This window comes from Zonotrichia leucophrys, chromosome 8 (assembly GCF_028769735.1).
Source record: "Zonotrichia leucophrys gambelii isolate GWCS_2022_RI chromosome 8, RI_Zleu_2.0, whole genome shotgun sequence".
NCBI classification, from domain to species: Eukaryota; Metazoa; Chordata; class Aves; order Passeriformes; family Passerellidae; genus Zonotrichia; species Zonotrichia leucophrys.
The window spans coordinates 14375839-14497281 of record NC_088178.1 but is presented as its reverse complement, the minus strand read 5'-3'; the positions used below and the strand labels follow the sequence as shown (position 1 = coordinate 14497281).

At 38.3% G+C, this 121443-nt stretch overlaps 5 protein-coding genes across 11 annotated transcripts; 4 read left to right on the top strand and 1 right to left on the bottom strand.

The window, feature by feature from the left end:
- The first annotated feature begins 963 nt into the window (after positions 1-963).
- On the top strand, positions 964-17225 carry EPHX4 (epoxide hydrolase 4). The gene is made up of 7 exons (XM_064719821.1): positions 964-1593; positions 4337-4422; positions 7798-7955; positions 9999-10127; positions 12249-12352; positions 13230-13378; positions 16300-17225. The coding sequence occupies exons 1-7, from the start codon at positions 1351-1353 to the stop codon at positions 16532-16534; spliced, it is 1104 nt and encodes a 367-aa protein (XP_064575891.1). The 5' UTR covers positions 964-1350; the 3' UTR covers positions 16535-17225.
- A 1386-nt stretch (positions 17226-18611) lies between these two features.
- Positions 18612-49612, top strand: BTBD8 (BTB domain containing 8). Its single transcript, XM_064719803.1, has 18 exons — positions 18612-18885; positions 18962-19132; positions 24044-24294; positions 25157-25274; positions 28267-28356; positions 30444-30524; positions 31573-31669; positions 32290-32378; positions 32583-32685; positions 36745-36927; positions 37694-37831; positions 38837-38966; positions 41463-41524; positions 42223-42850; positions 43160-43250; positions 43818-43957; positions 45028-47349; positions 48694-49612. The coding sequence occupies exons 1-18, from the start codon at positions 18773-18775 to the stop codon at positions 49161-49163; spliced, it is 5277 nt and encodes a 1758-aa protein (XP_064575873.1). The 5' UTR covers positions 18612-18772; the 3' UTR covers positions 49164-49612.
- Positions 49613-58637: 9025 nt separating this feature from the next.
- C8H1orf146 (chromosome 8 C1orf146 homolog) lies at positions 58638-66330 on the top strand. Of its 2 annotated transcripts, XM_064719824.1 has the most exons (6): positions 58638-58664; positions 58867-58977; positions 61198-61291; positions 62387-62555; positions 65643-65721; positions 66179-66330. In XM_064719824.1, exons 2-6 carry the CDS (start codon positions 58909-58911, stop codon positions 66296-66298), a joined length of 531 nt encoding a protein of 176 aa, XP_064575894.1. In that variant the 5' UTR covers positions 58638-58664; positions 58867-58908; the 3' UTR covers positions 66299-66330. The 2 variants fall into 2 exon arrangements, with proteins under 2 accessions (XP_064575894.1, XP_064575893.1); XM_064719823.1 differs by lacking the exon at positions 58638-58664 and having other exon boundaries at positions 58675-58977.
- GLMN (glomulin, FKBP associated protein) lies at positions 66295-84447 on the bottom strand. Of its 5 annotated transcripts, none has more exons than XM_064719809.1 (20): positions 84340-84447; positions 83933-84069; positions 82593-82716; positions 82003-82128; positions 80478-80597; positions 79350-79458; positions 77931-78177; positions 77355-77454; positions 76164-76351; positions 75656-75709; positions 74832-74862; positions 74389-74478; positions 73805-73846; positions 73640-73713; positions 73241-73325; positions 72369-72478; positions 71189-71252; positions 69000-69123; positions 67528-67610; positions 66295-67398 (listed from the first exon to the last, which is right to left on the bottom strand). In XM_064719809.1, the coding sequence occupies exons 3-20, from the start codon at positions 82656-82658 to the stop codon at positions 67291-67293; spliced, it is 1821 nt and encodes a 606-aa protein (XP_064575879.1). In that variant the 5' UTR covers positions 82659-82716; positions 83933-84069; positions 84340-84447; the 3' UTR covers positions 66295-67290. The 5 variants fall into 5 exon arrangements, with proteins under 5 accessions (XP_064575879.1, XP_064575881.1, XP_064575880.1 ...); XM_064719811.1 differs by having other exon boundaries at positions 83961-84069; XM_064719810.1 differs by having other exon boundaries at positions 84257-84340.
- RPAP2 (RNA polymerase II associated protein 2) lies at positions 84375-118083 on the top strand. 2 transcript variants are annotated; one of them, XM_064719807.1, is made up of 12 exons: positions 84375-84479; positions 85327-85372; positions 86114-86228; positions 86898-86996; positions 88042-88107; positions 89320-89408; positions 91197-91232; positions 92095-93031; positions 93344-93438; positions 95153-95233; positions 101261-101329; positions 116785-118083. In XM_064719807.1, the coding sequence occupies exons 1-12, from the start codon at positions 84431-84433 to the stop codon at positions 116921-116923; spliced, it is 1821 nt and encodes a 606-aa protein (XP_064575877.1). In that variant the 5' UTR covers positions 84375-84430; the 3' UTR covers positions 116924-118083. The 2 variants fall into 2 exon arrangements, with proteins under 2 accessions (XP_064575877.1, XP_064575878.1); XM_064719808.1 differs by lacking the exon at positions 101261-101329 and having other exon boundaries at positions 116785-117990.
- The last annotated feature ends 3360 nt before the right edge of the window (positions 118084-121443 follow it).

Genomic DNA, 121443 nt, shown 5'->3' with positions numbered 1-121443 from the left:
TGTCTTTGTACGAGCTTCTACTTGCACTGCTGGACAGAGCAAAAATATTTCTCGGAAGTAGTTCTAATCCTACAGACTCATCTGGACCAAGAACAATTTTTTTTTTCATAGAATTTGGCAACCCTGCTCTCTTCAAATGGCAAGAAGCTGCACATAGGTCTACATATGAGCTGTGACTCTCCTATGGCCTCCAAAAGTCTTGAAGCTGCCCATATCCTCTAGTCTGAGAAGCAAAGATTCTAGGAGTAAAGGTGAGCAGGCCATGCAGTGAGTTAGATCAGGATTTGACATAGAAGCTCAATATACTTTCCTGGCAGTCAGCACCTACCATGTCCACATTTTGTTATCTTCTAGAGCTAATAAACTGTAATTTCTTAAATGCACTTTTACAAACTGTAAAATCAATTGCTTCATATAGTTACACTTCTACTTACAGTTTTGGATTATGTGAGCCATTCTAGTTTTAAATTTCCATTTACCCTGCATATCAGTAGGTTAGTAGGAGACAGACTGAAGACTTTCTTCTTACCCTGGCATCTGTGGCCTTGTATGAGACAGTGACTCCTTGGTGTATGCTGGTAGTGATGTACTAATGGGCAGGCAGGGACTCTTCAGCCTCTATCAGCCCTCCGGAGGTGAGACATCAATACAGACTTAAGTTTAGGTGATTTATCTTTTTAAGAAATATTCACTAGTATCAGCATATAATAACTAAAATTCTAAATACTTTTACAAAATCTCCCTTAAATGGGTAATAGTGGAACGGCAGTGAAAGAATGAAGTCTTGAAAAACACCATGGTGCGAGCACACAACCCCATGCCGGCAGTCATCCACCTCTGGCACGGCAATAAGGTAAGGGCGCTCAAGGGCGCGCTCGGAGGGCGCAGCGCCATCGCCGCCGGGGCCTGGGGCAGGCACGGCGGCGGGGGCGGCCCGGCGGCCGCGGCCGCTGCTCCCAATGACATTCCGAGCGCGTTCCGATGTGTCTGGCGGCTCTGCCGGAGCGCGCAGGTGACACAGCCGCGCCCCGCCGCCCCAGGGACGGCTTCTCCCTCTTTCGCCGCCAAATACCTAGGGAGCAGAGCCCTCCTTGACCAAGCCCTGCGTGGGCAGGCGCGACCCCCGCAAGGAGCGCCGCGGCCCCCGAGGCACCGCCCGGGGTCCGGCGAGCCCCGGGACGTGCGGGCGGCCGGCGCTGTGCCCGGCGCTGTGCCCGGCGGCGCAGGGCGAGGGCCGCGGGGCGGGCGCGCCGCCGCCGCCGCTCCCCGGTGCCTCCGCTCGGGCGGCTCCTGGCGGCGGCGGCGCTCCGAGCCCCTCCCGGCCGGCGGGGACGGCGGCGGCGGGGCCCGATGGCGAGACCCGGCGCTGCGTGCCCTCCGCCCGCCCGCCGGGTGATGGTGGCCGCGCGGGCGCTGCTCTTCTGGGCGTTGGTTTACAGCTACTGCGGGGTGTGCGCCTGCATCGCCGGGCTGCGGCTGCTCTGGAGCATCGGCCGGCGCCCGGGCGAGACCTTCCGCTGGGTGGTGCGGGAGAACCCCCCCGCCTGCCTCAACGACCCCTCCCTGGGCACCCACTGCTACGTCCGCATCAAGGTGAGGGCGCGGGCGGGGGGAGCGGGCCCGCTGGGCGTGCAGGCACCCACCCCCGCGCTGTGCACGGCACCCCTGCCTGCCCTGCCCTGCTGTGCGGGATGCGCTGTGCACGGCACCCCTGCCTGCCTTGCCTGCCCTGCCGTGCGGGATGCGCTGTGCACGGCACCCCTGCCTGCCCTGCCCGGCTGTGCGGGGTGCGCGGGCAGCCCGCCTGCCCTGCCGTGCGTGCTCGCACAGCTGCACAGGTGCATTCCGCACCTGCCTGCGCTGCCCCGGCGAGCGGGGCCGTGCCCGGCCCGGCTGCGGGGCCTCAGGCCGGGAGGATCGGAGCCCTGGGTGGGCGGTGAGCGGTTCCTTGGCCCCGGGTATCCCGCAGCCACCGCTCCCTTCACCGCCTCTGCTCTCTGCTGTTTACGGTTTGCCCAGTTGCACCGGGGAGCTCGGTTCGTGCATCACTGTTGCAGGGAAAACGTAGAGCAAGAAGCTAATTGCTGACCCTCAGGTTGTACAGTTTAAGCCACCAGTCAATTTCTGTACTTGTCTCAGGTCTCTGTGATTTGCTTCTTTACTGAATGCTCTAAATGAAGTTGTATTAGCTAGGTTTCTTTTGCAGCTATAGGTGAGCAGAGAATGCATAGCTAGTTTTGTCAAGTGCTATTTTTCATAAAATAAACATAAAGATCTCTGTTCCCAGGGTTCTGTGCAGATGGTTTTGTACCAGGCAGTACTAATATAAATTAGTGAGCCTCAGTTTGTCATGATTTGCTTGTTTTCTTTTGCTAACATCATTAGGAGGCATGTGTGGGCTTTTTACTCATATGACATGTTCTTTTTTTTCCTGTACCACAAAGCAGTAAATGAACAGGCTGCTGGGGAAGTGAGAGGGGTATGACAGTAACAGAAGAGCATTTGGGGGCAAATCGAATTGCTGTCAATATGACAGTTGATCACTCATTTCAGGAAGTAAGAAACTCATGCTGTTGGATAACAGCAGGCTAATGGATTACTTTCCAAACACATATATCCTACAAATCCATTTAAATTTCAATAAAACAGCCAGTGTTGGAAAAGGTGGCAACATCCTATGTCTGTTCTGGAGGCTGGAAAAAAGGGAACAGCAGCAACTGAAAAACTCCAGGATGGGCCATGTGATATTTCAACTGCTGCTGTACACGTGGGAATAGAATTTTCAGGAGTAAAGGGAGTTCCTTAAAAGCAACAAATAGATTAGAATAAAAACATGGAGGGTAAATCCCAAGAGGATGCTGACTGAAAGAAACAGCATGGAAGAGGGCTTACCTATTACTCACTAAATGAGAAATTGTGGAAGAAGACTGAGAAACTTCTACTTTTTTAAATAAAAAAAGATTAAAGACAGAATGATCTGGAGAATGATACAGATGATGTAATGACCCCAAAATTTCTTGGGAATTTACTTTTACCTCTAGGGACTTCAAGTTCATTGGCATCCCAGAGAAGAAACATCAATGTAATTAGGGGCAAAAAAGAAAAAGTCCCTATTATATCCAGAGCAAAAGTCTCTATTATATCCAGAGCAAATATTAAAAATCCAAATAGTTCTCTCTTCAGAGTCCTTTCAAGAATGAGGATATAAGTTAACGGTTTTGGAGCTCATTAGTGACTTACTAGTGTAAAGATATGTCAGAGCATTTGAAGCATCTTGGCAAGAAAACCTTTTTTCATGCATTTGTGATCCTTGCCCTGATATTAGCTCTTGATGTGTAGCAAAGGCATGGGGTTTTTCTTTCTTTTTTGAAATAGCAGAGACAGTGCAGGCTTTGACATTTGTTCAGAGCTGTACAACCCTTCTTCCTGCAGTTTCTTTCACATGACTTCTAAACAGTATTTTGTGAGCTAACTCCCAACTTCTCTATCTACTTCTGCGTCAGAACTCAGTAAAACCTCTAGGTCGTGATCACAGTTTATTCAAATTCTACTGGATTTGACCTTCAGTCAGTGCAAGCTTGTGTACATCCATTCTCTTCAATAGCATTTCAGTGTTCAGCTTCTACAATAAGTAAGTTGCCTGCTTGTAATTCTCATAGGACCCAATTCCTTAAAAGTTGCATCAGAAACTGACTATTGACACGGCAGAAAGAAGATTATAACATTAAGGCTTAATTTTCTGAAGTGAATCTGAAACCTAGATTTATAAAATCTAGCAAATATGTCTTGCTTTCTGGTTACTTAATTTTGATTGCTTTTGGTTGTTAAGAATCCACGTGGTCCTTTATCTATCATGCCAGAATGCAATGTGATGGTTTTAAATAGTTGCATAATCTTACCAGCTAACTGAAAGACTGGAAGTGCATTTAAGTATTCTGCATTTTAAAGTCTTTCTTTAAAGCAGCTGACTGGTGTCAGTGTGAAAGCAGTGTGCTTGCTGTGACAATAACCTGCATTTCCCAGTGGCTGTGGCAGGCAGTGTTGCTGTGCTCAGGGCTGGGCTGGCACACAGGCACAGCCGGGCAGGTACTGGGGATGCTCCTTCCTGGAAGGAGCTGTGCTGGGTGTGCAGCCCGGGGGACACTCAGCATTGCCACGGTGTAGCAGATACCTGAGCTCAGAAGTAAAGAAGGCTTCAGCTTCAAAACTGATCATTTGATATTATTTTAGGTTCACTATTGTTTCTTAGAATATGATCTGAAACCATCATCATTCTCAAATCCCAAAGAAGCCGTTCTGTGCAGCAATAAACACACTTCTTTTTCTCTTATTTTAGGATTCTGGGCTACGATTCCACTATGTGGCTGCTGGAGAAAGGGGCAAACCACTCATGTTGCTGCTTCATGGCTTTCCAGAATTCTGGTAAAACTCCCTTCAACATTTTCTATTATAAAAGAGGCTGCATAAGATACCCAAGGATGAACACCTCTGATTAAATATCCCCAGTGCAATCCCTTATATGTATTTATGAATACTAATGGTATGAAGTTTCAGTAGGCAATGAACCATTGAAACATCTTTTTAACTGCTGCACCCACAAAGAAAGTTCCTTCAGACTAACACAAACCAACCATCTTTTTTGTACTGTCAATCCATTTTTCCTCAGGTATGTATCCTTTCCTGCAGACTTTGTGAAGGAACTGCTAATTTTAAACAAATTTCCTGTTTGGATAGTACTTGTACTATATGGCTAAACTTATGAATTATAGCAGAGGGTGTTAAAATAAAGATCCATTATATGTTAAGTGCAATCAGGATTGCTCCATTTATTAAAAATACTACACATTAATTTTTAACTAGGGGAGGGGAAGAACTATGAGTTCTAAAGGCTATTGTGCAGCCTAATTTCACAATGCTACTCAGGGAAAAAGGTTCTATTATTAGTTCATCACAAGATGAATGATGAATCAAACCCAATCCTAAATGTTTGTTTATAACAATGAAGAGCAGTCATGTGTCCAATGATTTAACCAAATTGCTCAGGCTGTCGTTGTCAGGTTTAACTAGTGAAGCATGGCTTACAGAACTTGCACAGGAAAAACAGTAAGGGAATAAGGGGAGTACTAATGCCAGAAATACAGCAAGGTAAACGATCCTTTTCCTTACCAAACTCAGCTGTGGGGCTAGAGGCCACTGCTGGAGCTGTCATTTTCCAGTCTGTACTCAGGTCATACCATGCTAAACTGACCCAAGTAGGAGAGGTCAGCTCCCTTCCCTCAGCAATTTCCCCTAGGCACTAATGCCCTTCAGGGTGATGGGACAGAGCCACATTTCTGTTAAATTTTCAAAGAACATTATTCTAGTAATAAATTGCTATCTAAAATTATTAAAGCTGTAAACTTTGATTGAAAGGACAGTTAGATGGGTCAGTGCATATTCTATTCAAACATTATGCATATCTTGCATAAAGCATAGTCTAACACAGGCAATGAGACTACAGCTGATTTTCCCTATGGGGAATAGTATAAGAGAAATTAACATTTTATATACATATTCTACTGAGATTAGGTATATTATTTTTAAAAAGCAGAAAGTAATTCTTACAGTTTAGGATAGTGAGTCATGCTATAAGTGGCAGCTACTAGATTGTATTGTCTGACCATTCAAAAGGGATTAATAAAAAACATGTTATGTAGGTCACTGGGACCACCGAGAGTTTCTATCACTGTTTTAAAAAGAACACTATATGCTAATAGTCTGTAAACTAATCATATTACCAATATTTGAGTTAGGTTATTCATTCACTCAGTGATTTGTTTTTCATTCAGGAATAGTGATTGTTCTAAGAGCACAAGATAAAATAACCACAATTTAAGAGAGAGGTAAAGCAGCAGCAAATTTGTATTGTTTGTCTAGGGAAACAAAAAGGATTTTATCCACAATTGCAGTTCTTAATTTTAATAAATCCTCTGCTTTCAAATGTCTCAAGGTTATAACTAGGACAAATATAACCCGACCACTAAGAGTGATAGAGAATGTCTGAAGGTGACAGATCACTAAAGAATGTAACACACCAGAGCCAATGAGGGTTTTAGATGCATAAGAACTTGAAAATCAATACATGGTGGAAGGTCAATAATAAAATACTTGAAACTGGACATAATGTGTTGAGGCAGCTGAGTACTTAAAAGTTGTGTGTGAGCTGCTACTTGCCCTTTAGAAAAAATATGATCAGAAAGTCTCAAAATAGATTCAACCTTATGAACATGGAGGCATTCATAACATTTCCAAATTCTGCTTGCAAAGCAGTTATCCAATATTTATATATCAGATGGGATAAAAGGGTTTATTTGAATATAAAACCTACCCATTTGATAGGTCAGACATTTGGAGACTGATGGACTGTTGTGAAAACAGAGGATGAGAATAGCTTGTAGACATTTTCAGAAAACAAAAATAGTTGATTTATGTATTTATGGGCCTGGTTCTTTCTTCTTACTGAAGTATATAGAATAGCTGCAACAGTTACCATGGCAAATTCAGCTTCCAAGTCATTATATAATGCCGGTAAAAAATTCATTCCCAGAGATCTCAGCTAAACCTTGTCTTCACGTTATGTAGCACTGAAATGAAAATGTTCTGACTGTTTTGTTTATATGAAAACAGATTCATACCACTGAGTGTTCCTGTAACCTTATTTAAGTTTGAAGTCCCTAATAGGCTGGAGGCAAAGGTAAAGTGGAAGAGCCCATGGTCTGATACAGATGTTGTTTGGATTAAGGTAGAATTCTGTGCATCACACTTACAACCACTGATGATCCAAATTTTATATATCCTTTCTCTGAAACAAGCAGAAATAAAAGCTAGATCCTAGCACAGAGGGATGCAGTCACTGTTATATATGTCCAGAAGGATCATGGTTTTCCTACATCTTTCTAGTACAGTGTAAGATAAGACTATGTCTGTCTTGGTACTGGCTATTCTAAAATTTATTTGGTTTCAATAACAGCTGAAGGACAGGTCGTTCTTGCAGGTTAAGACCCACCATTTTCTTTTTATTTTTGCTTCATAACACACATCCAGCCACTACAAACAGTTACAGAGTGAGGAATAGCCCAGGCCTTTGCCTGAGTTCTTGCCTTTGTATGCCTTTTGATGTATGTAATGCTATCACTCTTTTCCATAGAAACCCAAGGATGAAATACTCTGTCGAGTAACAACACATTGAGAGCTTGTTCTGCAACAGTTCTGGTACAGAGACACAGATGAAAGTGTACACAGGACAAATCCTATAAGCTTCACCAAGATCATTTGTTATTAACTGGATTTCTTTCTTTGGTTTATTTATTGTATGAATTATCTGATATTCTTTTTCTGAATAGAAAAAATTGCAAAACATGGCTGTCTGTAAGCCAGGGAGAAGAGAAAGCTTTTCAGGTCTTACTTTTTTGATGCTACTATGGCTCCAAGGATAAAGTCCTCCCTGTGCTCTGGTTTATGCCTGCTTCCTTTGCAGCAAAGGGGCTGTGCCAGACTCCAGGAATTGTTGAAAAGAGCTGGCTCTGGCCATGTCCCCTTTGTGGCAGCTGCACTTTGTTACTGGGGGATTCAAGACGGGAGCACAAAACTACTGCAGCCACAAAGGACCATCAGCATAGCACAGAAAGGAAAAAGAATCTCAGAGCAAACAAAGCCATGCTAGTTTACCCTCAAATATTTGGGTGCAAAAGCATTGAGTGCATTTTTGGTATCATACTACTTGACCTTGTAACTCCAACTTTTTTTCCCCTTTGTTAGGTATTCTTGGCGCCATCAATTGCGGGAATTTAAAAGTGAATATCGAGTGGTGGCCCTGGATTTGAGAGGTTATGGAGAAACAGATGCTCCTCCTCACAAAGAAAATTACAAGTTAGATTGCCTGATAGCAGACATAAAGGATATTTTGGAATCTCTAGGTGCGTTAGTAGAAGAAAAATCTACTTGACTCAAAAATGACTTAATTTTCTAGGAAAAGAAATCCATATAAAGATCTAGCTCTGTTTATGTTTGTTTGTTTGTTTGTTTGTTTTAATATACGGATTGCAGAGGTGTATAAATCTAAGGATACTAATATTATTTGGACAATTATAAATGAAGAAGTGTTGTTTTCTAATTACAATGTGTATGTCTGTATAAGCAATATGTAAAGATGATTTTTTCATCAGGAGTTTTGAAAATTTCTATGTACTGTAAAATGCAGTACAAACCTATGGTTCTTTTCCTTAAGAAGCCTCTCCTCCTAATCACTTGCCTTAGTGGATAATATTCTGAGTTAGAGTCTTAAAGAACTTGCAGACAAAGGAATTTATATCAGATGACATTTTTCTTGCACAAACAAGACATAATAACCATTGTTATAGAGGGCTTTACAGAGATGGTGAGAGTTCATCTGCTGTATTGGGAAAAAAAAAACTCCAAGAATGCTACCCTTTGCACAATACTACTCCTGTCAGTTCTCAAGAGCTGAATCACTCTGTCTTACACAACAGTGAGAGCAAAAGGGAGAACAAGGGGCACACTGCTCTCTGTGGCAAATACACAGGGTAAAGGTCTGGAGCTGAAGTGCAAAATTGGCCCCTCCAGCTCAGTTTGAAGTGTCTCTGTTTGGGTGATAAATTGTAACCCCTGGTGAAGGCTATTTCCCTTCCATACCAAGATCAATACAAGGGATTAGATTGTCATTCTCTGAGTAATTTTAATTCCCTGGATATTCTAGCCATAGTAAAATAACTTACTGCATTTCATATGGAGAAATAATAACACAGCAATTCAAGTTCTGAGATTTGAATTTTGCTTTGCTTCTGATGTTTGAGTATTGGCAAAAGATTGGGCAGCAGTCCTCACACAGTGTTGACATTTTCCAGCCTTTGCTGGTTGAGTTAATCTCCATGGTAATGCCATGGTTATGCTTGAGAAGTGCTCTCAGCATAATTCAATTTCAGAGGGATTTAAATTTTTTTGGGAAAATCACTTCAGAGCCTTATCTTTGTTTGTCCTAATCCCAAGTTAAATTCTTTTGGAGAACTTGATTATATCAAAAGTGCTCCCTCTTGGATTTCTATCCAAGAGGGTTTATAAGGCTCTTTGACAACTGTATCCAAATTTATGTCAGAATTCTAAACATCTTGGCTTTTATATGTTTCGTTTGTAGTCTGTTGCTCACCATACCAGTCCTCAATGAGGAGGGTGATGGTATCTGACACTAGAGTATGTTATTTTCCAGCAATGGTTTAAGAAGGAGTGTTAGAGCTTTCAAAACACTTGGTCACTATCCTGCCCATACCACTTCTATTGCTGCAAAAATACAATTTTTATTGATGGAAGAATAAGTAAGTGAATGTCCAGAACTTACAAAATTTCCAACAAAACAGCATATGGAGAAAAGCTACAGGCCTCCTAAGTATATAAATGGGAGTGTTTACACATGCTTTATATATGGCTACTAAGTATAATGCCCACTTTTTGCATAATGAGGCCACTGAGTGCTTAGATAACCTCTCATATTCAGAGAAATACATGAGGATTATTTTTGTTCTGGAGGTGCTCAGGAGATTGCTCAGTCTTCTTGTCTGCAGTTTCCAATTCCAAACTCCCTAAACACGGCAAGTGTCCGTGTGTTATAATGACTGCAGGCTGAAGTGTCCATCTGAGCCTGCACTGGCCAAGATGTGCACAGGGTGGCCATCTGCATACTGAGTGACTTCAGGGTGACATGGAGGTAGTAGAGTTCAAGTTGAATCAAGTCCAATTAAATACTTTGACATATTTGTAAATTTTTAAACTATAATAGTGCCCTATTTTTTCTGACTGTTAGTAATGGAAGTGGTGCAGTATTAAAGTTACATTAATGAATGTGCTGAACCACCTATTCAGCCCAATAATGATTTTATTGTATGAGCTGATTTCTGTGGATATTAATTCCTTTGAAATAAAAGCATGTGTCTGTGTTTATGTGGTAGGATACAACAAGTGTGTGTTGATTGGCCATGACTGGGGAGGAATGATTGCTTGGTTAGTGGCCATATGTTACCCTGAAATGGTGACTAAGCTGATTGTGGTTAATTTCCCTCATCCTTCTGTATTTACAGGTAAGTTTGACAGTAGTCTTTGTTAATCCAAAGTATCTGCATTTTGGTCATGATTGTGCTTGCTTTGAGAACCAACAGCCTGCCTCAGTAGATAAGCTCTATGGCTCTCACAGTCTGGACTGTATTTTATGAAGCAGTAAGGTATCAAGTATTTGACTTATGAAAATAAATTTATTGTAGGAAATGGGAATACTTGCCACAAAAGTTACAGATTTTTTTTTAATCTTTGAGGGTCCACAACCATAATTTTCAAACCCATGAATCTGGTTTTTTACACTTTATCACTGTTTATCACTGTTATATATATCAGGAAATAATTCCCAAAGAGGGATTTATATTGTATTACACTTTGGTAAAGGCTGCACTGCATTATTAAATCTGCATAAGCCTGTCTTTGTATGAATGTGAATCAGACATTAGAATTACATCCTGATTTAGGTGACAAGTGGCAATTTGTGATCTGGTACAATATTCATTGGAAGAAGTCTTTCCAGGCTACTTAATAGATGTTCAGGAATATACCAGTACTTTGCTGAAACAGGACTTGTTTCACTATTTGTTGTGTGATAGAGTTGAGTTTGTCTACTACCCAGAATTGCAAAACATTTCACAGGAATTATATAAACATTCAGCAATCGAAAGGAAAGTACTATCTCACTAATTTGAATTTTTTCAATTGCTGGCCTTACCCTATCTCCATTTTAAAAGTCACCCCATTTCCCCATAAATAGCTAAGAATATTCAGCAGAATATTAATTTTCATTTCAATTGAAAGTAAATCTGACCTTACACTGTGGGATCAGCCACACCATCCATATTTGTTGTTCTCACAGTGTTCTTGGGCCCCTTTTTAAGATACTAAAGAACATTTTGCCAGGTGGTAAATCCACACTTACCCATGGAGAGGTCTGTTTTCCACAAGAAAGCAGAAGATTTTGCCATGTTTTCCATGAGAGCAGGAGCGAGGCTGTAGAGAAGATAATTGCATTTTATTATAGTATTTGTTTGCATATTTGTTGAACTACAAAATCTGTTCTGTACCTTAATATATTCTCCCTACATCAAATTTATTCTACTTTGGGTGGCCAAAAGAAAACACACAGTTTATAAATAGTACAGAAAAGTAAAGTGATCAGTGCTGACAATGGTCCATCAGGAAAATATAATGGATAATGCAATTTAAGAATGTATAAGATAGGAAACTATAGAAGATAGCTAACACTTCAATTTCTGTTGGCTTAAAACCCATTTTTATTCACAGTCAGAATTAATATTTCAGAGAGATGTCCTGTGTTGGGAATGTGGTTTTTTGCATTCCTAAATTTGCACCTGTACAGGAAAAGTTCTAGACTTCCTAGCAGCTGCACACATTGTGTGCTTGCTTTGAGGAAGTTAGGTATGTGAATGTCAATGTTGGCTCTTGAAACTCACTGGAGACACAGATTTACAATTAAAAAAAAAAGAACAAAACAGTCAATGCAAGATGCAAGTTTGTGATAGATAGATAGATAGATAGATAGATAGATGACAGATAGATAGATAGACAGATAGATATAGATATTTTCTTTTGCTATATATGCTATGTCTTTAAAAATAACTGTAAAAATCTCTGAAAAGTGACTCTATGTAATCTTGATTACAGTTCTTGAAATTGCCAAAATGACACTGTTAGAAAAATTCTATACTTCAATGAACAGTAGCGATGCAGTTTTTAGAATGTCAGTGGATCATCATGTACAGATTTCTGTGCATCACCTCATTGATGAGAGAATACCTATTTATGCCCTTTATTCCATATCTGGAAAAAAATGCTTTGGACTAGCTACACAAATAGGTCTCTAAGTAAAAAACTACCATGCAATTAACTCCAGTCCTGCTGTCCTCACCTAATCTTTGGCAAACTTTTATTTTGCTGGCTGTTGCTACTAACATTTATAAAAGAAGTACCTTTTAATGGCCACATCATATATTTACTGCTGAAATAATCATCTTTTGTCACACAGCATACTTTAATGTAATATTTTTAAAACATTCCTTTACGTTTAAAAAATAGTAATATTACTAGTAATTTTGTTTGAGCCATCAGTTTTCATTTTTAATTCATGGACATTTTTGTTTCAGAATACATTCTACGACATCCATCACAATTGATTAAATCTGGTTACTTCTTCTTTTTCCAAATGCCATGGTTTCCTGAATTCATGTTTACACTAAATGATTTCAAGGTGAGCAAAATGAATGCTCTTGTTTATATCTGTAACTGTGAGTAATGGATTAATTGCCACCTACATTGATCCGAAAAAATATGGAGCCTTCTGATTTTCCTTCTTAAGCTTTATATAAAGTAGCATACAAGTCCATAGAGTCTCTGAGATGAACTCTTACTTCTGCATTCTGGGCGGAGCTGAGGGAGGCAGTTCAACCTCAGCAGTGCATTACTGCCCCTAGAGGGTCAGCTGGTTTCACTTGTGCCCGTACCAGTGGGACACCGCTGGTGCCCGGGGAGTTGCTGCTCACTTATTTGGAGTTTCTGTGTGCAGTGGGACATCCCCTCATCTCTCAGAGCCCGCCACAGGGCAGGCAGTGTGGGGGGCTGGTGATGAATTGTGTCCGAGAAGCCAAGGCCAGCCCTTTGTATGACCCTAAACGTGAGCAGGAGCCGATAGAAAAGGACAACAGTGCAGGATACACCTCCCACACACCAACAGCCCGAGCACAGCTCCCCGTGCTGCACACACGGCTCAGCCAGCAGGGAGGCCATGAATCCTCCTCCCTCCTGCCCTGCCACCTGCTGGGTCCATCCCAAAAAAACCTACGGGCCTGCACTTGCCCGGCACAGGTAGCAGGGCAGGATGCAGTGACTTGGTAATACTGGTATTTCTCTGTACTTGATTATTCTGGAATAAGTTCTACTAGAGATGTTTACCTTGTGCTTTACACATAGCTCTCTAAAAACTCATTTGAACCATTCATTGTACTTTAAACATAAATAGATTTCATAAATATGCATAAACAGATTTTAGAAAGATGTGTCCTATTGAAGGAGAGAAATCACATTTTCTAGCTATCTTACATAATAGCTTTTTCTTCTTGTTTCTGTAGGTTCTGAAAAGTTTGTTTACCAGCCAAGCCACTGGAATTGGAAGGAAAGGCTGCAGATTAACTGCAGAGGATATTGAAGCTTATCTCTATGTCTTTTCACAACCCGGAGCATTAACAGGACCCATTAACCATTACAGAACTCTTTTCAGGTCAGTATAATATTCCCAAGCAAAGGAAAACATTCTAGAGAGTCCCCTGGAGCCCAAAGGTGTTACTGCTGCTCCTCTCCTGCTGCTGGACCAGGGGAAACCCCCAGGTGTGTTCCTGAAGCCTCACCAGGTGGGCACAGGCCCAGTCAAGCAGTGAGAGGCCAGGTGTGCCCTGAGAGGTGTCCACACAAAATGGCAAAACAAGCAGAGTGCACAAAAGGAAAATCTTTGTTTCAAAATCTAATAAAGCAAAGACTCTTATTCATTCACAGCTCCCATGGCAATCCCAAAAATCCACCTTTAAATAATACTTTAAAAATTAACATCAATTAATTGTTTGCATTACAATTCATGTTATGATAATATCTATCAAGAGCTTATTATTATATAATACTACTAGATGATATGGCATCCAAGTATGTTACCCTTACTTGTAACTTTAAAAAACCATATCTGGCACAATTTTATTGTGTTTAGTCTATTTCTGTTTTTCAGAAAGGTGGAGAGGTTTTTTATAACTAAGCCTAAAACTAACCTAACTTGATTTGGTTTGAGGTTCTTTTGTTCCTTTATTGGTCTTAGCAGACTCCCTTCACAGAGTAAAACAGAGACAGCATCATAATAGGAAATGGTTTTGCAAGATTAATATTTATTTTCACAAACAGCTTTCTAATGACTTTAACTTTCCTGAAAGGAGTTGGCTTGGCCTTAGAGACAGACACCCCCTTTTTTACCTACCAAAAACAGGGCCATAAGATCTTAACTCTGCATATATTCTACTTACAGCACTAACTTGGACTATATAAAGAAGAGTGACATTGAATTTGTTTTTCCTTTACCATCTCTGGTCTTTAGCAGTGATAAATGTCCTGCATGCTTCTCTAACAAAAGACCAGCTTCCCAATATCCTTTCAAACAGCAATTCCCTGCTTTGCCTAAACTCAGGCAGTAGATGTTTGAAGTAGAGTAACTTTTCATTTTCCATGGTCCAAATTTACTGCCACCTTTGTTGCTCTTTCTGTGTCACTGTCAGGAGAGCAATCAGCAGGGAAAACACTGTGAGGGCAACAGGGACCTGAGCTAGGTGCTGCCGTGTACAGGCTGAGACAGAACAGGCAGGAGAAGGCAGAAAGCTAACCCCAAGCACGGCTGACAGTGGGGAACAAATGAGACGGCTGTGCTGGTGACAGTACATCATTAGAGCTGTGCAGAGAGCAGCCGATGCCATCAGCTGGGATGTGCGAGGGCCAGCGTGCCCGCCCAGCGGCTCCCCCGCCCTGCAGCAGCCCCGGGCGGGGCTGACGAGGAGCTCGGAGGCGGCAGCGCCCCGGGCCGGGCCCGTTCCATCCCAGCCCCGCGCTCCAGGGCGTGCGCACATTAACCAGCTGCTCCCCTGCCAGCAGTGACGTGCCCGTGACAGCTCAGCTGGTCTGCGACTCACACACGAACGGAAGAGATGTGGACCTTTACACTATTGTTTCAGACCTTTGCAGACTCAAAAAGACAGTGAAGTATCAGTTATAAGACAGAAAGTATCTTCACAGCTATTAATTCCTCCATGTGTTTTGTGTGTATGTTTGTGCATTGTTTGCTTTATTCTTCTAATGAAAGTATACCTGCACTGAATTCAGAGACTCTTATTTAGGTGCTGTCAGCCACAATGCAGTAAACAAAAAAATCAGTCACTTAGTTCTTGCCACCAGTTCTGATGGTCACACCTAATGGGCTGGGAATTGTTAAATATGAAAACTGGATTGGAATTTTCCCTTTCTCTCATCCAAGTCATTAAACATCCATATATTTGGATGCTAATGACTTGTATTCACCATAACTCCGAGTGGGCTGATACTGGTGACCCGTGTGTTAAAGGGTTCCAACTCATTACTGTCCACTTGGAGGTGCATTCTTCAGAGCCTCATGTTTCTGGAATATCATTTCCAAAGAGAAAATAACCTACTTCCATCCATCACCAGCACATCTTTTTATAAATAGCACAGTGGTCATTCCTTTCACTAGATATTAAATACAAACACTTTAAGAATAAATCCATAAAGTTTTTATATCATGCTTGGTTAAGAGAGATAGGTAAGAAGCTGAAACTTTAAAAAACTTTAATATCTTCTGATACACCATTTGTTTAGAAAATAGCATTAGTTCTCTTGTAACAGTTAAGAAGTACTTCACTGTTTACAGAGAAACTGTATAACAATGGTGTATGAAGGTATGAGTCTGTTTTTCAAAGACTAATATTTCACAAATGGAACTTCCCTTTCTAAATGAGAAATCTGCGCATTAATTGTTATTAAAGGCAATTTCTGGAAATTTCAGGCATGATATAATTTCCCATATTCCGGACTGAACAGAAATATAATGCAATTCATAGGCAATGAAAAGTGACAAAAAAAGCCTGTGAAAAAAGCCTGTATAAAGCCTGATAGAGTTTACCTAAGTTAGGCTGCAAACCTTGCAAGGCACAAACCAGTAAACTGTACAGTGGTGAGAAAACACACATGTTAATAGTCAAGAGATCCAGGATACTGGAGTAAAACGTGAAGAGATTAGTCTCAATGCACAGAATCAGATATTAGATTATCACTTTTTAAAATTGGTGCTATGAATAAGCTGTGGTTCGGTGGGTGAGGTCAGGTTGTTTGCAAAATGAGATTTAAATCCACTGGTAGAAAAGGCCATTTTAAGAATTTTTGCAATCATCAGTCAAAATGAAATTACTATCTAAAGTGATCTTTATTAACATTTCTTGACTTTGCATGTAAGTAGAGAGGAAGAATGTCTTCAAAGTCTCATTTTATTTGTTTTACTTTAAACTAAGACATGTCACCTTCTTTTTCTTGCTTTTTTACAGAGCATAGTCTCTATGTTTTATTAAAGAAGACCTAACTAAGTGTGTTTTATTTTTCAAGCTGCCTGCCTCTGCAGAACCATGAAATCATCATGCCAACCCTGCTGTTATGGGGAGAAAGAGATGCATTTATGGAAGTTGAGATGGCAGAAATTACAAGGATTTATGTTAAAAATCATTTCAGATTAACTATTTTGTCAGAAGCCAGTCATTGGCTCCAGCAGGATCAACCTGACATAGTGAACAAGTTGATATGGACCTTTCTTAAGGAAGAGACAAAAAGAAAAAGAGAATGACTGTTTGTACATGTTTTAAGGGGTCTAAATAAAAGCTCTTCGGATTTAAAACCTAATTGTTATCAGGGCCATATTTCCAGCCTGCCTTCTATTTTGAGCTCTGTTAGAGAAGTGTTTTCATTGTACTGTACATTTGGACACTAATCGTACAGCTAAAAGAAGTGAGTATGAGAATATATGATACCAACATTGGTTTTACCTGTATACTTGTATTTTGCACATAAAAACACCTGCCTTAAAATACATATGTATTTGTACAGAAAGAAAATCATGGAAAGTTGCTTGGTTTTGTTTTCTCCCTTGCTTTACAGTTGTAATGTGTGGTGCCTTTTACAAATTTATAATGAAACAATAGTGTGGTGCCATACTGAAGAAAGTCACAAGTTTTCATTCTAGATTTGCCTGAATTTTTTTAATGTATTTTACCATTAAACAGTAACTCTTTTTATCTATATTTTAGCATACTGAATGACTGAAAATTTTCTGGGTACGTTTCTAGTCTTCAAGTGAATAATGATCAGTATCTTGTTGTACTGTTGAATGCAGCTGCTTTGCGCAATGTGTTTTTCTTTCTTGACTAAAAAATGGAAAACCTGTACACTCCACATGTCTGAACAAGAACAATGGAAAATTAAGATATAACATGTATCAAATCCACCTCTGTCTAATAAAATGCAACTTACAAGACTCCGTTTACTTTATCTGTCTTCCTATGGAGAGATTTGCTGAAGCTAAGAACTGAGTTTGAATAGCTGAAGTGTCTGGTCTGGTATTCAGCCTGGACACTCATGCAATGATTGTTGTCAATTTTTGAAAATAATGCCTCATTGTTGGCATTATCCTTCCTATGTCAGCAACTACTCTTCTTGTCTCCAAGAACTGCTGCCAAGTTCCTGTGTTTATAGGAGGAAGAGACGCAGTGATTATGAACACAAAGGGTAGAATTAACTTGCATGTGATGGCAGGGGAGAAGAAAAATGTAAGCTAACTGCAATGGGAAAAGAAGCAAAAATACAAGACCACAGAATAGGTGTCACCTGCCCATCAGGTTTCCAAAGCCTCCCTCTCCACCTGCAGAGCAAGCGCAGTGCCCTGGAATCAGAGGTGAACAAGAGGCCACTGAGGGAGGCGTCAGGGCCAGGTGAGCCTGAACAACTGTCCACACTAAAGTAGAACAGAGCTGGGGCATGCTGGGGAGTCCCAACACATCCCCCACTGCCAAACGTATCATCCCTTTGGAGCCACTGTGTCCCACTCGGTGTGGGTGCAGTGTAACCCTCAGTGTAACCCTCGCCAGGAAGGACCAAGCGGTGCTGCCTGCCCAGCGCTAGCTCATGGCTGGAGACCTGCTCTCGACCCCAGATCCCAGCAGAGTCTCCTCAGGATCACGACAGTGGTGTTATATTTGCTTCTTTCCATCCACCACTGGTTCCTGCCTTTCAAGCGTTTTCCCCTGAATACTTTCAGCACTTATGAACGTAAATGGTTATGTGCTTCTCTTACTTACACTGTGAAGCTGGAAAGGCTCTCCCTAGTCTCAGGAGGTGGCACAGAGATACTTCTATCGCCTGTGCAGCAGTTTTTTGCAGCAGAGTTTTGCTTTGGCAAGACAGTCTGGGGAGCAGGGATTGTCCTGCAGAGCACCGGCTGCTCGGAAACCGCAGCCCGCCCCGCTTCCTTCCCCGCGGCAAGTGCACACGGCAGGGGCGGCCGCGGAACGCCGGGCCCCTCACACGAGGGCGCTGCGCTCGGGGAACTCGGCGGGAAAAGCCTTCGGGTGCGGGAACGGCCCTCAAGTACGGGAGCGGTCCGCGGTAGGAACAGCTCACGTGTGCGGGAGCGACCCTCGCGTGTGGGGCGGAGCGGCGGCCGCTAGGGGGCGCACTCCCGGCGGCACCCGCCCTCAGCCGGCTGAGGCACCGCCCCATCAGTGAGGCCCCGCCTCCAGCGGGGAGGCCCCACCCTCCCCTCGCGCTCCCTACTGGGGGCGGGGCCAGGTTGGCAACACTGGCTCTCATTGGTGCAGGCTCCTGCTGGCCCCGCCCCGCGAGCGGCGCGGGGAAGGAGCCGCGTCCCGCACGGCGCGAGTCCCGCGGCGCTCCCGCTCCGTGGCCGGTTACTGTCCGCGCCCCGAGCGCCGTCCCGGTGCTCTCCGTGAGTGCGGCGGCCCGCCGCCAAGGCACCGACTGTCCGGTGTCTGTCGCCGTGCCGGGCGCGGGGCGGAGGGGCGGCCGGCACATGGCGCGCTGCGGCGGCGGCGGCGCAGTGCCGAAGGGCCCCGGCCCGGCGGCGGCGGAGCGGCAGCGGCTGAAGGAGGCGCTGGCCGAGCAGCTCCGGCAGGACCTCGACAGGTGGGCGCGGGGCGGCGGTCGAGCCGGGGCGGCGCCGGGCGGGGCGGGGACACGCGGTAACGGTGCCGTCCCGCAGGCTGCTGGCGGAGGGGACCCACTCCGACGTGACCTTCCAAGTGGGCGACGAGGAGGTGCGGGTGCACCGGGCGGTGCTGCTGGCGCGGGCGCCGCTGCTCTGCGAACGTCTGGTGGGGAGGCAGCTGCAGCTGCACGGCCTGGAACCCGCGGAGTTACGGGAATTGCTGCGGTGAGTGCGCGGCCGCGGCGGGATCGATGGGCTGGCTCGGCATCACCGCTCCCGAGTCATGCCTCTTTCTTTTCTCCCCGTGCCAGTACCTGTTTTAAAGCTTTTCCCATGCACGGAGTACTCTCGCAGCCTTCCTGCAGAGTTTGCAGAGGACTTTCTGTAACTTCTTCCTTTTCTTTTGCCTTTGCCTTTCTGCTGATAGCACATGGCTGTACTCTCCACCTTAGCGTGCTTTTTTGTTGTACATAAAGGACTTGTAATAGAAAAAGAGGAAAAACCAGCAAAAGTCCTTTGAGATTGTCTGTGCCTACTAAAACCCTTTCCAGGAAGAGTCCCAGATGAAAACAGCAAATAAAACCAACTCTCAGCTCATATTTGAAAAAGTTATGGATATAGGAATCGAGGAGAACTTCAGCAAGTTGGATGAAAATGCATTAAATTCAAAACTCACCTCTCAAGTCCTAGTGAACCACAGGCCAAACACAGCCTAGCTTTGGTGCAGGCTGGGATCCCAGAGGGAGATGTGTGGGCTGGCTGCTCCTCAGGGACTAGTGCAAGGGCCAGCATGTTCTTGCACTGCCAGCTATTTTCCCCGTGCCACATATGCAACATCTCTCATGTCTTGCTCCAAACCTTAGGTGAGTTTCATGAGGGGTGTTGGCTGGTGCTGCCACCAGACCTTGCAATCCTCCTTCTTGTAAGTTTCTCTAATCCCTTTTTCAAAGAACTGCTTTTCTGTAACAAAGCTCTGGTATTGCCACCTGCTTTCCCTAAAAAAAAGTTGGTGTTAGAGCTGATCAGCACTTACAGGAATGCACCAGGAGCAAAGTGGTGGAAAGAAATCATTCTGGGATTTCACATGAATTCAGGATGTGCCTAGAAAATGTACTTGCAGGCTCCTGAGATTGCTGCCAACAGCAACGTGATAGTGTTGCAGTTTAAAGTTTAGTCCTTGAAACACAGCCTAATTATGAAAGAAAACTTTGAGCCCAGAGTAGTATCTGAAACATAGAATCCTTGTAGTGGAGCAGCTTGATTACCAGGCATTTGTTGGGTTACTGCCACAGCGTGGCAGGAGAATTAGCAAAACAAGTGGTAAGAAACAAAACGGCATGGGTTTTGTCTTGTGTTTTTCCTGATTTCATTGTTACTGTGATGCCATTAATTTCTTTCACATTCATCTAAGTGGTGTTAGAGAAGAATTTCATAGAGAAGTAGGAGAATGCAATTTAAAAAAATGAAATTAATTTTGAAACAATTATTCTGAATAATTATTTATATACTGTTATATCAGGGGCTTGTATTCCTAATGGTAAGCACTTCATATGTCACTGATACTTGCTTTCAGTTTTGTCTGGGTTTGCTATAAGGCAAGGAAGTTCTGCATGTTCTCCAAAAAGCATGGTATTGGAAAACACCTTTAAATTCAGCTCAGCTAATTGTAAACCTTGTGTCTTTTCCCGGTGAATCTTCACATGAACTCCCCATATGTTCTAAGCTGTGTATGAAGTGTGCTTTGCAAGATAATTGCTTTTTCTTAACTTAGTTTTCAGTGCTGTTTGGTACTTCACCTTTTGAGTCCTCTAACCTAGCACATTCTGTGGAGATTGATGCTTACAGAATGCACTGAAGTTTGAACTCATTTGGACCAAAGAAAGGATTGGTTGAAAAGAGCCTAATCCATTGTTCAGGTGATCAAGTAATATCAGTGGCTGCTGAATCTCAGTGGTTTCTCGCTGTTAAGATGCAAATTAATTAGATCTTCATAAGTGCAAAACAGTGTCTTAAATTGGAGCTTTAGTTGTACTGGAAGCCAGCCTGGTTCTTGGAGCATGTAAACTGCCATGATGAGTTGTAACAGAGACCTGTAGCTGCAGCTGAGCTCTTGAGAGAAAGCTATTTCTTCTACGAAAGTTCTGGTTTCTTGTATATATGGAGAAGGAGAATACTAGTAACAGTATTGCAGAGTTCATCAAAGCTATAACAAAATCTCATTCCTTTTCCTGTTTGTATTCAGCTTCTTTTATTGCTTTTATTTTCCCAAGTAAGACTTATCTTTCCATGGGGATTTGGGGACTTTATTTTCTCACGAGCTATATCTGGCCTGCCTCTCAGTGATGCATGCTTCCTGTGGGCCTCTGTCTCCCTTCATCAGGAGACTTGAAGTGGGCCATGTGTCACTTGGGTGCTGAAGGCTGTGCAGCTCCTCTTCCCTCTTGTTTGGAGCAGGAGACAGGACATAGTAAACTTCATGCTGATTTTTCTGCATAGCCTCAGCACGAAGTAGGTGAGCAACTAAGCAGTGCTTTGTTTCCCTCTGTACACTTGCATTATCTGAGGACACTAGGAAGAAACTTCTGGTCCCCAGAAGACACTATGCATGCTACATTTGTCCCAGGTGAAATTAATGCAATATTCACTCTGCCCTCCAATAGCCTTCTGTCAGTCTTCAGGACACAACTAGAAAAACATCAGCAGTTGCAAGTACATTGATGGCTGGAGATGCTTGCCTAGGCAGGTTCTGCAGTGTGCCTCAAGAAGAGAAACTCAGCATCCCTGAAGGATGGCTGTCTGTCACAGATCATTACTGTCTTGCCTGCTGAGAGGCAAATTGCTTTTTATTTTCTCTTGCAGTTGGACAAAATACTGCTTTAGCAATAAAAATCTAGATATTATCTCTTAATATTTCTATTAGAGGGTCTGATACTAGGAAGGACAGAGAAGGACCTAATGACAGTGAGATCCAGTTAAAAAGCAATCAAATACAAAGGAATACGATTGTCATTGTGACAGTTACTGCCACAGGGGTTAGTTTGCAATACCAGCAGTTGATTTAAAGACCAGCCAAGCCTTTGACCATGTTATGCTTGCAGAATTCTGTACCAAGCAGGACAAGGATGCTACACCTTGTTTAAGTGCAGGCAGAAACCTTTTAGAAGGTAACCTCTGGACAGTATGATGGCAATAACTTCTTTCCATAGAGTCTGTGTATGCACACCTTTCCTCTGCATAAAAAATCTCCAGCTATAGTAACTGCTATGAATACAACAGATACCCTGTTCCTGTTTCATCTGCCACCTAGCCACACCTCTTGCAAACTCACTGTTGCTCATGTCTATCAGATTCTTTTCTGTGTACAGGGAAAAAACCTCAAGCCATAAGGTGGGGTACCTGTTAAAATTACACAGCATCATACTGACACTACAGAAGTGGTGGATTAGCACTATTTCCAGCATGATATTCTCTTCCATGTGAGATTTTCATAAACAAGTTATGCCAAATAGAATGTTTGTGAATATTTGTTCTTTAAATACAGTTCCCAGTTAGAGTTCCACTAGATAACACGGGATTATAAAGTAGTGAAAAAGGAAAATACTTTTCCAAATAAATTGTCTATGAGTTTTCCAGTTGCTGGATTACCATAGTCCCCATTGGATAATGGGTGTTTTGGAGGAAACAAACCTGAGTTATGCATATGTGTACTGAATTCCTTTGTGTATACACCTCAGCAATCGTACCGTTAATATCTATGCTTGTGTATTGCCCCTAGGGGGTTATGGCTGCAGACCACTTTATTTCAGAAGAATAGCCCTGCCTCACATCTTCTTGGAATTTTGTAGCTTATACAGACTGTTCTGATATGGTCCTTTCCTTTTATCCCTTGTGCCTATTGATGTGGTGTACCTTACCATGCAAGGAGTATCTTCTCGAAGTGACTGATTCATGGAACTTGAAAACCGATCAGCTGCATAAAGGGCTTTTTGTGGTGCTTGCAGGTGGATTTTTTTGGCACAACTGTTCTTTTTCCTGGGCATAAGGGAATCAGCAGTACAGATGTTTTTAATTGTCTTTCCCTTTTGCTATTATTGTGCTAGGTTGGGAAGCACTTTATATCTGAAAAGCAATAGATGGTCAGTTCATAGGTTAGGAGTCCTGAAAGCACATAGATACACAACAACCTTAAAATCCCATGTGAAAAGGGTCCACTGATCTTACTCTTTCCGTGTGAAATCTTATTCTTCCTGTTGCATCCTTTCCTGATGCGTGCTTTCAAAATTAAACAAAATATTAACGTTCTTATTCCCTACATTCTTATTTCTTCTTCTCTCCTGGTGAGGACCTGTATCACATAGACCAAAAAAATGCTACCTATCTCAATCCTTTAAACACAGGACTCAAGAATGAAGATGATTTCTTTGTGTGTTTTCTCTGCCCTGTCAGAGTACAGTGTTCAAATAACACACTCAAATTACTGTTATCTGAGTATTAACAAAAAAGCCTCTTTGCCATGGAGTGAGTGACTAAAGCAGATCTCTGGATATTTCTGCTGCATCCAAAGGAACTGTAGCTCTTCTGTTAAACTTTGCTAACTTCATCTAGATGGTATGAAACCAAGGATAAGACGTGTTGTCTGTGCTGGAGTGCAGTATGTTTCTATAAATGTGAGATCTCTGCAGTCACAGACTGCAGGCTTTGTTAGCCTTTCCAGATCCTGAGCCAAAAATAAGCTGGTGAAACAGATGGGAAAGTGGGAAGCTGGAATTACTAGATAGGCAAAGTGAAAGTTCTTGGGTAATCTTAACTGCAAATTTTTGTGCTTTAAGTGCTTCCTTTGAGATTAAAATTTATTTCTCCTATTCATTTCTATCTCTATACATTTTTTATGATTTTTTTACTGTAATCTTGATGTTAGATGGTTTTGGTATTTTGTGGTGCTTGTTTATGCTTTTCAAGCAATTGCAGAAATAAGTTTTCCAGAGATACATTTTTATAAAAGTTGGGTTTTTTAAGCACAAGAGAGTCCAATTCTTTGTTTTCTGGTCATGAATTTTGTTAGATTAAAAATGTAATTTTTTGTTTGTTTTCTTCAATTGAAAAATCATGAGAGTAAAAATCAGTGTCATATTCTAGGATTCTATATTCATCTGATATAAATCTTAAAGAAATTGAGGAGCTGTTTTTGACGATAATACAAGAAAGCAACACTACTACTCTTCATAACACTCAACAAAATGTAAATTGTCTTGGACAAAGCAAAAGAACACCAGTTAATCAGACTACTCCAAGTGGAGCTGTACAGAAAGGAGTTGTTTGTTTGGTTGGTATTGAGAAAGAAATTCCAGAAGCCGTCATTGATGCAGAAAGTGACAAAGCTGCTGCAGGTAGGTTTGGAATTGCACTTTTTCCTCTTTTTGTCTTTTAAATAATTGTTCAAATAGTTCTACACTTGTAAAAATGCAGGCAAAATTAAAACTATTATTACAGCACAGCTGGATATTCTTTTCTGTGGTCCACCTCATGATCTCACACTTTGAAGAAATGAATTGCTGCAGAAGTTAGGCAAGCACAGTTCCAAGCCTGTGTGTGGTGTAATAAATCTGGAGTTGCCAGGCACCAGGCATGGCCATCACCATGTCCTGTCTTTTCCCTGGAATACAGTGAGCTCCACTCTTCACCATGTGGGACTTCTGCATAGCAGAGTAACTCCCTTGTTTTCCTTCCCTAGCAAATTGCACTGGTTCCACTGCTGTTTTAGGAGGGCTCTGGAACCTTTCAGAATCTTCCATAGTACAGCTCTGAATGAAATCATACAAGGAAGGGTTTAACTGCATCTTGCCCAGAGGTGCTGGCTGCTCCAGCTGTGTCAGTGCCAGGGCTGGAGCAGCACATCTGTTCAGGTGGGACCTGTGGCACTGCATCTCCCCAGACTTCCGCAGGGGCTGCTCTTCTTCAGTGCAGAGGTGCCAGACCTCTGCAGAAAAGAATGAGCTGGGTGCATGACCTTATGAAAGAGTAACTGTAGCTCTTCTGTAGATACCAAATGGGGAGCATTGGTCAAGTTTCTGATAAGTCAAAATAAGAAGTAAAAAGTGATGTTTGGAGAACTTTTCAGGGAAAAGCTTGAATATGCTATAAGAAAAAATTTAATTAGGTCAGATTCTTTTCAAATATTTTGTCTGTGCACTGTCAATAGTCTCTTGTACACCTGACCAAGTGAAAACAGCTTTTTCTCCCTATATGCAGGTGATCCCAAAGTAGAAACTGCATCTGTGTTAGGAGAAGACTTATTGATGCTCTACAAGAAGTGCTGTTGCCCAGATATTAATATTTGCGTAGAAGGCAAAAATTTTCAAGCTCACAGGTACATAAGTATTTACAGTAAAGAGTTTTTCAATCAATAACCATCTGGTATAAAATGCTGCTATTACTGTTATCTCTAAGAAGCTTTTGCTGGTGCTGTTCTATAGCTGTGAACTGTTACAGGTTTTAGGTCTTATGTGTGGAGTGGCTGTACTTTGATATTAATGAATATAATTTATCATCAACTGCCACTATTTTGAAAACAACTGTGCTTTTAGTAGTTTTAAGATTGCCACTGTAATCTCATATATTGAGCAAATACTTATGGAAATACTTGTAGATTTTTTTCCTAACTATATATACATATATATATATATGAATAACAAAATAATTTTTAAAAACTGTGATCTGTAAAGAAAACAAAAATCTACTAATAAACTATTCAGTTACTAATGCTGAATAAAATTTCCATATAGGCAGAAAATTTCTGGAGCACTAATTTTTGTTTTGGCTCTTCAGAAACTGTGCATGCAAAATCTGGTTTTACTTTCATTACTTCAGTTATGTAGGTGTAAAGATTGTCAGGAGCCTTTCCTAGATTGAAAGTCCAAGACCGTTTAAGAACTTTGGTTTATTGTACTCCTGTGGCTTGGGAAAGCAAATTAAAGTGTCAGTACCATTCCTTGTACCTTTGATATAAGTCTGTTTACATTTGAGATAGCAAACTAGACAGCCTGTATTTTGCTCCCTTTGAGTATATAAAGTAACTGAGAGGGACGATAAAAACCCTCCATTACTTTTAGTACTTTCTCAACACAAAACTGGAGGGACAGTTTGTTACTGACATTACAGTATCTTTAGAGAAGGTATATCACAACTGTGTGGGTATTTGGATATGTGCTACATTTTCAGGATGAAGTGTAGTAAAGAATGTTTGTTTCTTCTGGTCTACATTATATGTTCTCAGATACGTAAGTTTGAAAAACAAATGCTTTAATGCAGAAAAGATACTGCAACAAAGAGCTTCTATCAGCAGAGCTTTAATTTAGGCCACTTACTGCCTGGAGCTATGTATCTAGTTTAACTAGCATCAGAAGATACAGCAGTAAATCATAGAGAAAACAAGGGTGTTCTGAAACAGGCACAGGACTTGAGCTCGTTTTAGCACTGGGTCATGTGAACAGTAGGAGCTAATAAGGGCAATGGAACTTTCAATTTCATTGTGGCAAAAGCACCACAATGATTTACTTACTGTAAGGGGTTTTTTTTAAGTTCTCAAACAGGAGACAGACTAGGCCGCCCAGAGTCTCCCACCACTGGTGTCAGTATTCCTTACCTTCTCATGAAGTCCTGTCAACTTCCAATAGACTTCAGTGTTGCTGGTTTATGTCTTCCTAGTGTTGCATTCTTACATAGCTCTGCATGAAGCAAGTCACATTTGGTTGGTAATAAAACTGGCACCAACCATCACTGTAGGAAAGCACAGAGAAATTTATTTCAAAATAATTTAATATCTCCATATACTTTATAAATATATGCTGATAAAATTTAAATTTAGGTACTGCATATTTGTCCATATTCTGCTGAGTACCTGTCTTAAAATCAGTTTTGAAATAACAATTCTAATTATGCCCTTGAAGTTGACTGATCACTGTTCATTACTAAAATTTATTTTTAACAGAATAAAAAACTGGAGATAAGTGTATTACCTATCTCTATGATACTGTTATTGTATCTTATAAAAACAAGATTGTGTGTGTACCTAGAATTTCATGCACTTCAGGTTAAGATGTAATACCCATTTACATGTGGATGTATTTCTCTGAGATATGAAGCATTCAGTAAAAGCTTTGTTGTTATTATTTTTGCTGGATGACTCACAGGAGGAATGTGCGAGAAGTTTCTAATTTAAAGTATTGAGACTTCTGAAGCAGGAGGAGGGAGGAGAGATGAGAGAATACAGAATATAAAATGACTGTAAAAGAGACCATAAATAGTATTCTTCATGCTTCTTCCTACGCAAAATGAGAGTGCTCAGAAACATTTTAAGAGACAAATACATGTAACAGAAAGGATTCTCAAGCCTAGTATAACGTTTTGCTTTTTCTGCCACAGGAAATACATGACATAAGCTAATTTTAGAAATAAAAGTGTAATGAAAAAAATTCTATGTATGAGAATATTATCTGTGGCTGTAGTAAGCCTGATAAGGTACATAAAGGCTAACACTGTAACTGGTGTGGATATGGAAAACTGAAATCACAAAGCAGTTTTCATCCACTATCTTGTCTTCCTCTCTGCCACTGCACTTCCACCTTAAGAGCCCTGCTGCAAAGGTCTTCTGACCTGGTATTTGGAAGACTGATACTGATAGGGACACTGAGCTACACAGACTGCAGCTCTGGGGTTTCTTTATTCTCTTTTATGGATGTAGTAGTAAACTGAATTAGCCCTGTTATGGCCAGTTATATGCCTTTTTAAATATAGAAGGGCACTAAGTGTGAACAGAAGTAGCTGACAGCTCTTGTTGTTAAAACACATCTTATTGTCCCAGCATGTGCTAATAGCAAGTTTTGTTTGAATTTGGTGGGTAGAAAATTCTGAATACATGACATTATATACTTATCATTTTGATAAATACACATTTTGTAATAGAAGAATTTAAGATGGTCAGGATATAATTATTCATAATGGGGCTGTATAAACTATTTATTTACTTTATTTAATAACTGTTATTTACTCTGATTTGGTAAATAAAGCAGGAGAAATAAATGTGAAATTTTATATAAAAGGAAGATGCTTGTGGTAATAGATTTCCTCTGTGTGAATCTCAAAGTCATACTAAAAACAAGCTTTAACTGAAAAATTTATAGAGTGCTGTTTGGTTTTTTCTGTAGCATATTTTGAAATTCCAAACATACTGGGAGAAAAGGCATGCAGTACACAGCTGACACCTTAATGCATAAAGGGCAAAGATTTAAGTCAATGTTATCAAAGAGTCTCATCTTGAATATTTGTATGTACTGGAATAATGTTTACTTTTTCTCTCTCAGGGCCATTTTATGTGCCAGATCTAGTTACTTTGCTGCCATGCTGAGTGGAAGTTGGGCTGAGAGCTCTCAAGAGCACATCACTCTTCAAGGGTAAGTGTTGTCTCTGCAAGTCGTGTGGGGGCAAAGGTAGGCAATTTACAATCGCTGCAAATATGTAACAACTGTGCTGTGAACAGAGCGCTGAAGATTAATATGCCTTGACACTTTTCTCCAGCCTGATACATTTCCTGAGTACTGTTTTGACTTCAGGATGGAACTCTGCGTGTAGTGTATTTGTTAATATTGTCAGATGATTCAGAAAAGTCCTTTTCATCAGCAGAGGGGCACTAATCCTTTTGTGTAGAGTATGTTTTAATCTTTACAATCTTCTTGAAAATTTTTTTCTTTCGCTTCTTGTTGTACATGTCATGAAATGTCTGAACAATGTATTTTCCTACTTATTTGAACAATAAGTATATTTACTATGTAAAGATAAATAACATTTCCTAAATAGTGTTTAATTATGATATTTCAGCAGCATACACTAAAGCAATTTTATCTAGTGGGCTTGTTCACCATGGCTTTCTGCATGACAATAATGGAGCTGTCACTGTAGGATGAATACTTAAGACTTCACAGATAAGCTGGGGACTGTTCTTTTCAGTAGTTAGGTTAGAGTTCTTTTCAGTATCAGAAAACTCTATTGAAATACATTCAATTTCCTTTAAAAGCAGAGGAGTACTGATCCATGTACATGTTAGCTTTTTTGTTCAGGCAGGATGTTGGTTGACTCAGTTTTCTTCAGAAAGATTTGTGTACCTTACAGTGCTGCAAAATGTAACTGCTTTGTGTAAATATAAAATCTCTTGGCCAAGTGATACTTTCTTAAATGTTCATTTAGTTTCCTGGCAGTGTAATAATGCTGCTGCAACATCATAAAGGTTATGTGTTGATTTGGTTATAATTCCAAATCCTTATAAAGCAATATATTTGCAATTTAATTTATTCCTTCATTTTTATGGTGTTTTAGAGGCTGATAGTCACCAATTACTCTGGTGTTTGCACTTACCTCTCTGTAATTGATTTCTCTGTGGTTAAGAAATTTTATCCTTATTTTTCAGTAGAGGCATTCTCTGGAGAAGTACTGAATCCTTATATGAGACTGTTCTCATGCCAATGTCTCATAATTTCTGTTATTATGAGTCATATGCATAATTTCACCTTTTCCAGTTCACTTTTCTGCTTAGTGCTGGTTTCTGTGCTGTTTTCTACAACACTTATAAATGAAGTACATATGGCTTACTCTGAAATAATGAAAATTTTGCTTAAGGTAACAGCTGTCAAGGCTGTGGGGAAACTCCTCCTCGCTGCCTTTATGGCTGTTGTGTGTGCTGCTATGCAGGGAGACAGCTGTGCTGATTTTGCTTCTTTGCGTTTGCAGCGCTGGGTTCTTTCCCTTTTAGTCACCCATGTCAATTGCTTCAACATGTCTGACGTTTTAAAGGGTCTTAGTTCTGCATGAATATTCCACTTACACCAATGCACACAGCACTTGTGAGTCCTGAAGGCTCCACACAAAAATGTATGTGTTGTTCAGATCGTGTCCATCATTGAGGCCTTTCTGCATTAGGATGCTGGGACTGGGAAAGGATGCAAACTCTGCTGTGTAGGCCTGCCGGCTTTCTTAATCTGAATAAACACTAAATACTCTGAGGAGCATTTCTACTTAGCATGGTAATAAAACTACTAAATATATATTTTAGTGTTGCATGAACAAAATATATCATAAAATAAAGACTTAGAGTACTTATAATAAAAAATTTTAAAATATATAGTTACTTAATAGTTGATTTATTGCTGGTAAAGAGCTTGGCAATGATGAAAAAATCCTTCTATATTATCAGTGTAAATAATATAGTTATTAGTATTAGTCTGCTTATTGCTTATTTTTAAAGATCAGAAGTGTTAGAAAGTTTCAGCAAATCTATTCAGTAGCTAAATTCACCCCAAGTGTAGTCCATTTAGATACTTCTGTATTGCAAAATCTTATTGCTTTAGTTTTATCTGATCATGTGCCTTCCATTCACAGAGCAGCTGGATGATGTATCAGCTTTTTTGCCAACTTCCTTTGGCTAAGAAATGTGATGCATGTTATTATGGGCATGTCTTTATTTGTATTTTTTCATTCTTTTTTGCAGCATAAGCCATGCAGAAATGAATGTTGTCTTGCATTCTATATATGGAGCTACTTTGGACTTCCCGGACGAAGTTGATGTTGGGTATATGTCAAATTTTATTATTCTTTTTTAATTTTAGTTTGTGCTCATTTGATTGTTCTGTATTTTCTCAGTTAAAAAACAAAAGGAAGACTCAAAAAAAAAAAAGCTGTTGAAAAAATCTTATTTATTTGACAGCTACTGGAAAAGGTGTGCCAGCTGGTTTTGGAATACTCTATGAGGAGAGTGAAAAACAGGATGATGTTTCATACCAAAATGATCCCCAATTGGCCTGTACCTTCCTTTTAGTTTTCAGACAATATATATACAATGTGTGATAGTACATGATCGTTAGTATTTTTAATTTATTTTTGAATAATCTCTCAAGGTGATGAAAAGGTGAATTATTCTTAGATCCATGAATGATGATATATAGGAACTAATGTAAATGTTGGCATTTTCTTCTGGGATCATTTTTAATCATTGTTTTATGTATAATCGTGTTTTAGTGAAGTAAAATCTGAAATTTGTGAATTATTCTCTGTAACCATTTATGTAGTAGGTGATGAACTCTTGCCACTAAACATTAAAATGGTACCATTTCCTAAAAATATGGAATTGTTTATAATGCGTCCCAATACCAATGTTTAGCTAATTAATTGATATAGAAAGTAAAATTATGGTATTGATTATTATATAAAATAATTAATAGTTTGCTCACTCCTTTTTTTTAAGGATGTCACCAGTAACATTTTATGTAATCTTGGGGGAAAACCCTACAAAATTCCACAACCCCACTGGCACAAATATTTTTTTCATTTGCTGTCCTTAAAATAGAGAAACTGAGAGTCTTCTAAACAGGTCTCGGCTAGTGACTGAGGCCTGTTTTTATACAGGCTGCACTCCATGGCTGGGAGGTTATTATTAGGTCAATGTATGTTTCTGCTTTGAAGATTATTCTTTGGCACTGATATAACACTTGGTTATCAGTCTCTTTCTGCAGTAAGTTCTGACTGAACCAAGAGGTAAAGTTAGCATGTAAATTATTCTGTAAGGAAAATTCATATATCACAAGGATTTTTAATTCCTGTCACTACTGCTTTCTCTTCAGTCACATGTTGAGCATTGCAGACATGTATGGGCTGGATGGACTAAAAGGAGTAGCTATTTACATTTTGAAAAGAGATTACTGCAATTTTTTCCAAAAGGTATGTCACTTCTCATGCTACTTGGTGAGCTACAGAGCCTGAGAATTTCAAATCTATTGCTTAACACGAAATCATAGTGACAAGATATGTAAGAACTACATGATGAAGGTGCTGGCTGAAGTCAGCAGTCCCTGTTCTCAGGTGTGAATCTGGGATAGGTGGGAGTAAGGCCTGTGATATCATCACCTGTTTATAGACACTTGGAAACCCCAGCTGATTAAAAGCAGTATTCCACATGATTAATTCAATGTACTAAATTACACTCAGGGTAGTTTAATATGTGCTACTGTAAATGTAACTGCTCTTGGTGGGCATGTGGAAATGCTATATATTTGCCTATCTTGTTTCATGGGCATGTGTTTAGAAATGAAGTCTGTTCAATTAAAATTGGTTTTAAAACAAACACCTGCTTAGAATTGAGCATTTCCACACATTAGGCTCATGAGGCTGAATTCTGCTTTACTGACATGTGGAAATAGATGACTTCATAAAGGCAAACAAACTTAAATACCATGGCAGCTGACATTCCTTCTGAATCTTTGAACTGAAGATTTTGTATTTCTATATAGTTTCTGTAAATCAAATGTACAATAACTGTGATAATTTTCTAACAACTCTAGCCTGTTCCTGGCAAACAGCAACCTGTACTAGAATGCATGGCTATTGCTCATTCACTGGGAGTGGAAAACCTATATGCTGCTTGCATGAAGTAAGTAAAATAAAATAAAATTGTTTTTATCTGCTTTCTGTTGAAATTATTTTATTTTGCAAGATAGGGTTTATTTTGGCATATGAAATGTCTACACTTTAAATGTTTTTTCTTCACAATACTTTAGAGGTATCACTTATGCTAACAAGTGAAGATAGAACATTTTTCATCTTCCTTACCTAAGAATGGCTCTCTTTTCAACAGATGGGTAGGAAAACATTTTGCAAGATGTTTTTCAGAGAAAAGCTTTGCCAATTTACCTACTGAACTTCAGAACAATTGTCTTGTTATGTTGATTAACTCTTTGGTAAGTAGTGTGCTTTGTAGAAAAATAGAGCAATATGAATTTTTTCCTTATTTAGCTGTACAATGTAATTTAGGAGATAATAAATACAGCTTCTTAAATCTGCAGTACATTTATACTATGTAAAAGTTCCAATTAAAATAACAATTTTAAAAACTATTTTGATGTGAAATGTCATTGTTATGCTTCATGATACACAGTCGAGTGACATCCAAGTCCACCATAGTAATAGAAAATATGTTTATGAAACACAACTGTGACATTATAATGCAACATTATGCAAGTGTTCAAGGCCAGATTGTATGGGGCTCTGAGAAGCCTGGTCTAGTGGAAAGTATCCCTGCCTACAGCAGGAGGCTGGGATAGAGGACCTGTAAGGTCCCTTTCAACCCAGGCCATCCTGTCATTCTCTGATTCTGTATTTGCATAGTGAGAAACAGGAAATCACTGTATGAATTTCTGTGTTATGTGGTGGCATACATCATTTGTGATTGCCTTCTCATCTTTGCCTGTATTCTAATTTGAAAAAAATTAATTTCATTTTTTTTCAGACCTCAGGTGGTCCCTGGCTATCAGGGATCGTAAGTTGTTTACAGGTGGGCTGACTTTACAAAAACAAAGTAGCAGTATGGTATCCATATCTTTCACTTCTCAGATAACAGTACTACACTGGTCCCCCTAAAGCTCAGCTTTCATTTTTTGTAGCACTTACTTACATTGTTCCAATTTAGACCTGCCTAAATTTAAGTATTTTCTAATTGTATTTCTGTACAGAACTATGCTTAGAGCTGACTTAAGGTAACTGATTTGAACTAGACCTGTTAACAGATCTTTGGTCAAGTCCTCAGCCTGTAAATACACTGAATTGTAACAGATATATGAACAGTATGTAGCAATAAAGGTAAATCTGGAGAGCTGTTGCCAAACATGACTGTCTGTGTATGTAACTGTAATGTGGATTGTCACAAACAAAATGTAATCTAACTAGCTCAGGTAACATTCACAGCATGATTTTGGTTCTAGCACACAACCTAACAACTAAATATGTGACATGTATCTCATGCTGAAGTCCTTGTCCCTGTGTCTGTGCTACCGTGTTACCCACACTAAATAGCTCTGGTGTGGCCATGGACTGTCAAACATAGCCCTGGTTCAAGAGTTGTGCTCTTGAATGGTTCTAGCCAAGAACTACCCCGTGCTGAAAGGGCTGGGAAGCCTTCTTGGGACTGGCAGGATTTGTGTGATGAAGTACTTTAAGTGCTGAGGCCAGCAGGTCAGCTAGGAGTAGCACCTAAAGCCTGAAAAATGACAGATTGCAGAGCTATGTGCCTTTAGGTTGGATGTCAGGTAAAGGTTCTTCCCCTGGAGGGTGTCTGGGCGCTGGGACAGGCTCCCCAGGGCAGGGGTCACAGCACCAGCCTGGCACAGCTCCAGAAGTGTTTGGACAATGCTCTCAGGCACAGGGTGGGATTCTGGGGGATGGTGCTGTGCTGGGCCAGGAGTTGGAATTATGACCTGTGAGGGTATCCTTCCAGCTCAGCTGTGATTCTGTGGTCAAGAGAAGCTTGAGAATATCCACAATTATAAAACCTGAACAGTTCTACCACAATGCATCAATCTGACAGAACAAAGATGGCAGCCATAATACCTCAAGAGTATGTCTAGTATCTCAAGATGCTGGGTGTTCTGCCACTGTATTATATCAGCATACTGGGCTGTTCCTAGGATATACACATAGCAATTATACATAGTGGAAAATTGGAGAAGTTTTAAGTAACATTTTCAGATATAGGGCAGTTCATTCTGATCTGCAGCTGTTCTTAGTTAAACCACCACCCACCTCCAGCTCCAAACTACCTCAGGTGTGTACTGTAGCTATAAGCACATGTAGACACAGTTCTAGGTCCTTCTCTAGGCCCTTGTGCAACGCTATTGGGACAGTTGAAAGGTGAATGTTCAGACCTCCCTTCCCCTCTAATTAATCTAATCTTATTCTAATCAATAAAGATGCTGTGGTCACAGTTTGTGTTGAAATACACAAACTTGCCAGCATTTGCAGAACAGCCATGGCACTGTGGTACTTGGTACTGCCCCCTTTGTGTACCCAGCTTCGCTGGAAGGTTTTTGCAGTTTGGACTAAAGTGGATTTTAGTTCCCATATTAAGGATTTAAAATTTGTGTTGGTGTGTCTTTGCAAGACTCACTGGTATTTTATGGACTGAAGTCTTGAAAGCATCTAGATTTACAAAATTAAATGATAAAGCATAAGCCTCTACTGCCCAGAGAACGGTTCTGGCGAGCATTCCTTTCAGCATTTAAGACACCCATTCCAAAAACTGGTGAAATTCCCAGGGGAGTTTTTCACAATCTGCAAAAATGCTTTAAGCCTGCTTGAGGGATGAAGAGGAAAAGGTCTGACATTGATTTTGCAGGGACTACTGTAAAATTTACAGTCCTTTTTCTCTGCTGCTAGAGTTCTCTTCTGTAAAACTTTAAACATTTACCCCCAGTTAAACAGTATAACTCTCCTCATCCTTTAATTTACTGATGCTGGAAATGTAAAACCTAGTTAATGTGACAGCCCTTTAGAGGAAAAAATCCAGGTGTAAAGAAAAGGAGATTGTTGATGGGAAAATCCCTGTGAGACCACAATGATGAACACAGAAACTTTAAAATGGGAGTATTATTTAAAGCACTGTCCAGGTGCTTTATGTGTGCCTGTCCTGGAGGTCTCAACTTCATGCATGAAAATTACTGAGTTTTTAGATAAGTAAAGTGGACTCCACTTTAAAATGGTTAGGAAAAAGGTACAACAAGAGAAGTAAAATTCAGTTAGAACCACTTCTACAAAGTGCTGATTTAATTAAAAGTCAATGAAGGCATTTTATATTTCACTGGAAGTGTCTAATGGGAGTAAATGCTTATTGCCTTGTGAGCAGGGGTTGAATTTGAGACAATTCAGAAAGCTTGTCATTGAGTCCAGTGGGAGCAAAATCAAACCATGAGCATATATGAGCATATATGTAATTCTTCATTTACGTGATCTGCAGAGAAGCAAACCTACTTTGCCCAGAGATGAGTAAAATAATTTTTAAAGTATATTTTAACAACAAATGGTCAGATTTTATCTTTTAACTATAATTTGCACAAAGAAGGTACTCCCTGCTAATTTGCATAGGACGAATTTGATTGTGATCTGAATTTGCACTAAGGGTTTTTGTGTCAAATATTTATCTGAATCGTTGCTTTTTCAAGTGTTACTGCATAATTTATCAGTGTCCTGCTAGGTCACATTGAATGGAGCTTTCAGGCCATTCTAATGTGGATAACCATAAATTCCAAGTTCTTTTCAAGTAACTGTCTTAGCCAGTAGAAATTGCCCTCAGGTACTGTGCTGATGCAATGCATGGAAGAACCAAAGACACAGACCAGATAATAAATATCAGCAACTCTGTTTGCATGTTTGAAAGGTAACTAGAAATGCAACAGTTACTTTTCTTTGAGAAACTTTAAACAACAAAGAGGGTAAGTTCAGTTAGAACTCCATCTGGGAAGACAAATATTTGTTGTCCAATTCCTTTAAATAAAGCAAAAAGATTCATAATTATGAAAAAGTTTTTTCTGTATCTGGAATGCTCGGCCATCCCCACTCACCTAAAACCTCAACTTAGCAGTTTTATTAATGAATATATTACATCTTTTGGTGACCTATGATCTTTTTCTCTATTCAGCTTCTCCAGCAAACATTTGCTTTTTTTTCTTCAGGACTGCAGTATGTAATGACACAGTTGAAAAAATATGGTAAAAGCTATTGAAAACTTTAAAACTTCACTAACCAGCTTCAGGCAAAACTGAACCAATAGAGATTTCTGTTTCTGCTTTAGTTTCAAAGGCACATATAATATTAAGAATTATAAACTCCAACAATTATTTAAATAAGGGAAATAATGACATGATTGGATCCCTGTGTAAAAGCTCAGTAACTGATCAGATGCTATTTTACAATCAGCAGTTCTTTAGGTAATTGCTTGGCAACAGGCTAATTTCTGTTTCTGTTTCAAGAACCACAAGAATGCTGCTCTCCGTCTGATGGAGAGTGACCGGCTGATCAATAGCCTGCCCCGAGTGAAATGGACAGAGAGAGCTGTGGCCTTGGCAGCACGGCTACACGAGGAATGTGTAACCTTTATTGTTGCAAACTTCCTGCACATAGTACAAAGTGAAGGCTTCTCTGTTTTGTTGCAGGTAAAAGTGCCCTCAAGTTCATATATGCTTCCAAATAAATTGAATTATAGCGCATTTTGGAAAGATCAGGCTGCTAATTTACCAAAATAGTCTCAGGTTTTGCTTTGAATTACAATTCTACGGAAAAAAAGAAAAAACCACCAAAACTAAGAGTTTTGGGGCGGGTTTTTTCAGGTTTGTTTTAAAGCAGGGTATGTGCTTCAGTTAAGCAAAAGTTCCAATTGGTTTAGGGGGACAGTGTCTGTGTTGCTTCAAAAAAGCTTTCAGACCCCTGGAAAAACAGCCCAGATTTACAAGATTATGAGTATGAGCAGTGTACTCAAACTTCTACTGATTTCTGTCATCAGTTGCACGAATGTGGCAATGCTGCAGGTTCTGGTGAGAGCTTACCTAGTCACCCAGCTTGTTAATTAGCCTGTCCATTTCTCCTGTGAAATATGTTTTTTAATATGATATAATATACAGAGGAGTGCAAAAAATAAAGAGGGAAATATTAAAAGAATTTGCCTTTGGATCCAGAGTTGCATGGGGCTGTAAATTCACCACAGTGTGCTTGTTCCTAAGATTTCTGTTATTGAGTGAGGCCTCAGGATAATTTGCTAGAGGCCTGGAGAGGGGTGGGGCTGTGGAATGGATACAAAAGAAGATGCTCAGCTTTGGAATACCTCCTGCACAGCTTGATAGCAGATCCTCTCTGCTCAGTAATGCTTTTGCATACAAAGTACACGCTTTTGTTTTAAACGACTGCCTTTTGTTGTTTCCTCAGGCACAGGCAATGAGCAGCAAACCTGACCTCCTAGAACTAATTTTCAATGCAATTGAAAAAAGCATTAATAATGAAAATAGCTGCTTTCTTCTTGTAGCAGTGGATATTTTGCTGGAGTCCGCAAATGTGGAGGAGATGGTAGGTTCTTAAATGTGCAGTGCTTGTACAAAAACTATTCTGGTACAGTTTCATGCCATGGTTCAAATCAGATGATATGGTGTGAGCTCAGATGGCTCAGTCATGCAACTGGGATCAGACAGAAAAGCATCTGCATAAATCCAAGGTCCTTTTGGAAGTACAGAAAACGTAGGCATTTGTTTACTTTAAAGAGAAACCCTATCCTGGCAATAAAAAAAAGCCTGTGTGTTACTAAAAATGTAAGTCCTATGGGCAACACTGCCCCATTGATCTTTGCTATCACTTTAAATTTGTGATAAGAGAAAAACTTAGCAAAATGTTGCATTACCTAAAACTTACAGGGGAAGAGAGTTTATTCTCTTCCTTCCTAAATATTTCCCCCGCTTTTTGTGAACCTTTTTTTTTTAACTGTCCTCTGAAGCAAGGACTGACACTTAATCCAGTGTGTGTTTTTTGGATTGGGTGGAGGTGTCAGGCTTCATGTGTGTAACATACCGTGTATATTCATACAATCTAAATAATGACATTTAAGCTGTGGTTGGCTAATTCTGGGAACAATTCATAAACAGTATGACAAAGAATAAAAAATAAATGAAACATTAATTACTGCAATCTGGTGCGATTACAGATTTACTTGGTCAAAGCAATGAAAATTTAATGAAATACATTATTTTTCCCTGGAGTATTTGACCTTGTTGTGACACAGCTGACAGTGAAGAGCTATTATGGGGTTCATTTAAAAAAAAAAGAAAAGGAAAAAAAGAGCAACTAGAGCAATGTAGTGTTTACTAGTGCTGTAATTTGTAGGTTTTAAACTATAGAAAAAATCACTGTGGTGGGCAATAATCCTTCAAAAACAGCACCTCCATCTAGCAGACCGTTATAAAATATAAGTGATGACATCATTGATCTAGCTTAGGGAGTAAGTAGATTCTGAAAGGAATAATGACTGGTTGCTATGACAATATGCCCCTCGCCAGCTGCTGATTTGTTACTTGAACACAGGGTTTTACGTGCAAGATCCAGGCGCTGCGTGATAAGCTCTGGGTCTTCCTGGTTCAGTCTTTTTATGCTGTTCGTCACACAGAAGGCTGGAAGCTGATGAGGCCAGACCATCAACAGAAAATACAAGCAGGTATGTCTGGCATCAAACGGCATTAGAATTTTTTAGCAATCTGTTCAGTGGATACAATGCAGATGGAATTGTGGAGCCTGATACAAATTGAAGCAAAATTTGTGCTGCTTTGTGTTTTGAAGTGGTGTTTTAGAATAGAAGCATGATGGCATGCTTAGGTAGTTTCAAACATGGGAATCAGTAAGTCATTTTCTGTGAAGAGTCCTCCCTGCTTTTCTTTTTAGGAGTATATATGATAGAACTCCTCCACCATCATGTAGATGCATTCTATTCTTATTTACAGCTACTCTAAATTACTGAAAACACTGCAGTAGGATTAAAAACCTGATCTGCCTCATTTTTAAGGAGATAAGAGCTGTGGATGAATTAAATTTGCCCAAAGCAGATTATCCATTGGCTGCACTCTGTTTCTGTCCTTTATCGTTTTCTCCATGATGTATAAATATTGCTGGTCTCTTGCATAATGCTCGTCCTGCGCTGGCAGCAAATGCAGAGAGCTGGGCTGCTCGGCTGGCTGGCATTGTGATCCTGTGTGTGCTGCTGCAGAGAGCCCCCAAGGAGCTGCATGGTGTGCTCTCAACATTTGAACAGACAGCACTTCCAGCAAAAAGGAGTTTTTGTTCTGAATGCTCCTTTGTTTTGAAGTACACGAGTATTCTGAGGATGTGGAACTGATGATGGAGTTCAGGTTCTGGTTTAATATTAGCTTTGACGGTACAGTGTTGTAAAAGAAAAGAATGTTAAATACTGCTCTGAATTCAAATCACTTTTGATTCAAAGGAGATGTGAACCTTTTTATATCCTTAAAGACATTAGTAGCAATTTCATAATTATATACCTAGAGGTAGATGCAAATTTTATTCCACAATTACATGCTGAAAGATGCAGTGACAGTCTTTCTAAGCATGATTTAATATCTCATACTACTCTGTAGAACAGGGGTAGGATTGCTTCTTGATTATAAAATCCTTCAGAAGCAGAGGAGTTGCCTTTAGAAAAAAGGGTGGGTTGTTCTCATTTAGGGTGGTTTACTTTTAAAGATGCTTGTGTCCCTATTGTGAACGATGCTTTGGCTACTTTACATTAGTGCTTTCAATAGAAAGAAATATTTAAAATCAAGGTGTGTCTTAATTTTCCAAACTCCATATTGCCAAAAATTGTTTTGTTTTCTTTTAGGTTAAATTGTGACTAAAGTTGCATATATTTTATATATAAACAGGCTGAAATGTTTGCATTAATTATCTGGTTTTAATTACAGGCAAGCAATCGTACAATATTGCTAGACAAATTTTAATCTTCAGGTGAAATGCTGATATCTTAGATCAACTTTCATCTTAAAGATTTCTGGTGGTGGCTTTGCTCCTAGAAATTTAGCCTATATAGCTTTAGAAGGCTAAAATAGAGGAGGAAAAATGCCAAAGTAAGAGAGATGATATTGTGGTTTTTTCATTTACAGCCTGTCTTGTGTTTCTTAGGCACAAGTTTATAAGGATTTTGTCTTAATATATTGGTATGTATTAATATGCAGAGTCATTGCTAGAAAAAGGATTAGATCCCTGGGGTGCCATTTTCAGCATACCTTTTGTGTGATTTTTAGAGACTTATATAAAAATTATTTTTAGTATCTTTAGCAAGAATTCAGCAGAATTTTTGTATTATACATTAAAAAAATGTTTCCATATATAGTACCTCAGAACATGAGGCACTGAATGCCTACATTTTTTAATATATTTTTTGCAAAACCTTTTTTCCAGTTGAAATATGAATGCAGACATAAATGAAACCTATCGATTCTGGGTCTGTACAGTGTCTATAAATATCCCTTTTGTGTTCTACAAGTGCAATTGATTCAAAAGCTTTGTTGAAAACTGCTTTCCTCCCATAGTATATCAGATGGAAAAAAAGGCATTCACTGCCTGAAAACTCCACATGACAATCACAGGGATAATTCTCATGACATTACTCTGCATGCTGTCTAAAGAGGCACTATGACCTTACTGTGTACATTTAGGTATATTGGCTTTGCCAATTTTGAAAACTAATATAATTTACTTCAATGTAATTAATCTTTTCTTTATATAGTATAAATAAATACCTTATAATTAACAGCACACTTAAAAGCTGTTAGTACTCTAAATTTGAAAGTATCTTTTTGTAAATTTTGTACACTTTTAAAGGTCTCAGTGCACCGCTAGCTATAAATGAATTGAGCTTGAATAAACAAAAGTCTTACTATGGACATGGGAAGCAGAAGAGTTAAGTAACTTGCTTATGGCCATGTGATGTCATTGTAGATCCCACATTTTTTGTTCTAAACATAAAGCCATGTATTTCCACTTAACATTTGCCATGTCACCAAAATTAGCCTTTCTAGAGTAAATCAGGACCCAAAGAACCACTTTCTGCTTTCACATGATGTTAACTGAGTAGGCTGGCTTGATTTCTGTCCCCCTCCTTTCCTGCCAAACAGTGAAGAAACTGCTTACTCCTTTACAGCTGCGTTTGACAAGGGTGATGACCGAAGACTTGGCAAAAAACCTGTATTCACCAGTTCTCAGGTAAACATTTATATCCAAACATTTAAAACATTCAGATAATTGCAAACTAAACCATTTTTATTATTTGTTTAAATTGATACTTATTTTCCATATTGTTTAATGGAACTTGGTTTTGAAAAATCTGTATTTTCTTGTAAACTGTTTCTGCAGAATCAGTAACGACTACTGGAAACATCTTAGGACTTAGACTGTGTTCTGCAACATTTTCAAACAGATGAGCCCAAATAAAAGGCAGGAATTTGTGTTCAGAACCTCACATTCCTCTCTTGCTACATAATGAAACTCGTCTGTTTCCCAGAGCAAATGTTTTGCTACTGAGCTAATGAATCTCTGCTATTATCACAAGCCACCACACCACTGAGTCTGTTACACTCCCTGCTCTGAAAAATTTTTATTAGTGCCCTCAACAACTCTTCTATTGAAACTCACACTCAAAACTACACTATGAATTTGTAAAAAACCAGTATGGGTTTCACATGATTTGACAGTCTTGCATACATTGCAATGACACTGGTATCACAAAGATTCCCTTTCATGCACTTAATTCTCCATGTTTGAGTTCCTCTTTACCTGAGAGAATCAATATTGACATTTCTGTGTGGATACACTGTTTGGTAATGGTTAAAATCATCCTGTAAAATCATGCATTACAAGTATGTTTTGTTTGGGTTTTTTTCTGATGCCATTTTTTTTCCTAGCTAAATAAAAGTACATCTGTTGGCATAAGGAATACTTCCCGGGCACAACACGGCAAGAAAGGTTGCTGGGGAGATTCTTCCACTAATCAGAATAAAATGAAATCTGATGGATTAGGAGCATCTGGACATGCATCCACCAATAGAAACACTGTTAATAAGACTTCAAAGCATGAGGATGTAAAGGGGAAAGATGGCAAAAAATTAGTTTCCAAGATTACTAAGGATTCCAAACCTGGGGAAAAAGCTGCTTTGCCAAAGGCTAGAGCTGTTATAAAGACAAAAATAGAAAATAATGGAAATGTGAAGGCTGAAAGCATGCTTACCAAGCAAGATATAGAAAAGACATCATCTGCAAGTGGACAAAAAAATTCAGGAAGCAGCAAAGGACTAAGGAACCATGAAGGAAAAGTTGCAGGTGCCAGACCTAAAGTGCTGACAGTAACCTCAAGCATGCAGAACAAAACAAAGCCATTGAAAAAAACCACAGGGAAGGAATCTCCCTCCTTGGTGACTGTGGCAGCAGCTTCCAGCAAGTCAGCAAATTCAAACATGGATATCCAGACTGTGGGTGAACAGACAGAGGAACCCAAAGAGGATAAATCAACAGAGGAAGGGAAAAAACAGACTGGTAATTTTTTATAATTCTTTCTTTAAAGTCCTCTTCTGATTGGTCTCAGGCTGGTCATACACTGAAAACCAGCCAGGGAAGCTTTAAGACAATCTACTATAAATTGCTAAGAGTTACATTCTTACCCTGTAAATGAGTATAAACTGACTTTTTGGTCAATTAACAGCCACCTAAAACAGTAAACATTTTACAATTTTAGCATATATGCATATATGGTCATCTCAATAACTGATCTTCATATATTAGATTTTTTTTGGTACTTATGTGCAGTGCATTCCCTCTGTAATTAACTTTGAATTTACTCTACAGTAGTGAAAACAAAGGTATCTGTGAAGGTATCAAATGGAGTCACCACCAAAAAAAAAAAGACTGAGCTTGAGGCTAATGCCACAACAAGCAGGTATGTTACAAAGCAACATGCTGCTACATAGATGTGTGCATAGATGTGTGTAAGTTTGGGAAGAAAGGTTTCAGGTGACCTATTAAGCTTACCATTAGATGTTCTTTTTATTCTGAGAATGGCTGTGTGTAGGATGTTATTTGCAAAATAATTTGTTAGCTATTGGCAACATTGCTGTAAAGATAAAACTGGTTTGGCTTTTGTGTTGGACTGTTGCATGTTAATAATTTTTAAATTGTTATAGGTCATTCAGAATTCTGCATACTGGAACACTTAATGACTACACAAGGTGTTGTAAACTTACCATTTCTGGAATAGTTTAAATTGAACTGGACAGGAGACAGCTGAAATGACATTGTGAAATAGGTCATTATATATATACATGTTTGTATATAAATTGACAATATAGATATATATTTAATTTTTATTTCAAAAAGTTTACTTTTTAGGTTGCATTTTCAATGTTTATATATGTGTGCACATTGAAACGTATATTTCTTGCTTAAATATACTTAAACAGTGCTAGATCTGAGCCTGAAAATAATGGATGTAATGATTTTTTTGCAGTGTGACAAAAAAACCAACAGGAAAAGGGTGTAATGATCAAAATGTACAAGCTGTACCGAAGAAAAAAGGGAATGTGAGTATGAGTTCTGCAGCACAGCAGAAGACTCAAAACACACCTACCAATTCTCCCAAGAACCAAGGTAAAGTTTCACACAGCAGTTCAATGATCTGCCACTATTATGCAAAGCTTTGAGGTTTGTTTGGTTTTTTGCGCAAGTCTTTGGAAAAATCTTCTGGAGAATTCTGGGGTTTTTCCATATTTCACTTTGGTGACAATCCTAAACTGTAAAATGCAAATTAATGTGTCAACTTCAAAATACTTAAAAGACGCTCTTCACTGCCAGTCGGTGTTTTCTTCTGCTTGTTTAATCTGCATTGCAGAGGCTTCCATTTGCTGATCCCCTGCACTTCTGCATTTGGAACCATGACTGAGCTCAACAGAAATTCTGTAGGTTGCGCATCTGTAATAAGCCTCAAAGATCTGGACTGCAGACTGCTTCATGCCTCCCTAATTAGGTGTTTTCCTGTCTCCCCCTGTCAGTAGCGCTGTTTGCTTGGGGCTGATACTGGCCCCAAACAAATCCTCAATTTCAACAGCTACTGATAGCAGGGGTAGGAAATGCCACTATAGAACACAGAGAGGAAACACTGGTTTAGAAGGACACAAGGTGTTAAGGATGGAGCTCCAATATTCAAGTTTTATTATCTTAAATGCACTGTGATGTAGAAGACACAGGTTCTGTCAATTTGTGGTCATTAAAGATCTTGCAGTATTTTCTGACTGAGCAGGGACATTAACTCTGGTGTTCTAATCCCATTATAACTAATGTAATTATTTTCTGCCTCTGTTCATTTCCTCTACAAAATAAATTCAATACAGTACTCATTACTTCCTGTGCTAAGCTGCTGTGTAGTGTTTGTATGCATTATTAGAGAGCTGCTGCTTTCTACTTTAGGGATGGCTGCTTTAGTTACAGGCTGAAGTGATTCCTGTATGTATATTCTATGAACTGCTTTAAAGGTGCAAAGACAGTATTTTTGTCTATTATTTGTTATTTCAAATCTTAATTCTATAACAAGCCTTATTTCCCTTAGTTACATTAAAAGTTGAGTAACTTGTTTCTTAACATAAACAAACATTAACATAAAATTGGTGAATATACTGTGACTGGCACATACAACCTTTATAGTCTTTTTTACTGTTTGTCAGGACCTCAGGGGGAATCACCAAATTCACTGAAATCAGGAATGTCTCCAAAACATAATGAAGAAAAAAATGTGTTACAAAACCTGGTTCAGACAACACTCCCAGAAAAGCATCCTTCAGCTAAGAAGAAGAGTATTAAACAATCACAAACATCTGTAACAAAAGCCACTTCAAAAATAACACCTAAGACTCTGGCTCCATCAAAGAATGCTGAGAATACAAATAGTAAAGACCCGAAACAGAAATCAGCTGTATTGAAATCTCAGTCCTCTGCCCAAAAGCACTCAAGGAGTGATTCTCCTGTTGTCCAGAAGAATATGCACGCTTCTGAGCACAGAGGTTCAGGACAGAAACTTGAGAAAAACATGGCTGATGCTGCGGCAGGTCAACTTCATGACAATGATGAATGTTATTCTGCAAATGAATCTTTAAAATCTGCCACAGAAAGTAGCAGTGACAATAAATTGCTGGAGTCCTGTCAATCCAATAAACAAAAATTACCAGATTCTTCTGAAACTGTGCAATACAAAATACAATCCGAATCTTCTCCTCAAATTGCAGAAGAAACTGTTAATAAACTGAATGTTTCAATACAAAATGACATGGAAACCAGACAAATCTGTGACAATCAGACTGGAATTAGAAAGACTGAAGATCCAGAGAAAGATGACAATACAGCTGAATTTCACTGTCATGCACAGTCTTCCACTGATGGATATTCAGACTTTTCCAAGGAAACCAATCAAAAGGCTATTGTTTTAGGAGAACGAGTGAAAGATTCAAAAGCAGCAAAAGTCTGTAATGAACAGAGTGATAAAATAAACTCTGAAACAGGTCATAACTATGGTGAAAGTGCTTTGTCAAGCTTTTCCCAAGTAACCAATAAAGAGGATGAGATATCATCTTCTCAGATCCATGTGGAAGGATTTCTTACAGCTGATGAACTGTGTGATACATCAGCCTTGACTGAATATAAATCAGTTACAACAGATTTAGACGATGCTTCAGAATGTTCCACAGAACAAATAACAGAAAAATATTCACCTAATTACACAGAGCTTATAGAGCCTATGGAAATGCCAGAAAACCATGAAAATGCAGAAATTCCCTTTGTGGACCATTGGAGTACTGGTGCTGTAGATCCAAAAGAGAGCCCTGAATCAGACACTGGCAGTGCAACCACATCCTCTGATGATATAAAACCTAGATCAGAAGATTATGATGCTGGAGGCTCTCAGGACGATGAGGGATCCAATGAAAGAGGGATTTCTAAGTGCAGCACTATGCTATGTCATGATTTTCTTGGAAGAAGCAGCAGTGACACAAGTACACCTGAGGAATTAAAAATTTATGATAGCAGCCTAAGAATAGAAGTGAAAATGAAAAAAGAGGGTTCTGATCTCTTTCGTGTTAATTCAACAAGTGATGATGAAATACCAAGAAAAATTTGGTCCCATCAAGACAGTTCACGGACCACAACTAGAGAAAGCAAAACTTCTACTTTTGGAAATGCTCAGTTTACTCAGGAAGCAGACCAAGTTTCTTCTTCTGCCGATGAAACAGAAGATGACAGATCTGAAGCAGAGAACGTTGCAGAAAGCTTTCCTCCATCAAATGTTCCTACTCAACAGTTCCAAGGAATTGATAATTTAGCTTTTGAGGATGCAACAGAAAATGATACTGCAAGTCAGGAGTTCTCTAAAACTAAAAATTTCAAACGATCTGTTTTACTTTCAGTAGATGAATGTGAAGAACTGGGAGCCGATGATAAAGCAGAGACTCACACTTCACGTCAGCACTCAATAGAGTCTCTTACTCCTTCAGAAGTATTTGACAGTGTTTCTCAAGAGCACCATTTTACTCATTCAGGATACTCATTGGAAACTGGAGAGGGATTCCTGGATAGCAAACAGCAAAAGGACAGAGACAATAGATCGGATAAAAGTGGAAGTTCTGTCCTGCATCTTCAGGGTGCTGAAATCCCAGGGAAGGAGAATCAAGGTGCTTCAATGACTGAACAAAACTGCCCAGAGAAAGTACATTCAGCAGGTAGTCCACATCCAGGAGAAAACCAGCAAGTAAATATCAAGAATGACATGGCTACTGAATTTCACCAGTGCAATAAGTACTTAGACAATGACGCAAAGTCTCAAGAAAGACCATGTCATCTAGATCTTCAGCAGAGAGAAACTAATTCTGATGTGCAAAAGAGCAGCTCTGCCAAACCTGTAGAAGCCAGTAAGAATCAGGTGCTGACTCAGGAAAGTCAAGTGAGAGACAGTCAACCAGCAACTACTGAATGCGATAATACTGATTTACTTCCAGGTAATGTACAGAAATAGAAACATTCAGTCATTCAAAACCAAATTAATAGGGAAAGCTTTGGCAATTTGTCTGGGATTGAATCCTGAACTGAAGTAATTTTGGCTGAAACAGTATTTAAATATTTTTAAGTGTTTAACTTGGGTAGAGAATGCTTGTCTGTTTGAAATATCCGTCAATACCCTGCTGTTCAATGAGAAACTTGACTACAAGAAAAGAGATTTCCTGTAATGCTAAAAGAAAGATTGGATGCAGTTGTCTGTACTTCAGTTATTTTTGATCCAATCTAACATTGACAGCATCAGCTTTTGATGGAATCTTAGTATTTGTTTTGTCTGCTTGACAACATATAGTATGTCTGAATGGGATGTGCAATAACTAAAGTAATAACCTTAACTAAAGCGCACTGAACTGTTTACCTGAACAGCTATATGCATTATTGTTGTAATTTATTTATTTATATATTATATACAAATTTGGATCATTCTCCCACTGAATATAACTGAATATTTGCCATATACACCAGTGGGAGTAGGTTTGAACTCTGCTTTAGAGCTTATGAGATGTCTAAAATTCTAAATTTTACCAGTAAAAGATTATTTCCTAAAGAGAGTTTATACTTAGAACTCATGCTTATATACAAAAAAAGTTCTAACTTGTTTCATGTAGCTAGATGAATACCTGTCTAGTTTTGTGTTTTGTCTTCTTTATATCAATACTTCAGTCTGTTTATCCCATCAAAAATATGCAATAGTGTTGATTACAACTATTGTGTATTCAAGAGTAATGAAACACTGATGATGATCTATGTTCAGCCAGACCACAGAACAAGAAGACATTAAAAGTTGTACTATTTTTTTTTAAGTTTGCTTGTCCTTGCCTGCAGCTGCCCTTGCATGTGCAGTGTAGAAATAAGCCTGTGGATAAACAATTTTGGTTTTAATTCTCTACTAAGCTGACATAGCTTAAGTCACCATTCAGTAATCATTCTCTATTAATTCCCTCTATGCACCTCCTGGTCTAAATTTAATTTATGTAGTAAATGAGAAATTTCATGTGCATTAAGTGTATATTTACATTGTCATTTTCTGTATCAGAAACTTAATTATGGAGGTTATTGTTAATTACCAGTGGTGATTGCTGCTTTAACTTAATTTATAAATCATACTTTGTTTTTATATAGGTAATAAATGCCTCAAATTTTGTCAATTTTGTATAACCCTCCATCCCCCTTTTTTTAACTTGATTGGATTGTCCTTCCTGAATGAATTAAATTTTGCTGTACACAGCCCTGAGGGGAGGATCATCTACAATTTTTACATTGTACAGTATTGTGAATTATTTCAGGAGACATAGATGATTATGACACAATGGCACAAACCTGCATGTATGAACATCGGCCTTCAAAAACCCTTTCTCCAATATATGAGATGGATGTTGGAGAAGCAATTGAGCAGAGGATGGATTCAGAAACAGCAGATCTAGAGATGGATCTCGAAGATCAACCGTTTGCAGAACAGGACTGGACTCTACTCAGGCAATTGCTATCTGAGCATAACTCACATATAGATTTCAAAAACTCTGTTCCTGAAGACCTTAACTTAGCACAATGTCTTATCAATCAGACACTGTTTCTGGCACGAGATGGTTCCAATCCTCAGGGCAGCTCCCAGGCTGACACATTCAGCAGGTGGACTGAGCTCATGTCTCCACTTGACGACTCCTCAGCGAGCATTACAGTGGCGAGCTTTTCATCTGAAGACTGCTCGTCCCCTCAAGGGGAATGGACAATTCTTGAACTGGAAACCCATCATTAAGGTTTCAGCTCTTTGCAACTGAACTCCAACCCATTCCCCAAATCTATTTTTGATGAGTTGTTTCCATACCTTAATGAAATACTGCATCAGTCAAGAACGAGCAATTCTTGATACTGAGGCAATCTTTCTGATAAATTGAGGTAAATATGTTAACTTATCATCTAGATTTAATCACAAGTACAATAATTTTTCAAGACTTAAATGTATGTCTTTTCTAAAAATGAACTTGAGCATGTATTTTCTAGAATTGTTAGAAAAACTAGATAACATGAAGGAAAAGTCTGGGTTTCTGCCCTCCCTTTTATCTTCTTTTTTGACATTTAATGTTCTCATTGATCAAAAATTTAAAGACGAATGCACTATAGTAGACTTATTCCTCTCCTTCTCCCCCCCAATATGGTGACTTCATTTTACAACAATAAAGATTCAGAATGGTTGTGTCAAAAGGTGATGTGTGCCAACACTACTTTAAATGACAGTAAAACATACTTATATTCAAAGAAAATGTTTCAATCTGAATCTGCCTTGGAGCTTGTTAATATGAGTAGCTTGTTTCATCTGTTTCTTCCAGATTTGATTTTTTGTATTTTGGCTTGTTTTGTTTAGAAGTTTCCAATAAATTTTTTTAATTGCCTTTTCTTCAAATCTAAGACTTCACAGGGTCTGTGCTGTACGAAGACCACTGTTTCTTTCATGAAAATGCACATATTTAAGTAAATATTTTAAATGGCATAGTGCATGAATTCAAAGGAGTTGGTAGAATGTTGCTCCTGCTCTAAGAAACAGCATGTCTGATGTCTCCAAAAGTACCTCTGAATCTGAAGTTGTGGTCAGTGTTACATCTGAAGTCTGATGCTAACTAGAATTACCTTCAGGCATTAGTTAATTACACTTGCATGTTCTCATGCTGAAGTATAGCAAGATTCTCAGGAATTTGGTTTTGTGTGTTTTCATAGATGCCACACTTTTGGGAGTGGTAATAGGATTATTGCATCTTTGTTATTATCTCTAGTGTAGCTTTTATAAATTGAGACTAAATGTCACAACAACCTTTCTTTTGATTCAGAGTGAAATAGGATATACAGATAATTTTGCTGCTTTTGGCTCTTTGGGTGTGGATAGGACTGATTATTGTCTCTTCTGATTGACAGGGGAGGAAGGAGTGAGAAACTTCTTGTAATTCTTCCCTAGTCAGAACTCCTGAAACATGCAGGGCTTTGTTCCCTGCAGAGGTTGGACCCCCTTAAGATATCTGCATTATGGAAACAGTAGTGCTTGTTTTTCACACAACTTCAAATCTCAAAAGGAAGTATTCTACCTCCTCTTAGTCATTAACAGAAGTGCCTTCAGGAGTGAGTGCCATGCAGGAGTAAAAGGCTAACTAACATTCTATTCTGGTTGAAACTGTAGAAGTACTAAACTTAAGCTGACTCTAACCACTGATAACACTTCAGATCTGCAAGCTTTTGCACAATTCCAGCAGTGCACCTTAACTTGACAAACTTCATTTCTTTTTGTTCATAGTCAGAAACTCAGTTCTGCAGAAATATGAACTTGTCCTAGTGTATGATTAAAGAAGTTATGACTTTGGATTTGACAGAATAAAGATCTTTGAGGCAAAATAATTTATCTAGCAAGGCACTTTGTTGAATTTCTGATACATAAGTAAAAGTAATGTTTTATTCTCAAAATGAATGGAGGAAGAAATTTATCTTGTTCTTTAATATCAAGGTAAGGGAAAAAAAGGAAAACCTTCCTTTCTTTTTATGTCAGTGGAAGACTCTAAACTCATGGAAGGAAGATGTTTAGTCTCATCATAAAAATCTTTCATCTGCTCTTTTAACAGCAGGATGAATAGTCTGAGATATTGTAATTCCAAATATTATAAATGTAATACTCTGCATTTAACCCAGTCTTCATATTGAGGGAGTTAGAACCACCTTTAGAAGTGCAAAACATCAAGAAAACCTATTTTTCACCTTCAGCATTTACAAGGTACATCAGTAGGTGATAATCTTTTGGATAAAATAGAGAACTATAATACTGGTCATAGTAAAATATGAAGGTCAAGAGAAGCTCTTACAGAAGGCCAAGGAATAGTGGTTTTTAATGTCTGTGTAAAGCATTAAAGTAAAAGTTGTCTACCAAAAAGTTTAATCAAGTATCATCAGGATTTTAAAGCTGACAGTGGGCATTCTCACGTTAAACAAGATGAAATGATGGAAAGGAAAAGTGACAGAAAGTGAAAGAAGGGATCCTTTTGTCTATTTTTCACTTTGCCCATCTTTTTAACTTTTTACTGAATTGAAAAAGTGACACTGAAAATTGACACAAAATTTCAAGTGTATTGTATGAAATACGATCACATATAGAGTTTTTTTAATTGTGGTTTTTGTCTTTGCATTTACTTTTTTTATCTGCCAATTTACTTTAAATTAGCTTCTCTCTTCAAGTCCCCAGTGCTGTTGTTGCAATTCCTTTCCCAGTTTTGCAGCAGCCCGCTGCTGAGGATAGGGTATTGTTCAGTTGGTACAGAGGCAGCCATAGAATTCAGCTTCCCACAGGCAGAGAGTGTCTGCAGGAGCAGCAGGAATAGAACGTGGTATTGTTTTTAATTCGCGTTACTAGAGCGCCTGTGAGGCTTAATCAGAGCAGCATCCCACTGGCTAGACATTGTACAAACAAAGAGCAAAAACAAAGACTGCCCACAGAGTGGTTAGAATCCAAGATAAGACAAAAGACAAAAAAAAATGCACATGAATGGAAAAGTAAAATGAGAGTGTCAATATTTGTCTAGCTGATTAGCCATGGCTTCAGCACATCATCAGTTTAAATAGTCATTTTTTCTCCTGTATGCATTATGAGAAGGGGGAACTTTAGGGTGAGATTTGAAGGTTGGATAACAAGGGAGCTGGAAGAATGTATAATCCTGACCAGCCTTATGTGCTGCCTAAACTGTTTGACCCTGACCTCATTCAAGGGAATGTCCAAGCTTTAAACCTGGTGCATGTAGCTATTTGTTTAATAGTATCAGTCACCTGAGTTCTCTGGAGTCCTTCTCATACCTCCTGGCAGTGACTTTATCACTGTATTCACCTCTTCTCCAAAACAGGAGAGAATGGATAAAGGTTTGTTTGAAAACTTGACAGAGAAACAGAGGTGGTGCCACGGGCTCCAAGTGAACAGTGATTATGAGGTCCTGAAAGACCTCTAAAGCAAAGACAAGGTAGACAGATACATCTGAGCAAACAGTGAAGGGTGAGAGTGAGGAAACCAAAAAGATGGCACAGTCAGAATACTCCCCTGGCAGTAGTATTTGGAATAAGAGCAGTGAAATTGCTTTGTCAGAGCCTAAGACCAGGCTGCAGTTAACAGGTGCAAGTGACAGCTCACCTGAGATAGTTCTGTGAATGGGCAAAGATGGCTGTATCCTACAGAGAGCAACACACATTTAGTAAACTATCAGTGAAATTTAAAGGAGAGGACTTGGCAATCAGTCTCAGATAATGACCTTGATTTGGCCTACCTTGAATGACATGTCATGAAAATGAAAAATAAGGAAAGATGTTTTGCATGTATATTCAATTTAAGTTTAAAAGTTTAAGTTTAAAAAAAGACTAGACCTCCAAAAGTGGTATCTGTAGGCATAATTACTTTTTTTTTCACTTGGAAAGTTAAGAGTCTAATCTGGACTGGAGAAGCAGCTCTGCAGGGTTTTTACATACAGATAACAGCTAATATTATAATTGTGGAGTAAGTCACCAACAGACATAGTGCAGACAGAAAAGGGAAGGCCAGGCACTTGGAACTGTACAGGAAAGGCAGGAGTGGGGGGAGTTCTTCCAATAACCTATTAAAAAAAAAAAAACTTAGGGAAGCAGAGGAAATGAAAAGATGGAGGCAGGAGTCAAATGAGGATGAGAGGATTTAAGGAAAACTGCACCACTGGCTTCACTGAACACAGCCCACAAGGCAGATGAGTATAAAACACCAGTTTTGAGGTAGATTAGGAAAGTGTTCCTAGGGGCTGTGGTCAGAATGAGAGATTGGCCCACAGAGCCAAAGGCAACAGACAGCAGCTTGGTAGAGCCTGACAGAACTGCAGGAAGGAAACAGAGCCTAACCACTAAGAGAGAAACAACAGTTAGAAAAGCAGACCAGTTAATAATATATTTTGGTTTGCTTCTTCAATGCATGAGATTATACCATGTTGATGTAGTGTAGCAAAAGAAATGCAGAGGCTGAGACACACAGTGAAGATCAGAAGAGATAAGTACATGGAATGAGATCAGCAGGCAGTCTGGACTGCTACAAGGGATCAGATAAGTGCATGAAAACCCAGACATCTGTTTTGTGGTATAGGGGTAATGGAAAGGACACTTCATAAATTCTTCAGTTTTTTCCCTTAGAAAAGCTTCCTCCAGAATCAAAGAATTACAGAAAAATCATAGCAATACAGGAAAACGTAGGCTTGAACTGACCTCTGAAGGTCTGTAGTCCAACCTGCTACTAAAAGCACAGGTAACTTCAAAGTCAGATGGGTTTCTCAGGGCCTCATCAACATCCACAGCATATAAAATGGTAATAAAGACAGCAGGCAGAAACACAATGCTCATCGGAAACAGATATTTGATATTAAACTATTCTCATTGTAATAAAACTACTTTTTGTGTCATTGGAAAATATTAATAATTGAGTACAAGAAATGTAGCTAGCTTGCAATATTTTTAAGTTCTGGATGATATGCGATTGAACTGTACACGTTTAATAATCTTCTAACATACTTTTTAAGGTTTTTAATTATTTCAAAATTGTACTCAAGTTTTGAGATGGCAAATTTTATTATTATTTTGGAAGAACTAGGGCTAGAGAACTTCCTATGTTTCTCCCAAAGACTGTCCCTAGGATGTGTTCCCCTAGCATTGTCTATCAGTTTGTTTCAGGGAATATGATTTAAAAAAAAAAATCACATTCCTGTCATAGGTACATACTGTAGGGAGACTATTTTATATATATTTCAATATCCATTATTGCCATCTGGAAAATAGTAAGTAGCATGCTAATTCTACTTTGCTCCAGAAAACCTAAACCTTTGCATGAAGGAATTAAGAACTGCTCTTATGTTGTTCATCTGTTGCTGAGAACCAAGATATTTAGGAATTCATTATTTTGCTTTCACTAATGTCAAAAAACCCTCTTGTTGACCTCAGCTGAATGAGGCTCAGGACCTGTCTATAATAATGCATGTACTAGAAATGCTATTTTTCCAATAGATATATTTCGTAGTTTTCTAGTTTTATTCTACTAATAACATTGTACAATTGTAGGTATGACAAATTACAGCTAGAAAGACTTCAATTTAGGAGTCATAATTGTATGCATTCTGTTAATATTTCATGACTGGGGTGATTTAACATTTTTCCATTGATGGATGACATTCTTGCCAGGACTACATAGGAACTGAGGACAAAAGATAAAATGAGAAGTATTGCAGCTTTATTACAACAGATGATTCTCTGGAAATGGGCTTTTAGATCTGAAATCAAATATAATTAGAAGCTTTCATCTCTTGCAGAAAATCCATACTGATTTTCATTTTTCTCTCTTGAACAAAAGCTATATGCAATTTTTTTTTAAAATAAGCTTTAATGTTCAACTTTGGAAAAATGACAGCTCAAATGTCTTCTTTAGCTAATTTAAAACTTTACTTCTTCCCATTTACAACTACTGTGTGTTTAAAGAAGCTAATCCTGTAACAGAGAAAAGTGATTTATCTAAGAACTGGATATCAGCTGGGGAAAAATACTGAGTTTGGTAATTTTTTTACAAATTTGTTTTTTTTATATTTGATAACTAAAACCAGTAGAAGCTGTACAGAGCAGGCATGCACACACACCTGTTTCTTGCATTTGACCTCCCTTTCATACTTCTCTTTGCAATCTGCACTCCATTAAGCCACAGTTGTGCAAACACAGAAGTGAATCCACAGCCACATCTGCAGATTGGCTTTCAGCTTAACATTCTCTTTTCAGAGAGGGTAATGGAGCTGACACTGGGGGCAGGCACTGTGCACACTTGTGTTTTTATACAGCACTCAACTTAATGAGGTTCTTATCCTGATGAACCATCTAGATGCAGTTAAAGTATGAAATAATTAATAATGGAATTCCATTAAATTCCTCCCCTGTTCTCCTTAAATGATGGCTCAGAAGACTGTCCAGTTAGAGAAATCAAAGTCCTAAGAACCTAACTTTTTGCATTACATGCAACATAAGTTCCTTCTCTATTGCACTGTAAAATACAAATATATGTCTTCAATAACTCAAACCTCAGTGTCTGGAGGGGCTGACTATAAATCAGTAACTAGATACATTTATCAAGGACACTGATGGTCAAAATAGAGTTTGTACACTTAGAGATTGTGACTGTTAACTGGACTAGAGTGTGTATTCTGGTGAACCTGAACACAGGTTCACATGCACAAATTTGGGACTCAGCCCAATTACCCAGGTAGTCCATCAAACTTTGTATTTATGCATTCAGTGACAGTGACTACTCTTTCTGAGCTCCCACCTAAGTCAGTGTGAGTGCTATCAGATGCACATTTATGAAGATCACAGTATTTATGTGTCTAGACAGAGAGACTAGTTACTGGAGTAAAAATTTTGGCCCATGTACCTTAAATATATAAAACATTTTTGAGACTGATCTCACCAACTTACTTTAACCTACAATATCCTCACCTATGCAATCCTTAATGTAGGAATTCTTGCCATTTTCGCACAGTTGTGCTTAATGAATTCATTTTCATTCTTCACTTTTTTTTTAATAACCATTTTTCAAGTGTGGCATGACTTCCTGCCAGTAGAGTTATATCAGTGTGCTTAAGATCAGTACAGATAGGACAAACTCTGTGTACATGCCAGATTCAGTGTAGGTAGTGTAAAAGCTTTTTGTGACTTTCATAAAATGAGGAAATATCCACAAACAAGAAACCCACCTATAAATCAAACTTCCTGCCTATAACAAAATCTCCTGCTGTATCTGTAGAGAAAAAAAAACCCTTCAATCTCTATTTTCTGGATTATCATGTAACGAAGATTATCATGTATCTGGATTATCTAGTAACCAAGATTAATCCAATATATGTATAGTGGGATGCATATGAAGAAAGGTTTGAGTCAGTACCTGTAGTCCATGGCTTTATGGTCCTGGAATATTTTGACCACTCAATCCTGTGGAGGGAAGGGGAGGGTGTTAAGCTCTCAAACCAAATGCTTGCATGATTCCCACCTGCTTGCTTTCCACACCTAGATAATGAGCTGGGGCCTAAGTAATCCTATTTTGAAATGAATTTTTGTCAACATAGTGTTCTGTTTCAAGAATATCTGTATGGTTGCATAGTCCCACAACCCTTCTTCCTCATGCTACATACTCGAGGTTCTTAGTTGATTTCTGTATGACAGAAAATAATAAATCCTATGTGTAAGTCAAATGCTGAGTCACTGTATTTCATTCAACTTGTGGAATGCTGACATGAATTTTTATTTGTGCTCTGTAAATGGCAAAAAAAAAAAACTTTCCTTTTCCATCTTTAGTGGACCTTCACTTGTTTTTCTCCTTTAAAGGAAAATACTGATTTTTCTTTGACTGTGTCATCAGAGAACAGGACAGTTGATATGTGTGTGTGAAGACAGACAATCAGTTTTCATGTAAAAATACATAGAGGAAGATACCTATGTAACAGTCCCACAAAACCAAACAATGGAGCTGATGTACAACATACAGGATATGGGCCAGGAGAACATAGAGAAACACTAATTGGATTATAGATTTTGCCTTGTCATAAATTAGTTATTCATTCGAATGCTTATGCCATTATCTTCATCATAGGGGAGTTCTAATCACAAGATCTTTCTATCCGTGCCTAAGTGGGGTCCTGTACTCTGCTTCCAGGAAATATTTGATATGCTGCCAGACTCAGCCCTGTTCTTTCTCTCTCCTGCAACTTCACCTTTATGTGAAATGCACCTTGTAGGTACGGGGAAAGAAATGCTTGTGAGATTTAAAGCTAAGACTGGCCAAATGTCAGAAATGGTCACAGCAGAGGTAACAGTAAGTAGGAAAATAACTTCAGCTCATCAGATAGCTTTCCTCAGAAGTCCCTTTTGGGAAAGGAAACTACTGTGGAGAACAATGCTCTGAAGAACACACAATTCACAAAAATCTATTTTCTTTGAGTCTGAGCTCTACTTAATTAGTGTTCTGACATTCAGGCTCAAAAACAAAGGAGAAAGCCAAGTCGTGAAATATTCAAATGGTCTTGCAGAGCAAACTTCTATCAGAATTGTCCCTTGGGCACGTCCCAGACGAGCATTAGGCCAGGGCAGCCCTTACACAGGAGACAGTGCAGGGTCCATTCTGCTAAGAACCTTTTGTCTCAGAACAAGCCCTATTTTTATTTCCAAAACCAGCTACTGTCAAATGTAAGTGACAAGCAGAAATACTTTCTGGTATAAATATTTGCCAACTGTAATTAACATGCATGATATACGTGAGTAAATGTGTAACAACTGGAGGCAAAATACTGATAGGAAGCATTTTCTCTTAAGATTTGGATTTTTCTCATTGTCCCACACTTACCCATCACTGTACTTTGATGCTTCTCAAGTGATATTCTGAGTTTGGGGGTGTCCAACTTCATGCACAGTAAGTGGCTACCAGGGAAAAAAGGTATCTATCAGGAGCCTAAATCCAGTATTTGTATTTCTTTGTAATTACATTCTAAAACTGCACATATGAGGTCAGTTCCTTCTATTATAAAATGCTTTAAAAGTGATTAAAAAGAAAAAGCTTTTACTAAAATATCTGATTTTTGGTTAAAATACCAGTTTCAGAAGACAGTATTAGACGCTAGACTCATGCCTGGCTAGAGAGCAGAGCTGGGTACCAGTGCTTTTAATGGTTCAGCATCGCAGCTCTTTCTGACCATGTGGAAGGGTTATTTCCTCTTACATGATTAAAAAAGAAACCTCCACACATTCAGTATTACTTTTTCACTGAAAGTGGCGCAGTCTCTTGTAAGAAATCGTGCCTGATTTAGTGCAATACAACAGTCTCTTGCTTTTGCATTTTTGTCCTGTGAAACTTCTATGTTTCTATAACTTCTATAGAAAATAACTTGGCCTGTTCTTACCCACAAACAGCTGCAGAACTGGCCGCCCATGGCGAGCATTCCCCGGAGCCGCGGTTCCGGCGTCGCGGGGCTGCTCCTGAGGGCTCCTCGTGAGGGGGCGGCTGAGGCGCGAGGCTGAGGGCGGGCCCCGCTCCCTCGCCGCCGCCCGGCTCCCCCTTTGCTTTGCCCCCTCCCGCAGCGCCGGGGCTCAGCGCTGCCCAGACAGGTTCGGCGAGAGGGCCAGGCTGAGGTGCGTCGGAGCGCTGGCACAAGCTGAGGGTCCGCCTCTTCGCTCCTCCCGGGGCTCCAGCGCTGCCCCAGGACAGGTTCGGACGAGGAAGGGCCAGGAGGAGGCTGGCATCGGGAGCTGCTGGCACAAAGGCTGAGGGAACCTCCCGGCCTCCTCCCGCTGCTGGCGGCGCCCCGCTGGTTTTTAGTCAGCTCTTTAATTTATCCCTGTGCTTCACACATCTCACCTCGTTAACTGGCGGGAAATATTTGTCATCTCCCTTTTCCCAAACTTTTCAGAAGAGACACCTCATTGCAGAGCTATTAAACCACTGAAAGAAAATGGCAGAAAGCTGTGGGCAGGAGCAGACAAGGTGGATAACGACGGTGATTATGAGCACAGCTCTGCAGGTAGGACAGCCCTTGTCAAAGCCAGCATCTGACTCACTTTCCTCACAGGAAAGGCTGAAAGAATTTCCTATATTATATATATCGGAATATTTTAATCAATGGCAAGGAGTACATTTTTTTCAGGATAAACCAGATATTAGTCTGAAACTGCTTCTATTAGAATACTGGTTATTTTTGTGTGCAAATGTATTTTCTCCTAGCTACTTCCATATCTGTTTAGTATTCTTGCCACCTGCTATTCTGAGTTACACTGCTTTAGGATATTCTCCTGACTCATCGTTTTTGCGCTGCACTGATGCCTCTTTCAGTTTGCTCTATAAATAATTCCAACAGAAACGTTGCTGAATTTTTTCTGAATTTCTCCCTAAATATTTTAATTTTTCCTATGCAGTATCAAATAGGGGTAGACAATTACCCTGTAAGTACATAATTCAGTTTAAAATACTGAGTCTTACAGATATTAATATATATTTTTAATCTGTTAACATCAGAAGCCTTGACTCTGTTCCCAAGTAAAGTGAAAGGGTATGTCAAGGAGCTGGTAATTAGCTTCTGCAGCTGAGGCCAATTTCATGCCAGCTGGAGAGAATTTAGAGGCAAGAGAGCTTTGATTCACAAGCAGGGATGTCTTATGCAAGCTTGGCTGACAAGGTTATCACCCCATCTCCACTGTGTAAATGGGTGAACCATGTTGAAATAATTCCTGAATCACCTCACTTTAAAGCCTATACTTACTTGCCTGCTCATTTTGGAGTTTACAGCCTGTAAGCTGTGCATGTTTGTGCCATAATATGGTGGGAGGTAATGGATGGCAGTGATTTCATCAGCCATACCAGCATAACTCACTCCTGTCCTCAGCTCAACTCAAAACTCTTAGTAAAGCCTCCTCATAAGCAAAGCAATGGAGGGAACTGAATACAAATCCAAGATGACTTTTTGTTACGGCCATAATACACAGAGTATCCCCATACCATTGCAGAAAGCTTTAAAACAGAGCAACACCTCACCACATCAGAAGGCTTCAGGTCTCTGCCCATGCAGAATAACATCACATTATTTCAGAAGGCTGCAAGCTCTGCCCTTCTTGTTCTTTGTCCCAGCCTTTTATCCCCTCCTGTTGGTGCCCAGCCCCTGTGTGCCCTCTGTTCCCTTTGGTGGTTGCTCAGTGCCCCTGGGCACTCCCTGGCTCGTTGCTGTCAGTGCTGCTCACCTGCTGCTCACAGCTGTGCCCATCAGGGAGGAGGCTCAGCCACAGCCCCAGTTACCACAAACTGTGCATCTACAGCTTTTCTGTGTCAGTTTTGGTTATGAGCTATCATTTTCATATAGACATTAGTTATATTTGTACATTAAACATTTCAGCAGTGGCTTTGAAGCTGAGATTTTTTTGCAAAATGTAGCTAAACCTTACAAGCAGTTGCCACTGAGTATACCCTTTCCAGACAATTGAAAGTGTGACATTTCTGGTTAATGTCTCCTTCAAGGTTCACTTGCAATCCAGATTTTCTGTTGTACTCTTCCACTAAATCATGGCACTTCCCTACATAAGCAGGCTGGCTGTGTGTTGAATGGGTAGGTTAAAGAACATGTTATTAGCTAAAAACTCTCAGTGATTTAACCTTTAATATATGTGTGTTCGTGCAGCTTCTGTGGAACATACTGCAGAAATGCTTTTTGCAGGCTGAAAAATACATCCAAACACATTCCATTCTATAGATGATTATGCTGCATGGTGCAATGTTCTACTTTTCCTGTGTGGATTGCTTTCTGTCAAAAAGCTTTAAAGAAAATCATGTCCCATACAAAATTGCTGAACGATTTTCCAGCTGAGATGCTGACATCTGTGAAAATAATGCAGCCTAATTAACCAGTCACAGAAACACACTACTGTATGATCCTCCCTTCTGCAAATCCTCTATTAGAACATCTTACCAAAACAGACTGTAAAAAAAACCTTCTTTATGCATAATGCAAGAGTTTCCTAAGACAAACTGAACATACACATACATAATTATTATTCAGTGTTTGTAACTTCCAATCAAATACTTCAAAACTGATCATGTTTAACAATTTAGTGTTTTTTAATTTTTAGTGGAATAAGAAATACTTTTTGAACAACAGTGCCAAAGGTCTATGTATAGTGGTCCAGCTAATGCTTTAAGAATATTTCTAACATGTTGTCTGAAGACTTTTCAAAATAACCTTTTAAAATTTATTTAGGATCATGAAATTTCTACAGTTCTGCAGAGGCAACAACACCGAGTTCGATATTCAGAGTCAGTGGAAACTGGATCTGTGATTTTTCCTCTTTCTGGTACACTACTTTAAAGTTCATGCTTTTAAATCATAAAATCCAAAGAAGTACAGAGTCAGGGCAGTTATTTAGTTGTGGGCTACACTAAACTGAATAAAATCTACCTTGTTGGGATGTTGTGCAGTAGTGGAAGGACTTGGGCTATGATTGTACGTAAATCAGAGGATGAAACAGATAATGTTGGGGATTAACCACTTTCACTGTAATTTTTTTTGGACCTGTTATACAACAGCTACATGAGATTTGGTGATCATCAGCTGAACTGTTCAGTAAATTTGTGTTATAACTGAGCAAACATGCTAAATGCCACAAGCACATAAGCTGCCATCAAGATCTTTCATATACATGGCTGTAAATGTAAGAGCCATTGGCTTTCAACCTCTAAGTTGAATTTGCACAGCTAGTAGTGGCAAAGGAGGCAAGAAAAGGATTATTTGAGTGGATTTGATTAAGAAATCACTGAAATTGTAAACATGAAACAGCTGGTTTTCCTTTTTAGAACAGAAGATGTTGTAGACATGTAGATGAAATACTTCCATTTGCCTGAACTCTAAGGACTAGCACACGTTGAGATCGACTTTTGTATGCTCAGGTGTTAACCCTCCTAAACTTCAGCCTTAACTTTCCCTTTCACAACAACTTAAGTTGACAGAGATGTAAGTTCATTTTTCATGGTAGACAGTTTAGCTAACTTTTGAGATTTTACAGCTGTTTCTTTCATTTAGAAACAGGACTTCCTGAGCTTTTCAGTCAGCCTTTGCATTTGCCCCTAATTCATTCCATTACAGCAGTTGCTTGTTCCTGAAGCATGTGCTCTCAAAGGCATTCAAATGTGTCTGCTTTGAGTAGATGGAATAGCTGGTGTTTTTTTTATGTTACAGTAGAAAAATAACCTGAGATATTTGTAGTTTTATCTTCAAACTACTAGCAATCACTGGCCAAATCTCCCTGTCAGAGATGTGGAAATTCATTCATGTTCTGTTCCATTGTGTTTCAGACCAATGGTTGCTTTAAGAATTGTGCTTTCCAGTTTGTGGTGAGAACTTAATCCCTTTACTGCCATGACCTGTACACTTACAGCAGTTTCCTCAATAGGCATTGCATTTATTCTGTCAGACACTCAAGACTTGCTCAGGACAGGGGAAGAAGAGTTTTCCACAAGAATTCAGAAGTTCATAAACATCCATCGGAACAGCTTTTTGGTTTTGTCAGCTGCTCTTCATGGACCAGAAGAATGGAGTGTCATGTTCAGGATTCAGAGAAGGTATGATTTCAACATCAAACTGAACTTTATATTGCTAAGAAGAAATGAAATAGCAGTCTTGGATTTGGAAACATTATTTTAGGAATAGATAGGACAAGAGGCAATGGACAGAAACTGATGCACAGGAAGTTCCACCTGAACACGACGAAGAGCTTCTTCACTGTGAGGGTGACTGAGCACTGCAACAGATTGCCTACAGCAGTTGCAGAGTCTCCTTCACTGGAGATATTCCAGACCCACCTGGATGCAATCCTGTGCAGTGTGCTCTGGGCTGACCCTGCTTGAGCAGGGAGGTTGGAGTTGACACACTATGGTTCTTTCCAACCTTACCCTTTGTGAATTATTTCAGGAATTTTATTTTACTAATTTACACAAATTTTATTTTACTAGTTCACTGTAAAAAATTATTTAGAGCATTTGTTTATTAAAAGCAAATAAAAAGAATACCAAGTGAATCAATCTGACATATCACAGGTAACAAAAGAGGATGTTCCTCAAAACAAAGCAAATAAGATTCCTTTCAATCATTTTAGGGCTATGGAGCATAACTATTTAAATTTTTTTTTCTAATTAGAAAATTAGACAATTTTCTTAGCTCTTTAACCATATTTTCATGGTCACTTTCAAAACAGAGCAGGCAAGTTTATGTCATGAGAAAAGGCTGTAGTGTAAAGTGCAGATTTTTTACCAGCTTTTAAAATGTTTACTTGGAACAGCATCTGTTACACTGTGCTAGAACAATTAAATAATCAACGTTATTTTACACCAAAAGTATAAAACTATATTAAAACTGGTTTGTTTAAAACTTTTATCTCTGATTTCTAATGAAGTCTGAAAACTTGCATATTTTAGTACATACTAGCTGACAACAGTGATCCAATTGTGCTTCATGCTAGTAGTCAGAACTACTTTCTTGTAGGTCCAGTAGCCCTAACTGCAGTTGGTTGTCACTCTTGGCCTCAGAGAAGTGACTATTCTAATGAAGTCTTTGATCTTTACCTCCTTAAGTAGCTAGCACCAGTTTCATTAAATCCTGGGCATTCTGCCAAATGCTGATGAATAAAGAGTGTATGAGATGAAATGTAAGAAATCTATTACCTGTTTGTGAAAATGTTGTAAATTTTCATGAGAGGTTTTAAAAGTTCAGCCACCATTCAGCAGAACCACATTATTCAGGTGATGGCAATGCTAATTCTCAATCTACTTTGTGGTTATGAACAATGGGCATTGTGCACATGCTGATGACTAAAATGTGATGTTTTGGAACTGTATTCCATTTGGCAAGTTGGTAATTTTATTAAAATTAAATTTGTTTTTTCATTGCAAGCAATATCAAATTGATGTTGATGATGGACAATTACATATATCTATATATATTTAAATGCATGTGCTTTTTTTATTACCTGGTAGCTTGAAGTTCTGCTACTGTTTGTAATCACTGACTGAGCTTCTCCTGGTGGGGTTGAAACTTGTGCCATGTTCTTTGAAACTACAAGTCACCTGTTGGATTTGTTAAAAAACAAAGCCCCTTAGTATTGTCAGGTTATCTTCTATTTCTGCTTCTTTCTCCTTATCTATGCTTTTGCTGCAGTTGGGGAAGGATTATTTATTATTATTATTAACAAGAAAACTACAGGATTCTTGTTAACAACATGAACACCTTACACAGAGTTGTGTATAGCGAGGGGGAAGTGGGAGAAAAGCAGTCTTTACCATCACAGCTTAAATGAGCATTCCACAAAAAACCTTAGTACATCTGCATGGTAAATTTAAATACCTTGGAGGAAAGGCAAGACATGTTCAAATGACCAGTATTCTGTCCATACAATACTAAATTTAGACCTGCTGTTATTGGAAGCAAAACTATTTCTAGAAATAGATGTTCGTGGATCTAGGTAAGTACATGTAATTGGTTTTTTGCTGCACTTTGTTCATTCATGCTTTGTTTAGCCCATTCTAGTATGAGCAAAATTGCACCAATTTATTTCCCTAATCTCAAAATGTAAATCCAGCCCTTGTTTGTACATCACATTTTAGCAAAACTCACCAGGGACCCGAGTGCCTGTGCTTAGAGAAGGACAGTGCCTGTAACATTTATTTTTGCTAATGAGAAGCAAGGGCAGACAAGTTCAGCTGAGATAGCTCAGCAGCAGGAGGCCCTAATGTGAATGGCTCCAAGTCATCAGGCAGATTGCAGGGAGAACAGGTGGCGGGCACAAGGGGAGGGCACAGGGGACTGTGCAACTGAGCAGCTGGGCACTTCATCTGCATTATTGAAATTCTTTTTGGTTATTTAAAATTCCTCATTCTTTGCTGTGAAGTGCCTCTCCTGTTTTAGCTCTACAACAGAAAACAGCAGCAAAGGTAATTCATTGTTACGACACACTTAAGGTGCAATTCTTAGGGAGAGGCTCTGTGCTTGCCTAAGCTTTGATGTCTCTCCTCCATAATCTCACTGAATAACAACTCATGCTGCTATTTTAAATCCTCAGATCCCCTTCTCAAGAATGAATGCATATTAATAACACTATTTATAGAAAGAAATCATTTTAGGTTAAAGTATTGAGTGAACAAGTCTTTACATGAAAGTGGTGGAATGATCCCATTATCTGAATCGTGTCTGGAATACAGGTTGTTTTATTTATAGTACACTACAAAGATTTAGTTCAAATTCTGAAGTATTTTTAGCAGTGTTTTCAGATACTTCGCTGTGCTCTTCCACAGCCATAAAAACAACTCAAATATTTTTTACTGCCACTGAGGAGAGCCTTCAGCAATATCACAGAAGAGGTTTTAGATCTCTGAATGTACACATGCTTAAGAAGTGCTGATTGATTGTTGAAGAGACCTAGATAAAGAAATGAGCCCTTCCAAATCCCACCTAAATAAGTGGTACAGAAATGGGACAGATGGCTTTACAAACAGCATGAATGCTGCACTTGCCTTTCAGAATAAAAGCAGCCTTCCCTGTAAGTAAAACTGCACACTAAAAAGCTGTTTGCTTCATGTGGGAATGCTGTTTGAGTTTTATGGCATAACAAATTAAATACATACTCTAAAAGTAACCTTATTTATTTTGATGTGCAGATTCCTGGGCAGCAATTTACGTGTAATACCAGTTCATAATCCTGCTGAAACTGTTAAATTAATGCTAACTATGGCTAAGGTAAGTCCAGTTGCATACACTTAAAAATATTAGTGTATTACTCAGGAAAAGCCAAGAGCTATAAAATACTTGATTTCCCTTAATGGAACTTTTTAGGTTATACTGACCACAATGCATTAATACACTAAGGTAGAACTGGTGCTCTGATGCATTAGCTGAGTCCTTCAACTACTGTTAAAGGTAACTTAATAGCTCTTAATAGCATCTAAGAAAAGAATTCAGTTACCTAAGAGCTTCTTTGGCTCCTATTTACCACTGTTAAGTTGTTTTCACTTAGTGTTAACTCCTGTTGAAATACTATCACCTCTGTGTACAGCATTCCTGAACACCTCCTTGAGAACACAAAAATCAAATTTCACTGCTAAATAATTTTGCATTTCTACTATTGGAAAAATAAAACTTTGAATATTCTATTGCCTAAAGTCACTTTGTTCTACTCATTTTTCTTTTCTCTAAGGTAACTTCCAAGCCACAAGCAGATGATACTCGTTGCAAAATAGAAATGACAAAAGCCCAAATAATAGAAAAAAGTCCAGTTTGGAAGATGCTTCAGGAGTACCAATCACACTGTAATTAACTTAATATTTGGTTTTTTATTCATAAATAGAGTGGCTACATTTTAAACAAAATATAGAATGTTCTTAGAAATATAGTTACATTTCAAAAGACTACATACAACATATGCATTTGGCATGAAAATTCATATTAAATAGCTATACTATGAAAAATAGCATACTTGATACCAAATGTGCTTTCTAGAGAGGGAAAAAAGTGGTTTAGCTGCACGATAGGAAAGTCATCCTTATTTTTAACTCGGTTCTGACCTTAGAGGCTCGTCTGTTTATTAAGAATTCCCAAAATAAATTACTGTATTTTAAAGAAAGCTGTACAATTAAAGATAAGGATGATTAAAACAATTCCAAAATAGAGGTATCCCTAAAAACAACAGCTGTATGTATGCAACCTTACACTGCTTTTAAACATAAGTGTTACCTGTTATATTACTAAGTTCTTACATCTTATTTGGCCCAAGGTTGTTTTTCTTTAAACCTGGTTTCCTTTGCCAGAGTGTTTGTACTATTCTATAGTGTTAGCTATCTGTACCTGACAGTCCTGTCTGCAAATAGAGAAGCTTGTTTGTCAACATTAAAATGTGCTAATAAAAATACCTTTTGCTTAAACAGGGCTTTTGAATTAATGGTTCTTCAATCACTTGATAAAAATCTTTGTAATTCACTACTCCAGTCAGCAACTATTACCCAACAAATTCCGAAAATTAAAAAAAATAAATGCCTAACCATACCTCCTTGCCACAGAGAGGAACACACCTGGTTTGTTTTTTTAGTTTCTAAACTTAAGAAAAAGCATCAAATTCTGAAGAGGAGTAAACAGACCGTATCTCCAAATCACATGCAACAAGAGCAAAAGCAAATAAAAACCAGCAAGGAGACTTCTGAAGAGCAGCATTTGCAGTTCTTCTGGAGGCCCCTCTAAACTGCTCCTCTTTACTGGAGTCTCATAGTGCAGTGATCCTGTCAGGAGGATGTTCATTCACACACTTCAGCTGCCTTAGCTATTCTCATCCATTACAGCTTTTGTTTTCACTTCAATGAGTTCTTCTACCCGAGCTAGAACACTTTCTATTAAGTCAAATGTGAAGAGAGCTGAGTGTAAAACCTGAAATGACAAGAAAGATGAGTGTTATTTTTATTAGGGTTTTTTTTATACATTTTACATTTACTTTTGTCTCCACATTGAAAAAAAAAGTCAGTACTTCTGAGTGACTGAAGGGAAGTGCACACTCACTTGAAGCTGCATTCCAGTAGTCATGGCAGGCATCTTTTCCCCACCAACAGTTACGGAGCAGACTGTGTTAGAACTGTGTGCCTCTGTAGAAGAAAACATGAAGAAACCACCATGACCCTTAGAATTAAAAGAATATTTAAAATATCAACATTTCATGACAGCAATTGTTAAGAACAGAAATCTAGGGATTGACAAAACACATGACAGAGGGTGCTGAACCTTAAAAGGAAGGCAACTGGAGTTGGGTGATTTCTTTATACTTTGTATAACACACATTCCTACATTACTGAACAGGCAAGATCTGCAACTGGAACTAATTTTACAGAGCTCACATGCTCTTCAAAATGAAGAATAAAATGTTATCTGGCCCAGTTTTGATACATTTTTAGTATTTCCACATCCAGGGAGATAGTAGGAGTTCTTTAGCTTGACTAAATGAATCCAGACATTAAATACTTATTTTATAAAGAAAAGGCTGCAGGCCTCTCTGTTTCAGACAGATTACTTGCAGCAGGCTAAACTGCAAGGACAGGTCTGAAAAATAAGGGAAAAACTTTTTACATTCAGACCACATATTTGAAATTCAATGTAATGCTTACAAAGATTAAACACAAGGGAAGAAAGCCAAACCATTTACTGTTACAATTTAGATGTTCTCTCCCAAACTCAAATTTCTTTATGTTTTGTCAAAGGCTAGAGAACTGTAAGAGGGACTTAAGAAAAAAGCTTCCTGATTAATTTTGAAGGATTCCCTTTAGAGAGATATCCACAGGTTGTCTTGAGGGAAAAAGTCCCTTTCTTTGCCTTATAAGTACATAGTTTGCAATGGAAGAGGATAGGACTAGAGGCAAAAAGCTATATTGACATTTTTAGTAGCAGACACAAATTCCTTGGGCTATCTTAATTATACTGGAGACCACAAGGAACAGAGGATGTGACATACAGAGAGATTGCCTAAAGCAGCTACAGCTCTTGTGCCCCATGCAATGTGCCTGCTTAACCCAGAGCAGAATCTGATTCTGTGTGTCAGATAAAAAAAAATCATGTATTTTAAAAAATGAATGTAATGCTTCAGGCTTTAGAGAGCACTGTGACTTACTTTTTCTTTTGTTAACCCTCCCACACCTGGTTTGAAACCTAAGGGTTATGCAATCAGAGAAATTTAGTTTCTCCTTTGTAACATTAAAATCAAAAGTATAAATGCAGAACAAGTTCTGAAGGTCTTCATGTGACAGTTCTAACAAGTTTCCATAAGATTTACAAATGTGATGACAGGTAAGTTCAGATTTCTCTGACCAATTATGAAAATTTTTAATTCAGCAACTACTGAATTATTATTTGAAATTTGGAATAGTGGCAACAGTTAAATAAAACTTGATCTATGCAGCATTCACCAGTTCCTGATTTCCAAAGGATTACCAAAGTTTCTAGATATGAACAACACTAAGAACAAAAAACCAACAAAAACTGACCTTTTCTGTTTTCTTTCTTATTTTTAATTTCTGCTTCATAATGTGCTTTTGACATATTGAGTCCTACACGCAGTGGTTTTAAGAAGTTCTGCTCTATCTTGCCAAGTGTGGTCCATACACCAGTCTGGTCAAACAGAACAGAGAAGGTTACAAACCAGTTTCAGTGAAGCATTGCAATACTGAGCTTTGAGCACAAGTTTTTTGACTAGTCTTTATGACATACTTCTGTGCAGGGAGGAAAAGAGAAAAAAATAATTCAGAGTCAGGCATTGAAGCATGAGCAGCATTGTGCTGGGTATTTCAGCTCCTCTTCCTCTCCCCTACATTATTTGTTGATTGGCTGATGAAGCAGTCAAAAAAAAAAAAAAAAAGGTTATTGGGAGGTAGGGAGGACTTAGTGTGTAGGCTGGCAACTGCAGCAATGGAAATGCACATTTTCAGCTTGTTCCTGTAAGCAAAGCTGAAAGAATCTGGATGTGTTGGATGGGTTCTAGGCCTTTCCTCAGGCTACAATCTCTACAGCAAGTAAATGGCAGATGTGGGCTCCTCTCAGATAATTCAGCAGGAAAACAGAACAAATATTTAAATTAACATTCCTGAATTAAATGAAAGTTGTGATAAATATCATGCTTCCCAATTGTCTATATTGCATTTTAAAAGCACTGTAGGAACGTTACTGGATATGCTACTCTCCCATCCTTCAGCACAGCAGGCACAGCAACAACAAAATTGTCCCAGTTGGACATGGGCAGAAAGGAGTTACAATAATGGCATTGGGGAAGCAGGAGGTGCAAGGGAAAGATGCTCAAAACCAAGGCTGTTCAGGGTTACAGAGAGGAAAATAAGCTTGGGTTTGCTACAAACTGCTGTAGGAGGAAACAAATCCAAAGACACAAAGGCTGCTTTGTATATAGGAGCCATTTATACAACTCCTTTCTTCAGGCAGTATCCTTAAAGGGCAGAATAAGGACAATAAAAATAAGAATTTTCTATTTTAAATACAGTGAATCCACTAACGACAGTGGAAAATTCAGCAATTTTTAATACTAGATGACACAGTTAACAGTTCAAATAAGAAGAGTAATTACTTCCACCAGAATGTGGCTTAAAAAAGGAACTTTCTAGAAAAATACTTATTTTTAAACTTGATTAATGAAAATGCTTGCTACACAGCAATCAAAATATCTGAACTGACATGGAAGGAGGCATTTTCTTTCTGCCTCACTTGCACTGTATGAAGAGAGACAGGGAAGAAGTCAAGAAGAACTGACAGAGGCTAAATTTAAGGGAAAATCTTCAGAAGATGTGATGCTATTTTTTCCTCTAACTGTATTTTTGCCAGGTATTAGACAGCACTGTTAGAGCAGCTGAGTGCTACTATGTGTAGTTTTTTATTAATAATAAAAGAGGAATTCTTACTTTTCTTACAAAGCTATGTATTTACATCTAATTGAGGAGACCACTATGAGTACTCAAATAGTAATCACCCCTTAAATATGACAAACAGATACAGTTTACCAATATTAACTAGTAAATAAATAGTAAAATAAATAAATAAATAGTACATTTAGTAAAATAACTAAATAAATAGTAAATTAGAAATGCACCCACTGAAAGCTATTTTTGCTTTTCATTTTCATTACAGTTTCAGCAATCAGTACTAGTTATTTCACTGTTATTCTAATTAGATTAGTAACATTATTGGGTACTTACAAAATTTATTCCTAGATAAATTTTCAAATTAGTCTAAAAGTAGATCAGAATTTTTTTCTGTATTTTAGAAAACAATAAATGATATTATTGTATTATTATTGCTATAAAGATATCCAGTTGGTGGTTTGAGGGATACCAGCAAATAAATAAGCAAAAATAACTATTTTTCATGTGGGAATAATTGTTGGGTATGTGATTTTGTGGTGACATACTCTATTGTTATGGAGATAGATCAGTTCAACAGGCAGAGTAAAAGGATTAATTTGTTTATAGGAACAGTATCTATGCAAACAATTTCATCAAAACAAAGGACCATATCATGTATTTCCTAATGTCTTAATAAAAGCATCACTTCTGGGGAACCAACCATTGCGAACAAAAATGCAAAACCCACATTTTTTTGAATTAAGGATAGGAGTGTTCATGTGAATCCATCTCTCAGCTAATCAATCACTTTCAAATCAAATAGTACGTACCTGATTGTCACTTTCACAATCCTTAATGACTAAGTACCTCAGCAGGTTCAGTGATGCCATAACCCTGTGAATTACCAACACACAGATACCTCTTACTAGGATTGTAGTTTTAATTGTCCATTAGGCAGTGCTGGTATGGAGAACCCATCTGCACAAAAAGCAACCCCCCATCCCTGAGCAGTACAGCTCCACCTAGAGCATGGTGTGCAGTGATGTCTGTACATTAATTCACACTTTGCAAGTAAAACTGAAACTGCCATCAGACTGCAGAGGGCTGGTGATTGTGAGGGAAAGAGTCCTCTCAAGAGACAGAACCTTGTCACAGGATTTATAATATGTATCACTGGGGATCCAAAGTGGATTTGAAACTAGTGTGACAGTTTTCTTTATTACTGTACTGAATTTTTACTTTTGAGTGTACTTTTTTTTTTTTTGCTTTTGTTTTACCATACTTTTGAGCAGATTATGAATTGCTTTTTTCCAGATAACAAGTACAGTTAACCATCATACTTTTGGGCTCTTCAAGCAGGTATGTGCCCATCTGGACATTATCTCCCCACTGATTTACAAGCACAAACAGCATCATAGTACTTATCATACAGGAAGACCTACCCTACATACACAAGATTTTTCAGACACATTTCAGTTATTTGAGTTTTTTTTAATGCAATTATTTACTGTTCAGGTGGATCATGAGTAAGTAATCTAACTCATGAGATTCTAGATCCCCAGTAGCAATCTGTGAAACTGCCTCAAAGATGCCTTGCACTGTAGGTTGCATCTAATTATTATTCCCCTGTATGATATCAGACACCACACCCCAGTGCTTTTATTCCTTCAGCTGCTTCTGCAGAGAGCTGACAAACCACACATTCCTGAGGAAATAATGCTTTACCCACTAGGTATGTCATTTCACATCTGAAGCCTTACATCCCTGGGGAATGGAGGAGGACATCCTTTTTTATTGTTAAAAATTAATGTAATGGCATTGTGACATTCTTCTGCACAGAGCTGGTTAAAATAAGTGACCATTTCCATTTCTAGTTGCAAAACCTTAAAATACATTGATGCTGTCACCTCATTAATTACATGGCAGCATACATCACTGTAGTAAGGTAGTTTAAAGTCTTTTTTAATAATGAAGAAAGAAGAAAAGCTTGTAACTGTGATTCCAACTCACCTGTCTGAGTTCTGCAGAAGATCAGTCTCAGCACCTTCTGGAAGTGAAAGTACTAAATCTAAAAGGGAGATCAGGTGATGTCCTGTAAACCAAATGTTGTCATACTCCTTCTGAAAAAAAATACAAAAAGTTCAGCTGAGTACAAAATTTAGCTCTTAAATACTGTAACAATAACTTGCATAAAACAGAAATGTTTAAAAAAATCAAACCCTGTAAGAAATGTTTTCTAATTTGACATGTGAGTGAAGTACACAAAACAGCCTCTTCATAATTTTAAATTTTTTTGTCAGCCAGGAAAGAAATGGAAGAAACGTAGTAAGAGAATTCTGAAACTGTATAGTAGAAAGTTAATAATATAGTTTTAATTAATTTTCCCAACTTTCTGGTATAATTATTATAAAATATGAGATTAAAATGGCTTTGATCTAGCCCAGCTCTTCCTGATGGATTTATCATTTGCAAAGCACTCATAATAAAATGCTGACTGTCATCATAAAAGCAAAGAAAAAATTAATAATTCTATCTGAACTGCAATATTTGAATTATATTTTAAAAATGAGGAACTGTGGGGATAAAATGAGCAGTTTCACTTTAGGAGAGAAATGATTTTCAACCACAGAAAAGGTAGTAACTTCTTAGAAAAATACACTAAGATACAGCAATTAAAAATACAACTGTAAAATTATAACCTAAATATGCATACACAGAAAAAGCCTAAGTAATATTTTTAATAAAATTTTCTAACCTTATGGGTCTTTTCAAAGTGCATTTTTTTAATGTACCACTAGAAGTTTAAGCTGTAGACATTTTCTCAATATCATACTGACAGAATTTTGAGAAGACAACTTGGTTTTTATTGGTAACAGCCTCACCGTTAATGCTAAGTGAATCTGATCCTTTATGTTTTTAATAATGTATCCTTCCACACCAGCATGGTTGCTTGTCTTCAGTAAACACCTTCAAACAAACAAAACAAAGATATTGTCTCTTTAAAGCTGCCCCTAGAGCTAGTGAATGTTAGCTAAGTCTTGAGTTAAGTGGGAGTTTTACCACAGAAGAACAGTATGACTATGTAACCTTTAAACACTGCCTTACAGAAGATAGCTAATTCTATAAGAGACAATTGAAATTCATGATTTATCAAAACATTAACATAGTAAAATTAATGTGGCTTATCAGATGGAAATTCTGTCAGAGATCAATGTATTGATACAATTAAGATGCACTAGGGCTGAGATTACACAAACTGCCTTTGGTGCTTGGATGCTTACCTGAATAATGTGTATTTTCCTTCTGTATCAAACTTGTCTATGAACAACTGCAAAACATTTAAACTCTTCTTTCTCTAAAGAAAACAGAGATGTTTCAGATGAATTCTAAAAAAAAATTAACTCAGCATTCAGAATCCAACTGATTCTGTAGGCCACTTAACATACCATATGCTCCATGGGACAAAGGGTCATAATTTTCACCAAATCCTGCAGTCAGAGAAAAGAAATACAATTTATAATTACATACAGATCATAGTCAGTGTGATGTAACATAATAATCTACTCAAGACTTTAAAAAAACAAACCAAACAAAAAACCCACAGAACATTGAGAATGTCCAGGGAATAGAAGATTCTCATCAGAAAAATCCATGCTTTTTTCAGTGGTCAGAATCCCAGGGCTGATCTGCAAGAACACTATTCCTGTGCTGCTGGTTGCAGGGCAGGTAAGAATGTAGCCAAGGCTGGCAAGGAGGAGACAAAAATGAGCAAGCACCACTTTCACCTAAATCTGTGCCCACCTGCACCTTCAGGGACCTGCACATCCACTGGGTGTGTTGGAATTGGCACTGAACTCCATGCTGCAGCAGGTAGCCAAGTCAATTCTGCATAGCAAGACACTGAAGGTTTCAGTTTAAGAGCACAGGTGTGTAAAGGTCCAGTAGGATGCCTCTTCTCAAACACCCAGAGGACAGCTAGGCAGGATTTCTAATTAAACTCTGAAGGCTCCTGTATGCTGCTGCTTCTTACCTGAGGTACATTAATAAAGCCTCTGAGCTCTAAATAGTGATGGAGAAGGCTGTTATCTTCCACTCTCAATAAACAGCTCTCAAACAGATCCTGCAGGTGTGGGAAAGAAAAGAAAGATGTCAACAGTATGCACATATACAGGACATTATCAGCTTAACATGTCATGGCTAAAACAGCCTTCACTCAGAAATACTCATTCAGATAAGCAGCTGCAATTATTTATAAGTGATAGCTGTAACTTAAACATTTATGCAGGACTGTAAAGTTCAATAAATACATGTATTTGTATGACTGAAAAACACTTAAGCCTCAAAATATTTCTGGAACTATTATCTAAACTATCATTTATATCTCTCCTAGAAGGACAAACAGAAGTTTTACCATTTCTTAAACTGAAAAAATAAAACATTGTAACATCAAAAATGTAATTTAAAAAAACTTACAAGTCCTTTAGATAATACAGATTCTTCTGTTCTAGAAAAAAAAATCAGATTAAATTGTGAAAAAGACAGCTGTTATTTCAGAAGAAATAGTAGAACAGAGGTTAACAAGAACTTGTCCCTCAACAATTTTAATTCCATTTTTTAAATATAGGATCTTTGTTACTCTTCCCAACTATTTTTGGAATAAACTTGCTGATGAGAAATTGAACATTAGACTCATCTCTTCACAGTCAAAAATTACTTTTTTCCTCTCAGTATTTATACCTGCTCAAAAGCAGTGTCATTTCCCACAGGTATTGAGACACTGATTACCAAAGAAAATTAAATTATAAATAGCCAGAATAGGAAACTTGCTTTCCATAGCATTGCTAGAAGCTATTTGGTAACACTGCTGCTTATGGAGGGTGAAATAATCACACAGTAAATATAGTAAAGTTTGGTTTCCTTTAGAAAGCCTGACTTTTAATCATTTTGCATATCATGTCAGAATACATTCAAATAATATTTTCATAATATTTGCCTTTAGTAGTAATTGTTATAGAAGGGCAAGTAAGTATACACTCTAATTATTCTGCATGTGTTTAAACTACTAATTTTACATTTTCAGAATCAAGTTTCTAAAAATGGTATCACAATACAAAATGAAAACAATACATAAATGTTTAGACAACTTCTGCTTCTTAGTAAGAGAAGATATCTTGTAGTGAAACTTGCCATTTTAACACTCAAGTTTATAAACCTCCTCTGAACTTATCAATATTTCAAATTTTTTTTATGCGTTACTGTAAAAGACCACACTCACTATGTAGACCTGCAAAGCCTACCTTTTCAGCAGCACTTCAATGTGTGTCATATTGCACAGCAGAAGGTAGGAAGGGCTAGAAGAGAAGAATCCAGCTACATCAAACTGCATAAACCACATACATTTGCACATAATTAATATATTTTAAAAAATAAAAATATCTTTCTAAAATTATTGATTTTTAAATAGACAAAAAATTGTAAGTCAAATCACTGTTAAGAACTCTTATGGGGAAACTGTCTATAGATATGTAAATGAACAATTAATGCACATTAATTTTCAGCACGTGACTAATCATAGTAGTTTGTTTAAAGGACAGTTCATCTAAAATTAAACTACACTAGACTAATCTGCAGGAGTATGTTCTTTATGAAACATAAGTTACATAAAATATAAATGCTTAAATGTTGACATAAAATTAATACTACTGAAATACAGTTTTCATTCATAACTATTCACAAATAAAGTTCCACTCAGAAAAAAATCTTCAAAGTACAGATTTACAATGAGCAAGAAAGAATAGCTCTTACCTAAAAACCACTGGAAAGCATTCAACACCAAAATGCTGAACAAACATCAGGTATGACAGACATGCCAAAGAATCAGCAGAATTCTTTCTCTCTATGTCTGCAAACTCCTGATTCTCCCAGTGTGGACTTTTGCCTTTATGATGTACAAACACTAATGGTATCAATTCTCCCATATTCCACAAAATGTCCTAAAAAATAAAAACACATTTCCTATGGTTGCCTTTAAAATAACTGTATGTCAATTAAGTTTGAAAGCTCTAACTGTATTTACATACATTCTTTTGTACAGCATGCATATAAATTAATATAAATGCTTGTAATATATAAATTGTATGTTTGTAGTATATCAATTAATACAAATATGTGGTATTTATGATACATGCACAAACACACACAAAAAGTCCTGGAGGAAAAATAACTAGTGTTAGAAAAAGGTTACTAAGATAGCAAAGTCAAGCACACAGAAGTTAGCAAGAGAGAGAATGAAGACCAAATGTAAATTCCTAGTTCAGCTGCCTTATCCCCAATGCTATGAGTAACAATAGATTCATGAAAACATTGTGTTACAAAATCTCTGTGTTTTTCAGATCACAGAGAACTCAGTATTTGGGTTTTTTCTCACTAATCAATATGGAGCACAACATTTAGCTGCTACAGGCAGTTAGATTTGCTTTGTATGGCCTTTCATTCTCATGATGCACAACACGAGGAACCCCTGACATTTGTAAATCAGAAATACTACAGGGGTTGCCCCCTCACACCCTTCATGTGGCTGAGGACACAGTGTAACTCCTCTTGAACATATTACAGAGAAATGGGGAGATCAAGGTCAGCTCACTATTCTGGACTTGTCCAAACCCAACATCCAGGATGGCACATTTTGGAAAATTAGGATTGTGCATGATGTCATACAGTCTAAGCATGACTTACTGACCTCAGCTTCAGCTCTCACTACCTAAAGCCATAAACAGAAGTTTACTGAGAAAGAGAAGAGAAGGTAATTCATAATTAGCATTAAAAACATGGTTTCAGACTGTGCCCAACAGGAAAGGCAGGATATACCTTACACAGCCCATTAAGTCACCCCACTAACCAATACAGAAATCAAAGTGAGCACTAGAACAATTACAGGCAGTGGTGAACTGGACCACTGGCTCTGCACACACTGTAACCCATTTCCACTGCACTCACTGTAATTGCAGAGGCAAACTGCCGAAAAGGATGTTCCTCAATGCCCTCCAGGTGCTCCAGCTGAGCTGCCAATAATGGGTATTTCAGGCTTTGCATACAGCTGGAAAAGAAAGGGGTGGAATAAATCAGCAGTACAGTCATAAATACAGACTATGATAGTGTCATTGATAACCAAGAATAATGCCTACATTCATAGCAGCTGCTGCTATTCAAGGTATTCCAAAGAGAAAAAAAAAAAAAAACCCAACATCTCCTGTAGAAGCTTTACTTAGATTCACCTCCAGACTATGATTGTTCTCACTGTTGGAAATTTGAGGAACAGATGAACACCAACTCAGCTTCACAATGCAGCAACTAATTTCCATTTTACCATTTCCCTCTACTAAATAGAAAGCATGAATATATAATATATAACCCCTGCTTAGGGGTTCTTTATCAAAATACCACATTAGTTAGATATATGTTGGCAGCATTGCAAAACACTAAAAGATTATTTATTTGCTACCTATATAATAAATGCCTACTATTCATTTTGTTAAGTTACAGGAATATATAGGACAAACATAAAATGCTCACAATTTTATTAATTCTTCTTTCAGCTCCATGTCATTGTATTCTGATGACTTTTCCATATTTTTAACAACTTCACTCACAAAAGGTTTAGCAAAGTCCACCACTGCATTGCAACATTGACAGAGACCAAGTTTATCTTCTTGTATTTGTTGTTTTGTATAAGGGACAGGTAAGGGAGTGAGCTGATTCATAATCATGGCCAATGACAAACCCACTGAGTAGGCCTTCTTGTTCTGAAGCTTCAAAAGCACTGGGGAAAGAAAATAAAGGGAAAAGAAGAGAGAACATTTTGAGACACTAAGTTACTACTTACTTAGTAGAGGAAAACATGAAGAAAACAACGTGACTAGGAAAGAAAACATTTTATTTTCAGGGAAGGAGAGGGAGTGACACCGGAAATCACACGAGCAAATCCAGGAAGACTAAACATCATCACCTAATTTAATATGCTGTAGTTAACATGGCCATGTATTTGCAAATAACAAATATTAAATCTGGCACACATTGCAATGTTCTTCCTTTCTCCACAGCAGGAGGATGAGAACTAAAAAATGTTTTCTAGAACTGGGCTAATTGAAATGATACATATTTAACCCAAAAAATGCATTTATTACTTGACTCCTTTTGTGCTTGGCAAAACCAGAGACAATAGCCCAGTTTTCTGCTGAGAACTGACTCTGGTTTTTACTCCATGGCAAAAATAACAGACACTCTCCCAGGCTGAGGAAGCAGCACCAGAGGCTCTCCATTTAACTGGATCAGTGCAGACTAATTGCAGAATGGCTGCCCAAAAAATCACACATTTCTCTTGTTAAATTCTAACAACACAATAACATATCCTGGAGATTGCTACAACCAGCCTTCTACTTGATGCACAACACTTCATTTCATCTCTATAATAAAACAGAAAGTACTGCTTGTTACCTACTTAGAGACTGGCCAAACCCAACATTTTAAATTTTCATGTGTGAGCCAGAATAACACTCCCCTATCACCAATAAAGTATTTCAATATGCTTCAATCAAAATTACAGTTTTAGACTATAAAAAATAGAATTGCATGTTTTAAAAGTCAAATAATGAAGAATTTCACAAATCTATGTGATTCCCTATTTCTGCAACAACAGTAGGAGTGCTTTACACCTCTAAATATAACTGCCATAGGACCACATTCTTGTTAATGATGAAAAATAGCTGAATATTGCTTTTTCAATTTATGCTATTAGTTTCATCTAAATTTTTTTTCTAACAGGCCAACATAAGTATGAAATGTATGCCTTGTGTTATTTTGCAGAATATAATAGACTGTAAAGCTTGTCAGGATGGATTTATTCTGAAACCATTCCAGCAATGGCTAAACTAAATTTATAAATAAACGAGAAAATAATTTAATTCAGAAATCACATGAGAAACTGAATCCCACCTGTCTGCAAAGGCTGAAGCAATAACATGACAGTTTGACACACTTGCTCTCCAGAGGTCTGCTCAATCTGCTCAAGTAAACCCAAAAAAAGTTCCTTTGGATTGCAGAGCTGCAAGAGAGGAACAATGCATATTTTTAAATAACCATGGTCATACTCAAAAAAATAAATCACATGGAATACCGAAGTTCCTGAATGTCAAGAGAGAAGATCTGAACATCCAAGATAAGATTTTAAAAAACAAATATGAAACAGTAAGTACATTTACAAGTACAATTAATATCTACTGTAGAGCATACCTGTGTCACACTTCCATATGAGCCGAAAACATATAATAGTAAAAACTGACACTAAACCTGATTTGAATGGGCTGTAAAAACCTCAGAGTACCTTTGCAAAGTAATTATTCAGAGCAGAGAGAGAAGTAGAACTTGAGTGTGAATTTAACTCAAGCTATAAAGTTTGCAAGTTGCTTTTGGAGTGCATAAATGAAAGAGAATGAGTCTTTTACAGGTTAAAAGATTTTTCTGCTCCTACTCCATCAGAATCATCAGGTAATGATTCTCTTATTGAGGAAGGGTGAAGGATTTAAGGAAAAGACTTTTCTGAGTGAATTATAGAATAGAGAACAATAAATACTATTCAGAGATAAGTGGAACATGGCAAGGTCCTGCAGCACAGTTTTGAAACAACTAAAGAGAGAACATGAAGGGAGAGACCTTGAATTAGATACTAGAAAAGACATTTAGCAATGTACTGTAAGTTTTACTCAAGCTAGCTAAATCAGGTAAGATTGTGTCCTTCAGATCAACTTAGCTCATTTTCATGTGAAAACCACACCTCTGATGCTGAGCCTACCACTTCCAAAGAGCCCTACCTACTGAACATACACCATGAATTCAGAAATCTCTGTACCTTCAAACTGAGGCGAGGGAACGTTTAACTACGAGCAGCTTACCCAAGTAGTGATGTAGATTCATTATGCAAATATTGTCAGAATCAAATTGTATAACATGTTTGTGTAATTGGCCTTTGGTGTATTAGCTTCATGGATTAATGATCTTGAACTCCTTTTTGTGCAGAACTTCCCTAACATTGTTGTATCATAATCATATGTTTCAAAACCATACCTGTGCCAACTGATCTAGTATCCTCAGGCAGTGTTCTCGCTTTTCATCTTCTTGTTTATACATAAAAATACATCTAACAAGAGGAGAAATGAGATTCCAACCCATATTCTTGATGATAACCTAAAAACCAGATATTCAGAGAATAAGCCAAAACTAGATGTCTTTTAAACCCAGAAAGATTGTATACATAAAGACCAAAAGCAACAACAGATCGATGTCCTGGTTGTACCTATCACTGTCATTGAATATTCGGCATAATTTGACACACATTGTGTCCTCTGCCCATACCTATAAGCACAAATTTTGTATAGCTTTCTTCTAATTATTGACATGTCAATACTTCTACGTGTCCATGACAATATACTTAAAATGGACTGAGCAGAGGAGTTGTGCTAAAAGAACACTTGGACAAATTATTCATGAGGGGATTGAGACTTTCAGTTGTTACTCCAAACTCACAAAATTCAAAACCAGATTGTGAACCCTCTGTAATAGATTATGAACTCCACGTAACATTGCTAAAATATTCTACCCTTCACTTTCTTTCTGAACTTCCTATTTATCTCTGCTCAATTTGGTATATTGTCTCAGCATCCCTAGTGCCCACAGACATTAGTATTTCAAATTAGCATCAGCCTAGCTGGCTCCTGTAATTGGCCAGTATTGTTATATCCATTTGTGGTAGGCTGACCCCCAGCAGCAATGCAGCACCCCTCAGCTGCTGGCTTGCTCTTGTCCCTCAGTGGGATCGGGGCCAGAGTCAAAAGAGCAAAACAGAGGAACTCCAAAGATGAGATAAGGCCAGTGTAATAAGTAAATGAGAAAAGACAGCAGAGCCTGATGGGCAATGATGCAAATCATCTCCCACGAGGAGACCAATGCCCAGCCAGCCTCCAAACAACAGCTGCTTTGGAATGGGTCCCCACCCACATATCTTTACAGCTCTGCACAGTTGTATGGTTTGGAGTATCTCACTGCTTTGGGACAGCTGTCCAGCTGTGCCTCCTCCCAAATTCCCTGCTCACTGGGGGCAGAGTGAGAAAGGGAGAAGGCCTTGATGCTGCACAAGCACTGATCAGCAGTAGTTGAAACACTGGTGTATTATCAGCACCTTTTTGGTCACAAATCCAAAACACAGCACTGTGCAGGCTGCCATGAAGAAAGCCAACTCCATGGCAGCCAGACCCAGCACACCACCTGAAATCCCTGTCCTGTGGAAGAGGGACACTGCCTGTTTCTCCTCATGATGCTTTTCTGCTTCCTTTTCTCTCTGCTTCACTCACAGAAGAGTTATTGATGGCTTTGTTAAGATTGGGTTGGGTTTCTGATCATGACTTGGGTTTCTGTGAGCTACCTGAATACAGAATTATGTGCACTTAACACAGAGCAACCCATTAGCTATTCATATGTAGAGCCTTGCTCCACAGAGAAGGCTGTTCCCTCTTAATAGCTTTTCCCTCTTAATAAGCAGTTTTATATTAATGATGTTAATAAACACTAATATGTAGTGCAAACTTCAACTCACCTTGTTTTTCTCATTTTGAATTACTTCTAATAACTGAGCTGCATATCCATCTTCCAAACACTTCTGACCTGCTACCTGAAACAGATTAAAATCTTCTCCTTTGAAATCAGCTTCTTCCAGAATTTGCTAGAAAGAAAATATGAATGTTTAACTCCATACTTATCAAAGTCAATTAAGAAGTAAGAAAATCCATGCTTTCATTTCAAAATTAAATGTAGTATCATTGCAACTTTTATACATTTTCCACATCTTAAAAAAGCTACCAAGTTACTACACAAGACAAGGCAGTATTTCAATAGCACTAAGTCTAGACTACAGCATTCTCTTTGGAAGATGTGTCTTCTACAACTACCAGCTTTTGTTCCTAGATACAAGAACACTTCCATCTCCAAGAAGCAGAAATAATCAAGCTTCTTGGGATAAGCACCACAGAGAAGTCAATGAAACATGGAGGCTGAACTCAGCTGCCCCATGAAGAGTTCTACCAACAATTGACTTGTCTTTTGAGGTCATTTTGGCTTTAATTCTAATATATGAAAAGAAATCACACTACTGACACTTGTTACTTCTAAGGAAAGAAAACTACTTACACATCTTTGTATTATAGCTTGAAGTTCATCAACTGCCATTACAGTTTGACTGTGTTCTTCTGGCATGAAAATTTATTTTAAATTAAAGAGGGCAGTATTATATCACACCAACTTAAAACAGAGGCTGAAAAATAATCACATTATCAAGAAAAATGTTAATGGAGGAATAAGAACAACCTAGACAAATATTAAGACTACATAATTAGAATAAGGGAAAACTCATTTTTTACAAAGTATATGCTATATTATTCTACTCCCCATATTTGCAGGAGACAGAATTACAGACAGGAAACAACCTGCATTCTATGTAAAGGGAAACAATTTTTCAAGTACTATCTGGGTCATCTTAAGAAGTGTGAAGGTTTCAGTGGCACATACATGGAAAACTGCAGCTAACACAGAGCAAGTTTGGGCTCACTGCATACCAACTGTGCACACCCATGACACACTACATTTTCTGTGACTACTCTGACCAGAGGAGCTTCTGCTCAGCCCTGACTGGGACACACTAACCCAATATCTGCAATGTGAAGGCACTGATCCAAACACCATGCCAGTTTATAGCAACAGTCCAGTGAAGATTACATGTGTAGTTTCATTTATTTTTTCTAGTGTCTAGGTTGGACTAGTTCAGTGGCTTTATACCTCTAGGTATTAACAATTAAAACTTTCTTGCTAAAAACAATAAAGTTACAACACTTGAATAATGTCAAGTACATACCAAGTTTTAAGTAGCCAGGACCATGAATTACAAATGCAATGAAGCCTGGTTATCCTACGTGATATATCATAGCAGCAGTCATAATCTTTATGGTTTTAAGTAATGCCATGGGCGTAAACCTGGTTATATGATCACTATGACTGCCAATTATCCCTACATTTGGTAAATTAGATAACTATTCATCAAAACACAGGTGTCTCCACGCAATGTCCTGAGCCTTTCTTCTTATGTTTGCCTGAATGTGGTGGGCTGACGCTGGCCAAACAAGAGCACACTTACATGAAAAAATACACAGATAAAGAACCTATCTAGATGCTCATAAAAGGGGACAACTCACAAAAGCTTAAAAGGCATCTGTGTGTGACTTTCTTATTCAAAGAATAAACAACTCACTTTCTATTCTTCATGGCGCATTCTGACATCTGTATGTCACTGAAACCTATCCTTTCTAGCCCGTCATTTTACCCAGATCATTACCACATACTTTCTTACCACACGTTGTACTATTTAATCTTTTCATTTTACAGAATGTTACTAATCCCACCAAAATAATTTAACATACTTTCGAACGCCAGTACTGTTGCATTTTCAGCCCTCAGTAACTTCACAATGTACTTACAGCCTGGAAAGGCGCCCCAAACACCCACCGTGCTGCAGGGATTTACTGACAGGGCTCGCAGATGGTCTCCGGCCTTAATACTTAATCCGGTTTCCAGCTGAATCTTTTAGGAGGTTTCAGCGGCAAGTGGACAGCATCTGAATCACGTGAAACGTTCTATTAATACTCACCAAACTCCCTCCTAATAAACAGATATCTCGACCCTTTCTCTGGGCAGCAAAACACCCAGGCTGGGACGAAAAGGCTGCCAGCCTCAGCCTGTAAACACACGGCCAAATGAAAAGCCACAAGGGCACGGCACGGCACGGCACGGCACCGCCTCACCTCAGCCCCTGCCAGAGGAACCCCTCAGCTCCGCGCTGCCGCCTCTCCGGCACCGAGAGCGACACCACCTGACCTCACCTCACCTCAGTCCCTGCCAGAGGAACCCCTCAGCTCCGCGCTGCCGCCTCTCCCGGCTCCGCCCCGGGTGAGAGGTCGGCGGGCGGAGCGGCACTGATGGCGATGATGGCGGCCGGGACGGGCAAGCCCCGTCGGCGGCGCGCAGGTGGGCGCCGGGATCGCGCGGCAGCCCCCGCTCCCCCCGCCTGGCGCTTTGGGCTCTTCCTGTGCTCCCAGACCGGCACAGCGGCGGACTCGCCCAAGTCGCCATGTCGAGGGGAGCGGCGGGCCGCCCGAAGTCGGTTCTGGGGGCCTGTGCCGGGCCGAGTGCGGGGCCATGATGAGGGACGGGCCGGACGAGGCGAGGCCGGGACCCTTGGTCCCCTCCTGCCGTGAGGGGCCGGCCCGTCCTGGCCCGCTCGGAGCGGCAGGGCCAGGCTGTGACGGCGGCCGTGCAGCTGAGAGGTCACAGCGCTGAGCCCTGCTCGGAGCGCTGCCTCCTTCCCAGGGTAACAGCGCGGTGTCTCCCCTGCTGTTGCCCTTGTCGTGGGGGAGCAGCTGCCCGGGACAGCCGGGTCGGGAGCTGGGTCAGGGGCCGTCCTTAGCGACTCCGTGTCAGGTGCCGGCGGTGGAGCTGGCCGGGAGCAAAGCCCTGCGGTGGGGCAGCTCTGGGGACGGCCGGAGTAAAACTGGGCTTTACCAGCGGGGTAAAGAGACACCGGGCGGGGTGGCGGGCGCAAAACTGGTTTCAGAATTTTTTCCCTTTTTTTTTGTATACAGAACGTGGTGAATGAGAGTATGATACAAGTTGGGCCTGTCTCTTTTCGCACTTTAAAAAGTGTATCTAAATGGTTGCTGCATACCTGCTTACTGAAATCACAGCCATCAAAAGCAATAATAATTACTAAGAAATTATCTTGGTTGTGCTTACAGTTTAGAGGTTTTAATATTTTTCACGTTCCAACATCTTCCACTGTTAAGAAAGTACACTAATTTGTATATTTGATTTCTAGGAAATAAGCATTCAGCTGCTCAGAAAAATGAAGATGCTGCTCAAAGGTATAATTTCTGAGGAACAGTGTGATATTTGTGTTGTTTTACCTCACTTTGGAATTACAGTCTCTGTGCTGCAGAGGCTTTGCTTTCTCAGAGTACCACAATGAACTTCAGTAAATCACCAGCATCTACATCATGTAGGACACGTTTGGAGTGATGCTGTGTAGCTTCTAACAGCATGCACATCTAAGCATTGTGTAATAAACTAAAAGTTTGTAATCTGATGTCCAAAACTGTATTGCTTACTTTTTGCTGTCTTAACTTCTTTACATACCTGCCATTTATAATTATTTACATCAAAAAACACTCGGGAGGAGGCATTTGTTAATTTTATTCCTACCTTTACTTTGTAACCTCACACTCAGTCATGTCCTAGTTCTTTTTTTCTTCCCATTCTTCATGCCTTACCCAGTTCCTGTTTTCCTGACAACACTCCATAAATTGTCCCAAGTTCTTTGTCCAGCCAGTTCTGGATTTCCCTCTTGCAAGAAAATTTGGGAATGTATTGCAATATAGTAAGAGTCAATACTATGCTTGACCAGCAAATAAAACAAACCAATATAAAATATATAACCCTTTGTAGTTGTAACAGAATTACTAGTCCAGTTACTTGTTGCTTGTTTGGCCAACATGGTGTGATACAGAAAAATATAAGCTGTATTTCAGAAAAAAAGATAAAAATATGATAGAAAATTGTTTATGGAAATCTGCCCTCTGTATCATTCCGTGTCTGTTTTGTTACAGGAAAGCAGCTCTGGAGGCTGCACTGAGACACAAGATTGAGTGTGAGAAAAAAGCATTGTCTATTGTTGAGCAGCTCCTGGAAGAGGACATTACTGAAGAGTTCCTTCTAAATTGTGTAGGTGTTGCAAGTTTTTATGCTGTTTTGTATCTTGTTGTGGTACTTTATTAAAAAGTTTTTGGAACAATTTGCTGCGGTTTAAAATAGCCAAACCATTGATTCTGTCTTTTACCAGCTCTGGTAACAGTTTCCATATTTTTAAGGGTTCTGTAGTGAAAACATGCCCTAGTTTTGCAGGACTGTGTACATTAATGAATCCTCAATTTTTTTCTCACAGTCTTTGTTTATACCTCTGTGGTTCTGGACTGACAGATGAGCTGTAAAAATTTAGGTTCACATCATAGCATCAGTAAATGTACACAAAGTCTCTAAAGCACCACAGTTATCTGGCAGCAGAGTTTTGCTGAAATGGTATGATGATTATTTTTGTTAAGATTGTAAATAGGCTGATTAATAGGTGTACCAAACATGTAAATAGAGGAAAATGACAGAAATAGGTGCCACACTAGAGGCAAAACTGTGAAGGATTTTGTATATGTAAAATAGAAATGCCCAGGTCTCTTTTCCTTCTCTCTTTACCCTTTTACCTTTCCCACTGTGTTGTTTATTAAACTTAATGGATAACTGTTATAAAATTTTAGATATGTATATGCTTAGGAGATGTTTTGAGACAAAAATGGCAAGTTTTCCAGTGTCTGTTGTTGAACTATTTTCTTGTCTATTTAGGGAAAATGTATTACTCCATCTCACTATAAAGATGTTGTTGATGAGCGATCTATCATCAAACTGTGTGGTTATCCTCTATGCCACAATAAGTTGGAAAATGTAAGTTGCTTTTCCTTAATGCTGTTATCAAAGGAATCTTTTCACAATTTTTATTCTCTTGTATTTTCTTTTTAATTTTATACTTAGAATATTAAGCACAGATTGCTGTCAAGTAAGGAGCCAGGCATTATATAATTCCATTTCAGTATAATCCTTCTGAAGTGAAAGTTGAAATTTGATCAGTAGGGGGCAGTTCTTGCATCACAGAATCAGTTACTGTATGATCAGAATCACAATATGTGGATCTGTTCTGACAGGGATAGAGATGAAAGAGTTGTGACTTCCTGGCCTGTCTTTGTGAATGGAAAAACTTTGAAATCTTGTTCTTCTGTCAGTGTAGCAACAGATGTCTATGAGAAAGATTGAACTGAAAAAACAATACAGTGCAGGGATATTATTATGTGAATGCATATATATCTGCTATGAAAATGTATGTAAACTGTGGCAATATGGAAGTCACCCCTCTTTAGGTGTGATGTGTGAGAGCTTAAGCAGAACTCACAGGTGAGTTAGATAACCTGTGATGTAATGCCAGTGCTACATGTGCTTATCTGAAAACATTCTGCTCATGTACAAAACAATTTACTGTTTTGGACTTCATCTGTTTGCTTATGTTAATTTCAAAACTGTTACAGTTTGCATAAGTTCCTCTGGGTTTGTCTGGGTGGTTGTGGGGGTCTGACAGTTCAGTCCCACGTGCATATAAATAGATCTGGATTAAGGAAAGACCCGTCTGTAATTGCTCAGCACTTACACATGAGGAAAGCTTTGCCATGGCAGCTCCATTGTTTTATGTTCAGCACTGTTTTATTATAGCTATGGAGCTGCCTTTTACTGATAAATGAGATTGTGATTAAAGATAAACTGTCATTTTTACATCTGAGAAGGTGCAATGTCAGAAGAATTGAGAGCAAAGGTGGTTGTGTTATGCAGTTCAGTTAAATAGAATATATTGCACATACCCAAATATGTGAATTAAGAATGAAGTTTTCTCTGTACTCCTGATGGAACTGACAGTGTTGCTGATGAAACTATATTATTTTAGGTGCCAAAGCAGAAGTACAGAATCTCAACAAAAACGAACAGAGTTTATGATATCACTGAAAGAAAGGTATGGTAAGAAGTGTATTTCTAGGATGTGTTTAATGGTGGCAACATCAGAAATGCATTTTGTAACAGCATTCATACGGTGGCTTGATTCAGAGGCAAATAGGTTTGGTTCTTATGAAAATAATTTTCACAAACTGTTGAAATTTTTTGTGCATTTCACTTCCTAGATGATATCTTTGAGACAAAATACATGGTTTTCTAAGTTTAAACATAAGACGGAAAGTTTTACTTGGATAGGTGTTTGAATGTGGCACAGCTGATCTGCTAAAGGCATTTGTGAAGTGTTCTTTATTTTGCTCCAGCATAGTCAGTGAGCTTTAGTGGGATCAAAGTGCACATCCTTTTCAACCGCTGAAGTTTGCAGTAATGTAGTATAAGTTATATCTTACATATTTTGGGGAACATTTAGGTTTCTTTTTTGAGGGCTTTTCAACATAAAACCTAATTCTCCACAAAATGGTTCTTTCTGGAAGCCTATTCACAGATGGTTGCATTAAAGTCATCTTTGGGGTTTCACAGGATACACAATCCCCTACAGGCACATAGACACTAAACTGTAACATAAATGTTTCCAGTTACAGAACACATTTCTTCAGTGTCAATAGTATGCATTCCTTTCCTCTGATTAAAACTATGGGATACACAAAATTTTAGGAATTGCTTTCATAAGCAATCAGGCAAGACTCGAACAAGAAGTGGGATGATTTGTGTTCTTCCCTTGTGATGCAAGTTTGCAAATCTGGTTTTCAAAGATGCTGCAAATTTTTAGGTGTTCTAATCATTGCAAAATAGCAGGTTCTGTTGCTAAAAAAAATTTTCATTATTAGACATCTGAATTTTATTGTATATGTCTTTCAAACTGTATGAACAGCATATTGGGTTATGGGTTCCTCTTTGAAAAGTTTGGTTTATTGGGGCTTTTTAAAATTATTGTTATATAGAATCCAACAGTGGTTTGCTTCTCAGTGTGTAATAAAAGTGCAGAAAGCAGAAAAATAGGGAAGAAAGAAGCAGCTAAATGTGGCTTGTGTGGAATGGGTTAGACCTATTTGATAGGTTGGGTTTCTCAGATGAACTGAAAACCTGGCCATAGGCTGGAAAAGAAACAAGTATTGGTACTTAATTTTACAGATATTAAAAGAAATTACTGTTGTACCTTTCTATGTATTAAAGTTGGCCTTAGTTTTGTTTTCTTGCTTTCTCTCATTGCCAGTGCTTTTGCAGCAACTTTTGCTATAGAGCATCTAAATATTTTGAAGCTCAAATTTCCAAAAGTCCAGTGTGGATGAGAGAAGAGGAAAAGTAAGTATAATCTTACACATTCATTGCACCTTTTGAGAATATTATTTCTCTATGCATCTGCAGTGGTAATTAAGAGCTGCAGCACATCAAAGTGATTTAGCTGAAGCAGAGGTAGCTGATGTTAACGTGTTAGCTTAGCATGGTGTTTGTTTTAGAAGTGTTGTAGCTATATGGATTACAGAAATTGGCATGGTTCAGTACTACTCTCATCTACTTAGCAGATGTGGCCATGTTAGTTTAGAGGGCTGACTAGTCAGAAATAATAGTTAACTCCTATTAACTTTAAAATGGACTGACTGGGATTGAATTTTTACAAACAGGTTGGAATAATCTTACTCTGTTACAAGAGATTTTCTAATTTTAGCACAGCACTTGGCATTGATCTTAAGCTTAGACAGTGAATGCTTGCATCTGAAAGCAGTCTGTAACATGAAGAGGTTTTTTTATCCAGTCTAAATTTCTGATTGCCCGTGTCTTGTTCTTCCTGCAATAACATTTTGGAACAGTGTATGCAGTCCATGTTCCCAGCTTAGGAAACACGGGCTTGCAAATATTCAGTGGAGCCAGTGGGTGTCACTGTTGAACAACAAAGACTGGCATAGAGACTGTTCAGTAAATTTACTCAGCTTTCATTCTCCAAGATGCTACTTCTCATAGTCCCTGGGTTTCAGCAAAGAAACCAGCTGGAGTTATAGCTGTCATATGAAATTTATGGTCAATGAGAGAAGAGCTTTAGAGCAGCCTCATCAGATCTGAGGTGTTCTAGTAGGTAAAACTCGACTCTTCATTAAATGTTTACATTTACCTGTGCTTTTTAGATAATGTTTTGCTATTGTCAAGAAAAGTGTTTCTAAAATCTCCCTTTATTCTTCACATCAAAAATGTACAGTTCTTTTATGCCTGACATAGTTAATTATTTATTCTGGGTTGGTGGTGGGGAGGTGATCTTTTCAAAAAACCAAACCAACAAACTCCCAGATAGTTCTTGGCTAGCTACACCTCTTTGCACAACCACACACATGTGCACACACTGACACGGTAGAATAGTTGAAATTCCTTTGACAGAAAAGACTACAACCTCCACTTAAAACTCCAAAGAAGAATTATATGGAGCTAAAAATTTAAATCACTCTATGTTATCACCTTTAGTTTCCAAATTCAGTTTATTGATATGAGTGGTGCAGCTTTCCTGCAGGGTCTTTTATATACTGAAAGGTGTTAGTACACTGACTTGCATTTAGTGTCTGTTTAAGAGGTTTTATTTCAGTCACAGGATACATTAGATTTTTAACATTTGGTATTGGATAAGAGGAATAGGACTGATAGGCTGCCTCATAACTAGTAGATTAGAAGTAGATAGAAGTAGATTAATTGCAAGTAGGGCTTTGGAAAGAAACTCATAAGAATATGTTTATTCAATTTTTAGTTTCTGGAAACCTTTGAAAACCATTTTCTTTAAAAAAAAATATAACTTGACAGCCTAATTTGTAACGAAGTAAAATTTAAAATAAGTAAAAATTTCATGACTATTCATATTTTTACATTAATTGGAACATTTTCCTATAAATAGCCCAGAATTGTCCTTACTGTAGGAACCTTATGATCTTTGAGGATCTTGGCATGTTCTCTTGTTTGAAGAAGAGACCAAAGGGTGATCTGCTTTGAACAGAGGGTGTTGGACTAGAAGATCCTCAGATGTCCCTTCCAAACTCAACTGGTTTTGTATTCATGTGTATTTCAAGAGAATAGATTTAGCAGAAAAATGTTCATTCTGTTTTCTTTTTGCAGACCACCCGACATAGAGCTGCTGAAGGAGGGACGGAGGTACACTGAGCAATTTTTGTTTTTGTTGTTAGATGCACTTATAGCTAGAAATTTAGCATCATAGCAGATGCAAAGGGAATCTTTGATTTGTTGTGTTATAAAAAAGACCTTACTAGAACCTATGCAAAGCTTTTTTTTTCCTTTGTGATTCTAACCCAGCATATTTGATCTGTATGATTTAGTGTACAGCTGCTCTTGGATTGTGTGTCTTAATTGAGCCTGTTGAAATATGAAACAAATACACTGTTTGTACTTTGAATATTTTATGCCATCTATTCTTTATAAAGAAAATTGTGCCAATTATATGTGATGAAAGCCTCTGTACTTCTTAATCTCCAAGGTCTATATGAGCCAAAATGAAATCACGCTACTCTGTCATCTCGCTGTACCTTGCTGTGCACTGAGCACTTTCTGTTTGTTTGCTTTAGCAACACGTTGCCATTAGGTGGCAAACTTACATATGCTGAAACAGCTCAGCTGTCCCCCTGATTTAAGGGTACTATATTCCTACATATGTTAACATGCCTGTCTTCATTTAAAAATTGCATTATTCATTATGCTAAGTCTGACATTGTTCTGTCTTTAATAATATTTTGTTTATACTGTTCTTTTCTAACTACCAATAATCAGCTGAGAACTCACTTCTCTAAATAGTCTCTATGCTTGTCATTTTGATTGTAGAATAGTACAACTCTTAGAGTTCAAGAAGACTTTTAGAAGAGCACATGATTCTTAAAGCAAAAAGTTACACTTCTGCAATAAGGGGGGAAATGCTTTGTTTATCATTCTTACACGAGAATAGAAGCTATTGCAGATAATAGCCATTTCTTATTTCACTGATGATTTGTGTTTTCTTTTGTAGTGGACAGTCTGGAGAAGAGGTGAAACTACGTGATGAAGTAATTAAAGCATCTGACATTGAAAATCCTAGGATATCTTCAGATCCATGTGAATCTCGTTCTCATGACACAGCCAGTGACAGCAGTACTGATACTGAACAAGAATTTATTTCCTCTGTCCTACCAGGAAGTCAGTCAAGTTCAGCCAATTTTGCACAGCAATTGCACAGAAAAAGCATTCTCAAAAAGAAGCCTGCTCAGAAAGTCCATGCCAGCCCTAAAACTGAAGATGCAGATGTGGCAGAAGCCACTGAACAACTCTCTCATTGTAAATTAGACACTCAGGAAGAAAGACCTGCTTGCTCTGTTCATAATGAAGTAACTGCACCACCTTCAGACAATACTGCTCCTGGGAAATCAAGTGCTTCAGAAATCTCTGAAAATACATATGGATCACAGATAGTTTTTCTAGGTGTGAGCAAAAGAGGAGCAGAACATCTTAAAAGAACATTAGCTAAGTCAACAGAACATAAAAACCCTGAACTGAGGCATCCAGTTAATTCCAAAGGCAGTTTACTAGAAGTACTTAGGCAAACACTTATGGAATGGAGAACTGAGGAAACTTTTAAATTTCTCTATGGCCCAAACTATACTTCTTTGTGCTCATCAGAGTGCATAGCATCTGTCAGCCAGGAGACTGAAGAACTTGATGAGGATGACTTAGATACACCTGAAGATCTCAGCTCTGTTGCTGTAGGGGAGTCTGAAAACAGTTTGAACTTCTCTTTACCTTTCACAGGCTCAAGTGGAATAGTTAAGCCTGTGCCTAGTTATGAAAAGCTAAAAGAAGAAACAGAGCTCCTAGAACTGCGGGTAAAAGAGTTCTATAAAGGAAGGTACGTCTTGGCTGAGGAGGCAGCGACACAAGCACAGGAAGGGGAGCATCCCAGCAAAGACAGAGTAAGTGTCTGCTGGAACAGTGTGGAGGCTCTATGAAGCCTGAATAGACCTTCAAAGAATTAGTACTTTGTTTCTGCTGTCATAAGTGGATAAGTATCTCTCATAGAGAAAGAGAAAATTCCATTAGCTGCATACTTATGTTGCATCAGATTATGCAAGTGTCTGCCCATTAAAAAGGAGTTTGGTTGGTTTTTTTACAGAGATAAAAGTTATTTAATGTTTAAATATTTATTGATTATCTGTGACTTTTTTGATGTACTGACTTCAGTTAAACACTAGGTTATAGCTGTTAAAATTTCTTGTGTAATACAGGATGATCAGCAGGAAGATCTCACCTTCCCACTTGTTGATTCAAATGCACAAATGCAGATTAGGAAGCGAATTGTCCTTGAAAAACTGAGAAAAGCGTAAGTACCCTTTACTTTGGTGAATGTCAGTCTGAAGTTGGTGCTTGTTCATCATTGTTTTAAGTAACACATCCAAGAATGGGCCTGGCTCTTTCCAGATGGCCCTAGTCATAACTTAAGCCCATTATTGCCCTAAAGGACTTACTTATTTCTGCAACAGCCAGCTGCAGTCCAGTTGTAAGTGCCAGTTTGCACAGTCTGTAGCTACCAACTGCTTACATTTAGACTGAAAAACTTGAAATTGATTGAGAGGAGTTCAAATATTTGTCTTGTACATTAAACATACTGTTACTTGTAAACAAATCCTTGTTTAAGATATGTCATACAGAGAGAGAGTTTGTAATGCGTGTTTGGATGGCTGGTATCAGTCTGCCCCCAGCTACAACCACTAAAGGCCCTCACAATTGGATCTTAAAGCTTTGCAAACATCAGACCTTCTTCATATGCATCAAAGGGCTTTGGAGTCACAAAAGAGATTAAGGCATTTCTGATGTAGCTGTTAGAATTATGAATCTGTCAAAGTTGGGAGAACCTTGAAAATATTCTCATTGTCAAGGCAGTGCAGATAAATGAGTTTGAAGGTCATCATTCTCTTGGCTTTGGTAGTGGTATTTACTTTTCTGTCATTGTAGTTTGTGTTACCTAGCCAAACTAGGCTTTGCAGAAGCCTTTTTTTTAACTTAAAACCTCACAACCAAGCCCCCCATCCCTGCCAAAATAAAAGGAAAATCCTTTCTGTTTTTCTCTACCTGCACCATGTGTGGATAGGCCACAACCATGGAATCAAACCATCCCCCAAGTGTCTTGTCTGTAAATGTCGATTTTTTTCAAATTTTCTGAGTTGATGCAGTTGTTCTGTTACAATCAAGAAATAATTTTCATTGTGATAAAGCAATAAATATGCCCAGCATCATAAGAACCCTGTGTTCAGTTTTTGTAAAATATGCAGTCTTCCAGAATACTGATGCAGTAAGTGTTATGTGCATATAAGTGCAAATCACTGGATATTCAAATACAAGAGAATTTTAACTATTTAACAAGTAAATAGAGGAAAAAGTTTAATCCTAAATGTGAAAAACAAAGGATGTTATTTCCATCATTTGGGAATCCTGACAACTAGTTAAAGAGTATGTGCAGTTTGTGCGGTCTATCCTTTTTATGCACAGATAAGTAAGGAGGAAACCTGTCTATTTCTTTCTTTTGAAATTTTCTGGTAACTATCATCTAGATTTCATCTGCCAAGCTCACAGTGGACTGACATTTCTGTTGCATCTGTGTGAGTCTGAGGTTAGCAGGTATATTATGTGTGAATACCCCATATAGATATGCAGCTTCCTTTTGTATTGTTATTTTTGAGCCAAGTAAATATAAACCTTCAAAAAATGTATAAGGCCTGTAGTTCTAATCCTCATAATTGTAAAAATACTTTTTCAGAACTGAAAGGTGAAACTAGTAAGTAGATATATGTAGAATTATATTTAAATCTCCACATTCACACAGAACTAGAGCTGCTTATTTTTAACAAGGTTGTGAAGGTGTTGGCCCAGCCAGCGCACAGGGAGAGCTGAAATGAAAACGATAGGCCTGGTCTGCTGCACAGAAGTCAATCTCTTTTCCTTTTTACTAACCTTGATAAGCTTTGGTGGAAATCCTACTTCAGAAGAAATGAGAAAGAGAGGAAAATGTATATTGACTGGTGTCTTTTGCCTTCTAGATTATCTGCAGTTTTGGGTCCTCTTCAGATTGCTTCAGGTGATGTTTACACAGAGCTAAAAAATCTTGTCAAAACTTTCAGGTGAGTATTGGTCTTTACTTAGAGATTTTTATAAATGGATGAATCAAACATGCAGTTGAATGATTTGTGATTTGGCACAGAGAGGAGGGCCCTATTGCAGATCTCCCCTTCTCTTGCTGCGTGTTCATGTAGGTAATGTCACATTCCCTGTGGACTAACAAGTCAGCCCTTTCCCTGCTCCTGACAGTGGCTAGGTCACCAGGAGTATTTGTAGATTTTTAAAAACTAGGCCAGTGGTCTCTGGAGGATGCTGGTGAGTCTTTTAAAGGTTCTGCTACCTCGTCACCTCCTATTAAGCGTGAGTTTCTGAGATCTGTCCCTTTCTTTTGCCTTGGCTTCCTGCAGCTGGGCTAAATGGCTTAAATCTGATTAATAATTTTTACCAGTAACTTCTAGAGTCAGTTGGATCTGTCTTGTTCCTGATTTCAAAGGGAAGAAGATCTAGTGGGCACTTTTCATCACCACAGGTCAGTCAGTAGGACTGAAGACAGTATTTGGAAACAGTGAGATAAAGAAGGAGGCAAAACAGAATGGTAACTTCTCTGAACATTCTTAGGTTTTCTTTGGGAGACAACTCTCATAGCCTGGGCCTAGATTGTGTCCTTCAGCCTCAAGTATGGTCAGAAAAAGAGCAATAGCAGCTGCTAGCTGTGTGTAGATTGTCACTCTTGAGAAGTCCCTCGCACATCCTCAGCCTGTATGAGGTTTACATGTATATTTTCCAAAACTCATTCATGTAGCATTTGCCACAAGGAGTCTGGGCTTTGGTGAGTAGAAACCCAGCTCTACCCAATTTCTTACAACTTACCCCGTGTCTGGAAGGATGCCACTAAAACACAGATGTCTCTCTGCAAGATTTCTTACTGTGGAAGATTCCCTCTTCCTTTCTGGTAAATGTGCATCTCATCTGTGCATGATCTCTTTTAAATAAAGACATTGATACTATTTGAATTTGTTTCTGTGATTGCAGTCTTTTAAGTTCTGACTCGCCTTTTCTCTTAACAACACCACTGAAACCAGTGAACATGTTTTTGCATATAGTGTATAGATAGCTATTATTTGAGTAAGATCTTTGTGTCTTAAAACAGTTTTATTGCTTTGCAGTTTGATAAAAGTAGAGAAACTACATTTGGTGTCTTTCAAACTACTTTTTAATGATTGATTATCTAAGAAGGCCTGGAGGTTCTCAAATTACTTTTGCTATTCAGAGACAATGGGGCATGAATATAAAGTTTTCTGTGGTTTATAGCAAATGAGACTTGAAACCAAAACAGACTTCTAAAACACCTATATGTACATGTATGTATATGCACACACACTTGTGGGTTTACAGAATAGAACCAAATCAAATTTACTTGGTCTTTAACCCAATTCCTGGTTCGTGCAACAGTAGTTCATCATAATTTAAAGGTCTCCTCTAATCTGTTTTGATCTCTTAGATAACACTTTGTGAGTTTATTTTTTGTATCATTTTTGTTAGGAAGTAAGTTGAAGGTTATGGTAGCAACTTCTTGGGGTTCTCTTACTGTGAAGATTCCAGATCAGCTGCTTAGAAATTCAGGAATCTGGGTGGGGGGTGGTTAAAGACATTTGTGGGCTCTATACAAGAATTTTAAAAGCCTTCATATAATATATCTCAAAATAAATGGAGTTTTGTTGTCGCTGATAGCAAAATAATACAAAAATACAGGAAATAGGGAAGAATAAATAAAAACCTTTGGGCCCTTTTTCTGTCTTGCATTACTGATTGTTGGAACACAAGAGCTAGCTCATGGATATTTAGAGGAAAGCATAGACTTGAATCTCCAATTTGGGATGTAGGTTTATTTAATATTAGTAGTCTCTTAAGTTTTGGGTTGAGTGCTTTGGCAGGGAGATGTGGGATGAATTTTAAATGGTATTTGTATTTACAAGGTATAGAAATTCAAATGTTACTTTGTTAATGTGGTTCAAATGCTTAATGACAATGGAGGATCACTGATAAACGCTGGTGCTCTTTCCTGTTTTTTGTACTGAAGATATTTGAGGCTGAAGAGCCTGGCAAGAAGGGTAGTAGGTAAAACACATGGCTGTAGTAGAGCTTAGCTGAAGAAGGGTAAAAGAGCATGTGGTGAACTAAGCAACAACGATTTTCAGCTCCATTGGTTTTTAAAGGAACACTTGCAGTTCAGCCTCCTTTGGGCAGCATTTATTCAATCACCACTGCTAAGAAACACACTAGAGAGATCTCAAGAGACGTTTTAGAATGGTTAGAGCTCTTCCCAAACAAAGTCCCTCAGTGCCTGTAAGCTTTTGTTACGAAAACTGAGATGTCAAATAATTCTCCAGAGTGTGTAAGGGCACTTTGTTAAAAGATCCAGAGAAAATTAGCTTCTTATATATAAATTGAGGAGAAATGATTTTGAATGTATGGTTGGGTTTTTTTAAGGCATAATACTTCATTTTAAAAATAGGATTCCATCTGTATTTTATGGTTGCAAGTATTTTAATTCCCATTATGGAGCTTATCATTGACATTGAACTCTACCAATGAATCAGATGTGAGATGTGTTCAAGACTTCTTGTTACAACTCGATTTTATCATGTGTCCAAGACAGTCTTTTAGCTTTTAAGTATGTATCCTGAATATATATTCTCTGGTATATACACTTATTTATACCTATTTTACCTATTACACTTGTTAAGTGGAATTTTAAGTTCTGAGTTTCAAGTTAATCAGTGGTACTTGGTCACAGATGAAGTTCTGTGTGGAAGTAGGGGAGTATCAGGATGTTCGTGGTGTTTTCTCAAAAGAAGCCTAAGGTTGAATAGTAACTTATTTTTGCTGGCTGTAATCAAACTAAATGATATTACAGTATGTAAATATGTTGCTGTTTTCCAGGAGGTAGAAAAGCTCCCTTTTATGGTTAAATTGGTCTAGTTGAAACCTAAAGAAAAACAATATATGCTTCAGTATTTGCCTGTGCTGCCCTGGATTAGTTAAAGTCATTCATCTTCCTGCAAGTTTTGGAAAAAATACAGGTAGCTGAGATCCCCTAAAGTCACAGCTTTGCATCCTAATGCCATGAAGGCAGTTTGCAGATTTACAGAATGGACAGATCCTTGAACTGCAGCTATATATGCCCCTACCTGGGAATCTGGATGGAGGAAGCAGAGGCTGCTGTGTTTGCAAAGATGCTGGGTTTACTGTTTGTATTTACTCTGGATTCCTACAGTTCCCCTATTGAGTTCCCTTGCTTTGCAGGCTGGGCACTAGTCAGTTATCAGGAGGTCATTTGAGATGGAGTTTTTATGCATCTTACTCTTCAGTCCTTTATCCTGGAAGTTTGTGCCCCTTGGATCCAGGTGCTCAGTCAGGCTCCCTCACAGTGTGGAACCCGCGTGGTCCTGCTGGGTGGCCACGATGTGTCCTGCTGGAGGGAACACAAGACCCACAAAGCAGCAACTGAGCAACCCACACAGCTATTTGGGATCTTCCAGCTTTCCTAGCTCGTGTATCCTGCCCTGCACAGGCCAAGAAAGTGGGCACATTCCATTTTGGGAAATTGCATATTGTTTTCTTTCTCTAGGTAGGTGAGGGAGAATTTGGCCAAACTCTTTAACAGAAAAGATTTCACTGCCAAACTAAAATCACACACACAAAGTTTTGTACAGTTTCAACATTTCCACATTCTATTTTTAGGACAGAAATCTAGTGACCTCTTTCATGGATTGTTCTGAGGTAACAGTTTTGGCTAGAGGCAAGACAAAGAATTAATGAACCATTTCTACAGAGGCCCTGCAGTTCCCTGTTTTCAGAAAGCTTTGCTCTTCAGAGGCCTTGGTGTTGACACAGAGCTTGTTTGAAAGTGACTGCCCTTCCACTGCTCCTTATTATTTAAGGCTTCACACCTGTAGGTTGCTTGCTTTACTCTGATCTCTCTGAAATGTTATTTTTTCCAGCTGCACAAGTGTTTTAGGACAGGTGCTGTACTGAGGTTACTCAGTTGCAGAAGCCTGACTGTTGATGCAGTGCAGTGACTGCAGTACATCAGCAGATCCATACTGCTGTGCCCTGCTGGTTATCTGTGTCTTTTGACTGCCTCCTTCAGAAATAGCATATTGATGGCAGTGACTAGTGTTCAGACCTTGCCAATCAATACTAACATTGAATAGGAGTTAATTGACACAAATAACTGCATCTCTCAGTTTGTGTACAAGAATGACACCTTCCTGTGCTCTAATCAATAATAACCCCTTGTAAAGCATTGAAGTAAAGCTGCTTTCTCTATTTGACAGAGTTTCCCCAGGTGGCCTGGAGCTGTCTCTTTCATTATGTCTCATCATAACAGATTAACTGGAATGTTACATATGAATTGCCTGTCAAGATGATTCCATCAGGCATTTCTTGGTAGTGTTTATCACTGTCATCAGTGTTGAGTCAAGATGTTCAGCCTTTGTTTTGCCTCTTATTCTGTAGCCAGAAAAATGTAACAGTTTACCAGGTATAAATTTTGTTGCCAGCTAAATCCATTAGCTATTTCAAATAATAATTGCTAAAATGAACCTTTTAATAACAAATACAATCAGTATTTGCCAGAACTCTTGGTTCTGGTGACAATTCCTTTGTATGTAGAGCAAAATGCTGTTTTTCCTTTCATAATTGAACAAAACTCAGACTGTTGAGACACTACTTGAGTAATTATTGCTTCAGTATTGTATTTTGGTTTGAAGACTTGAAGATTTGAGGATAAAAATGGGATAATATTGCTTTGCTCATTACAGATTTATTTTATTAATTTTTTAGTATCTTTCTGAAATAGAGAAATGCAGACCGATACTATAAATGATCTTACTGATAACTACATTTTAAGGACCATTTTGAATATAATTTTAGGAAATTACTTATTAGAATTTGAATTTTAACAATGACAGCTACAAATAGTTCTCCTTTCTCAAATTTTAGTATTTTTTCTGTTTTTTTGGTTAACTATACACTTGCCCAAAGTAATTTTTTTTAAGTAATCTTACTGAGGAAGAAAACCCTGGATTTGAATTTTTTGCCAGATAGGAGCTTGCTGGAAATGAACCATCCTCAGCAGTGCCTGTAGGAGTGGCTGTGAGTGACAGGGTATCTTCATTCTGGATCTGAATTTGTACAAGGTCGTGGAAGGGAAACTGAAAGCAAGGAGGAAGCAAACATAGGGAGGCACTTGGCCCTCAGCTGATCTGTTGGATGGTTCCATATTTCTGAATGCAAATAATTCTGCTGGCTCTTTTGAGTGCCTGCTTAGCCACAGCTTCATTTTTGACTGTGACTTTTCTACGAAATTGCTTGTTTTGAATACCAAGGGTCGTGCCTAATTTGAGACAGCAATTCACAGATGAATTGTTTTAACACAGATTAGTACTTGACTTAAAGCACATCCAGTTTTTTAGGCAGTTCAGCCAAAGGAGTCAGCTGGTATCCAGTGCAGCAGCACTTGAACACCTATGTGGTTCTTTATTCACGCCTCATTTATATTTCTATGGCTCTTATATTTGCTCTGGCTGCCATTGCATAAGTTAGAATTCTGGATTTCCATTTTAAAAACAAGACTCATCAGAGAATTGTCACTGCCACCTTATAAAATTCAGTCTGTGTCCACATCAGCTTTTACAGCAAATCTGGATCTGAAGCCAACAGGAGGGAAACTAAGTGTAGGAAGGTCCATCTTTTCAGAAACTCTTGTCAGATCTGGAGAATTTCCCAGGGCTTTGAGTGAGAGCTGGGCCCTCACAGCAGCCAGAACTGTTTGTGAGCAATTTAAAAGCAATTGCTTCTGTTCAGTCTTCCCATCCCACTTTCATATAAAAAAGGGGACATTGACAATTCTGCAATTTCTCCATTAGAGGATGACAGAAACTTAAGGGCTGGTGAATAGCTCAGATACAGCTGTAACTGCTTCTTTATAACCCAGTGTATTCATGGTAGGCTTAAAATTGAGCTGTTAAAATCTGCTTACTTTTATTTTTAAATGTACTGACCTTTTAAAAATTATTTTTCAGGTTAACAAACAGAAATATTATTCACAAAATGCCTGAATGGACTCTCATTGCTATTGTTTTGTTATCTGTGTAAGTACCCTTAAATGTCAAATATTCTTATGTGCAACTGTCTTATTAGCCTATTGGAACAAGATGTAATTTTCAGGTAAAAGAAAAGAAAGATTTCATGGAAGTAACTGTGGAATCAACAGAAATATTTCTTTCATAAAAATGAACAAAATTTTCTTGAGAAAACAGAATCCTCACCGTTGCATCAAATGCTATCAATAGACAAATTTATATTAAGAAAAAAGAAGAGCTAAGCTTTAGGGGGTTTTAAAGAGGCCTTGTAGGATGAGGTAGGAGTATAATTCACCCTCTTCCATTTGCTGCTGACATACATTGTTCTGCTCTCTGACATTAGGACAAAATTACATGTATATTGTATTATTTGGATTTGGCATAACTCTTAGGCTTTTCATTTCTCATTTTGCTTCTAATTTCTTAAAAGGTTTCACTTTTATAATTAAACTCAAATTATTTCCATAAAGATATGTGTGCTTCTAAATAGGTATAAGTATTCTACCACACTTCCTTTAGAAGGGAAATCTCTTTTAGCAGCAGAATTCCTCCCAAGGAATACTAGATTCCAGTAGTTTATTTTTATGAGGATTAGCTTTGTTGGTTAAGTACCACAGTGCTTACAGTCCTCCTTAGCTTTGTTTTACTTACTGTAGAATTAAATTCTTTACAATGATTTCCCTAATGGGAAGCCTGATTGTATTACAGTGTCTTTCAGTAAACTCCTACACAGAAGCACGATCTGTAAAAGCTGTACTCATATGTATCAAGTGAGTTCCTTAATTTGTATTTTGCAAATTCATGTATTTTTCTGAAGTTAAAGACACAAACTTTGCAGTGTGTTAAAGGCACACAAATTTGTATTAAAAGGTGAACTAATGTTAAATGTTTAAGAAATCACTGGTGGTTTCACAGTGTCAGGCTCTGCCTTCCATTAGGGTTAAACCATCAACCAATCTTTGTATGTCTTGAGCTTGAATTACGAGATTGCACAAATCTTTATTTCCGAGTGTGTTCATGACTGCGCTGCTGCTTTTGGGCTTCCTGGGTCACTGGAGCCTGTGGGACAGAGAGCTGCTCAGAGCCATTCACAGGTCAGGCAGTACTGTGGGCCAGCCTCGTGGCACGCCCAGCCCTGCACGCACTTTCCTTGATCTTACTTCAGTCTGACACATTGTTCTGGCTGTGCTGTCCCAAGGAAGATGGTACCAGCAGGCATTAGAGCAGGCTTCAGCGAGCCCTGCATCTGTGTCACCCAGCCAGATACCGCTCAAATGATTCATTAAATCAGAACACAGAAAGTAACTTTACTTGAATGCCTTGGCATAAATTTTTTATCAACTATAAGAACAAATCTTTTGTCATTTTTACTATATATTCTTATGGTTGAATTGGTAATTTGTGAAACAGATCTTATGAATTTTTCAAGTAGTTTCTGTACAGCCAAGGAAATGGTGTCTCTTTTTGATCAGAAGTTAAAATATGTAGCTGGTCTCTGCATATGATGAGCTGTAAATGTTTACATAAGTAATGATTGTTTTACAGCTGCTTTAAAATGTTATACAAGTAGTAGGCAGTCCTGGTGGCAATCAGTATAAGCAGAGAACCAAGTCTCTCTTTACTTTTGCTTATTAAAGTTCTATCCCTAAAGAAATTAATTACATTTGATCACTAAAAAGAGTAAATTTTATTTATAATATTAGTGAAATCATGAATAAAACCGCTGCTGATTTCTGCTTATTGTAAGGTTCTTGCAAGGTCATGATCCTGAGATTTTTAATAACTTCTCTCAGCTGCCTCTTAGGAGAGAATGTGGAAGAATGTAGCTGGGATAGAATGAGTGTTAAGATTCCTCTAATAAGGTGATGCATCTTACATTATTTCCAGAAAGATTAAAGCAGAACATTTAATTATTTGGAAATTCTAATCAAGCTTGAGAATTTAGTGGAAGCCTGTGGACTAGAACTAGAATTTAGTGGAAGCCTAGGACTGTGCAGGGAAAGGGTACTGAGGATGGGGACAGCCCCTCACAGATTCTCACTCAGGCCCTTTCTCACTTCATACAGTCTGCCAAGGAACTTGTCATATATTACTAATAATTTTCAGAAAAAGAACTGCACCCTATTTAAGTCTTCTCCCTTAGTTGTACTGAGACATTATGCACATTTTAGCACATCTACTGTTAATTAGATCATACAGTTGTGTGGGACCTGAGTCAGAGGGGGTCTTTGGTAGCTTCAGCCACACTTTCACATTTATTCACAGGTCTTGTCCTGGTTTCAGACATAGGTATGACATATCATATTTCTGTTGCTTCCACAACCATTTCACTGCTAACACTACCCAGTAAAGCTGCATAAGCAGCACCCTGGTAGAGGGTAATGCTTGCTCTTCCCAGGTGGGTGCCACACCATGCTACAGCTGCCCCAGGGTGCAGGGATTGCAAGAAGGCAGAGTGAGCATGAGTTTCAAGGTATACCTCAAAAAAATCTAAGACTTCAGGTATTTTCTGTTTTGTATTAAAGGGGGCACAGTTGTTTTGTTTCAAGTAGCAACTGTTGGACTTCGCTTGCACCCTATTTTGTGCATCAGTGTTGTGGCTCACCACTTCCTTCTCAAACATATATGGCTAGTGTGTGCTGAGGACTTGGTGTTCTTGACTTCACAGAGCACTTTCAGAGTGCCCCAACCCTTTTTGTGGTGAGGTACTGGACAGAATAACTGTTAGCATTATGGCTGTATTGAATTCCAGTGTGTTATGGCATGGTCGTGCTCTCCTCTCTTTGTTTGAGTGTGCGTATTAACTCTTTGGAGGATACAGCATGATGGATATCAGTAATGCCTAGTTTTGGTGCTTGAATTAGACCCTAGGCATACTTCATAGTCTGCATGTCTTTGAAAAGCTGCTGAAAGTACTTATGTGCCCTTGAGTCTTCTGATTCTACTGAAAGAAACCTGGGCTTCTCATTCATTGAAATAAAGTGCCTGGAACTGGACAGTGTGACATGTCTCAAAGTATAAAATGTTGGCAATTTCAGTAGTGGAGTATTTCATGTTCCTAGGGAACAGTTGTTTTTATTCAATCAAATTATTGTATAAAATATGAACACAGCCAGTCTCTGCCTTTATTGAAAATCTAGCCTGAGGCACTCCTATGAGTATGGCACATTCAGCAATGCTGAATCGACCTTGTTAGAGTACACTTTGACAGCCAGAGCTTTATGTTCAAACAGTGGTATTCATGCCTGTCGTGGAGTGGGTGACTCTTAAAAATTATCTGTACATCAAATTTTTTACTTATTTGTAATCTGTAGTAATTGGTTGATTGGTTGATTTTGGTCTCTTCCTGTTACATCATTTAGTATGTTAAATAGAATTTTTTGTTCTCGTAATAGCTGCTTTATAATTTATTGTAAACTAGAATGCAGAAGTTGCATCTTTTTCTGCCAAAGAACTTGTTAAGGTACCAAATGAAGCAGATAAATAGATATAAATACAGTGGTTCAAGAAAGAATGGAGAAAGCAGTGGGAGGATTGGTTGCTATACAAGCATGGGCACTTTCTGTTTTTAGTGTATACCCCTGGCACAGACTAATGGAAAGCTTTCAAGATATTTTCAGGAAATGTCTGCTTTCATCTTACTTATCTGAGCTGGCTGGTTCCAGTGAACTGTGGTCAGCTTCATCTGCAAAGCCTATGCAAGAGGTTCCCCGCTAAAAGCTTTGAAGCATTTCAAAATGGTCTGGGATTAGTTTATAAGCATTGGGCTGCAGTATTTAAACAAACTCAAAATGACCATGATCACTAAACAAAAGCAGTCATTATATGTGTGCAGCCACTTTAGATAAATGTGTCATGTGGAGATGTACTCTAGAGGTTTACTCTCTTGGAGATAACAGTTCAGAAACTGGAGAATCTTGGGTTCGAGTATGTGTTTTTACTCCTCTGCACACGAGAGCACATCTATTGCTCAGCACTGACATTTCTAAATCATTTTAAGAGGAATTTAGATGTTTCTGATATCACTACTCTAATCTAAAACTGTGTGAATGTTTGAAATGTATTAATCTAATGTACAAATTCATGTAGGATATGAATCAGACTTGCAGAGTGACTCTTTCCTACAGAAACCCCATACAAGTCAGCTGGATGATATTTTATATAGCATGATGGAAGTTTGGTTCCAGGTTTCAGCTGAGAAAAATCATTCATCATTAACCTAGAAATAGAATTGTTTTCCATTTCAAAACAGAGCTGAGTTTGCAGGACCAAGAATCCAAAGAGTTTTTATGAAAGCATTTGAAGGTGGTTATAGTGTTGTGTTTATCTGTAGAGTTATATTATTGTGTGAAATAGAGGAGAAGCAACTTTGTCTTAATGCATTAAAAAATATCTTCTTCCCTTTTTCTCTTAATTTTAGGCTGTCATTTGATAAGTGTAAATTCAAATAGATTTTCTGTTAAGCAGTTCTTAAGTCTTTTAAGCAGTTATTTCTATTAAGCTTGCTTAGTTATCAGCAATTTCTAAGCAAACTTGAAGTTGCTTATTTAGCATATTGTGGACATGATCAGTATTATCTTATTTCTTTCTGGCATGTTCCAGTATTATTTAGGAAACATACACATGAGGGATTTCAGTGTTGTTAATTGGGATATTATTCAGTGCCAACTTTAAAATTCATTAAATATCTTCCCCTTTCATAAGGGAGAAAATAGAAGAAACCTTAACAGTTTCCAAGAAGGTGTTTGTCCTGGAGCAAAAAACCCCCACTGTTGCTGCAGTGATGTTCTGCAGGAAGTGACGCTGAATTTCATCACAGCCCATACAGCTGCAGGCTGGTGTTCTCATGGGCAGCCTTCTAAATGGGACACTTGGATGTGCTGTGTAACTTTGGTGTGTGCCCAGCACAATCTCTCTGAGCCCGGGATAATCAGTTCTCTGTTCAGTGCTGGCGCTTGGCTTCCTCAGCAGGAGCGGAGCCCCGGCACCCGCAGTGCCCTGGGCTCTGCTGCGTGGGGTGAGGAGGGAGGCTCAGAACTGCCAGCTCTGCACCTGCCCCCTCTGCTGCCCAGTGCCCCCAGCAGGGCCATGGCTGCCTGCCAGGTGTCATGGAAATCCCTCCAAGAGATAGAAATCTGCATGTTCCCAGCAGCTGTATGTGTGGGCATTCAGAGTGACATCATGTGCTTCACCCTACCTAAGGACCCAACTGTCTATGTCATTTGGGGGAAATAGATGCAATTTATTTTTCATATCAATAATGTTATATTGGAGAACATTAGTGGTGCTATAATATTCCACAGTGGTGAGGAATAAACTAAAAATTACAGACACATGAAAATTTGAAGGTGATAGGAGAAGATTAACTTAGAGAGGAGCCTAATTATTTTTATGTGATAATTGATAGTGGCCAGTACTCTGGTGGGGACCTGGTTTTGTGTCCTGATACTGCAGGAATCAAATGCAAAGGCAGTTTGTACTTCTCATTACTTCTCACATTACTTCTTGAGATACAAAACCATTCTGACACCCAGTGGCACTCATCCAGTCTGGCAGTTATGTTCTGAAGTGAGATGTTAGCAGGCAAAAATGTATAGCATTTTCTGAAATGTTTTCCTCTCATATATATGAAAACAGAAAAGCTTCTTTTGGGAAGGCAGGAAGGAAGGAAGGAAATGCAGATCACCCAAAGATGATGTATAAGTGTGGGCTATGATAAAGCTCTCAGCATTTACAGGCAATCCAAGCCAGTGTACTTAGCATCAGGGCAGGTGGCTCTTTATACACGTGTATAATTAAAATAAATACTGGGGATAAGAAGACTGCAGCCAGCCAATTAACCAGAATGTTGTGTAAGTAAACAAAATCATATCTTCATAAAATTTTGCCTGCACAATAAAAAGAATCTAGAACAATCATGTCTGCAGCAGTACATGATCTCTTCCCATTCCTCCCCACCAGGAAAAGTGTGCTTTAATTGGCTGGTAGTAACCATAACCAACCAGCACATGGAGGTTTATTGCAGAAACTGCAAAGTGTATCTGTGTAATTGCATACTACAGGTGCAAAACCAGCGTTGGTGCTAAAGGTGCAGATGCTTGGGTGTTTAGAGGCTTGTTTCATTTTAGAGCATGTTTCATTTTGATGTATATCACACTTACACCCTGTGTTCCACAGAAATGCACATTTAGCACTCTCATCCACCCTCTGTCCATCTAAACATGTTAAGACACTGAATAGATCTAATTCATCATAAAACTCAGTATTTCTGAGATGAGGTACTAGGGTTTTTAAAAAGTTAAGGAATAGTTGAGATTTATCTGGCTCTTCATATTCATTCCAAATCTCACCTCGTATTCTGCTGGTTTTAGGCCAGTGTTCAGTTCAGTGGACTTTCACAAATCAGTGTTAACAGTGCTTTTCTGCTGTAGAGCTGGTAAGATGGAGATTAAGGGTAGAAAAGTGATTTACTGGAGATCATCAGGCCGATAGTAGACTAGGAAATTAAACAAGCAGGAAAAGGGTTTGGGGGTTTTCGGTTTTGGGTTGTTTGTTTTTTAAACCTGCTGTGTTATTTCTGGGAAAACATGCTTAAGAATCCTTAGCTTTCAGGGATTTCTAAGAATCTCAGTTTGAGAGGTCCGAAACCACACTGGCATTTCTTTTCAAACTGGGAAAGGCAAGTAGAAGAGTGTTGAGGTTGCTCTGTTTAACTTCTGAATAAAAAACATTTGGACACAGTGTAAGCAAGGCTATTCCTAGCATGTCTCTTTACTCAGCTGCATTATTACAGGTGTTTGATCTGTATACTGGACTGTAATCAAGTTACAATGTTAAAAAGTTGTGAAACTAAGCTATGATCAATTTTATGGTCATCGTTTCCCTAGTAACTGAGCACAGGTGAGTACATTTTATAAAGTCAAGTATTGGCATTATTTACCTAAGCATATTGCATTGTAGCTGTTTTAACTTACTGCAAGTCAGTATATTTTATTCTGTCTTTTTTGAATTTTTTTCCAACTTACATATCACTAAGGTAATGAATTTATAGGAATATCCATATGTAGAATAATGAAGGGCAAAAATGGAGATATATATAGAGATAGATATAAAACAGTGTTTAATTGATACATAAAATGTATCAGATTTTAATATAAAGGCATATTTTAGATATGAAATTGTTCCACTTTATGTGCACAATAGTTCACACAAAGTTTGTGTATTTTACAAAGTACTTAAGAGGTTCAGGTTCTCAAAAGCTTACATTTTGGCATTCTTTAATCTGAGATTTACACCTGTGCTTAATGTCTTGTAGCTAGGTAATCCAGATATTTCAGTGGCATAGATTCCAGTATTTGAGGTGTCACAGGAACACCTTGTGGAACATAAAAAGGAAAAGAAGACTGAAAAAGATGAGAGGATCAATTTTAAAATAGATTTTAAATGTACTAAATTTTAAACTTTTACTAAGTTAAAGAAGAGGGGGAAATGGGAATAAATGATCAAACTGAGAAGTACCTTTGATCTGTCAGCTGGTTAGCAGGAAACAGGCTTCAAATAAATGGAGCTCTTTAAACAAAGCCTGTCCTTGAAATGTGTACATAAGAAACTTAGATTTGTTAAGGAGAAACAGCTGATAGTGATTTCTTCTGGGTTCATATTGAGAATCTTGTTTTGCCTTGGTATTACACTGATAAGTAAGCTAAATTAAAAGTTTGTGGAACAAATCCCTGTATGAATGCTGGGGCTTTAAATGGCACACAGTGCTATAGAGGTTCTAATGCTCTGTGTCTGTGAGCTAATGTTGGACTCATCTTTGGAATACAGTAATGTAGATGTGTACCATGCTCCATTTGTTTTTGAGGAAATCATCCTGCAGTCATACCTGTTGTACAAAATAGTGAAACAAAGTCTGATCCACTACACTTTGTAGAAGAGAACTCTGGATAAGAAACTGTAGATGTTATTGAGCTGGTTTTAGTGCTTCCTTAGTCTTGCCTGGCTCAAGGTCTTTCTAATCCACTGTTAATGAAATCTGGAAGTGCTGTTTTGCATATAATTGCCAAAGTGCTTGGTTTTTGCCAGGCCTATATGATATTTGTATTGATGGCAAATGGTAGTCATTTAAAAATGACTTAGTCCTTGAAAATAGTGTTCTTAAATGTCATTATAACAAGAGGCAAATAAAACCATTCCATATTATTATTGTGGCTTTAAAGGAGTCATGGGTCCTGGAATTTTTGTCACTTCCGTTGTTATTAGCAAAATATTTCCAGAGTATTGGCTGTCAACTTTCTCATTAGACAGTACTAGACAAGTACTGAGTTTTTTCCTTTTCTGTGCAACATTAATTACTATTAAATTTTTTCATTGCAGGATCTTTGTAGTTATACAGCTGTTTGTTATAAATAACAGCTAGCAGCTGATGGAATGATTCTTTACTTTCAAGGGAGAGAAAGAAAGTGGCATAAACAATGCATCCTGATATTCATGTGAATTGTTTGTTTGTTAGGTTAAAAAAAAAACCAAAATTCCAGAACATTTGCATTTTCTTAAATCCATTTTAAATTAACAATTTCTGTACCTGATAAGGTAGCTCTAAGTCTATGGCCTCAACTCTTCTCTCCTGCGTAGTTTAGTTAAAACATTTAAATGCCTTCCAGAAATTTCCATATGCAGCTTACTGGAAAAACAGCAGTTGAACTCTGATACGCAGGGAAAGACAAGAAATGACTGCTGATATGGAATGTTAGAGTGAGCCTGCAGAGTATTTTGCAAATGTCCCCTGGGCTCCCCAAGCCCTTGTGAGGAGAGCAGGGTGTGCCATGAGGGAGCTGTGCTGCACAGCCTGTGCCCCTTGGGGCTGCTGCACCTTCAGCTGCTGCACCTTCAGCTGTGCCCCAGCCCCTTCTCCCAATTGCCAGTTCCCTGTTTGGACAAAAACAACTCATTGGGGGAAGAGGGTGGGGGTAAGAAGGAAAGAGAGAAAAGCAGATCCATTGTCTTTTTTTTCAGTTGATAGCAAACACTTCCATGAAATGCTTAGCTAACCCCTGGTGCTGTAGAAAGGCTTTCCTTTTACTGTTAGTCATAGCCATCCACTCATATCTGGCTACACCACACATGAAATGTTGGCCCCATTAAAAAGGAGTGGAAGTTGACTTGTGTCTGGACAACAACTACGTGAAAAGTTGTGTGGAAAGTGAACTTTACATGAAGAAAAAATATATTTGCATATAGTTATATATATAACTATATATATAAACATGTATCAAAGAACATATTTATTGAAGAAACTTGTAGAAGCTGCATAGGAAAAAATGAAGGTAGTGGCAAAAATTAACAAACCTAACTTTGGAATGAACCTTAATTTTTGCTGTATACTTGGATTATATAGGAATTCCAGCCATTGATTTTGAATCACTGTTGGTAGCATTGATTTAAATGCAGTGGACAAAAATTTTAAAGCATGAATAATTTAGTTTCTGTTGCCATCAGAGGATTAAAGTGCCTGTGCTGGATTCTGTGGACAAGTACACAATAATGAAAGGAAGTTAAATAATAAATAAAACATAAGTTGCACTTCAGTTACAAAATTCTTGTCTTTATGATGAGAAAAGGATCTTCAGGCTATATTTAAAACTAGACGAGAAGTGGCTTTTTTATCTAAGTAAGAAAATTGCCTGTTTATTTCTGCCAGTTATTGCTGTTCAATGCTGCGGGCTTTAGAGTGTTTTATCTTTTATTAAGAAATTATAATCCAAAAATATACTAGGGGAGATTACAGAAAGCTGCCCCTGAATGCCAGTTTCCTCTTTGACTGATTGGATATGGTAACAAAACTAGAGACCACTTTAATTGCAGAGTTGCAAGTGACACTGACATCATAATTACTTTTTTCCAGTACTAGTGTAGTTTAATTTAAAAGAGTCAATTCCAAAAATACATCTAAATACTTTTGCATCTTGTTTGTAAGTTAGATGCTTCAAGTTCAAGATTGTCTGTCAAATATTAATGTGTTCTAATGGAAATTGCTCACTCTGGAGACAGCCTTTTGCTTTTAAGGGTTTGGGTTTTTTTAATGCTGAGTTTTTTAAATCATGCTTGAGCTAAAGTTATAAGAAACAAGTGAGGGTTTGGGGTTATTTCACTGAAACTGCAAACAACAGCTAAATTACGTAAGTTGAGGCAGTCATATTTTCTAATTTCTGAGCATACGTTTAAACATAGTAATTAAGTGTAACCACTTAATTACACCAAAGTTAATAATTTTTTTAAGGTCCCTGGTGTTCCATCTTTATCTTACAGCTAGACTCATGTAGTGCTTCAGCTTTCTGATCAATACTAACTTTGGCCTGATGGATGCACCAGGCTTTGGGATTTAAGATACTTTACTAACAAATTGCAGTCCCTAGACAAGTGTACTGTATCTAGTGAGATACTGAAAGTGAGAGATTCTACCTGAAATTAAGCAAGCAGCCAAGGTATTGTGAAGAACATGCAAAATTACAATGATAGCTTCAATTTCCTCTGCCCAGATGTCTGAGTGCCTTTGGGTGGGGATTCATGGAATGGATAAATGCAGCAAGCATTGGAGTTTACCCCATCAGCTGAAGCACTGGTATAAGTGATTGATACGTGCAGCACTACAGCTGCATGTACAGGCAGATGGTCTGTGGGCTGCAATGCACATCAATTCACTGAGTTTTATTGCTGATGTGTAACACTTGTTGGATTGAGTCAGTCTAGCCTGTTGTCTTAAACAAAACAGTTGCTTTTGTTTGATCAATTGTGTTGGAGACTTCCTTAAAAGGAACATAACTAAAATGGAATCTAAACGTGTGTTCTATAAAACTGCTATATTAAAAGAAAGGCATTTCTGATTAGTAACATTTTTATTGCATTGCTACACCCATCTGATCTGTAACTTAAGAGTAGTGCAAATATATTTGGAGTGTTAAAAAAAAAAAAACACAAAACCAAAACACCCAGCACTTGTGTGTTGATGCAGTGGAACCCATTAGAATGGCATGGCTATAGCAGGAGCAAGAGTCTACTGGTCAGAGATTTGCTGGCACCCTTGTAGCACATATGCTGTGTCTGTGTCTGTGGTTTTATTGGGGAAAGGGGGAAAATGCTGCCTGTAGTGCTGCCAGCTCTTGCTTTATTTCTGTGTTCTGAAACAAGTGTTAAGGAAACTTTTGTGGTTATTCATTAGTTCAGTTCCATCATTCTGACAGAAAACTAGTTATCAATGATCCTGGTTATGATGATCTTAAAAAATAAAGCTACTAAAAACAAAAGGTAGAAAGAAACAGAGAATAAAAAAACCCAACCCTTACGTTGTGGTGGTTATGTTAAGAGTCTTATTCACAGTGCTTCAATACCTGTAACTGGCAAAAAGACAACTTATTTTCCAAAGCTTACTCTGGAAAGAGAGTAGTGCTTGCCTGTTCCATCATTCTCTTTATACTTCTGTTCCTATTCAAATTCCAAGCAGGTCAAACAACATAAAGAACTTTAAAAAATGTGTTTGGATCCATAGCTTCTGCCACAACCAGTGGCTTTTACTTTTTCAAGCTTCTAACACTGAAAAAAAAAATTAGGAAGACTGGCAATGCTTACACTTTTCTAGGAGGAGCTTATTGTTAGTCTTCTGAGAATTAACATATGGCTTTTCATCATGAGTACATAAGTGCTTTCCATGATATTGGAGCAATTTATGTGCACTCAAAGTCTCAACAATTTATGTATAATTTCAAGTGACCAATTTTGAGGAGCAGAAAGGAACCTGACTCTTATGTGGTTGTGTTTTTACCCCTCTTTTCAGGTGTCTGTTTCAAAGAGCTGTAACTGACTGGTAATACTGTGGTGGCTTTGAAAATTTTTAACGTTTTCAAAGGGAATCACAAAATTCATCTTAAACAGAAAGTCCAGAAAGCTTTCCCTGAGATCCAGTAGCAGGGGGAAGGATGGTACTGGACAATTGGTTTGGGTTTTTAGGAAGAATATTCATACCCCTGGATAGGAAATGCCAATTAATGCTTTAAATTACATAAACGTTTGCTCTTTTCTGGATGTATTCAGCTGTCTTCATTAAGGTACGCATAGATCTATGAACAAGATGCACATGCTACTGTATTAATTAATGAAACTTATCCCTAAAAATAATTGAGGTTTGACTCCTAGATATACTTGCCAAATGTTTCTGTAAGGCACCTGATTCATAGAAAGCTTGGGTCTTAAGCTGAAGCACTGAAACTATGTAAACATTTTGTGGTAGCCAGATGTCCATTAATTGCTTGATAATAATTGATTATCCTTCACATGAATTTCACCTTAGTGGGGTTTTTTTCTTGTACATGTAACATATGTGGAATAGCCAGCAAATACAAATTTTATCAATCAGATAGAGTTTGACATTTCTAACACTTTTTAAACGTTACAAATGCCTGTTTACCATATGGTGTAAGTGGGTGTGCAGGAAACGACACTCTCATCAAGTCTGATATGCTACTTTTCCATGGTATGAGCATGAACATTTCCTTTTAGTAGCTCTTGCTGAAAGCAGGCCTTTGAAGAATGGGTGTAATTGGTAATTTGTAAATGGTAATTTTGGACTGTAACATTTACATTGTGTACTTCTGTAGGTGGTTGTTTTAAAATCAATTAATCCTTTAGCTTTTGTTATTTTTATTTGACTTCATTCATAAAAGTTTGTTCCAGATTAATGCTGCAACATGTGAAAAGGGCAACAGAAAAGCAAAATTTGTATTTTCTTTCCACTGGTCCACTAGCCAGTTCTTATTATTGTGGTCCCAAGTATCCTATTTCCTGTTTATGTTCTACATCTGTAGAAGATGCTGCAGACTTTCAAGGGAATTCTACAATCTTTGAACTGAAATCCTGTGTGTCATTAAATTGAATTAGTCATCACAGTTTCTTGAGAGATAAGATCATTGTAATTTTCTGTGACTTGAAGATACTGATCCCAAATGCTGTTCTGGCTTGTTTGCATACAATTAAGGTTTAATTCAGTTAAGCAGTCCATCAATACTCTCTTGGGCAAATATACATTGGAGCAGTGTTACTTAGAGCATGTAACTTACCACTCCATGCAAACCAGCAACTTCTGCTTGCGCCTTTCCCAGACAAAAGCTTCTGCTTCTGCTGCAGCAGCCACCTGAAACTAGAAAAGTACTAGATGGTAACTGCTTTTCAAATGACAAGTTAAAGCATCATTTAAAGGTCAAAAGGGCACAGTTTTCCAAGAGAAAAGTCTTTGTACATAGATTTATAAATCTTTAACGTTGCCCCATCAAGATGCAACTTTTAACTAATTGCTACAAACTTGTATGTGCCTCTGTGAAGTGACTTGTTGATTTAGTCTCTTGCTTATCAGATAACCAGTAGCTTAATTAATTTTAAAACAAAGTTTAGATAAGGAAAAAAAACTGATCCATGTCTAAAACTTTTTTTAACTTCCATTTCTCAATATTTAATACCTGGCAACTTCTCTGAAAATAGCAATACCTTTTTCAAACAGGGTCTGACATTTAAAACATGCTTGTAATTCATGAAACTATGTACTATCACCAAATGCAGTTCCAAAAGAAAAAAAAAAAGCATATGAGCTTCATGGTAATAAACTTTTTGGTTTTAGAGTAATCCTTAAAACTGCGCAAGCTTTCTGCTGTTTTTGAAAAATAATGTCCTTGTTAATATCTTTAGCCTATGGCAGGACTAAGAAAATTCAAGTAAAAAATGCACGTAAATCTTCATCATGGCCAGGAGAGTAGTTTTCAGGGCTACAGCTACCTCGAACCAGCACTCAGGAAGTCATGACTGTTTCTGCCAGCAGTGTTTTTCATATACAACCTGCATCATTCTGAGAAGGGTGACTTGAAGACAGGCAGAAATGCATGTCCTGTCTCCCTGCCGCCATCTCCAGCCTAACTCTGCAGCGGTCCGTGCGATCCTCTATGGGCGCTGCTGTGTCCCCGTGCAAACGCAGCCTCCTGCCGGCCTGCCCTGGCCAGGGCCGCTCTGGTTCACCAGGCCGGGCAGCGACCCCAGCGCCTCCCCCAGGACAGAAACAGCTCAGTCCCATTGCAAACCCAGCGGCCTCAGGCCAAAGTCGCAAACTCCGCTCTGAATACTTCTCTTTTATATATTTATAGCAGAGTTTATGCAGAAGTCATTTCTTTCCGCACCTTGCCCTGACTTTCAGCACCTCTGAAAATCCTTCTCACCAAGTGTCAGAGTTTAAGAGCTGAACCGTTCAGCTAATGTACACACTGAAATGCAATCCACAAAGAAATGGGAAGTAATTTTAACACATTCAAAGTTAAATATTTTTTCATTCATTTTGTTGGTAAATTTATTTTTTTATTAAGGCTTTCTTATTTACTGTGTCTTGTAAGGTCCTTTCTTTGTGTTTTATCACTCTTTTTGCTTAATTTAAAAGAATTTCTTTCTCTCATATGCACTTTTTTTAAGTGGAGGTGGTCTTAATACCAGTGACTGCAGGGAGATTGATCTCAGTTGTTACTCACTTGAAGACTTCCTGAGCTGGGAAGTTTTCAGGAAGCTGCAGACTGTCTTGAATTTCTTATTAAAAGTTGCACAAATGTGTTCTAAAATAACTCTTTTGTGTATGGTGTCAATGGCACTGTTTATTTACAGTATTTGGGACAAAGTAACTGTTGCTGGGATAGGAGTTCTTGTTAAGTGATCTTGTCAGTAATCTTTGGTGTTACAGTTTCTTAACATTCAGCATAAGCTTTAATACTTGATTTTGTTCATTAAAGATTTTAATATTTGGGCTTAGGAAGTAGATTCAGCTATTACTACCTTTGCAATATTTGGCAATAGAATTAGAAGAAAAAGGAAGGACTTCAGGATAAAAATACATTCAGATAAATTAAAGGGTAAATAGGAACAAACAGTTCAGTATTTCAGCTCATCTGCATATAGATATTATATATGTAGGTGATCTGCATAGTGGTAGCTCCTTCCAAACTGAGGAATTTTATATCCCTTTTATATTTTAGTCATATGAAGAAGTATATAACTTTCACTGTGTGACTGTTTATGAGCTTTTGGGTAAAGAAATAAATAATGACAGGGATCCTTCCTTTTATATGTCTAATTGTACATTCTGCACTTTGTTTATTTTGACATCTGTGTACATTATATAACCTCTATGTACAATTAATTAGAGGCATACAAACTACTCTCATTTTTTCCAATTAGATTTTTTATTTACTACATACTAATAAATCATATTTTGGTACAGCTCATATTGTATATCATACATACAGTCTACTATATAGTGTAATTAATCAAATGTGACATTATAAACTGCTTTTCTTCAATACAGTTTGAACTCACAAGCTTTGCTTTCTAACATCTGCCACTCAAAAGTTGCTTTACTGTATGAAATATGTTTGGGTTTTTTCCAGATTGTCACAAACAACTCCACTTTTCAAGAATACTCAGACAAGCCCAATGTACACACAGTTCCTGACCACATTACTGGAAGAGCTGCATTTCAAAAATGAAGATCTGGAAAGTTTAACAAGAATATTTAGAATGGACTGACAACTTGAATGGTCAGTCAACTTCAAGCTACTTTGTGTGTCTTAAAACCAAGCTGGTTAACCACAGGTTTAATGTTCAGCATTTTGTAAGTATGTACAGTAACTACAGATTGTATCAGCTGGAGCAGAAAATGTGTGAAGCACATTTTAAAGTAAAGAAATATGTTTGGTATGGAAATGAGTGTCATCATTTTGTCACTTACAATAAAATGTAAATAATTTCCAGTAAATGCCAGCTACTTACTTGTCACACTTATCTTTTGATAATGTATGGTTGGTTTACTGCAATTTTGAGGAATTTTTACTACCACAGTTTATTAAAAAAAAATAATTCTGTGTGGCTACAATGGCTAAGACTCAGCAGGTTTTTTTTAATTATTACAATGGAATTGTTATGTTCCAATTTGTGATATGAAATTAAGAGCTGCGTATTTTTTGCATGATGTTGAGATTACATTTTCCATTCCAGGTAGGCCAAAAAATTTAAGAGCAAATACCTTATGTTGATCATACTGAACTGATTTAATGAATATAGATTATGATATCATTACTGATCTCACTCCTTTGTTCCCCACTGAATAACATGATCATCTTAGCATCTCCTACTACCTGAAATAGTTGCACAGAGAACAAAAGAACACCTTCAGTTGTTTGAACTTTTTAAAATGAAAAATGAAATTTAGTATGAATTGTAGTACTTGCATTTCTGCTTTTTCATTTCCTTCCTACGGGTAAGAATTTTGCAGTCTTGCGAAGAAGCTGACTAACCACAGTTGTTCAAGGTATGAAGACAAGTTAAAATATGGATCATCTGAAAAGTGCTTAAAAGCAGTAGAAAGGAATTTGGATTGGTTTGGTCTTTCTTGGTTTGGGAACTTTCAGTCAAAGTTTGTCTACAGGCGTCAGGGAAAGAGGAGGAAAAGCATGTGAGGCTCCGATGGTAAGAGCAGTGCTGCTGACGTTTTTCCAGTTGCCCTCGTGCATGGAGCAGGAACCTTTAGGAATGATGACTACAGTACACAAATGTGTCTGATCCATAGCCTGTTTGTCTTGCTACTTCTAAGAAAAGGGGTGGTCTTTGAACTTGTGTAAAAGTTCTTTTTAAACAGACTCTAGTTGTTACTAATTTGGACTTCCTAAATATATTTTAATAACTAAAAATGCTTTGCTTGCAGTAGTCATTTCATTTCAGAGAGTTATTTAGGCTGAGTATGTTTGGAATAGCTTCTGTCACTAAGTGATTATAAATGGCGCCTTAAAACTATCCACTAATATTCTTAATGATTCCATGTTTTATTGCATAGTTCTCAGTTCATAGGAGACTGTATTTTGAGAGACTTGAGAAGAAAGTTGTAACTGACAGTGCTTAGTCTGCAGCAAATGCCAGCTCTAGGTAAGGCTGACACAAGCCTTACCAGGGCTGCTACACATTCACTCCATTTAAAAAACCAAAGTTTATTCCTTTGGTTTGCTTCTGTAATTGGACACCAGAAAGGAACTCTAGACTTAAGTAGTTCACTGCTGTGTAGTTCCTTCATGATAATCAGAGTAAATATGTCTAGATTCCCCCAACACACAGAAACTCATGCAGCTTTGCCATGGAAGCTTCACTGAGCAGTAGACTTTATTTAGGCAAAGACTTTTCCAAATTTACATTGTAATGGGAAGTTACTTTCAGTGTAAGTTGTAAAAGCAACAATTTAGAATTAGGATAATGCTGAATGCAGAGTTACAGCTATGCATTTTTTTATGTAATAGGGAGGAAAATACCCATTACAATCAGAGTGTCTGATTCAAAATTTATAAGAGTTACTGGCTAGATGGTACATTGGTTTTGTACCATGATGGAAAAGTTTACTTGATACATATTGAGAGAAGGGTCAAGACCTCACCAAAAGATAAACTTCTATAGAAGACTGAGTAGTAGGTATGGTACTCTGAGCAGAACTTAAACCTTGAATTTATATCTGTTCACTTCTGATTTTGGAAGTTGACTGAATTTCTATTTTTAGCCAGTAGATTCTGAGCAAGCCATTATTCTGTTCCAAGCATGTTTACCTTGGGGCACAGATTGCCTCATAACAGTTCTGCCGTACAGAGTACACCTAGAAGGCATCACAAGTGTACATCATAGCAGGAATGTGACTGTGTTTCATCAGGTTTGATGGCTCTCATTTGGAAAGTTTTTACACTTCCTGTCAGTTTAGTGGTGTGATTTTTTTGTAGTTATTTTTAGGCTTGGTCTTCAGTCCCTACTGTGTAGGAAATGTATAATCTTGTAATAAGAATGAATAGGTTGCAGGCTCTCTATCAGGGTTCACTATAACTGCTTTTACTGTCTGCCTCAGCAGCTCAAAAAAGTCAGCTTTCAGGAGTTTTGCATCTCTTCTTTCACGGCTGTGTAGTAAGCTCCCTCAGTCTTTTCCTTGCCCTACAAGAACAAAATAGCATGAGTGCAGAAGAACATTCTGTAGTATGCTGGGAACACCCTGAAGGGATATTCTTCACTTCCTTGTAATGATTTCATCTCTGTTAGACATAACACACATGTAAATAAATGCAGAAAGTATACATATGTACCCAATACTTTTGAATAGGAGAGAGGCTATAGACTCATCCCAAAAAGATCTTTCAAAACTCTCAGCCTTAACTGCTGTATAAAAATCACAACTCAAATACCAAAAATTCAGTTCATTTACGTAGTTTTCTTATGAGCATGCTTTGTAACAGCCTAACTGCTTAGAAATGGTCAAATCTAGATATCATTTTTTATCTTAAAGCAAATTTCTGTCACAACTATCTGTCCTTCAGAAGATAATACAGAAGATAATGCAGCTGGTTTTTGGTGTTGTTCTGCCCCTTCTCTTTTTGCTTATGTTGGCAGACAGATTGTTTCCTTGTGGCCTTGTTTCTGTGCTTACTGTTTTTCCTTCTGTGTAAGTTAAACAGATGAGAGCAGTTGACATTTGGGTCAGTGGTGGTTTCAGCCTTATCTCAGATACACTAAATTGCAGTGACTGACTTCTGAGCTGCAGGTGCAGGCGTGGAGAGACATCATGGATCTGGGGTTAGGGGAAATGGGATAGAAGCCTCTATTTCTGAACAGCTCTGTCAAAGGGGCATAACTTGGCAAAGCCATTAGCACCTTAGATGATAAGCAGCATAAAGTCTCAGAAGTCCACTGCCATAACCATGTAAAGCATCCAGCACTGTCTGGTCCATGGCCAGCATTGGAGTAGGATGTGTTTCTTTTAACAGCAGGGGAGTGGGAAGGAAACCAGACTTAAATTGTGACTTTTTTTTTTCCCTGACATATATAATTGATTTAGTAAAGAACAGAGGAACAGCTTAGTTTAAAGCTTGAAGCAAAGTTTGCTTCATGCTGTTGCAGCTGTTCTGCCTCAAAGGAGGAATGTGTGACACATACCTGCATGTCACAGAATGGATTTCTTACCAAGCTTTCCATAGCTGTAATGAAATAATCTCAGGAAGAGAACAAGCACTTACACAGAGTCACATTTTCTCAACATTATTCGAAGCAGACTTTATGCTGGCCAAAGAGGCTGATGGAAAGACTTTTGTGTCTATTCTCACACCAAAGTTCAGTTCACAGTCTGGTAAATGCTCTCCGTGTAAGCAATGCACTCTGTAATACTGAATCTACTAGCACAGAGACCTACACTGCTGCCATCTGATTATTTTTGCCCATTAACCATGCTTAGTGACTTTTCTTGCATTTTGGAGAGAAAAAGAGGAGTCAGAGTGGTTCATTTGATGTTCACCATTTCAGAAAAGTAGAAAAGTCATAATGTAACCCATACACGTTCAGGTTTTTGAAGAGATTACCTTGAATCTGTGTGAAGTTTGCAAATCAAGCTAGACATGGTAATGCAAAATCCTACATTAAAACAAGCAGAAAAGAGCCTAATTTATTTAATTGAAAACTATCAAAACAAAAAAGTTCCTCAGCATAACTGACAGGGCTCTGCTGCTGTCCAAACCCAGGGCTGGAAATTTTGATCCACCCTGTCTTTCAAAGGGAGATGCAGGGAGCAACAAGATGCTGGTACATGCATGAGATGTGTCTGGGGCCTCACAGGCCTTGTCCACACAACACATACAAGAGTCACCTGTATTTTCACTCTTCAGTCTCAGTGAGTAGCTTAAAAGTGAGACATCTGTTGTGGGTTTAGGGGGAAAATGACAGTTTGGTGAATCTTGATGTTCCATGCCCTACCCTTCTCCCCCTAGTTTGAGAGAACCTGGACTCTACAAAGTGCAGGAGGGGATGAGCAGCTCAGCTGGACAGGTCTCTTTTAACTGCTGAGAAAAAAAGGACTAGCACATCAGAGAGAAGAAAAAGGAAGAGACAAGGGGAAAGCAATACTCATACCATCTAAATTTAGGCATCCACACTTAGGTACCTGCCTATCTTCATCTGCTTCAGAGAGAACTGATGCTCTTAAATTTAGGGTCTTCAAATCTTACCTTAGTGCATTTATGAAATGGATGATGGTAATG

Bases quoted from the DNA above. Each gene is read 5' to 3' on its own strand.
- C8H1orf146 (XM_064719824.1), top strand. From the start codon at position 58,909: ATGGCAGAAAGCTGTGGGCAGGAGCAGACAAGGTGGATAACGACGGTG. The intron at 58,978-61,197 runs GTAGGACAGCCC...AAATTTATTTAG, and splicing joins TTATGAGCACAGCTCTGCAG to GATCATGAAATTTCTACAGT. The intron at 61,292-62,386 runs GTACACTACTTT...TTTCCTCAATAG, and splicing joins TGTGATTTTTCCTCTTTCTG to GCATTGCATTTATTCTGTCA.
- EPHX4 (XM_064719821.1), top strand. From the start codon at position 1,351: ATGGCGAGACCCGGCGCTGCGTGCCCTCCGCCCGCCCGCCGGGTGATG. The intron at 4,423-7,797 runs GTAAAACTCCCT...CCCCTTTGTTAG, and splicing joins CATGGCTTTCCAGAATTCTG to GTATTCTTGGCGCCATCAAT. The intron at 10,128-12,248 runs GTAAGTTTGACA...TTTTTGTTTCAG, and splicing joins TCATCCTTCTGTATTTACAG to AATACATTCTACGACATCCA.
- BTBD8 (XM_064719803.1), top strand. From the start codon at position 18,773: ATGGCGCGCTGCGGCGGCGGCGGCGCAGTGCCGAAGGGCCCCGGCCCG. The intron at 28,357-30,443 runs GTAAGTGTTGTC...TCTTTTTTGCAG, and splicing joins GAGCACATCACTCTTCAAGG to CATAAGCCATGCAGAAATGA. The intron at 47,350-48,693 runs GTAATGTACAGA...GAATTATTTCAG, and splicing joins TAATACTGATTTACTTCCAG to GAGACATAGATGATTATGAC.
- GLMN (XM_064719809.1), bottom strand. From the start codon at position 82,658: ATGCCAGAAGAACACAGTCAAACTGTAATGGCAGTTGATGAACTTCAA. The intron at 77,455-77,930 runs GTGAGCATTTTA...TTTCTTTTCCAG, and splicing joins AAAGAAGAATTAATAAAATT to CTGTATGCAAAGCCTGAAAT. The intron at 73,326-73,639 runs GTAAGCATCCAA...GTTTGTTTGAAG, and splicing joins GGAAAATACACATTATTCAG to GTGTTTACTGAAGACAAGCA.
- RPAP2 (XM_064719807.1), top strand. From the start codon at position 84,431: ATGGCGATGATGGCGGCCGGGACGGGCAAGCCCCGTCGGCGGCGCGCA. The intron at 86,997-88,041 runs GTAAGTTGCTTT...ATATTATTTTAG, and splicing joins GCCACAATAAGTTGGAAAAT to GTGCCAAAGCAGAAGTACAG. The intron at 93,032-93,343 runs GTAAGTGTCTGC...TGTGTAATACAG, and splicing joins AGCATCCCAGCAAAGACAGA to GATGATCAGCAGGAAGATCT.